The sequence below is a fragment of the Micropterus salmoides genome, unplaced genomic scaffold (assembly GCF_014851395.1).
Source record: "Micropterus salmoides isolate LMB-PRFRI ecotype aquatic unplaced genomic scaffold, ASM1485139v1 Ms_hic_scaffold_2, whole genome shotgun sequence".
NCBI classification, from domain to species: Eukaryota; Metazoa; Chordata; class Actinopteri; order Centrarchiformes; family Centrarchidae; genus Micropterus; species Micropterus salmoides.
The window spans coordinates 49,981,373-50,108,227 of NW_024041150.1; the positions used below are offsets into that span (position 1 = coordinate 49,981,373).

At 42.1% G+C, this 126,855-nt stretch overlaps 3 protein-coding genes across 3 annotated transcripts; 2 read left to right on the forward strand and 1 right to left on the reverse strand.

Annotated features, from left to right (window-relative positions):
* Positions 1-22,487: 22,487 nt before the first annotated feature.
* Positions 22,488-47,787, reverse strand: LOC119912744 (zinc finger protein 271-like). The gene is made up of 3 exons (XM_038732036.1): positions 47,485-47,787; positions 38,087-38,767; positions 22,488-24,329 (listed from the first exon to the last, which is right to left on the reverse strand). The coding sequence occupies exons 1-3, from the start codon at positions 47,587-47,589 to the stop codon at positions 23,289-23,291; spliced, it is 1,827 nt and encodes a 608-aa protein (XP_038587964.1). The 5' UTR covers positions 47,590-47,787; the 3' UTR covers positions 22,488-23,288.
* Positions 47,788-52,354: 4,567 nt separating this feature from the next.
* LOC119912026 (zinc finger protein 420-like) lies at positions 52,355-79,664 on the forward strand. Its single transcript, XM_038730999.1, has 3 exons — positions 52,355-52,567; positions 65,399-66,096; positions 77,640-79,664. The coding sequence occupies exons 1-3, from the start codon at positions 52,472-52,474 to the stop codon at positions 78,499-78,501; spliced, it is 1,656 nt and encodes a 551-aa protein (XP_038586927.1). The 5' UTR covers positions 52,355-52,471; the 3' UTR covers positions 78,502-79,664.
* Positions 79,665-91,719: 12,055 nt separating this feature from the next.
* On the forward strand, positions 91,720-105,368 carry LOC119912027 (CD5 antigen-like). Its single transcript, XM_038731000.1, has 5 exons — positions 91,720-91,819; positions 94,966-94,998; positions 95,100-95,115; positions 103,584-103,858; positions 105,253-105,368. The coding sequence occupies exons 1-5, from the start codon at positions 91,720-91,722 to the stop codon at positions 105,366-105,368; spliced, it is 540 nt and encodes a 179-aa protein (XP_038586928.1).
* Positions 105,369-126,855: the final 21,487 nt, after the last annotated feature.

Below are 126,855 nucleotides of genomic sequence, written 5' to 3' on the forward strand. Positions count from 1 at the left end.
GCTGTAGATCACATCATGATGACTTTCTATGACCTGATGATCTTTTTGTAATGTTGTATATACTTGAGTGATCAAAGAATGATCACAAGGGAGGAGTATGTGATGGAAATGTGATATTTTACTGTGTTACTGTTTCACCCTGCATGCTTCATCAGAATAGACCAGTGTTTCACTGTGTGGTGTTTTATTATTTTATTATGTTACAGCTGGGAAAGATGCTCATTAGAGAGTTTTCTTATCAGACTGTCCTTGATAGGCCTTCATCTCAGGACAGCTGGTCCCTACTCCCTTCCTCCTTTTGATAGCTGCATAATACCCTTACATTATAAAGTCACCTGCTTCTTCACAGGCTCTTTGTTACACTCTGCAGACTGTTTTGCACTCTGTATGTTTGTCTGACCCTTTGCAAAGAATAAAACCCTTAAAAGACGTCTGGATTGGACTCTTTATTTCAGAAGACTCATTAAAGGACATATTTCCACTTCAAGGGGTACTATCTGCAATGGAAAATGGGGCACGGCCAAACCAAGACAAGCTGGTACTGGTAATGGAAAAACGCCAAAAGACACCAGAGACAAAATAAAAACATGAAACAACAATTCAGTGATTCAAACTGGACTCAGCACAACTCCAACATCAGTTCATCATTAACAACAGAACACGTCTTTATACATCTGGGGCTTACCTGAGCAGGTGAGATCCAGGATGGAGGAAGAGGAATCTGATTCTACACACTCCCTCAGAGCAGATCCAGACTGAACACAGTCAGACCTGATCCACCACACAGGTCTGTCTGAGGACTCCTCTCTCTGTCCTACAGAAACAGCAGAGCCACAGTCCAGATCTCTACAGACAACAGCTGCTGCCTTCAGGGTCCAGACATAGTCACTCACTGGTCTCCAGTCTCCCTGATGTTTCACCTCCAGTGTTCCTGCACAGCGACTGGCTCCTCCCACCAACCTGACAGGCTCTGAACAGAAACCAGAGAGTCATCAGTAAAACAATAAAGTGAGTTTCATCAGAAGAGAAATGAACCAAATCAAAGCTGCAGCTCCTCTTCTACCTGAGCAGGTGAGTCCAACAGCTTTTCCAGGTGAGCAGGTGTTTCTAGCTGAGCCTGAGCTTCTACAGTCCAGGAGAGCAGACTCATGGCCTCCACACTGGAACTCTTTGGTCCACATCGGAGCCTCCACTTCTCCATAGAGCGCCCCCTGGAGGACTGAAGGAGCCCCACAGCCGAGCTCCCTACAGACCACCTCTGCATCCTGCTGGTCAAAGTCAGCTTCACACACTGAGGACCACCTCTGGTTAGACTGGTTAGACTGGTTAGACTTCACCTCCAGTCTGCCTGAGCACAGACTAGTCCCGTCCAGCAGCCTGACAGAGTCTGGAGAGATAATAGAAGATGAAGTAGAGATAAAGACACCACACTGATTTACGTGTAATTAAACTTTTGAGTTACCTGTTAAAACTGGTTGAAACATGGGACCTACAGTAGAACTGTTCCTTTTCCCTGCTTACACCAAGAGTGTTTGTGCACATTTACCTCCATTAATGCACTTAAGGTCCACTTGTCAAAGATTCACCACAAATCTCAGGATACGCAAATGTGACAAAGTGCCCAAGTAACATTTCTCTGTCAGCTGTGTGATTTTTCTGCTCCCTGCACAGAAGCAGTTTTTTTCACGCAGTACACATTTAAAAGTTAATCACAGAGTCCAGTGTCCATATAAAGGATGTAAATTTCATACTAATGTATAGTCCACATCTAATGCACATAGAAGCAAAGAGCACAGAACAGACAGCTGGAGGGTGTTTAAGCCAGAGGTAGTCTCAGTAGTGTAACTAATGAAATGGCCCAATAACAACATGTGCCTCCAGATGACGCCCCTGATTTAGAAGACCGTGAGGATTCCAGCAGTGAAGAGCTTCACGATCAGGACAAACAGCTGGAGCACAATCTAGCTTCTCTTTTTTTGAAGATGCAAACCATCCTACACACTCCAGAAAGTTGTGTGCAAGAGGTCAAACAACAACTCATCCAGATCTATGAACTTTCCCAGCCACTGCTGCATAATTCAGTCAGGGACGTTCTTAAAAACACACAGATGTAGACGATTCAACTGTGAGACATTTGGTCAGGGCTGCCACAGAGAGAAATGTAATAAGATTTTGTGGCACCTTATCAACCACTAAAAGAAGATCAGCTCATGTGAACAAACATTTTAAATGGCCGTCGAGTATATTATTGAGAGAGGAAAAAAATCAAGTGTTGTATATATTCCTCTAAATGCAATGCTACAGCAAAAGTTGAACAGGCAGACATTTTAGACAAAGCTCTTCCAGTAGAAAAGCATGAGCCTCATGAGTACAGAACATACAGAGATGGTTCATGGTGGAGAAGAGTTCAGAACTGCTGTTGATGATTTTGAGGTCCGTTGGGAACCTCTAACAAGAAGCACAAAATGAGTGCAGTGTATTGGGTGATAGCTAATGTAGCATCCAAAACACCACTTCATTGTGCATTATCTCGAGATGACGAAGGCATTTGGTCCACTGTCAGATGTTTGGTCAAACAGGCCATTCATAATGCTCACAACTTCAGGAATGTAGCCCTTACACTGACTGTAGAGCATCAGAAAATGATTTAGACACAAGCTCATTTTTCAGGCCATCAGCTGAAATGGACAAGGTTATCACAGCATCACATCTTTCCCTGAGAATGTCCAACAAACTTTCTGTCAGAGAGTTCGTCAGCTTGCGACAGTTCTTGTTGCATCATCAGTCGCTGTGGATGGAATTAGATATTGTGCTGATATGATACTCTCTGTTGGTTCATGCTCAGGCCTCCCTGAATTTAAGGAAATCAAACAGCTTGTGGCAGTCAACACAGAGATCCTGTTTGTCTGCAAAGCATTGAGCGCATGGTACCACGAGCATTTCAGATCTTCTGAACTCTGTGACAGCACTAACCCCTCACTGTGTGTGGTGCAAACACAAGAGCTGAATGATGCTTTCCCTCTTCCAGCAAACAGTTTTGGAGAAAATTTAATAGTGACACTCACGCGTTATATAATGTGTTAAAAGCAACAAGTGTGACTTCTGCAATCAATCCAAGCTGCAGATTTTAGATACATAGATATGCCAAACTGTTTCTTGATTATGTTAATGCACCTGCCACACCTGTATTGTAACATTTCTGTCATAATTCTTACCAAGAAAAACACTGAAATTTATCAGATTATTCTCAGTAACTACCTAGCCCTGTCCAGTGGTAGAATATAACTATACTGAATGTGACAGTGGCTCTGCAACCATTTGCTCTTGAGGACATTCATTTTCTAATGAACTAATTCTTTTTTTCTTTCCCAAGATAACACCACACCAGAAGATGACCCTGAGGGTCATTCTTACAGAGGCGACATAAGAAAGGTCACTCTGACTGTGAGGCCTGCTACAGTGGAGGGTTTGATAATCAAGCTCAAAGAGTCACTGGGACTTCAGTACAACCACAGTCTCCAGTACAAAGATCCTGAATTCAGTTACCAACTATGCAATCTGACAGATATTGATGATCTTCTAGAGCAGGGGTCACCAACACGGTGCCCGCGGGAAGCAGGTCGCCCCCAAGGACCACATGAGTCGCCCACAGGCCTGTTCTAAAAACAACACAACTCAGCAGGGAGCTGCATCTAAAATTTGACATGCGTTTCTAATTAAATTGAATTATTTCTTTTTTTATACTGTCAAATTATTATTCTCATATTGAAGTTGAAAAGGTGTAGTTCAAAGGTCAGTATTGTGCGCATGACTAACTTTCAGCGTTCGTGGAGAGCTGGTGGAGAGTAAGCTAGCGGGCGCAGTCAAGATGCGGTTTCTTACCCCAAAAACATGGCAGAGAAAAGAAAGAAAACTTTTCACAGTGAATGGGAGGAAGACTTATTTTTCACTACTGTGAAAGAAACCTGCGTGTGTTTAATTTGTGGGTCGACTGCGGCGACGGCAAAGAGGCACAATGTGGAGACACTTCACTACGTGTCACAAAAGCTACCACGCTAACTACCCACAGGGAAGCGCGATCTGGGCAGAGAAAGCCCGTGAGCTAAAGGCAGCTTTGGGTCAGTCTTTTTTCACGAGGCCGGCGAAAAACTCCCAAGAAGCAACCGAAAAACTCCCAAGAAGCAACCGAAGCCTCGTTTAGAGCTACAGATTTTCTGATAAAGAAGAAGAAGGCATTTTCAGACAGAGAAGTTTTCAAAGAAGCAATGATGATAATTGCTAACACTGTCCTTAAAGACGAGAAAAATGGAACCGATCTAATCTCCACTCTCTCCGATGTCCAACTGGGGGCATCTACGATGGCTAGACGAGTGTCTGCTATGTCCGGTAACCTGGCCGATCAGCTGGACCGGGATCTGGCGAAGTGCATGTGGTTTAGCATCCAGTGTGACGAGTCCATGGACAGCAGCAGCACAGTGCAGCTGTTGGTCTTTATCCGGATGGTGTTTGATGATTTCTCCACAAAAGAAGAACTCCTGACACTACTGCCCCTAAAGACAACTGCGAGGGGAGTTGACATTTATAACGCGGTGAAGGTAGCACCGGAAGAGCTGGTAGAGGTGACTACAGACGGGGCTCCTGCTATGATCGGCCGACATTCAGGTTTCATCGCTCACTGTGAAGGTGACCCAGACTTCCCAAAGTTTCTGCATTACCACTGCATCATTCACCAGCAGGCGTTATGTGCAAAAGTGAAAATCATAAACAGCATCCGCTCCAAAGTGAAACAGCTCAGGATGTTCAAGGTGCTATTGGAGGAGATGTCAGCTGAATATGGTGACCTGCTGCTACACACAGAAATCCGACGGCTCAGCAGAGGACGAGTTAGACTTTGATTTTTGTCACTTTTGGGTGAAATCAAAGAGTCCAAAGGCGAAGACGTCTTGCTGCTAGAGGACACAGAGTGGACAGTCGACCTTGCATTTATAATGGATATTACTGGGAAACTAAAGCTGCAAGGCAAAGTTAAGACTGTTGTTGTTAAATACATTTAAACCCAGATGAACATTTTCTCTGTGCATATAGAGAGGAAAAAGGTGCTGCACGTTCCCTCTGTGCAGTCAGTGCTGAAAGACAATGCTTCTGCATCTGGGACATTTGACAAAGTTGCAGAAAGGTAGTGTCAAGTCATAAACAGACTTGGGGAAGAGTTTGAGAATAAGTTTTGTGACCTCGATCATAGCCAGAGTGCCTGCTGAATAGAAAGAAGCTAATGTGTCCTATGTGCCGGCGTGCTTATATACCCGCTCCGGTTACGCCGTCACACACTACCGTTCTAGTAACACCAATAGGATTGGAGTAGTTTCATTCATAGTTCAGCCCTGCCACGCCCAGAGGCGTTCCCATAGTGTCGTCACCGACGCAGTTCGAGTTCCCTCGAAGGGGAACTGCTGGCATTTCCTCACGTCTGGGTCGTTCCAGCATACTGTAGCTGTTTCTGCTGGGGTTTCCCAAAGCAGTTTTTCAGCTGTGCTGTCCCAAGTACTTAGTGCACTCTCAGGCAGGACGATTTCCACATACTCGGGACGCACTGAAAGAAACAAACCCAGGTTTTTACGCTGTGGCTGCTTTCCCTCCCGACTCTCCACGGAGGAAACCATTAAAACACGCAAAACCCTCATTTAAATACTGCCACCTCCATTGTGTTTGCTCCTGTTGTCATCTACGCAATAATTCTTAGTAAATCACCCATAATTGGTACTAAAACTGCACGTGCAATATTTTAGAGTGCACACGCAGTTTAGTACTCTTTATTCAGGACGTTAGTAAATCTGGCCCATTGTGTTACAGAGTGTTACTTTGCAATGTTTGATCTAAATTAATTACAGGGAAACACTGAAATAAATAAATAAATAAATGTAAAGATTAGATAATTTCTTCCCTTCCAGCTGGTTAAAACTAATTTATTTAAATACAATAATCTCAAAGTCAACATATAATAAATAAAGAAAAGAAAAGAAACAACATTATTTATATGAACAGATTATTTTAAGTTGTGATGATGAATGTTTTGCTATTTGTTATATATTTCTTTGCATGTGTAACTTAAAATCCTTAGTTTAGACAACATGACTTCAGGATAAAAATGATTTCTGTTCACTAATGATTGTGAGTAATGACTACTAAAGCAAACTTGATTTGTCTACTGCATCAACTTAAGCTTCTGTGTTAATACAACTTAACCATTAAGTTTTACCTTGTGTAAAAACTGAAATGGTTTAAGGCAACGGGTTTCCACGTGAATATCTAGTAAAGTCAACTCATTTGGGATTAGAGTGAAACAAAATAAAAACATGTCATGAAACAACAACTCAGTGATTCAAACTGGACTCAGCACAACTCCAACATCAGTTCATCATTAACAACAGAACACGTCTTTATACATCTGGGGCTTACCTGAGCAGGTGAGATCCAGGATGGAGAGAGAGGAAGATGATCTTACACACTCCCTCAGAGCAGATCCAGACTGAACACAGTCAGACCTGATCCCCCACACAGGTCTGTCTGAGGACTCCTTTCTCTGTCCTACAGAAACAGCAGAGCCACAGTCCAGCTCTCTACAGACAACAGCTGCTTCCTTCAGGGTCCAGACAGAGTCACTCCCTGGTCTCCAGTCTCCCTGATGTTTCACCTCCAGTGTTCCTGCACAGCGACTGGCTCCTCCCACCAACCTGACATCATCAGGCTCTGAACAGAAACCAGAGAGTCATCAGTAAAGAAGTGAATTCTAGAGACTAAACTGATTCTGCTTCTGTGATTCTTTCTTATTCTTTTCTTTCTCTCTTTACCTGTTGAGGTGTGTCGTCCTTCAGCCTGGAGTCCTGTGATTGGAGCACAGCCGTGGACAGAAAGAACAATCAGGTTGTTTTGTAAAGAACTTTCTATCAGCTCAGAAACATCTCAGTGAACTCCCTCTGGACTCATTTTACCAGTTTACTGTAGGTGAGATCAGTGGTGGAAAGTAACAAAGTACAAATACTTACTGTACTTAAGTAGTTTATTTCAGTATCTGTACTTTACTTGAGTATTTTTAGTTGTTGCAACTTTTTACTTTCACTTCAATACATTTCAAAACCAAATGTCACATATTACATTCTGCACCAGACCTCGTTACATTGGTATTAGTCGCCTGTGCAGCACCTGAGTGGAGCAGCACTGAAAAACAAAACTGATAAAGCCGACTCAGCGCGAATCAACTTCAGCCAGCTGATGCGACACGACATACGCAGTGACAGTCCAGCACAGAGCTGGACGGCCCCGCCTCACTTTCCTGTCAAAGGTGAACGTGAATGTTTGATGAGAGGATGAAGAGGGACTGTCCTTCTAGGCACGAGGAGAGAAAAAACTAAATGACACTCAGCCTAATGTGCAGTTGCAGTGAATCTGTCTGTCTGTCTGTCCTGCTAAGCAGCTGAGCAGCGCTGGTTTAAATTAAACTCACGCATTCAGCAAGAAACATCTGTGGACCAGTCCAGACAGGATGTGAGGGCACTCCTCATACATCATTTAAAAACAAGACAGTGAAGTTTAGTTACAACTCTGGACTGATGCATGATGGGAAGCAGTGGATTCACACTGACTATTAAAATGTTGATTAGCTGGACAGACTGGGCAATATGGATGCACATGTCAGTAAATAATAAGCAGCACATATTCAGCCCAGTCATTTTATAAATATTATATATCTGAAAAGCCAGTTTGAATGGGCCTGATGCAGCTGATAATATTAATATATAGAAAATATCTAGAATTTACAGGGGCTGTGGTGCCGTTTGTCAGATTAGATGCTGGATCATCAGCCAGTACGAGCACAGCCAGAGATGTGCAGCCAGCATCAGATACAAGCAGCTCAGACTCTAATGGAACAGTTGCTGCTCCACCAAATGAGCCAGCAGATTGGCCCCCAGTCTTATCTGACTTCATGAGGTCTGAGTTAGAGCGCAGAGGTCTGTTCAAACCAGCACTGGACTTTTCTAGAAGAGCTTTCTATTCAGGCTTCTTACAGAGGGAGGATTGTAGTGAGAGCATTGCTGTGTCAGGTGCAGTGTTGGGGTAGTTGCTCAGAAAAGGTCATGGATTACACATTACTAGTTACTTACTTTACTAGATTACTCACTGCAGAAACTAACTAGTTACACTACTAGTTACATTACTTTTGGATTACTGCGTAACATCACCTGTGATGCACAGTAACAATATAAAGTTCCACCTCATATCTGCTCAGATCAACACAAATCCTTATTATGATGAGGACAAACACAGGATCTCTCTTTTCTGCTCTTTAATACAAAGTGACAACAGAGTTGTGAACATCAGCCCAACATTTGTCAAGAGAAGAACAAGGCTAGAGTACAGTGCTATAATGCTTAGAACTTTATTTGGACATTTCATTGGAAACATTTATATTTTAGATAATGAAGACTGTGATTCTTACTGCTGACTCATTAACAGCTGAAGCATGTAGGCCTGAGCGACTGTGACAGAATCATGTTTGTCTTATTACAATAATAATAATTAGGCTATTATTATTATCAGATGGAGCCTTTTTGCTACAATTAAGCTTGACACAACGGCTGCGGCTGTGTTTGCGACCTTTCTTTTCTCCGTGAGAGGGAAGAATTTAGAAAGGAGCCCCTGGCTCCCCCGTAGTTCGCTCCCTGGGCAGGAGTCTCTCAAATCGTTTGTCAGACAACCTGTTCCTCCTCGGAGTCAGCACGAGACTGCCCAGGCTAAAGAGCCTCGCCACAGGCGCACCAGAGGGTATCGCTGTGCTTTCACCAACAATATGAAGTAATACCTCCACCCCTCCAAAGACTTCTTTGGCAGCTCTGCAATTTCTGCGTCCTCGTGAGCTGCTGCTGAAGTCAAAAGAGAGGTCGGAAACATTCATGAAAAGGGGCGTTTGATTTATTTTTCTCTCCTCCCGTTATGCAGATAGTTCAAGAACCAGTTCACAAGTGACGAGATGATTTTGAGATGTGATTACTGAAGTTATCAACAGTGATGCGTTCCAGACAGAAGTAATGTGATTACAGTGACGTGTTACCCCCAACACTGGTCAGGTGTGACTGTGCAGCAGCTCTGTGTTTGCACTGTGACCGAGTGGAAACGTAGCTGCTAGAGTTTTGGAATATAAACATGTGAAAACTGAAGCCAGCCTGCTCTGTGTGGGACTGTGAGCTGCACTTTAGGAGAGGTGCTGAAGTTAACATGTGTGGCTTTTTGGTGAGATTGTGAATTGACAAGTGTTTCAGGTAGTTTTGGTTTCCTGTCGTCTCATCTTAACATCCCCAAAGTCCCAAACGGGGTTCTGTGTCTGTCAGACGGTCTGAAGGAGATACTACCACACCAGCAGAGCAACAACGCAGCTACAGACCACACTGCAGGAAATATCTACTTGTTGTGATTCACTCTAACTTATAATGCTGTATTCAAACCTGCCTTGAGGTTTTAAAAAGATGGATTATGTTTTGTAAGATCAATAGATTTTGATGTGTAGTACTTTGACTTTTAATTAAGTCTTTTTAAAACCAGCTACTTTTTTACTTGAGTAACATTTTTCATGTGGTATCTGTACTTGTGCTGGGCACGTTAACGCATTATTAACGCTGACAATTATTTTATTGCACGTTTACGCAGTTTTAAGTTTTAAATCTGTTGCTCACTGGCTCTGAATACACATCCAGTCAAACCATGAGTCACAGGAGGGGCAGGATGTTGATCAGCCTGCAAATCACCCAGACAAGCAGCGGACGGAGGCTTCAGCAGACTGTGCTGTCGTCTGTGAAGTCTGTGCGAGTGAACACATGCACATAAGATAAGACAGCTACCACATGTTATTGTACTTTTGTATATATAGCAGTACATTTAAATTAAAAGTGTCCAAGAATTCATTTTTCAATTTTGTGCGTAACAATGCGATTAATCGCGATTAAAAGTTTTAATCGTTGCTCAGCACTAATCTGTACTTTTACTTAAGTATGAAAATGTGGTACTTCTTCCACCGCTGGGTGAGATGAACACGTGAATACACAGAACACCAGCCAGCAGACTGGTTTATAAAGAGTTAAAGGAAAAGCTCATCAGTGAAGTATACTCGCTTAACCTGCTGGGGACTGCCAGCTGTTTGCCTCTATTTCCAGGAAAACACCTAAAATAACAAATGAATCAGGAATAACTCCTCAACCATTTGGCCTAGATGCAAAATTCTGGTCTCCTTTGAAAGGTCAGAAGCTAAGGAACATAAATCCATTGTAAATTAACATATTTATTTTACCACTACAGACTTCATGGAGATACAATACAGAACAAATTTGATATTTTTATCCTGGCCTCTTAAAAAAAGCTATAATTTAATGCAATAAACCATCAAAACCATCATCAGATAGATTATAATGCAACTGAATATCTTCTAATACAGAATACAACTGTAACTTTAAATTTGATGAAAATAAACTAAAATACAACAGTTTTCATACAATATTTTCAAAATAAACCAGGCGAATGTCCATATTTTGGCAATATTTACTGTTTTATTGGGATTTATCTTTAAAACACTATTTCTGTCCATACAACCACGTTCCAAATAACATAACATTGAAATATTGATAAAAACAGTGAATATTCATCAACATTGCTGTCACCAAAAGCACTCCATGCTTTACAGGCCTGTAGCTTGAGAACGGCTTGAGCAGACCTTTCATTTGATACCCTGGATGTCTATGTAGCTCCTACGGGTCGGCCACTAGACCACGAAAAAGACCGTGTGTTCCAAAGCGGCAGAAAAAGGCGCAGCGCCCAGGTGTTACACCATAATCAAGATGGCGCCCGGTGACGTTTCTAGCAACAAATCAGCTGATATTTGGACTGAAAATGGCGAACACAGCCAAAGTAAGTCAGCGGTGTTGATGATAGCGTGCTGCCCCTGGAACCGAAAATAAGTGAAATATTTCACTTAAAATGTGATGAATCTAAAATATATAAAAGTTTCACGTTTTGACTTAAATTACGGACAGAAATGAACTTTCTCAACATATTCTACCTTTCTGAGATGCTCCTGTAAGCCTACTTCATTTGATGTTCTTTTTTATTGCTTTGTTTTAACTTGTGCACTATTTATGCCTGATATTCTCTTTTTCTAATTTGTTCTTCTGTACATTCTGTTTGAGCATCGTGGGAGGAGCCTGGGAACAGAATTGATTTGCCACTCTTCAGGACCATGGGGACTGAGCCGACCTTCTACGCCTCCTGACTCAAATCTGTTTGATCCCCGACCTCTGCTCTGAACATTGATCAGGTAAATGTTTTCTAACTTCATCTCATCTGAGTCGTGCTTTTGAGTCTTCATATCTGGGTCCAGAGACCAGCTGACCTATTAGGAACCTCTTATCAGGAGACAGTGGTTCAGCGATCGTGAGAAATAAGGGGGGTATCAACATGAAATGGAAGAAGTCAGATAATGAGTGTGTGCACGTCTTCATTCATGTGGGCAGCATCTGATAAAGCAGCTGAGTGGAGGAAATACTGATAAATTCTTTCCAGTTGCGTGTTTCGGAAGTTTATGTCACATATAACTCGTCACAGCGGACAGTTAGAGCTCACTGGGTTTTCTTAATGATCAAAAAATACCACAGAGCTTCCTGCTGCTCTCACATCCAGTTTGTTTCACCACCGTCACACAGAAATCAGGCTGCAGCACAAACACAAATGAATTAATGAAGTCATTTTGTTGTTGAAGTGGAGGGGAATTTTTCTGCACCACTTTCTGGCTTCTTTTCTGCATCTATTGATGGTGAAAATGTCATTTATTTAAACCCAAACACCAAAAACCTGAATGTAAATAACTGCCACATTGTTTTTTCTGTTATTCTTTTATAGCTGGATCCAGCGGTCGCGTTATGCTGATTGTTTAAAGCTGGCTGTCACGAGCTACAGCTATGTATTTTATAGATATAAGCAGAACATCAAAAGAAGGATAAATGCCCAGGAGGTTCTGGCAAAGACACGAGTGAGGGAGCTCCATTTGTTTTAATCCTCACAGTGTAGACTAACTAAAACAGCAAGTTATTATTACCAGCACTTTGTTTTAACTGTGTTCTGTCTGGGCTAGCAGACCCTGGTGCAGGACTAAGAGAATGAGGAGTTAGATTAAAGAGGAATATTTACTGCGGGGTTGAAGGGACGGGAGATTGAGCCGGGGAAAGCAGAATATCAGGTGCCGAACCGGGTTAGTGTCTGCTGTGCAGAGCAGGTTGGTACTGGACCTACCTGAGAGTCCAGACTGGGAGGCTGAACTGAGCAGGTCCAGAGCAGAATACGGGAATATATGAGACAGACGGGATGATCCTATTTCTGCTAGCGGGACTAAAACCACACGTTATTATGCGTGATCACTTTAACTTTTATTACAGCCCAGGGGCGAAAGTACCATGTTTCAGAACAACCTGATTTTAAAAGATAATGTTTCAGACAGAGGTATATTTTAGCTGTGGTTACTAACTCACAGGTGTGGTCTATCAATATCAGGTGGTATTTTGTACAAATGTAGAACGACTTCCGTATAATTTCACTTTAAACACAAGTGGCACATTGTTACTGTCGACCCCGTCAGCTGGGACAAAAGTAACACAACAATACAAGCTAGATTTTTTGTGTTACCCTTGTATTTAATAAATAAACATGACTGTGACCTTGTTAATGTGTAACTGCAAACATCTTTTGTCCTTTATCTTTAAAAAAAAATTAAATTAAATTTTTATTTTAAATATTCAGTTTCAAAAGTATCCTGACAGCCCAAGCTTTAATTGTTTAAAATATATCATATTATATTAAGGATACATTATGAATATTTAATATAAATATGCAAATGTGTGCACCTAAAACAGGGGGAAATGGTTAGGTGGAGACTGTTTATGAACCTGACCCACAATAAAATAAGAATTTACTGATCCTGCACTGGAAATATTTGCACGTTGCAGCAGTTTCAGAAACAGTGAAAAAATGAAACATTATTTAGAAAGATAGGACAAAAATGTAAATAAACAATAAAATGATGATGAAAATTAAAAAGCTATTTACAGAATAGGCCTGTCAAATTTTACATGTCTGACTGATGCTCTTTTGTTCATGTGAGTTAGAAGCCTTGCAGCAGAGTTCTTATTCAAACAAGTGAAAAGACAGTTACAGTGATCTAAAGGAGACCAAATAAAAGCATGAATGATCCTCTCAAATTCAACCTCTGACACCAGAGCTCTTAGTTTGGATGTACAGTGTTTCTCAGTTGGAAGAAGCAGTTTCTAATTAGAGAGTCCAAAAAACTCTTTTTGTGAGCAGTTTGTTCTGTGAGAGGCCGTTTGGGGGGAAAATACTGAAAATGTTCACACCTCATAAACTGGGTCAGATAAGGTCTTTACACCTTATTTTTAGCTGTATGTCAGTTCTTTCCATTTAGGGGGAAAATACTGAATATTTTCACACCTCAAAAACTGGGTCAGATAAGGTCTTTACACCTTAAATGTAGCTGTACGTCAGCTCTTTGACAGGAAAAAGCAGGCCCGATCTGTTTTTAGCTGGGACGTCATCTCACCGCGGACTTTACGCACTAATGAGTTTTCAGCTAAACTGAAGGTTGTGATGACGCTTTGTTTATTTGCCACAGGACAAACGCAGCAGTGCTGATGATTTTGGACCGTCACAACCATCAATAAGCCCAGTTGTCATGGAAACAGTTATAGCACTTGCAAATATCGGGCTTCCCAGGAGCAGCAGGTGCAACTGATGGCACTCATACACAGATCAAACGTTTTTATCTTTCACTTCCAGTGTGTACGCAGCCTGTGTACATAATGTGGTCTCTTAAAAATTCTTAATTGGGACGATGATGCTTGATAACTTTTCAGCTCAGCTTTGAGCCAAGACATTTTTTACTCTTCAGTCAGTTCTTAGCAGTGTTCTTATGATTAATTCTGAGAAGCTTGATAAACACGTGGTGTTTAAAGACCTACCTGAGCTCCACAGCAGCAGCAGCAGCAGCAGCAGCAACAGGTGATCCATGTCCAGGTAGACCGTCTCTCTGGCCGTCCGCCTGCTCTCTGCTCTGATCATCACGTGCTGTCCTCAGTGTAGATCTGTGTACAGGAAGAGGTGGAGCTTTACTGGAACACAGCTCATTCAGCTGGCTTTAGTTTCACAGGGAGGAGAGTCCTCGTCTGACTCAGTCTCTGTCACAGGAGACAGTGAGACCAGAACACAGACAGTGAGACCAGACCAGAACACAGACAATGAGACCAGACCAGAACACCAGGGCAGACCAGAACACAGACAGTGAGACCAGACCAGAACACAGACAGTGAGACCAGAACACAGACAGTGAGACCAGACCAGAACACAGACAGTGAGACCAGAACACAGACAGTGAGACCAGACCAGAACACCAGGGCAGACCAGAACACAGACAGTGAAACCAGACCAGAACACAGACAATGAGACCAGACCAGAACACCAGGGCAGACCAGAACACAGACAGTGAGACCAGAACACAGACAGTGAGACCAGAACACAGACAGTGAGACCAGAACACAGACAGTGAGACCAGAACACCAGGTCAGACCAGTGGAGGTCAAAAAAGAGGAAGAGAGTTTTTCTGATTCAGCAATCGAGGCGCTTGTGAGGTGGAAGTTAGAAAGTAGCCTACAGATTGTTTGATGCAGCTGGTTCAGAAACAAAAGAAAATCCAGAGTTTTATATATTATTCTAAACAAAGAGTGTAGGTAGAAAGGTAAACATTATATATTGTTGATCCCATCAGACACACACCTGTCGGCTCCCGCTGCCAACAGCTGGCTGCCACAAACACTATTTGTATTTGTACGGGATGGCACGGTTCCGCCAGGTTGGTCTCTCTAATGCTGGACCCAGTTCAGCACACAGGTCCAAGAGCACGACTCTTGGGGATCTAAATCGAAGTATTAGCCAGTCATCATCATGGGCCAGGAAGTCTTCACGGACACTCTCTAATCCTTCCACTGGCGTTTTCCTCTGCAGAGCCAGAGCAGCCGTGCAGCACTACGCACGAGTGTCACGCAGTGTTTACAGCGGTCATACGGACTATGCTTCACACCTCACCAGAATGGTGGCTTCAGTCAGCGGTGAGAATGCAGATCTGCGTCTCAGTGCGCTCTGTGCGCCTGACAGTCTGTTCACTGCAGCGTGTTTACACACCAAAGCTAAATATGCACAGAGGATGTTATTAGAAACTACTGACGCTCTCTGCTGCAACTCTTTAGTGCTGTTTGATGTTATCTCAGATTTTTATGATGATGACAATTCCATCAGTTAGCCGAGTCTGAAGAGGACTCAGGTGCTAAATTCACGTCTAACATCGGGGAAAGGCAGCCGGGATCCTGCCGCCTGACATCATCCTGGCTTTAGGCTGGCAGGTCCATAACTGACCATGAGTGTCCGTGACCACACTCAGGTCCTCTCTGCTGCGCTCCGGGGGCTGATGGAATATTTAGCGGACACTGATTTAAGATTCGCCACTAATTTGGCTTATTTTATTTCTTTTACACTTGAAAGGTGCAGTATGGAATAGTTCTGGCTCACTAGCAGCAGCACAAATAACACCGCTGGTTTGAATGTTTAGATGATAAAGTGATAACATGTGATATGAAGTGCAGTTAAATATGTCAGAGACGTCATGATCTATTCCTCTCACGTTCAATTTTATTTGATATTAAACCACTACAGACATGATCAGACTTTTGTTGTGTATTATTGTGACAGAATTAGGTTTTTGATTGACATCTGCACAGTAACTGCAGCGGAAACACTATTTTGAAACGTTTGGTGAGTTTTGGCACTTTGGAGTTCACTGACAGAGCCAGACAAAAGTTGGTGGAGGGTCCGCACATTCTCACGTTCATCCCACGTGTGCGTGAAAACCAGCGTACGTAACCTTTTTGTGCGTAGGAAGCGTTTATACATGAGGCCCCAGAAGTCCAGGTCAGAGCAGAAGTTTTGAGGCGAGAAATCAAATATGTAGATGGAAGGAATCTAAGGAGGCGGCCTGCCGATCACGCTCACAGAGGTCCTACGGTAAGACAGCTGCAGCCTGTCTGTTATTCTGTCATTACATTTTGAGTTATTTAAATCAAATCAAAGAACATTCTTGGCTTGTGAAACTTTAAAAAATAAATCTGCCGTTACTTTATTTTATTATTATTCTATCAGACATTACATTGTCAGTGAACAGTTGTGGTTACAGTTCTTGATTTCTGTTGCTTTTATTTTACAGAATTCATATTTATGCACCAATAGACCAAAGCAAATTACTTGGAAGTTAAAACTTGTCAGTAAACCAGATTCTGATCTTTTTAGTTTGGGTGATAAAGCCTGGCTGTTTTTGGAGCTCTGCTCCCTCTGTGCTGGGGGGATTGTGCAATATTGCGACAGTCATTTCCTGTTAGAGCCCAACCGCAGTCTTTGATCTGAGATAACACTAACCTGTCAAAAATAATGCACTAAGCAAGTAAGTACACAGTGTACGCAGTGTACTGCATGTTAGTGTACTCAGACCAGAACACGTCCAATGATGTGTTGCAGTAATCCAGTCTGGAGGAGACAAAGGCCTGGACCAGCTTTTCAGCAGTACAATGATGATTACTGTGATTATTGATTACTGTGATTTTCACAATAACTCTGTCATTACTGTAATTATGCATTATATACACACAATGTGTTACTGTGTATTAGTATTATATTAAACCCCAAACAGAAAATCCTCCCCCACAACCAGTGTTGGGAAAGTTACTCAAAAATTGTATATAATATATTACTCCTTAAAAAAGTAATATTATTACTTTACTTATTACTGGATGATAAGGGTGATCAGCGTTGATAATTATCAAAATAGGCTAATTATGGGGAACACTGCTTTCACTACCCCACCCCCTGCCTTGACCCCCAAACAAAGCCTCTCTCTGGACTTATTAACTAATATCATATTCATAACAACAGCAGGGAGTATGTTTTTACAAAGCAAATAGCCTAGGCCTAACGTTTGTTAACACCACTGGCTGAAATACAAAACTAAAGCAAGTAAATCCCGACTTTTAAACAGCTGTTCTATCTCACACAGGCTCTGCCCTCTACTGGACTCTATGTGTACTACCTTCTCCAATCACATGCACGCACTTGCCCACTTAAATTTTATCGTGCACATAGCCGACCAATAGTCGTCGCTACCGATACGTGCGTGACATGTAAGTAGCAGTGTCCCTACTGCCTCAGCATTCTTTTTTCTACAGCAACTGGCGAACTGCTCACTGAATTGACCAGCTCAATGGATGGAGTCGCCGCTAGAAAATCTGTTTTGTGGGTGCGGTGACCCATGTCCTGCCCGGACGAGTCCAGGCCCCCACCCCCCGCCGGCCGACATGCAGCTGGGGACTCTGCCACAAGACGCCATTGCCTGACTGCCAAGTCCGCGGGGCCACAATGGTCCACTTCCAAGACGTGACAGCCGAGAAACGAGCAGTTATTACTGTGAAAACTGGGCAATGCAGCATTCTGCTGTAACTCTGCATTCCCAGTGTGCCCACGAGGACTCGCACAGGCTCGTTGCTAGCTCACCGGTGGTGAAAGCATGTTACATAAACAGACACACCACCCTGCCAACATGTCTTTCGCAGAGCAGTCACAGCGCAGCTAGGCTAGTCTGCAACAGCTGGAGAGAGACAGCCAAAGTCAAGGCCTCTCTCGGTATAGAAGGACAAAATAGATTGCTCTCTGCTTCGGTTGGTTTCGTTTCCTCCATGAGCGGCTCGTAGCGCCTGTTGCAGCAGGCGAGGCTGTCTACCCTGCCACTGCTTCACATGAAAGCTGTGAGCTTGAGGCTGACGTCAACGCCGAGTGACGTGTCAACCACAGTCACACCGGCAGTGGTACATTCAAGGCCGCGCTTCAGTCTCCACAAAACTGCACGTTCACCGATGCTAAGCTAATGATCCGACCTACAGCACACACTGCTCTCCTTGCTAATCTCGAGAGAGAGAGAGAGAGAGAGAGAGACAGTGGGAGGGCCCGTGTCTTTGCTGCGCGAGTCAAACCACTGGGACAGAAGCCCATGTCCCACATCCCTCTCCTGGTGGCATCCGAGCGAGACAGTAGTAGGACCAGGGATTCCTCCTTGATAGCTGGCTGTCCGGCCTGCACAACGTGTCGCCTACATCGCCTGGCAGTCGAATGAAGGGCGGCTGCCATGATGGTGACACAATGCAGCAATGCAAGCTAACTCTGTGTTCCTGTCGTGCACTCATGAGTCCACGGGAACACTGCTAGCACTCTGTGTGAGTGTGTGTGTTCCTAAAACACAAAACCACATTGTCAACATATATGCTCAACCGAACCAGAGCAGCGTTCAGCTGACTAGCTGCAACAGCATGAGTCGAGCTAACACCAATCTAGGTCAGATATAGCTGGAGATACGCAACCAGACAACACGTCTCTTCCATCAGTGTGGCCTGTGGAACTTATCACACTGAACAGCGGCTCAGCGAGCTGTGGTGCGTTCAAGGACCCCATGGATCAACAGACAGTGGGGTATTCAAGTACACCACAGAGCAGCAAGCTGTGGTGCATTCAAAGACACCAGGGAGTAACCGGCTCTGGTGCGTTCAGGGACACTATAGCCCGTTCGACGTCGGCCCCCCCTTGAGCTAAACTTCCATTTATGGAAAGTTTGGCGGTGGAGAGTGTCGAAGATGTGTTGTTCATGTGTACACATTTTCATGCAGAATGGCGACGCCGTTGCATGCTGACAAGCTGGGTGGACAGCATTCTGAGACGAGGCTACTCTCTTCAGTTCTGCTGCATACCTCCTGTTTTTTCTGGGTATAATGGAAGCCAGTCTATCCTCTTAGGAGGAAGTGGAATTCCTGGCTGCAGAGATCCAGTAACTTCTGCTGAAGCACACAGGACCCATTTGATGCACTGGTCAGCTGTTCGTCTGTTTCAGTGCAGTCAGTAAAACCCTGTCCAAGAAGAGCCTGGCCAGCTGGCTTTGTGAGTCAATCTCTCAAGCCTGTACACGGGCGGGAACAGACATAGCGCTGCTTGCACATTCCACTCGGAAGTTTGGAAGTGTCTACGACCCTTATTCAGCAGGGTGTGTGTCGAAGAGATCTGCTCAATGGCATCTTGGCCCTTACTGTGCCCGTTTGTGCGTTTCTATCTCTTGGATATATCGGGCTCGTTCTCGGGATCCAGCTCGCAAGTGCAACCTAGGATCTGAAAAGTGAGGATCTAGTAACTACTGGGTGTAGAGGGGGAACATATGCTGGCAGTGCCTAACATTTCAGTGAGAAGTCAGGGCAGTGCAGGTGTTAATGGTCAGGCCAAGCCCCTATCGGTCCAGCGGCCTTCTCAGGGGTGTCCCACCATTCTGTCTCTAGGTGATGTGGTGGTCTTGGGCTTTGGCCGGCCTGTGGCCAACCGGGTTGGTGTGGTGGACTTTGGCTAGGGCGGACAGTCATCGGGCTCCACCCACTGTAACCATAGAGTCAAGTAGAGGGCGGAGTCTGTGTGAGATAGAATGAAGGCTATGATATGGTAACCCTAGTTCTATAAGCACAGGCTGAGCCCTCTACCGATGAGCCCTGCCACTCTGACGCCGTCTGCTGAAGAGGTGGTCAGATGCTGAGGAAGTAGGGTCACAAAGAACGCCTCTCTCCTTAGTTCTCCTTTCTTCCTTTGGTGTTTTGCTAACAGCGGACATAAACAACATATTCCAGTCCCGCAGAGCTGCAGCACAGTCGTGGATTCACGTCAAGGATGGTGCATTCAGTAACGAGTAACGCAGCGTTACTTGTCTCAGTAACTTTAATAATATTACTGTTTTAGAAAAGTAATTAGTTACACATCTAGTTAGTGGGAAAAGTAATGTTATTACAGTAATGCGTTACTGCCCAACACTGCCCACAACCAGAAAAACTAAATGTTCAAACACACCCAGAGTGGGTGGAGGGAGGTCAGGAGGAGGGCAGAAAAATTAACAAACTCTTCAACAGCAAAGTCAGGAGAGGAGGCCACAGGCAGGGGGGCCTGCAACCGGTGACAGGGCAGCTGAACTGGAGGCCGGCGTCGACACAGCTGGGCTGGAGCTGGGCTGGAGGCCGGAGACAGGAGGTCTGGCAGTATTGGTTAATACTTCAGTGATGTTAAAAGGGAAGACGTCTCCAACCTCTCCAGGTTCTTTATGGAGGTTGTGGATGTGATGGTCCTGCAGCAGGAGTGTAACTCAGCCCTACGTGAATCACCCGGAGCAAAAGAGACACGAGAAGACGCTGCTGCGAGTGAGAGAAAGCGGGGCTATGTGGGCACTGCAGCGATGTGTGTGTCAACTCGCTTTAAATTCAATATCTGCACTCGTAACATCTTCTGGGGCCCCACCTTCAATCAAAGGAGAAATGAAAGAAATTAGATTCATCAGTCTTATTACCTGAGCTGTGAATTCCCAATACATTGATCCTTAGTTTCTGCTTCGAAAAAATATTCACAGACAAAGACTTTCAACTTCTAATTACCTCAAATTTGATGCTCCCATCATCAGAACTGCACCAACCATCAAACAGCATGTGCTGAGTGAGATTATTACATCACTGAACCACTGATTGGACATTAATTCACACTTGGGTTAAAAAGAGAACTCTTCCCAAGACACTTTATTCAGAACGCATCTTGAGGATTTCTGTCCATCTGCTGAGTTTCTTCTCCGACTTCACCAGAGTGAGAGACGTCATCTGAGACATCCCAGAGAGAGAGATCAGAAGGGAAGGGCTGACAGCTCCTTTTGATTCTTTGTCCTCATGATGTTTATTCAGTCTTCCAGGTAAAACTTCAGTCTCCCTCCCTGGGAGAGATCCTCCCTGGATTTTTCATGTTCAGCTTCTCCTTGTTTATTGGACAAACAACTTGCGGGAACCCTCTGACCGTTCCCGGTAAGGTGGGATTACTCGTGACGACGGTAATCATCCAGTGTTAAGCGCTGCCTCTGGCGGTCAGGAAGAATGAAAAAGAACGAGAGTTACGTATGTAACTACGGTTGTTACATTTATGGGACATTTTTCTTGATGACATGGGCTTATATAAGCTATGCCCCACATCATCCCAGGTCACAGGTGAATTTCTTCATATTAAATACTCGACCTGCACGTGCGCGAGACGGATAACATCCAATGTTAAGCACTGCCTCTGGCGGTCATCCAGAATTCATAGAACCGTAGTTACATACATAACTCTCGATTTACACATTTAAAGATTTGAATTAACTTAACAGATTCTGTAGCTGTGTAACAAAAAATTTTACACATTCAAACATTCTAATGGACAAGTACAAAACAATTCCACAACTACAAATGCTTTTCACACAGCTACAATACATTTGGGACTATATTTATTCCACAGTCCTGCAGCCAGATCAGCATGTTAACTCAAAACCTCACCTTCTTTTGTGGTTATGCAGGCATAATACGTATATTGATTAGTGTACGTTTCAGTTGTGCATTGCAAAGCCAGTCTCTCAGTCACTTGATGGACACCAGAGCTCATGAGATGTTGATTTTTAAGATGGTGGTATCAGGTTCTCTTAAAACTGTCTCAGGTTGTCAGAGTTGGCTCTTGACCTTTCTTGCAGGTCTGTCAAATCAAGAAACTGTCATCCAACTGTCATTCCATTACTGACCTCCTGAGTTCTGTTAAGGTCACGGGACAGCAGAGGTTCCTTTGGAAGTTCACTGGACAGATTTAAAATTCTTCATTATATGTTCATTATTCGTTGAATAAACAAGTGGAGAAACAAGAAATGCAGATGCTTCGTGCTCCAGGGCTCACTGAACGATAAACTAGTTTCACACGTAGAAGATTTTGGAGCAAGGTGTGACACAAAGCTCTGCACCACTGTCTCTATAAGACCAGATGCTAACACTTTCTATGAAGGTCATCGCTATAATGACTTATTTATATATTTATAACACGATATAATGCTTAAGTATGTAACTACGGTTCTATGAATTCTGGATGACCGCCAGAGTTCAGAGTTCATAACCTTTTGACTTAATGTTTTATAAGTAATACCAGTTTATACCAATATGCGCCAAGAATCTATGACCATGTTCCACAGTTAATTACAGCATCGACTCTGCCTCGTTATAAATACACTTCAATCACAATTTAGAATTAGTGATATAAAATGGAATAGCTTATAGAAATGTTTAATCTTATACAGCATGTCTTTGTTTTAAGTGTTAAAATGTCTGTCCCTATTATTACAGGTGGACATCATACCATGTGAACTAATTATAAGAACTTATAACATGTATTTGTTTGCTTTAAGTAACAGTACACACATTTTGCATAGAAAAAAACTTTTATTTATGTTTCTTCACTTTATGAACAATCTGTATGAATTTTGAACATTTTGCATTTTAGCACAAAAACACAACATAATTAGGCTACATTAGGGAAACTCGAGAGAGATTACTCAAGAGAAGACCTGTTGCCAACCATGGACAGGCCCTAACAGATGCACTGGACAATTGGAGACATCATGGCTCCACAAAACTTTTTAAAGAACATTTTAAAGTAATTGAATGGGAAAACTGACTGGGCAGTAGGGATGAGAATCTCTTGGCACCTCACGGTTTGATTTGATTAAAATTCAAAGGGCGGCGATCCATCTTGATGCATCTTTTTTTTACTTTTCTAGCCTCAGCTCCTCCTGGTCACCAGCGTCCTTCCTTTAACAACCAGTTGTCAGACTCCTCTGGACACTGAAATATAATTTAACTATCAGGATGTACAGTATGTGTACAGGACACCACACCAGTGTAGCTTGAACCTGATGTTGTCATTTCTCGACAAGTTAGGTGGTAATGTCACGCAACTAATTACATTACTCAGTACTAATTTAGCTAACTTGACATTACAGCCAAAAGAAAACAACGTGCTGTACAGGCGAAATGTTAGCTAGGGCTAACCGCCTTCACTTTTCCAGTGGTTGCAGAAACAACAGACTCAACGGACAGACTGTGCCTACACTGCACATTTACTCAAATTTCCAAATCAAACTTCCTCAGCTGTCATCACATGATGTTAGTCCAGCACTGTCACATGATAACAGGTGGTTTTATTCAGGACAGATGAAAAACGCTAGTTCGGCTCTGTGAAAACTGTCACTCTGATGCTTTGTGGATGCATTTGTGTCTTCTAAGGGTTCTCCTGTCTGTATAAGATTTGCAACATAGGCCACAGCTGTACGGTTTCTCTCCACTGTGAACACGTTGGTGGATTTTTAGGTTACCTGATGTAGTGAAAGTTTTTCCACACTGGTCACAGCTGTACGGTTTCTCTCCAGTGTGAACACGTTGGTGGTTTTTTAGGGACTCTGATCTACTGAAAGTTTTTCCACACTGTTCACACCAGTACGGTTTCTCTCCAGTGTGAACATGTTGGTGGATTTTTAGGTTACCTGATGTAGAGAAAATTTTTCCACACTGGTCACAGCTGTACAGTTTCTCTCCATTGTGAACACGTTGGTGGATTTTCCGGTTACTTGATGTAGTGAAAGTTTTCCCACACTGTTCACACCAGTACGGTTTCTCTCCAGTGTGAACACGTTCGTGGATTTTTAGGTCACCTGATTGAGCAAACCTTTTTCCACACTGCTCACAGCTGTATGGTTTCTCTCCAGTGTGAACACGTTGGTGTTTTTTTAGGGCACCTGATGTAGTGAAAGTTTTTCCACACGGTTCACATCTGTACATTTTCTCCCCAGTGTGAACACGTTGGTGGATTTTTAGGTGACTTGACTGAGCAAAATATTTCCCACACTGTTCACACCTGTATATTTTCTCTCCAGTGTGAACACGTTGGTGGTGTTTAAGGCTAGATGACTGAGTGAAATTTTTTCCACACTGTTCACACCTGTACGGTTTCTCTCCAGTGTGAACACGGTGGTGGTCTATTAGATGAATTAGTCTAGTGAAAGCTTTCCCACACTGGTCGCAGCTGTATGGTTTCTCTCCAGTGTGAACACGTAGATGGATTTTTAGGGCACCTGATGTAGTGTAAGCTTTTCCACACTGGTCACAGCTGTATGGTTTCTCTCCAGTGTGAACACGTAGGTGGATTTTTAGGGCACCTGATGTAGTGCAAGCTTTCCCACACTGGTCACAGCTGTACGGTTTCTCTCCAGTGTGAAGTCTTTGATGAATCTTCAAATATCCAGATGATGTGAAGGATTTGTCACAGTGCTGACAGCGGTGATGTTTGAGTCCATCTTCTCCTGTCTTTCTCTATATCAACAGAGAGAAATAGTAAGTCAGATGTCATGGTGGAGCAAGCCATCTAAAACCGTGAATGACACATGGCACATCTTTGAAATCACACAACATACTGTACCACATAATGAGTACACACACTCAGTATGTATTGAATACTAAATAAGTAACAGAGGTGGACAGCAACAAATTACAATTATGTTACTGCAGTTGAGTACATTGTACTTTTTAAATCTGTACTTTTACTTGCAATATAAGATCCATAACTATGTTTTCAGTGGTGTCTAAAAGCAAGGCAAGGCAGGTTTATTTGTATAGCACATTTCAACAAGATAATTCAGTGCTTTACATAAAACAAAAGCAACAGGGAAATATATAAAAGCTTTCAAAGTTAAATAGAGAACAAAAACAGGCAGGTCTCCCACCTTTGCTTATTTTACTCCTTTGATTCCCCATGTCCCACTCTATCCCCCTTAGTTATTACTTAGGGACTCTAACCCTAAGGGGACTCTAAGTCTTCTTTAGATACAGTCGTCACTGTAAATCCAGATTGTCCAGGCTACAAACTCTGGTAAAAGCGGTTGACAGCGGGAGCCTGTAAACAAGTTACTTAAGGCCTCTAACCCTAAGACCTTTACATAATGAACCGGTCGCTGTATTTTGTCAGCATGTTTCTACAATAGCTGACAACGAACGAACAAAGTGTTTTAAAGTTTTAGCTAAGCTGGCCATAATCACAGAGACGTGTTTCCCCTGTCAGTGGTGTGAAATATGGATTAATTTCATGTCGCCTACTTATTCTCAAGCCTGTGGTTTGGCTTTGCCGGTCATGTTCGCAATACAATCAGTTGATCAGTTACGTTAATTGGCAGCATGGAAGCATCAGCCAGCTAAACCTTTACTGCCTTGATAGAAAAATCATGTAAGGTTATTTGGATTGGTTTATTGTCCAGCGCTGTGCTTTGACTTGTGGTGTTAACTTCATGTAGTTACTCTCTCTCCAGCGCTCTGTTTTGGCTTTGTCCGTTACGTTCGTGAGACAATCAGCTGATCACTAATTAGCAAGAAAACAGCAGCTTCCAGTGACGAAGCTCAGATCAGCCAATGAAACTTTGAAAAACTATTTAGCTGGATTGTAATTTCAAGTAGTTATGTTCCAGTGCTCAGTTGTGGCTTTGTTACGTGGACAGAAATGTGCCGATGAATATTACTGACAATAATAGTAACAGCAGGAACGCTCAGATCAGCAGCTAAACTTCCCACTTTACTGCCCTGGTGGAAAACATGCATTTCTTTTCACTGCTAATTGTGATATAAAACAAGACCCTGTGCCTATCAAGTGACCAATAATGAATACTTTCAGAATTTGCATTAAAAAACATTATTGGCTATTGATCACAACAACAGTTATCTCACAGCGTTTCATAAAAGAGCAGGTCTAGACCGTACTCTGTGATGTTATTTACAGAAACCCAACAACTCCCACCAAGAGCAAGCACTAGGCGACAGAGGCAAGGAAAAACTGTGTGCCAATTGGGCATGGTTTAAATGCCACGGCCTACCTGAGCATCGTTTCTGACCATGTCCATCCCTTTATGGCCACCATGTACCCATCCTCTGATGGCTACTTCCAGCAGGATAATGCACCATGTCACAAAGCTCGAATCATTTCAAATTGGTTTCTTGAACATGACAATGAGTTCACTGTACTAAAATGGCCCCCACAGTCACCAGATCTCAACCCAATAGAGCATCTTTGGGATGTGGTGGAACGGGAGCTTCGTGCCCTGGATGTGCATCCCACAAATCTCCATCAACTGCAAGATGCTATCCATCAATATGGGCCAACATTTCTAAAGAATGCTTTCAGCACCTTGTTGAATCGATGCCACGTAGAATTAAGGCAGTTCTGAAGGTGAAAGGGGGTCAAACACAGTATTAGTATGGTGTTCCTAATAATCCTTTAGGTGAGTGTATACACTACTAAAACTAAAAATATAGTCAGTCAAAATCTGTGTTAGTGAGCGATTCTCCTTTGCCGAGATAATCCATCCACCTCACAAACTATGAATGTGATGGTAATTATTTTTATCACTTCAGGTTCTTCATCTAGTGAGGAAAGTGAAGATATTACAGGAGGTGAAGTTGGTACCATTGATTAAAAGGCTGTAAAGGCAAGTGCTGCTTTTTGAGACAGTAATCCATTTATTAACATAATCCATTTAGGAAAAGGTTTTATAGCCCACATACACACCAGCTTTCAATATCCGCCTGCTCGAAGTGGAGTTTATACAGGAAAGAGGTCTATTATCCAAATCATTCTCTAAATATCTGCTCATAAATCGGCTCTTTTTCACTTTAATATCGGCATCGGCCCCCAAATACCCATATTGGTCTGGCTCTAGTCTGAAAAATATGGGCTTTAAACACTTATTCTCCTGCATTCTGGTGAATTTTTCTGCACCAATTTATTGAATAAATGTCTTTATTTATATAAAAGGAAACACAATATTCAGAAGACTGTTTAAAATATAAAAAACTGTACTATAATGCAGTAAAGCTCTTGGGCGTATTGTATTGCTGTGAGATATGTTTCTCCAGTAGATCAACTTTTCTCATATAATTTCAAACACACGGCATGACTCAAGTCTTTACATGTGGCACCTTTTTACCTTAATGATAAATCAGTTAATTTTAATTCAGTTATAGTGTCCTGTGTTTCAGCAGATTATCTGCTCATGTTCAAAACTTTCTGCACATTCTATGACAAATATTTTTGTTGCCGTTGTTGAGTTACATCATTACTCAAGATGGCGCCACAGACGCCCGCCTCGGGATTACGCTCTGTAGTGCTTTGTGTGTTTTGGTTTATTAACACTGTTTTCTGCTGTCCCTCTCTGGTAAAATCTACCAGAGAAGAACTCTTAAACATTGGACTTTAAATTGCTCATACTATTCCACCACTCCTTAACGAACCCTGGAGTTATTAGTTGGAAGAGCAGCAGCTCTGTTTGGGATCCTTCGGAAACGCCGCAGGGGTTGGCGAATGTCCGCTCTCTGGCCAACAAAATGGACGAACTGCTTCTCCTCAACAGAACTAACTTGGACTTCTGCAGATCTGCTGCCCTCTGTTTCATCGAATCCTGGCTCACCGAGCGCATCCCGGACTGCGCACTTCATCTACCGGGATTTAATCTCATCCGCGTGGATCGCGAAAGGGAGCTCACGGGAAAAGCAAGGGAAAACAGACTGTTTCTGTTTAAACAAAGGTTGGTGCAGAGAGGTCACAGTGTTGGAAAAATCATGTTTACATTCCACCTCAGGCCTGTGTTATTGAGACCAGATGACTAACGTGGAGAAAAAACATCCAGACTCCCTGCTTATTGTTCTTGGAGACTTCAACAGAGCACAAGTACAGACAGCATTTTAAGTGTTCCACCAGGGACACCAACACACTGGACCACTTCTACACTACATTAAAGGACGCCTATCGCTCTGTCCCCCGTGCAGCCCTGGGACTCTGATCACTGTCTGGTTCATCTTATCCCACCCAAAAGACGGACGAACGAGTCAAAGCTGGAGTTACAGGCCTGCTTTGACTGCACTGACTAGAGTGTTTTTGAGGCTGCAGCCACTGACCTGGACGAACTAACTGCGACATCTTACATCAGTTTTTGTGAGGACGTGTGGGTGCCGACTAAAACCTTCCACACATACAACAACCAAAAACTCTGGTTCACAGCAAAACTCAGCTTCGGCACCTTCGTCAGACCAAGGAGGAGGCCTTCAGAAGTGGGGAAAGAGTCCTGTACAATCAGGCCAGGAACATGCTGACTAAAGAGGTCAAAGCTAAATAACAGCTTTGCAGCCAGCTTTTGCTCAAACTCTTTTTCCTGCTAGAAATTATGAGCAGCGGCTCTTGGATACAGATAAAGTAGGCTATTGCCATACATTAAACACTTTTATGATCTTAGTGCTATGCGAGTGCGGCCAACCAATAGCACTTACCCTTAGTCAGCACCTCCATACTAGATATGATCAATCTATCTTTATCAACAGGCTATGTACCACAGTACTTTAAAGTAGCTGTTTATGGACACGTAGCAGAGACACATACACACCTCCTGGATGTTTAAAAGGTTAAAAGATGTTTAACAAGCCACCAGCCCTCATTAGCTGCAGATGGCGCTCGATGTGGCGGACCCTCTGCATGAACGCGCAAGTGGAGTGGAAGTAGCCAGGGAGTAGGGCTGAACGATTAAAGGCATGTGCGATGTAATAAAACGAGATTTTCTAATAGCAAAGGCTGCGATTACACTCTGGTCACATGACACCTGAGACTAAAGCAGTCTGACCAAGTTGATGCTTCGTCTGCACGTTACGCTGCACACCTTGCCTTCTTGTTGTACAACGGCCCCGACAAATGCACAACAGACACGTGTAGTAAGGTAAGCGTATTGTAGCGATCGCCGCCAGCGTCACACACACAGCCACCAAGAGGAGGAGGAACCCGGTGTCGTCGGGGAATTACTAAGCTTGTCTATTAAAACGGAGTATTTTCTGTTTGCTTACTGGGACACAAAAAGATGGACTCCTAGGAGGTTTGAACTGGGATAAGGACATTAATTGGTGGTTGAACTGTGTGTTTTGTATCACTGGGGCCAGCCAAGCAATCTATTCACCATACTACAAATTGACTCCGCAACCATCACTCCAACCAAGGTGGTGAGAAACTTGGGTGTCATGACTGATGACCAGCAGTCCTTTTCAGACCATGTTGCTGCTGTCGCTCGGTCGTGCTGCTTTGCTCTATACAACATAAGGAAAATCAGGCCCTACCTCACTCAGTACGCCACCCAGCTTCTGGTACAGGCCATGGTTATCTCTCGCATCGACTATTGCAACGCCCTCCTAGCAGGTCTTCCAGCTTGTACGGTGAAACCCTTACAAATGGTTCAGAACGCAGCAGCACGTCTGGTTTTTGATCAGCCCAAAAGGACTCATGTCACTCCATTACTCAGTGACCTCCACTGGCTCCCCGGGGCCTCCAGAATCAAATTCAAGTCACTAATGCTGCATACAGAGTGACCACTGGGTCACACTTTGTTTTCTTCTAACATCAGACATTTGTTGGCAGGTAGCCAAAGCCTAAACTAAATCATTTCGTGAAATGTATTATATTTGCTATATTCTCCATTTATTTGCTGTAATAAATTAAATAAATATGTAGATATTGCCTAGATGGCTAGGCTAGCATATACCCACACACAGGAAAATATAATAAAAGCAATCAGACATACTACATGTATCCATACATATAGTAATCATTACTCCAAATCTTTTAATCCTGCCACCATCAGCAATTCAGACAGTAGCCACTTTAAATAGGATCCTAATCAACAGCGTGTTGATATGCAAGCCAAGCTACAGCGCAAAATCACACTCTGACTGAACCAATCTACAGTGCAGTAACTTCTTTGGACCTGCAACTTATCTAATAGAGAGAGGAATTACATACGCTATTACTTTATCACACATTTACACGAGCAGCTGGGGAGCATTTAAGTCACAGCGGCGTTGTGTCTAAAAGCTAAAGCGTTATGCCTGCTGCACTGCCGCGACACAACGAGGTAAACAAAGCTGTGACTAAAAGGGCACTTTTAAGTGAATGTTCATCATTTGTTTACATGATGCTTTTAAAGGAATCATGTAGTCTGTGTTGCAGCACTGAATTACAGTTACGCTATCTGAACTTTTTGCTAGGCTAGCTAGCTACAGTAATGTTAACATTAATTAACCAGAGTCAGCAGCTCCTGGTCATTGAGAGAAGCTACCTGTGGTACCAGTGCCAAATCTGACCCCCAACATTACCATTACAGTAACTTTTGTTCAACAGACGAGAAATGGAAGAACACAGTGTGTTTTACTTATTTGTTAACATCTTTGATAATTTACTGGTTGGTGACATAAGTGTGGTTCTAATACAGTAACAAAGAAACAAGTGCAAGTTACGCATAGCCTGGGGGCTAAGCCCCCTGTCCTTCAATCCTAGTGACGGCCCTGACAGACAGTGAACGCTAACATCAGAAGAGGAAAACTAAACTCCAGACTGACTCTGATCTCTACAAAGAGTCTCCACAGATACTATTTAGAGCTGAAACCTGCACGACGATCATTCAGAGAACAATAATGCAGGCAGACTGTTTGTCACTGAGAGAAACTCACCAACACACGAGCAAATATAATGACTCTGCTTCATTTTCACCATCATTGTTTGTTCTGCGCGCTCCCGACACAACGCGGGCCGCACCGCGCATGCGCCGCGCGGGAAAACCCACAGAACAAAGAAAAGAGAAACGCCATCTTGAAGATGAAAACAGGAACCACGGAGACACTTTGGAAATCAAACCACGTCAACACAAACCCTGGAGCGGGTTTTCAGGCTCTGATCTCTAACAACAGAATGAACGGATGATACACGGACCCTCGAGACTCTTCCTCGTGTCTTTAGTCTCGTGATGAAGTCATGAACACTGACCTGAACATCGGCGCTATCAGAGCACGAGGCTGCTGTTTGGCTCCTGCGGTCCAGGTTCTGGTTCTCCATCGTCCTGCAGGTCTCCGCTGTGACTGGTGGACCGTGTTGTCCTGGACTGAGTCTGGATTCTGGTCTCGGAGCTCTTCAGGCTGAGATACAGGAGCGCTGCGGGATCCCGCGGAGTGTTCTCGCGATGTCACGGCGTCTCGCCCCGCCCCTTAGTTACTGTCGCTAAGGCCGTTTAGAAACATGGCTCCTTGATTTCAGGCAGAAGATGAAGTTTAGTTAGTTGGTTTCCTGAAACCAGCTGATCATATTTGATGTGTATGAGGGAGTGTGCTTCACACAGAGCAGAGTTTTAATGAAGCGCTTGTTATTATCACATCAGAGGCTCATGAAAATATCCTGCTGAAGCTTTTTGTACAACAAAGACAGAAATAACTTCATGTGTTACATTTAATGTTGAATTTACAGGAAGGCAGAATCATTAAGAATTTGAAATCAGATGAAACATCTGCTGCTTCTCTCGGCAGCTAAGAGAGTCCAAACACATCATTAACATCACAGTGAAGCTGTTTGTTCACTTAACGGGCCATCGTGTGTTTGTCCAGGTCGGCTCTCTATTCAAATGGGGATCAGCTGCTTGAAAAGGCGACTGATGCGCATTTTCACCTCTCTTCAGGTGATCAGCTTGAATAGGAGGCAGAGAGCTGAACATGTGGACATCAGCTGGCTATTCAGCTGCATTAATGAGCAGCCCAAACAGATGCAAACACAAAGCCACTGAAGGAAAACTGTGTGTTGTGAATGTAGCCTGCAAACCTCTTTAGTCTCCGTTAATACAGAAGAAATTAGAAATATAACGACATGTTAATGTGATGCTCACTTAATAAATAAATGCTGGTAGTTGGGAATAATATTTGGGGAGGATCTCTTCTCTGTGGCAGCAGCAGGTATTAAAAGCACAGAATATAAACACACAAACAGAGCAACACAAACCTGATAGGCCTATAAATGTTTACATGTTTTCCCCTCATCTAGAAAAAAGAGTCAGCCATCATGTTGGTTTAATTTGACCTGACAGTCACATGTCTGTGATGATATTCAGGCCACAGACCTTCTGCTGCTTCCAGACTTTATTCTGGGGACGTAAGTTTCGTTTTGATCGTCAGATTGAAGTACAGAAGAAGAGTTAGCTATGGCGGAGGCGGTCTTTATCAGTCTCTGCTGGCGACCCGTAGGAGCTCCACAGACACGCAGGATATCAATCAATTCGTCTCTTCAGTACAAAGAGGAAGAGGTCAAGGTCAAATTTTATTTATATAGCAAACAGTCACTACTGCCCAAAGTGCTGTACAGATACAGAGAACAGCATAAGATAAAAAGCATAATAAATAGCCGAATAAAACCCTTCTAAAACAGAATATACCAAAAACAGATAAAAACAACAATAAAATGTCACAGCTCAGCGTGTGTTAAAAGCCAGTGCAAAAAGATGGTGTTTTTCAAAGTGATTTAAAGCTCTCAATAGATGTAGCTGCTCTAATGTTGAGAGGAAGAGAGTTCCAGAGCTTAAGATAGGACCTGCTACTGAAAAAGCTCTGTCGCCTCTGGTTTTCAGTCTGGACCTTGGACAGTCTAAAAGCAGCTGGTCAGTGGACCTGAGTGCTCTGACTGGAGTATGCAAAATCAGCATATCAGATAAATACGATGGTGCCAGCCCATTAAGAGATTTAAAAACAAACAATATGATCTTAAAATGGATTCTAAAAACGACAGGCAGCCAGTGGAGAGACGACAGTACAGGGGTGATGTGGTCACTGCGCCTTTTCCCTGTCAGCAGGCGTGCAGCCGCATTCTGAACTAATTGTAATCGGCGAACTGAAGACTGATCAGGGTATGCACAACTTTTTCCAGTTGGCTATGGGGCAGGTAAGGCTCGACCTTCCCAAGAAGTCTGAGCTGAAAGAAGCTTTTTTTTTTTACAACTGAGCTCTGTTTATTGAGTTTAAAAGATCTGTCAATAAAAACACCAAGACTTTTTACAAACGGGCAGCAGTTTGAGGATATTGGGCCAAGAGCACTGTTAAAACCAGAGACATCCAGTCTTTTACTTCATGTAGACATTTTCTCAGCGCTTCAACTGAGTTTGTTTTGGTATTCAAAGGTAGGTAAATTTGGACGTCATCTGTGAAGCAGTGAGAGGAAATGTATTTTTGGAAGATTGATCCCAGGGGCAGCGAGAACAAGACTGGGCCTAAAATTGAGGGACCCCGCTCTCAATCGGGGCTTTGTTTGAGTAGAAACCCGAGGTTTACAGAAAAAGACATCTGTCAGATATGACTGAAATCACTTCAGAGCTGTGCCTTAAATGCCTGCACAGGACTCGAGTCTGGACAATAAAATCTTGTGGTCAACCGTATGGAACGCTGCAGTCAAATCTAAAAGCACTAGCACAGCAGAGCTACCAGAATCAGAAATTAAAAGATCATTAAAAACTTTTAAAAGAGCAGTTTCTGTACTGTTTTAAGATTTAAAACCAGACTTGAAAGAAGTTGTTGGAATTAAGGTGCAGTTGAAGTTGGGTGTCTAATGAGCAGACTGAGGGTCTTAAACTTTGGACCGTCTTTGACAAGTCAGAGAAAGGTATTGGCATAAAATCTTCACAAACAGCTGAACGTAAAAAGGTATAATACTGGGATCTGACTCAACACAAAGGGTTAAAACATTACAAAGGACGTGAGCTTTATGACAGTTGTTTTGCACAAGGTTTGACATATACCATGGCTTTCCATTTGAGTTAGAGCTCCTGTGCATAAACGGTGTTATTGAGTCAAGGATTTCTGTGCACGTGGAGTCAAATAAAGTAACCAGCTCATCAATGTCCAAATTTGAAAAGGAGGCACCCAGGGACATTAAAGGAGAGGTGTCGAACGCTGCAGCAAAAAGGGAAGCCGTAGGTGGGTTAATTGCACGCCGCTGACGCATGGGGACGCACGCTTTGCTTTGAGGGCACGGCAAAGAAACAGAAAACAGGACAGGCATGTGGTCAGAAATACCTGCATCAGAAATGTCCTTTATGGACAGATTTAGGCCATGGGACAAGACCAGGTCCAAAAAATGTCCCTTGTTATGGGTTGGGCAGTTCACAGACTGAGTAAGGTTAAAAGAATCTAAAATGTTTAAGAAGTCCTTGACCAAAGGCTTAGAAACACAACAAACGCGAATATTAAAATCACCAACAATTCAAAAAGGATCGTAATTAAGAGCAATGCCCGCCACGAACGCCGAAAAGTCCTTAATAAAATCCTTGTTAAATTTAGGAGGGCGGTAAATGAGCGTGCATGACACCGTTGAGGTTAAGTTCAAAGAGTTGCAGCTCAGAGCTCTTGTATTGTTCACATGGGGTTTTTCTATAGTTAAGACTGGTTTTAAAAACTGTCGCTAGCCCTCCACCTTTTCCTGTGGTTCGAGGAGAGCTAAAGAAAGAGCATGCTGGAGGAAGAAGCTCTGAGAAGGGGAAGCACTCACCGGGTTGAACCCACGTCTCCGAAAGAAGCATGCAGAGAGCCCGGGTAGGATGACAGAAAGCATTTAACCACCATCTGTCTAAATCATGCTGTCTAGGATCCAGTGAGCTGCTGTTGAATGCATCTAATACAACATGACTCTCTACAACGAGGACCTGCAGCTTTGAGATTTCATTTAACTAGCTACCGTAACATTAACCTGCTGTGAGCTGGTAGGAAGCCGGGAGAGTGCAGTGAAAAACGGGAGGGTTAGCAAGTCAGGAGAGTAGAAGTGATTTTTATTATAAGTCATGTTAAGTTGACAAAAGGCAGACTCGCCGCTCACACAGCGCTCTGCCTGTTTCTACATGCTGCAGTAAGCTGATAGTTTTCTTCTGTGGTTTTTGTGGAGAGGCAGTGTAGTTAATAGCTGCAGCTGGTCGCCCTCTGGTGGGCAAACTATGCAACACCCATGACCTGAGTGAAGGATCTGACTCTAGGTTTCTTTTTTAAGTCAGGCCGATGCCGATGACATTCAGTTAGCTCATATCGGCTGATAATAGTTTTCATCAGTTTTCATTCCTGTGTATTAGAAGATATTCAGGTGCATTATAATATACCTTATGATGGTTTTGATGGTTTATTGCATTAAAATAAAGTTTTTTTCTATCAGGCAAGGATGAAAATAAATTTTTTTCTGTATTTCATCTCCACTTAGTCTTTAATGGTAAAATAAATGTGTTAATGTACAATGGATTTATATTCCTTAGCTTCTGACCTTTCAAATGAGACCAGAATTATGTATCTGGGCCTGATGGTTGAGCAGTTATTACTGATTTATTTTGGATGTGTGATTTTAGGTGTTTTTCCTGGAAATAGCTGCTAGGGTCCATTAAAGGGGCATTATGGAGTTTTCAGTGGCCACTAGCGGTGCAGTTCTAAAATTGCTACCTGGCGTGAGCTCGTACACGTGTTCGCTTGAACTCATGAGCGAGCAGAATCCAAAACACAACTGCTTTCATACAGAGATCCTGCAATAAACACAGAAACACCAGCATGAAGGCCGTGGCTTTTCACTCAGACATGTTCAGGCTCTGTTACTTCAACGTTCCCGTCTCACACTACCACCTGAACTTACACCACCCTTTGGGATTATTGCACTTTTTTATTTTACCTATTTATGGAACTATGGTTGACGAAGTTGGGGACACGCATTGTTTATACTCGGGCTCAGCCGAGCGGTGGAGATCCCCAGAGACAGACATGTGATTCCCCCGGAGCTGTTACGCAAGACCATCTCAGATTTTAAAGCACCCCCCACACAGGCCGAGGGGGACCTTAAGTGGCTGAATGATCTGAACCATCACTTCAACAGGTTTGATCAATCAGCCACACCACCGGGACAATGCACTGTACACGCAGAGTACAGAGGACTGACACAGAACGTTGTGGACCGGTGTCAGCGAAATCACCTCCTGATCAACGCGGGGAAGACCAAGGAGACGGCGGTCTGCCCTCCCCCCTCCGGTGAACATCCAGGAAATGGTCATTGAGAGAGTGGCCACTTATGTACCTGGGTGTTCACCTGAACAACAAACTGGCCTGGACTCACAACACAGATGCTCTGTCCAAGAGGGGTCAGAGCAGGCTGTCCTTCCTGAGGAGACTGAGGTCCTTTGGAGTGACAGGGCCCCTCCTAAAGACTTTTTATGACTCTGGTGGCGTCAGCCATCCTCTACGCTGTGGTCTGCTGGAGCTTTCCTTCCAGCAGCCGTCAGACTGTACAATGAACACCGTTGACTCTGTGCAATATATCCCATGTGCCATTATTACATCTGTGCATAATTTTCATTTGTGCAATTTTACCAATTCATGTGCAATTATTGTATAATACAGTTTGCTATATCTGACTTCTACAACACTTTTATACCACCAGTATTTATTTATGCCGCAGGACTGTATAAGGCATAGTCTATTTTAGTTTTAGCTCGTTACATGATCACGGTACATTTACTGCATTTAGCCGACGTGCTTCATCGTTAGCTCGCCTGCTGCTTTCACTAACTATCTTTACTATCTGTGTATCATTCTCCAGAGGCTGAGCAACATCAGCACAGCTACATGTACTGGATGATAATGAAACGGGTAGTGAGCTGGACTGAATATTATAACGAGACTGTGTCACACTTTATAAGCAGTCAGACCGCAGTTAGTAACTTTACTGTAACTAGTGATAGTGGATGGCTCTTCCTTCCTCTGGGTTGTTGTGGCCAGTTTGTTGCAGTGTTTTATATTACGTGGGTCACATTAGTTACAGCGACTGAGAGCTGGAGAAGCTGCGTACCTGATGGTAAAACCACAATGAACATAAACTGAACATTTCGAAGCAAACAGCGGCAGGTCCGAGCTAATGTAGCATTAGCTGGCTGCATCGCTACAGGCTAACATCAGGAAACAAATCACTCCACATTTGCTTTTTGCTGTTACATCCCTTCAGGCTAAATCAACAGTGGTACACAGGATAGTAACATGGGTGGCGTTAGTTGGTGAATTAATGTGGAAAGCTAACCTTTACTAATGCTTACTGTGTTCTTACTCAACATCATCTGAACCTGGTCTGACGGGCTTCAGCACAAAAACCTTTATTGTTGTTTTATATCCTTACGTGGAGCCTGTGTTTTGCTGTGAGCCGGTTGTTTTATGGTGTTAGTGGACTGTGTGTCGTTAGCTGCCCGGTTGTCGCTGTAGTCGGAGAGGCTCGGGGCTGAATCCGACCCGGAGACCTCATATTAAAAGCAGGATAGCGGCGGATGCAGGCAATAGACAAAACAGGCGTGTGTTTTGAGCCCACTAACAATTTGATTTATTAAAATCAAAAACGTACATTTGGCCGCTTTAAGGACCACTAGTGAAACATAACAGTAGAGCATAGAAAAGCAAAAAATCCAATTTCCATCACACTGGACTGTCAGAACCTCCCGCCAGAGTCTTCAAGTCACAGCCTTTTATTTACCAAGTGATTAATTGAGAAAACACCTGGCAGATTAAAACACTCCTTCTTTGACAGTCACACTAATCATTTGTTCAAAAAAGTAAAAATCATTGAAACAGACTGAATCAGTAGATTCTGACCCACTTCTTCCAGGACCCTCCCTCCAGCAGAAGGGTGAGGGCGGGTGATGTGACCTCGTCATTACCACAACAACATGCATGCTGCTCAGAATATAAAGTTACTGTTGTCTATCCCTCAGTTTGTGAAGGTTCTCTGTCAGCCAGGTCATAGTTATCCAAAGAAGGTTAAAGGCCAACTGGACTGGTTGAAGATACTAGAAGACGTTTCGTCCCTCCTGGAAGGAAACTCAGCCATTTAACCTCTGTGGGGTCTTTTGCCAGGATCATCGATACTGCTGGTTCATTAGGGCTCCTGGCTGTTGTAACGACAGTGGCCTTCACCTGAAGCCAAATGCTTGTTCAGTTTCCTGGGAAGTGATGAAATGACATCCTCGGTTTAATATTGATGAGTTTCCCTACCAGTCAGTCAGAACTGGAGAAGTCTCTTGGATGAGGGACGAAACATCTTCTAGTATTTTCAAGTCCAGGTTTTTCCACTATTCACACAAGTTCGGTTTGTCTCCAGTGTGAACACGTCTGTGATTTCTCAAGGCACCTGACGTGGTAAACGCTTTCCTACACAGGTTACACCTGTACGGTTTCTCTCCGATGTGAACACGTTGGTGCCTTCCTAGGTTAAATGATTGAATGAAAGTTTTCCCACACTGGTAACACCTGTAGGGTTTCTCTCCAGTGTGAACACGTTGGTGCCTTCTCAGGTCTCCTGATGACGTGAAGGTTTTTCCACACTTGTCACAACTGTACGGTTTCTTTCCAGTGTGAATACGTCGGTGTATGGTTAGGCTACGTGGCTCAGCGAAACCTTTCCCACACTGGTCACAGCTGTATGGTTTCTCTCCAGTGTGCACGTGTTGATGCGTCTTTAGGGAATCTGATCTATTGAACGCTTTCCCACACTGATCACAGCAGTAAAGTTTCTCTCCAGTGTGAACACGTTTGTGCCTTCCTAGGTTACCCGATTGAATGAAACTTTTCCCACACTGGTCACAGCTGTACGGTTTCTCTCCAGTGTGAATACATCTGTGGATTTCTAGGCTAGTTGCGGTCGTGAAAGTTTTCCCACACTGATCACAGCTGTACGGTTTCTCTCCAGTGTGAAGTCTCTGATGAGTCTTTAGAGATCCAGCCGTTGGGAAGGATTTGTCACAGTGCTGACAGCGGTGATGTCCGAGTCCCACTCCTCCTCTCCATTTCTACAGAAACAGACAGACATACAGAGAGAAAGACCGCAAGTGAGATGTCGTGCGAGCCGTCTAGAACCATAAATGATATTTAGAAAAGTAAGCCTTTCGACGTGACCAACCAGTTTCTTAAATTCCTGGAATATTTTGTACCAGAAATTCTTCTTGAGTATTGAGTTGCTAATTCGCTGAAGAATTAAAAACTCGATGCGATTAATCAAATCTCTTTACTTCATACGGCGTGGAGACAAGACCCAAACATGGTTATTCAGTGATGAAAGGCCAAATGCGTCCTCTGTCACAGCAAGGCAACCGCCGCCAGGCCAAAAAGATGTTTCCACCCCTGACACACAGTTATATCTTTTTGCCTTGTTGGTCCATGACGGGACTGAGTCAGTGGAATATTTATTATAAGCAGTATTCATTTTTATTGTCTTGTTAACACACACACACACACACACACACACCTAAAAAACAACCTCAAACGGCTGGCAGCTAAATGAGAGGCATTGTGTAATTTTGCAAAAGAGATTAACGGACTATCAAAATAGCTGCAGCCCTAAGTTGTAGAGCTTTGTTCTTGTGTTTACTCCCTCTGTGGTGGGAGGGAGGTGGATAGTGTTTTCTTTGTTCTTAATTTCAGCAGCTAGTCTTGAATTCTCAGTTAAGCCATTTTCTCCTTCTTATTATAGTAGTTTTTATATTTTAGACTACCTATTTGTAAATTCCTTCCTTCCTTGTTATGTTTACGTAACTTATCTTAAAGAGCTCATAGTACCTTACTACCCCACCAGAGCACTGCGCTCCCAGAATGCAGGGTTACTTGTGGTTCCTAGAGTCTCCAAAAGTAGACTAGGAGCCAGAGCGTTCAGCTATCAAGCTCCTCTCCTGTGGAACCAGGTTCCAGTTTGGGTTCAGGAGGCAGACACCATCTCCACATTTAAGAGTAGGCTTAAGACTTTCCTCTTTGATAAAGCTTATAGTTAGGGCTGGCTCAGGTAGTCCTGAACCATCCCTTAGTTATGCTGCTATAGGCCTAGACTGCCGGGGGATTTCCCATGATGCACTTGTTTTTGAGGGCTACTTTGGGTGTGCTTGCAATACGTTTTGCGTCCCCTGGCAATACCTTTCTTCTTCCGTTACTTCCGAGCCCTGGCTGTGTAGACTCAGGTGCTCTCAGTGCCAGTATGGATCAGCTTATTGAATTTTACTTTGAACCGAGCATTTCCTATTGTAGGAGCCAGGTATGGGTTCTTGAACGCTCCCTTCTTTTGGTTGCTCACAAGCTTTAATCACATGGTGTGGGTGCTGATAGTAAATCAGGATATCACCTGTTCACGTTAGAGAGAGGAGAAGAGAGGGGGTGATGGGGAAAAGCCTAATTTTTGCTGACTGCGGTTCAGTGTTTCTAGTATTTTCTGGATATCTTCGCTGTATGGAACTGATCACCTGTACAGTCTAACCTTACCTCTAAATAAACCATCAAAACGCAGCAATCGGGATCCTGGAATTATTGGACAATCAGCGCGTCTGGCAGACTGTTGGTGTCTACAGTTCAGTTTTTAGATAGACGCCTATACTTATGTTGATATGGTAGCCTACTACCGCTCAATATGCTTGTTTATGTAGGCTACTTAATCAAAAAAGACCAGGCACCAAGGCGGGTGATCGCTCCAGAGCAGAGGGATAGAGTCATGCTGGCCCAGCTTGGACTGGTAAATGTCCAGTCTGGAGGAAATGGGACCCGTGTTGTCAAACACCGGGACATTGAAGGCTGTTCAGCTTCTTTGTCCTGGAGCATGCAGTGGGAACACCGTGTTCAGTCAGAGAGATGCTCGGTGCTTAAAAAGTCAAAGTGGATGGACACTTTCCTACAAGTCAGACTTCATATGGAGGCTTATATCTCACATTATGTAACACTATAACCGTCCATGCTGGTACAGCACGTCTACTTAAATGCTCCAGCTACTGGCTTATATTTCAGGTTTCCTTTATGGATGCATTAAAAAAAAAATAATAATAATAATAATCACAAGAGTCACAGTAACTTTGGTTTAATGTAATCAACATATGAATGCTGCATTAAACAAATGCCATTCTTTCTTTCGGCTGGCCAGCGTGTCTGATTTTTGTTTTGTGTTTGTGACTTTGTTTTTAGCACACTGGACAGTAAGAATCTGCATTTCGGAGTTTCATGTGGTGCACGCGCAGATGAACACCACATGAAACTCAGCTTTCCAGCAGCAGCCTCTGTGGTAACCAGTCAAATAGGGCTGCAACTTATGATCATTTTCATTTATTTGACTAGTCACGATTATTTTTGTCACGCCCTAAACCTAACAGTAATTAAACCATTTAACTAATTAAATATCTTTCAAGTGAATTACTGATCCAACCAAAACAATAGATTTATTGCCAAGCAGGTTTTAACTTTAAAAGAACATTTTAACAAAGATTTTTGCTTTGTAACTATATAAAAGATAATTAAAAGCAAGTACTATATTCACAACTGAACACTAACAATGACATGTCTATTTAAAATAACAAAGCAACAGTCTCCTTTTATAATACTTCTGTAGTTCATGTGTTTTATAAGTGGAGAATGTTCTGTAGGCTACATGTTTCAGATTGTAAAGACAGAATAACATTGAAACTAGAGTAACTGGGACCAGGGCGCTCTGTGAGCTTGACTAACCTCGTGGAAGCTTCTCGACCCCGAAAACATTTGAGCACATTTACGATTCGCCATCAACTTTCCTAAAACTGCCAATATTCAAGTTCTACACAGTTGGTTTCTCACCTCAAAAGTGTATTTAGTGAGGACACAGCGTGCTTTCTTATAAATGCTTTAACCTCATTTTCAACATGAACATCCAACATTATAAACACTGCAAGTCATAAAATGTGGAAAAGCATGATAGGTCTCCTTCAATAAGGTCGCGCGCTCTCTCCCTTAAACAGCCTCCCTGTAACGACGCGGCAACAATGAAATTTCATGGAGACAAATTTTCGATTCATCGAAATAAAATGTGTTGCCAGTGACAGTCATTACATTTAGTTATTTTTGATAGACAGTCCCTAAATAAAATTTAAGATTAAGCCATTTTATTATTAATAATATATAGAATAGAACATGCACTGCTTATTCATTCTGTTAATGTCTGGCTGATGGTGGAACTAGTAAAAAGGTGTGGGACTAATTCACCAAGGACACATCTGGTACAGCTATCTTTAATATCTGAGCAGGATCAAGCAGCCTCAGACTGAAAAATACAAGCAAAGTAAAACATAAAGAAGCCTATCATGAGGCGGATAATAAAGCAGCACAGCTCCATCACAGCCCACACTCAAGCAAGACCCACATGGTTTTAAAAGATAAGTGGCTCAGGCAGAGCCCAGGTAACCTTTAAAAAGTGAGAAGTATTCCCACACTCAGCTGACGGACCAAATTAACTCACAAGTTGTAACACGAATAAAGCGACTTCTCTCTGTGGAAAATGCAGGAAACAGCACTGACCGTTGGTCTGGATCTACTGAGGCCCTCACGAGCTTCACTGCTCTTTTCATCAACGGGAATAGAGTCCGAGTGGTGTTGAATGTGAAGGCCATGTCTCGGCCCCACACGGGGGAATACAGCGGGCAGATCGGGCACATTAACGAAAAGCGGAGCCCACTCAGAAAAGCTGTGCTTTCTGCAGTACATCCTGCCACTGATGGATTGGCAGTATTAAAGACTGTAGGACTGAAAAACAACGTGCATTATGTTCATTTAACTCTTCACATACAGGCCCGGCCCACACAACACAGTTCTACATCCTGCAAAGAAAATTATTCTTCGCAGCGTATTTTTCATGTTTGTAAAAGCTGTGCTTCTTGCATTAACCTGGCCCTACTGGCAGTAGATGGTTTGCCTTAAACAGTTACCGTGTTTATTTTCTTAATTAAAGTTATATTTGTATCGTTTTTATTTAGTTTTAGTTTATGGTAAGTAAAGTTTACTGTTCAGTGCACTGACATCAGGCTTGGTTTGGATAATAAAGTTTATTTTGAAACTGTAAAATACCCTGCCTCCTTTACTTATCTTCGTCACGTCCTTAAAAGTGTTTGATCAGCACATCTGAGGGTTCAAAAGACGTATTTATGTACATATATTCTGTATAATGTCTCTCTCTTTAGTTTTAAACATCTTATCAAAACTTTAATATTTTGTCGTACTTTGTTCAGCATGCTGTTTTGTTTTCTTAGTCTCATAACAACACATGTAAGGGATAATCTTTGTTTATGTTAAGTGTTTCTGTAAATAAAGAAAAATATATAAAAAGAACATCAGGCATATCAGATTTTAAAATCCTCAAATATCAAAAATCAGTATCGTTCTTAAAAATGCCATTTCAGTAGGCATTATTTTACAATTACATTGTTAGTGTACAGTTGTTGCTACAAAACTTGCTTTTAATTTGCTTTCATTTTATATAATTCTTATTTATGCACATAAATACCAAGGCAAATATCTTGTAAGTTAAAACCTACTTGGCATGAACCCGATTGTGAGCTTTTTGCTGCCTGATAAAGCAGCCTCTCCATAGTTCTGGCTCAAGGCACGGGGGGGATTAAAGGGTTTTCTGGGGCCCAGCCGCTACGGGAGGGGCCCATGCAGTCCAGCAATAATTCTGTTCATCCTAAATATAAGCAACAGTTACCACATTTCATTGTGTACCAAAATAGCGCCACTATTTTTTGAAAGTGAGAAAAAAAATGGACGTAGCTTGTGTCATAATGAACCCCCCACATTGTGTTAAAGGACAAGACAGGATGTTCACTCCACCGACTGAGTGACACACGATGGAGTGTGCAAATCGACGTGGTAAGACCTATTGCTCACCGCTGCTCCGGTGCGATTAAAGCAATCGATTGCAGAATATCGTCCTGTAAATTATCTATTGTCAGATGCACGAGGACTGACAGAACATTTCATTTCATGTGCACTGTGTGGCTAAAAATACTAGAACATATCAAAGACAGGAATTTGCTTCTGCAGAGTGGCAGCCTATCTTTGGATCAGGAAGCATCAAACAAACTCTTGACGGGATTCAATGCTTGCTGAAGCTCAAAATATAGCGGATGCAGTGGGTATCCCACCCGAGTTCCCCCACAGCAGGCAGAGAAAGAGTGAAGAAAGGTCAGATTCAAAGGAGACTCCTGATGTAACATTTAGGAATTCTGTGTATTATACTGCAGTGGACTCCAGAGTTCAGTCAATCGGGGACGTCTGCAATGATTTCAAGGGAATACTCAAGTTCCAGCAGTTGATGGGGAGGATCTTAAGTCATCTTGTAGACATTTGATATCAAAATATTGAAGATTTGGGAAAACAAATGCTCCATCCCACATTCTCAGGATCATCAACACCTGACTTTAATAAACGTACTGTTTACAGATACTACTAGTCCGCGCTGTCACAAAAACAGGGAGGCACGTGGATGTCGACGCAGAGCCTACGTGTACGCCCTCTGAGGACGATTTTTCCGTCACACGGACCCTCTCGGACGCAGAAAGCGTAACCCTTGCTTCAGCCGGACACAGACGTGAGTGCTGCAGCTGATTCGGAAATGTTTTAATGACCTTCCCAACTGTTGTGATTTCATGTTTGTGTTTCTTTCTCTGTGCTGGAGTTCTTTGAAGAACTTGATGGCTTTACCCAGTTTGGTATTAAATGACTTTAATCATGTGTCTCTTCACCACAGCTACTTGCAGCCTTTAGAGTTGCATTCTGTCCATTAAAAATCTGATGCTCATGTCTGATCCCGTCCATCTCTTTGTACAGCGGATACATCAGCTTGTAAGATTGAAACGGTAACATTTAAATTAAATAGTGCTTAAAAATGAGGGATGAGGATCGTAAATTTTTATTGATAGAGACTGCTTAACGATCCGATTCTTTACTATTATTTAGTGATGTTATTTGTTAAGACCAGACCTAACGGGCCTGAGGTTGGCCTGCACACTATGAGGAAAATATTCAATGTGTGAGAACGTTATAAATTGAGATGACATCACTTGCGATAAATCAACATATAAAAGTGTACATATTAACTGCCTGGTTGTTTTTAATTTAATATTTTAAATACAGCTAAATGTTGTTTCTAGACAACAGCAAAGTAAATCAATAAGTAGTGAGTGACGTTTAGAAAGAACAACATCAGTCCCTCCTCCTCTCTCGCTGGCTGCAGGTAACGTTACCAGGTAGAAGCAGTTTTTAAGACTACAGACCCGTCTGTGCTCCAGACAGACAGCTTTCTATTCAGCTTGTTTTTAACATCTGGCTAATGCCGAGCTAGCGTTAGCTGTGCTTGTGTAAAACATACAGGATGAGCTACTGAGGACAGAGATGATTTAATTAACCATTTATACATGTTTAACGTTACCCTACAGACTGGTGGATTGATAAACTACTGTCTTTTTACTTGCGAAGGTTTTATTGCACGTACGTACAGAAAGAGCGCAGCTGTCATCAACTAACGTTAAAGTAGTTTGGAGCTAACTTAACCCTCACCGTATTCCACCGCGACGGCGCCGCCTCTCGCTCTGCTGCCGGTGTTGTGCCGAGTTTTGCCTGCCTGCCGAGAATTGCATGCACCTCCAAATAATGCTTTTAAACGCTATAATGTTCTTTGTGGGGTCCATCAATGGTGTTAAATGATTCTAAGTATATATTTTCTGAACATTTAGCGTCTTTAATATTTTAATACACTTAGTAGAAGTACCTTTAAATACGTAGTAAATATATGTGGTGATAACGCCGTTTGATCAATGAGCACAGCAAAGTGTCTGAGAAGGACCTAAAGAGGTGGATGCATAATTGAAAATCAAATTTTGTAGGCGACCCGCCGAGATTTGAAGCCACCTCTTTTTTAAGCATAAATGACCGTCATCACCCGCGAGCTGCAGGAAATTCTGGGCAGGCAGGACACTCGGCACAACACCTGTGTGTGTGTAGGAGCCGACAGAGCAGGCAGACTGCAGCCTGATGATTTTCTTATCCATTGCGTTGCAAAATAAAACCGAAATGACGCTCAAAACACAACGTCACATCATAGGACCCGCGAGTCTCGATAAGCTCGAACCTTATTGATTTTCGGGTTTGAGAAATTTTGGAACTGGGTCCTTTTGGAACCGGGTCTCGATCCCCATCCCTATTTACTAATATACTGCACCTTTATTTAATCCTCAAATTTCAAGTGGATTAGTTTAACGACCAATTCTGTGTTCTAATGAAAGGAAAGTTACTGGATTAACAAACCAATTTATCCAAAAATAAATATCAAAAACATGTCTGAAAATAAATCTATATTTTATTAACTCGTCCTGATGAAGCACGTTAGAATCATGACAACAGCAGCAGCAGATCTTAAAATGAATCAGATCTCCTCTTCACTGATGCGTTGTGAGAATAATAACAGACATTAATTAGGCTACTTTACTGGAAACTTTCTGACCCGGAGTTATTATCATGTAACGCAGTATGATTATAAAATGTATTTCTGCATCAGTGTGGAGCAAAGAAAACATCTGGAACGATTCACAGACCGCCACAGATCGTCTGTAATCAGATTCAGCTGTTCTCTCGCTCAGACGTGGCCGTTAAATAAACAGAAAATATGAAACGGTCAGGGTCTAACGCTTCGACGCACGCAATGCGAGATGACGCATTTACGAAATCGATTACGTCGACGAATCGTCCCAGTCCCAGTGTACTTTTACCTTAAAAACACGCTGCCACGTGTGGTCACGTGTCTCCGACGGTAGCCTTTCATCAACGGGTAAACTGCGGCGTACCCTGCACATTTACTGAGACTTTCGACTCGCAACTCAACGTTTTGTTGTCTGTTAACATGTAGATGACCGATTTTTACAGCTCAGGACAAACCTAAAAACAAAATAAATGGTTCATTAATCGTAATCGAGGTAAAGTGTTGAATTAATCGCGGTTTTGATTTTCAGACGTCGCTCCTGCTCGAGTACACTGAGGAACTCGCAGCCAAAACCAGCCTGAACTTGAAATCTCTTTCCTCTGAGATCATCAACAGTGAGAACTCGGTCCAGATCTCCCTGAAACTCGGTCCTGAATCCTTCTGGCGCCGACAGGGTGACCAGACGTCTGTTAATCTGTATAAGGCGTTAACGAACCTGAAATCAGATTTAACGTGGCGAGAAAGACAAGGACATTTATTCATGTAGCTTACAGCTGCTGTACATGTCAGAGGTCGCGCGCCTCTGGAGCAACGAGGGGTTAAGTGAACCCGGGTCTCTCACACCAAAGACTTTTCCACATCACTTTGTGTCCGTGGTAACAGCAAAGGTTTGTCTTTGTAACGTTTCTTTTAATGGAACAATCACAACTGTGGCCAAATCAGTGTTTATGTAGTGTTTATAACCAGGCGCGTGTGATTAAAGGCTCAGCCTGTTGCAGCTGCTCTCTAACATCCTGGTTTATATTTGGATCACTTATATATAAAATAAAAAGGTCTCTAGCGACCTCTGCAGTCCTGAAATACAACTCGTGTAATGCAGTATTGTAGTAGCCAGAAAGTTTCTGCCTCAAACTGACTTCATTTCTTTCAGAAGAAAGATTATATCTCTTATATATTTTAATGACCACCATTTCAGAACCTGGTCACTTTGCAGCAGCCTCGTGTTTCCAGCTCCCACATCCTGACACATGAACTCACCCCGCTGCTGACCTGCCGGCTGCTCCGGTCCGGGTCCGGGTCCGGGTCTCTGTTAGCAGAACCTTTCAGTCCGGAGCTGCTGGACGCTGCTGCTGCTGCCGCCATCTTCTCTCTCACGCGCTAAACTGACACGGAGCATGCGCTGCTTCTTCTTCTCTGGGTTTTATGGCGGGTCGCAACCAGCTTGTTCAGGTGCATACCGCCCCCTACTGTACCGGAGTGTGTAACAGCAACAGCTTTTAGTACTTCAGGTTAGAAAAGGTGAATAAATACATAGAAAACAAAACTCAACAAAACAAAAACAAACAAACAAAAGGACTATATGTGATGATCTAATCCTGTAGATTTGAGAAAATTAAAGAGGGCTTTGCAGCTCTCCCTTGTTTCCTCACTCATCCCTAAAACCCCTTCTAAATCCCGTCCCCGTCCTAATTCATATATCTTGTCACGTAAGATGTTCCTTTACTGCACTTCATGATGACATGCTCGACATTTTCAGGAACATTACAAACCTCACATTTATCAGACATTTTGCCTTTAATTAAAGAGTTGATTTTAACCCAGTATGTCCAAACCTTCATCTTGAAAAAAACACTTCATCTCTTCTGCATTTCCCTTTGAAACCCTTCACCTTCGTTGATTTCTGTATGCTGTAGTTTCTGTGTCCCACTTCTTCTGCCTTACGTCACTCGCTGCTTTTCTAATGAATGATTTGGCCTCTCCTTTTCCAAAGGGAACTTTCATTATTATTATCTTTTAATTTCAACGCCGTCTTTGCAATCTCGTCCGCTTTCTCATTCCCCTCAACTCCAACATGAGCAGGGACTCAAACAAACTGCACTTCAACTCCAGCTCTTTGTATTCTCAGCATTATTGTACATATTTCAATCAACAGATCATCTCTTACTGTCTTTTATGAATTCAAACTACACAGGGCTGCAGTGGAGTCTCAGGCCTCACCTCTTCTATCCAGTGTAACCCTAAAATAACAGCAACCATTTCAGCTGTATTTACAGATCATTTATCATTAATTCTTTTACATTTAACTACATCAAACTCAGATATGTGTGCTCCTGATCCTACATGTTCAGCCCCTGGATCCTTTGATCCGTCAGTAAATAATAGCATATAATTATAATAATTCCTCTTCACATAATCTTGAACCAAATATCCAGTTTTATCCACATTACTTTCACTCCATTCTTTCTTCTTCTCTAGAAGATTCAAGTCCACATTGGGCACAGGAAATATCCACGGAGGAACGTGACCCCATACAGTAGCTGGTCCATATTCTACGCTATTTAATCCGTATTCTTCTGCTACTGCATTAATATTCCAGCCAAATCTTTTACCTTTCAGTTGTTGTGTATATTCAGTCACACAGAACCCTTGTTGCAGGTTGTTCCTCTCCAGATCCTTTTAGTAGTGATTGTTTATCTGCTCCCCATTAGTAACCAGAAACTGACCTCATGAACCAGAACCTTTTTTACGTTTTTTCAACCTGTTTAACGTGATTCCTCCACACACATTTCTCATCAAACCACAATCCTACATACTTGAACTCTTTCCATATTTAAGCTGTGTGTTATTAATCCTTCTCTTTCTGGTAAAGAACATATAATATGACCATCTTTCAACTTTTAATATAGCACTCTGTGTGCTATTAGTCACATGTCTAATGTTTTTCCCTCTTTTCCATTTAGCCCCATCATCTGCATAAAGTGATGACCCAATATCTCTATCAACATTTACAAAAATGTCTTTTATCATGATGTTAAACAGAACAGGGCTTATAGCGCTCCCCTGAGGAATACCATTTTCAATTTCAAAATCCTCCGACACAGCATCTCCAACTTTAACACGGAAAGGTCGGGTAGACAGGAAGTCTAAAACCCAGCTGTATAGCCTTCCGCTTATACCCATTTCATGCATTTTTATCAGTAGTCCTTCTCTCCACATTGACTCATAAGCTTTCTCAATATCAAAATATACTACAGCCATGACCTTTTTCATACTAACCGCCTTTTCTGACTCATTGCTAACTTTAACTAAAGGGTCTACCGTAGATCTTCCTTTACGAAGTCCACTTTGGTATTTGTTTAGCGGCCCTCTTTGCTCTAAATAATATGACAATCTACAGACAATTATCTTTTCCATCCATTTTCCAGTTGGGATGTAAAGGCTATAGGTCTGTAGTTTCCTGCATTAGTTGTGTCTTTACCAGGTTTACCAAACGGTACTATCAGAGCACTTTTCCAACTATCAGGCATTACACCTTCTCTCCAGATCTTATTGAACAGTTTTAGCATCATTTCCAAGACTTCTTTTGGTAATTGTCTAAACATAGCATATCATAGTATCTCCACTTCCCTCTAGGACCATTTTTAACTCTCGTAATGAAAAGTCCATGTCCAGTGCCGATTCATCACTATCTTTTTTCTTAGTTACATCACCGTTTGTTCTTAAGATATCCTTTTTCTGTTTTTTATGTATTTATTTATGACTCCCACTATGTACACTTGCAAACTTCTTACCTAGTAGCTCAGCTTTCTCCTTATTTGTAATTGCCAGGTGTTCTCCATCTATCAGCACTGGGATTTTAACTGATTTTCTTTTCCCAATCATCTTTTTGATCGTTGCCCAAATGTCACCCAATTTAACTTCTCTACCAACGGAGGAGCAGAATTTCCTCCATGCATTCTTCTTGGATGACTTAATTATTTTCCATGCCATAGCCCTCTTTCTTTGATAGGCAACCAGGTTGTCTTGGCTCAAATGCTTTCTTAAAATTCTGAAGGCATGGTTTCTGTCTTTTATAGCATTTTTACATTCATCGTTCCACCATGGAACTATTTTCTTTTTCTCATTGTGCTCTTAGGGATGCAGGTTGTTGCAGCACTATCTTCATATATCTTCATATCTATCTTCGTATCTTCATTAATCTCCTTTATCCATGGATTTGTTTCTGTTTGCCTCTGACTTGGTGTTGGAGATGAAACCTCAATTACTCGTCTGTTCTCAGACTCTTGGGCTCTATTTACTACTTGTGTAACACTGGATCTGAATAGTTCACTTTTTTTGCTGCATCAGCATAAGATACCTGATTAGTTACTTTATATTTCTGTACCTCTCTAGCTTGCCTTTGAACAGGGCATCCTCCAAAAGCAGCGCTATGCTCACCGCCGCAATTACAGCATTTCACTTTTGTATCCTGGCCACATTTTCCATATTCATGTTCACCTCCACACCTCGCACATCTTTGTTTTCCTTTACATTGTCCAGCAGTGTGTCCCATTCTTTCACACTTGAAACATCTAAGTGGTGCTGGGATAAACTCTCTTACATCATAGCTCAGATATCCCATTCTTACTCTCTTTGGCATAACTTTTTCAAACTCCAGGACTACTGACAGGCTATCAGTTTTCACCCCTTTGTGTTTGCAGTCTTGTGGCTTTCACCACTTTCCCTCCTTTCACTTCCTCCATTGTCATTGCCAAAGGAACATCATAAATAACACCTCTAAGCTTTGCTATCCCGGGGATATGAGGACTGATCCTTTCCCCATTAAGTGTTTCTGCTCTGAGAAACCGATCTCTGCCTCCAATTACTCAAATATTTGGCAAACTTGATCTTACCCATTTCTTTCTCAATTGCTTTTGTTAGTTTTAGTGGGTGAAAATCCCCCCCTTCTTTTTTGAATGTTATCATCACTTTCCATTCAGTTTGTTCATCCTCCTTTCTCACATTTATCATTGTAGACGTCACTTTTGTGGACATGTCGCCCACCTCCACATCACAGGTTGAACTTCCAGAACTGTTGCACCTTCCTTTCCTCTTATTATTTACATCCTGCCATGGCATACTATCACTATCTCCATCCTTCCTTTACCCATGATAATTACATTCACGGCACAGTTGTTGCCTTGCTGCCTCAGAGAGGGGTTTTCCATAATGGTTTTCAGCTTCCCTCTCATCCCGCTCTCAGTCGCTGCCTCCACTCTGTCCAGTTCCATCCCCACCACCGAGCTGGCCTTCTTCACCAGCAAAGCCAGTTTGATGGCGCCACAAGTCCGGCGGCGCCTTTAACCTCCTGGTCAGGATAGTGAGTGGTGAAGTGGTTCTCCCTGGGCTGGGACATATTATTCGAACCTGGTGACGACTGGATGAAATCTGAGGGCTGTGGATCATCAGAGGACTCCAGACAAGCTAGAGTTTACTATCTGAACATCACAAGTGTGTGTTACAGCGCCACCATGAGGTCGGGTCACATGTTTTACTGTTAGCAGTGTACACAACTATCACTGCATTACGGTGACACTGAAGAAAACAGTATACACAGTATATACACATACTACATGTGTACTGTATAGATTAGATATACAGTTATATTGAAAACACCGATGATGGCGTCTCAGATAATCGAGTTCTCAAGAAGTCCTGCAGAGACACAGTTTAGCTTCCCACAGACTTCATGGACCTTTGATTTGGTTTGGATTAAAGCTTTTTGTCCTTTCAACTCCTCCTCGGAGACCCCGCCTGCTTCTTCCATTCCTTATAATACAGACAGTCAGACGGCCAAGTTATGGAGCGTCGACCTCATGGCATCGTTTATCTATCAAAAAATCAATAAATTAATACTAATCAGTAAGCACTGGGTGTTTCAGGTGTGTGCCGAATTGACAAGCATTTTTACTTGAATTGGAAAAGCCTCGACTGGGATTTCTATCAGGTGTTTTAGATATAAAGTTTTTAATTTGGGGTTAAATGGCTGTTTTTTCAAATGGAGTCTGGTTCACATGTCGGGGGGGGGGGGGCTTCTCAGAGCTTCCTGCCTTCGTTGTCTCTTGGTGAAACAGCAGAGAGATTAACTGGGTCATTATTTTGTTTTCTACAAGAACCTGGTTTTGTTTTCTGCAGAATCTCCCCTTCAACGCTCCGGTCCAGCAGGTGGCAGTAACGCACATCTAGTAAACTCGTGGTGGACAAGATGGCGGCGGCAGCAGCGTCGAGCAGCTCCGGACAGAAAGTGTCTGTTAAAAGCGAGCTGGACCCGGACCGGAGCAGCCAGGAGGTCAGCACCGGGGTGAGTTCACGGGATTCTGGACTGAACCGGACCCGGTGTAGGACCGAGCTAGAATGGCCGCGTTCAGCTCCGGTGTCGCGCTGAAAGTTGAGCGTCCCACGAAAACTGATCGCCGTCCGCGGGAGCGCGCGCTGCATGTTAAAGCTGTTTCTTTCGTTTTTGCGCGTGACAGTTGAAATGAGAATTGACGTGATTTGATTCATGGGCGTTGTGTTCAACAGATTAGGTCTCACCCGGTCATTTTAACTGGTAGAAATGACTTTAAAGAACCATTCGTTCAATAAGTGGAGGCTGCAAATCATCGCTGACTCCAGTGGCGGCTGGTGACAAATATTATAGGTGGGGCTGTGCCATATTCAGACCAAACGCGAATTTAATCCACGCAACGCTTTCCTTGCGGGGTTTTTTATCGCTGGACATCGCATCACACAACGCAATAACCCGAATATTTACCCAACTCACCATTACTACAGCTGTATGAACTCAAACAGTTTGCTGTGATTAAATAGCAATAAACGGATCAAACTGATGCCGAAATAACGACAACATGATGCAGATTTGTTAAACATATGAATTCAAGCTTTGTCAGGTCTGTCAGCAGGACAGCAGGACATCAACTTCTAAAATGTTTGTTTTCTGAATGGAGTTTGGTTCGATCAGGGCTGTGCTATGCTAACTTGGTCACTGTAAAGTACAACGACAGCTGGAATAAAGTTACAGACACATGTTTTCTGAACTCACCAAGTAGTTCAACCTCCTCGCTTTCTTTTCTCCCAGCAATGTCCAGTTTGGTCCGGTTTTTATGTAAATATGAAGTAGTGCCAAACGACGCTAACAACACTGGAACCGGATGTGCACGGAAACTAGCTGCTGAGAAGCTCGAGTGAAGATAAATCAACGTTGTAATCCCAAAAACTAAAGTAAAAAAAGCTAATTTAATAAAAGCAGTTAACTCCGAGCTCCTCCCGCGAGCAAACGGCGTAGCTGTCAGAACAGAATCCAGAATCCTACAGGTGTTTATTCGTCCAAACGCTGGACCGCTGCTCCCTGCTCCTCTAGCCCAAGGTTAGCAGCTCTCAGCCGGCCTGCAGATTTTCGATCGCCCGCTCTGCCTGGCTCCTTTTTTTTTTTTTTACTTCATTAATACAAAGTCCAATACAGTAACAAAAATGCTAAATATACAGACAATCAGTTACATTTTACATTGCCAGAAGCTCAAATTAACTCAGTTCTTCTATAATATTAAGACACTTTATTGGTTTTTATTTTTTAAGAGTTATATTGAGGTAGCAGGGTTTGGATCCAGTCCATTTTTATTTGTGGATATGGAATTTGGAGTTGCACAGTATAGTTTAATATTTTCTGGACCATATAGTACAAAATATAACATGCCATTAAATACAATAATCAGTATACTTTCTGTTAATAAAATGTTCCAAATCTTTCCAAAATACATTTGTATGTTCACGGTGGTAAAAAGGATGAAATATAGTTTCTCTTTCTAAACTGCAAAAATCACAGTTATAATCAATGTTAAGTTTAAATCTTTGCAACACTTCTTTGGCGGGTAAATACGATGCAAAATCTTAAAGTTGACTAAACCGTCGTCTGTATTGTTCTTGTTCGTTAATTCTTTCTTTCAGACCCGCCGTCTTTTGTTTTAGTTCTGCATTTTCTGTCCTTAACTTGTTGCTTTCTTTTTCATGCTTCATGACATCTTCGTGGATTGAGTTAAGAGCCTCAGACATACTCACGATCTCTGCAGAGTTTTTCTTGACCATATTCTCGAGCTGGTCTGCTCTCTCATTAATTTTTCCACAGAGGATGTTGATGTTGTTTCCTTGGACTTGAATTAATGTCGGGTTTTCTTCGTTAACATTAGTTACATAGGAATGAGTATCATCAATTCTTCTCCATTCCTCTGAGGTCAACATCCATGCCTTCTGTTATGGAGAGAGATTTTTGGGTGGACATCTTGCTGGCATGCTGACTTACTTCGGTAGTTGAAAGGGATAAAGTTCTGTGGCAATCCTGTGTCGTTTCTTGAAGCTTAGACGTCATACGCTGTGTATTTGTATTTCTCAAATTGCAGTCTTTTAGCAAACATTCCAAAACGTAACCATACATAACCGCAAAAAGTGTACGATTTATGTTTTCCAATGAAAAATATGTAATTTCACATCATATTGGGCCGTTATTTTCACCATATCTCTGAACAAATAGTTGGAAAAGATAATAAATAACCAACAGCCAAAGATCAGCCTGCTGGAGGAACTACAAGCTTTAGATCTGGAGAAAGTCATTTGGTTGGTTCTGTTGCTCCACAGTGATTTTACAGTGAGGGCACAGCATGTTTTGGGCATCACCCCTAAAACCCTGTTAATGTGATCAGAATCATTCTAGATACGACTGTTCATGTTTGTGTCTTCATTTTACAGCTTCTGACATTTATCTGTAGACATTAATATAAAAATAGGCAGCGTGAGAAACCTCCTTCCTTCTGAGGTGCATTTTATTTGCACATTAACATCCAAACAGAAACGTCTCCTCATCAGCTTAAAAGGACGAGTTTGCATCACTAATTAGCTTTACTGACCTCAGCTCCTCCAGTCACCTCCGTCCTTTCTTTTCCAACTGAAAACTGAAAAAGAATTGAAGCAGTCTGTACAGGACGGAGCTGCAGGCTGCACCAGTTTACTCTCAGTTTGTACCTGATGTTCTCAACATTGGACAAGTAGGCAGTAATAAAATCCAGCTTCCAGCTAAAGTTAAGTTACAGAGCAGCTCTGTAGCTGCTGTAGAAGCTGCTCAGTCTGAAGGGGAGATGTTGGCTAACTTAGCGCTAACCGGCTTCACTTTTCCAGCAGGTGGGAAACAACAGACTTTTCTTGGTCTTGAGAAGCCGACACGCTGTAACAGACACCGGACATTTACTGGCAGAATATTTTCCTCCGCTCGCGTTCAGCGTCACTTCCTGCCGCTCGGACAGTCACACACTCGCTGCGCACCTCCTGATTCAGAGTTACGCTGCTCTTATAACAGCATCTGTCATTTTAGTAGTGCTCCTGAATGCATAGGGTAAACAGTGAAGATGTGCAGCTTGCACTCTTAAATGTGCATTGAAAATTAGAGCTGATGAAACCTGTGCTCCAGGGACCAGATTCACGTAACATCTACGGCTCAATGCAGCTCCTGACTGGCTGAGTTAGATGGTGAGTAACTAAACATTAGAAAATCAGTTTATTCTCCCCACCTGCACAGGTGTCATTTACACTGGAGACGCCAGGGACATAATGGCCCCAGCACTTTTTGAAAGCATTTGTTAAAAATGTTCTGAAAAATAGCAACAAGAAATGTTAATGCAGTGCTATGAGCTTTCCTGTGGACTAAACTACAAAAACAGAACGAACGGCATCTTTATAAATTTACTTCAACCTCAATCAAACTGCAACAAAAAAGGCTGCAGCCAAAATATTTAGGAGATAAAAGAGCACAGACATCCTGAGTCCATGATAAACTCTGAAGTAGCTTTTGTTCTGGAAAGCTCAGGCAGGTTCTGTGGGCTTTAGGGGGGGGGGGGAGTCATAACGGTCATCAATGAGATTTGAGAATAAGGGACATTTAAATAAATAATAGTACAATGTTAATTCCATATTCTCCTGTTAACCGATGTAAACATGAAGCAGATGGTCTACTCCGCAGTTGCAGACGATTTGGCGAAAGAAGAAAGTAAAACAGGCGTTTTATAAAGTCAGCAAACAAACATCTTCTGATTCACCGTTTTAATCTGGATGGGAGGCGAAAACGTAGCAAAAGGTCTCTGTTTTGTAACGAAAAATTAGAAAAGAGTCAGCGGATTGAGCGGCGCCGCTCTTTGCATCAGGAAATTCAGACTGAAGGATCAGTCTCTCTGAGTGTCAAGACATCTAAACTCTGGTAGCCGGCGGCGTGTGAGTGAGATGAGCACAGCTGCGACAGTTTCACGTGATCGCTCCCGCTTGTTGCTGCTCAACTCTCATTGGAAATAATTAACTGGGAGCATCAGTGCTTCCTGTCTGAAAAGGACTTTGGTGCTAGCTAGCTTTGAAAACCGCTCAGACCACGTAGTGAAACCATTTTTTAAAAATTGTCTGGCGAGTATATATTGCATCATCTGATCGGCTTTTCTTATCGGCCTTTTTAGCGACCACCGTTCAAACTAGTTAAAGCCATTATCGGCCGATTATGATTGGTGACCCCTTAATTTTCATCCATGAATATTTCTTTGAATAGCACTAAAATATCTTCTAGTCTTGTTCTCATGACCCCAATATTCTGGATTTGTCACGTCCTGTAGGCTCTGAGCCGTGTCTCTGTCCCCACCACTGTTCAACACAAGCGTGTGGATGTTTCTTTAACTCATCAGCGGCCTCGTTCAGTGAGCGGACTGTTTGTGTAAATGTTTAAACGCAAGTGGAAGTCATTTGGTTTCCTCTCTTTTCAAACGGGGGAATCCAAATTAGTACCTGGGTCGTCCCGTCTGTGTGGCCCCCCCAAGCCAGTGAGGGATGCCGCTTCCTGCAGATCGGTTATAAAGGGGCGGAGCTCCGGGGGTCCCCCTTTCCTGCACAGGTGCACAGTCGTTGCGTGAAAGTGTTACCCACCAAACCGCTTCAGCTTCACCAAAAGGAACGTCGGTGTCACGCTGAGTTAAATATCGTTTTGTAGCTTCTCTGTCAGAGTTTGCCTCCTTTTCTTCCTGCAGTCAGGATGGATTAATATTAATGAGGGGCGTTTCACTGACCATTTATAGGCAACTATGGGCGTTTGAAGGGTCGGACATGACGCCCCCAGCTGATACACCATCATGGTTTGATGTGGATAATGTTGACATCAAAATTAAGTTAAATGTAGGGGAATCATAGGCGTGACGAAGCCTGTCACACACATTTCAACTGTAAAGGTGCTTTCAGACTAAAAGTAAAGCGAGCGTTCGGGGCTGTGACACTTAACCCCTCGTTGCTCCAGAGGCATTCGAGATCTGACATATACAGCAATTGTAAGTCGCTGTGGATAAAAGCTAAATAAATAAATGTAATCTAAATGAACTCGCTTCAGAAAACAAACATTTTAGAAGTTGTTGTCCTGCTGACCGACCTGACAAAGCATGAATTCATATGTTTAACAAATCTGCATCATGCTGTAGTTATTTCGGCATCAGTTTGATCAATCGTGATCGGGATAAGCGGTACCACGAAGCTGGTTATCAACTCGGTACATCAACCCATGGTTTCCCAATCCAGCTGGGAGCGCGTTCACATAAAAGAGGCGGGGTTTGCAGCAGGCGACCAATCACAGACATGGACAAGTCCAATGTCAGCAGAGCGTCATATTTTACAAACGAAGAGCAAACTGTAACACTACAGAAATATGACATGGTCTAAGTAACACAGCAGCAGCTGACACATGCAGGGAGACAGAAAAGACACAAAAGATCACTGTTTTATTTTGCGGCTGTCACACAGTTGCCACACTTCACACTTCATGGTCTTCACCATCAGTCCTCATAATAACGCAGAGCGAGCAGAAGAAAACCGAGATTTAAAATGTTTTGTTTACATGTCAAACCTCCATCTCAGCTCCATGCTCAGTAACCACGCCCACACTGGGATCTCACATGTGCTCCTAAAAACAGAAAGGCCTATGAGCGAACCAGAAAAATGACTATAACCCCCCACCCTGCTGCTTATCGTTCAAAACGTAGTCGGACTCGCAACCAGAGCACAGAGAGAAATGCCGGCGGTGTTGATGCAGAATTTTGCCTGCCTGCTGAGAATCGCATACACCCCCACAGACTCCTTTTAAACGCTATAATATCCTTCGTGGGGTGATTCAAAGTTTATATTTTATGAACCTTTTAGAGTTGTTAATATTTTACTACACTTAGCAGAAGCAGCATTCATTGAGATTCAGCAAAATATGTGGTGATAACCACTTCTCATCAGTGTGCACAGCCAAGTGTCTGAAAAGGTCCTGGATGCAGAATTCTGCAGAACAGATGATGTAGGCTACCTGGTGAGATTTGTATCCACCTTTTTTTTCTCAGCATAACTGGGCATTACCACCCGTGAGGTGCGTGCAGTTTTCTCTGCAGGCATGCAGAATTCGTCAAAAGACCAGCCGCTCTGTGACAGAGAGGCGTCGTCGGCAGCTGAATCAGACAGAAGAAAACGGGGAGAAGATTAAGAAGGTTTGGATTTGGCTCGCTAGTCATTTAACATTAACTGTATTGGTGCCTTTTGTTGTTCAAAATGTTCTAATTTTCATAAAGCCGATGTGCTTGTTTGTCACTTTTAGTCAACTGGCTAATCACAGCCTGGATGGGGCGGAACATTAAAACAAGTTTGACCTGTTACAGCAAACTTTCCAATGTTGGACGATATCATTATTGACAAGTTATTACTTAGCATTAACAAGTTAACAAAACCAATACAGAGCCACAATGTTTAATATTCAACCAGTGGTAAAATAGTACACTAAAATATGCAATTATAACCTGTGTGTGTGTGTGTGTATATGTATGTATATATGTGTATATATATATATATATATATATATATTCCTATATTAACGTTATACTAACCGTATACTATTAGCCGAATAGCTTTTTATTTAATGTTATAACATTATACTAATACACTCATTTAAACTCGGTCCTCCTCCCATTACTAGTAAACAGTGAGACCAATGACGGGTTCAATTCAATTTTATTTATATAGCGCCAAATCACAACAACAGTTATCTCACAGCGCTTTTCATAAAAGAGCAGGTCTAGACCGTACTCTATGATGTTATTTACAGAAGCCCAACAGTTCCCACCAAGAGCAGCACTAGGAGACAGAGGCAAGGAAAAACTTCCTTTAAGAGGCAGAAACCTCGAGCAGAACAATGGCTCAGGGTGGGCGGCCATCTGCCTCCACCGGTTGGGGTGAAAGAGAGAGAGAGAGGGAGAAAGAGAGGGATGTAAGGAGAGAGAGAGGGGAGGGAGGCAGCCTACACAATATACACACAGAGGTACAGACAGTAAAGGTGATTTTGCTATAGACTAAATGAAAAATGGTACAGATATTTATAGTAGTGTTAATGATAACAATCGTAATGTTAATGATTATAATAACAATAGGACTAATAACAATAGTTGTTGCAGCAGAGGGTGTCGAGCAGGAACACGGGGGCAGCAGGTGACCCGCAGCCAAAGATCCAGACTCCACAGCTCCAGAGCCAGAAAACCTGCAGGAAGTGACAGGAGGAGAGAGGAGAGGGACGAGAAAGCACAAGACTACCAGAAAGGGGAGAAGTTGAGTTAGTAACATGCAATAATGGGATGAGGTTGCATACAGAGGGAGAGAAAGTAGAGGAGAGTGGAGCTCAGTGCATCCCCCGGCAGTCTAGGCCTCTAGGAGCATAACTAAGGGATGGTTCTCTTTTCCTGGTTCCTGTCAGAACATGTGCTGCAGCATTCTGGATCAGCTGAAGAGTCTTAACGGACTTTTTCGAGCAGCCTGATAATAAGGAATTGCAGTAATCCAGCCTAGAAGTAACAAATGCATGGACTAGTTTTTCGGCATCATTTTTAGACAGGATGTTCCTGATTTTCGCAATATTACGTAGGTGAAAAAAGGCGGTCCTTGAAATTTGCTTAATGTGAGACTTAAACGACATGTCCTGATCAAAGATAACTCCAAGATTCCTCACAGTGGTGCTGGAGGCCAGGGCGATGCCATCCAGGGAAACTATATCTTTAGATAATGCGTCACGGAGGTGCTTAGGTCCCAGAACAATAACTTCAGTTTTATCTGAGTTTAACATTAGAAAATTACAGGACATCCAGGTTTTAACATCCTGAAGGCACATTTGAAGTTTAGCTAACTGATGAGTTTCATCTGGTTTGATCAATAGATATAACTGAGTATCATCTGCATAACAATGAAAGCTTATGGAATATTTCCTGATAATATTGCCTAAAGGAAGCATAAATAAAGTGAAGAGGATTGGTCCGAGGACAGATCCTTGAGGAACTCCATGACTAACATTGGCATGCATGGAGGACTCATCGTAAACATGTACAAACTGAAATTGATCTGATAAATAGGACTTAAACCAGCTTAGAGCGGTTCCTTTAAAGCCAATGAAATGTTCCAGTCTCTGCAATAGGATCTGATGGTCAATGGTATCAAATGCAGCACTAAGATCTAATAAAACCAGTACAGAGACAAGTCCTTTGTCTGATGCAATAAGGAGGTCATTAGTCATTTTCACCAGTGCTGTCTCTGTGCTATGATGAGCTCTAAATCCTGACTGAAAATCCTCAAATAAACTATTGCTCTGTAGAAAGTCACACAGCTGTTTAGCAACTGCTTTCTCCAGAACCTTAGAGAGAAATGGAAGGTTAGATATAGGTCTATAGTTGGCTAAAACATCCGGATCAAGTTTGGGCTTTTTCAGAAGAGGTTTAATTACAGCTACTTTAAAGTACTGTGGTACATAGCCTGTTGATACAGATAGATTGATCATATCTAGTATAGAAGTGCTGACTAAGGGTAAAACATCTTTAAGCAACCTAGTCGGGATGGGGTCTAAGAGGCAGGTTGATGGTTTAGATGAAGAAATTATTGAAGTTAGTTGGTAAATATTGAGGGAAGCAAAACAGTCTAAACATGTATCTGGTTCTACAGCTGTTTCTAAGGTTCCTGAGTTAAGAGATAAGTTGGTGCCAGTTGAGGGCAGGTCTTGGTGAATTTTGTCTCTAATAGCTAGAATTTTATCATTAAAGAAGCTCATGAAGTCGTAACTACTGAGAGCTATGGGAATACTTGGCTCAATAGAGCTGTGACTCTCTGTCAGCCTGGCTAGAGTGCTGAAAAGAAACCTGGGGTTGTTCCTATTTTCCTCTATTAATGACGAGTAGTACGCTGCTCTGGCATTACGGAGGGCCTTTCTACAAGTTTTAAGACTATCTTGCCAATTCCTCTCAAGTTTACGCGATATTTGCTTTAATTTGCGAGTTTCAGTATTATACCATGGAGCTAACCGTCTTTGTTTTAGTATTTTCTTTTTTAGAGGGGCTACAGAGTCGAGTGTCATTCGCAGCGAGCCTGCAGCACTATCAACAAGATGATCGATTTGGGAGGGACTGAAACTAGCATAGGAGTCCTCCGTTACTTTGTGACTTGATAATGAATTTGGAGCTGATGGAATCGCATCCTTAAATTTAGCTACAGCACTATCAGACAGACATCTTGTATAGAAATTTTTGCCCAATGGCGTGTAGTTCAGCAATACAAACTCAAGTTATCAAACAGTGGTCGGACAAAGAGGGATTCTGTGGGAAAACCACTAAATGTTCAATTTCAATACCATACACCAAAACAAGGTCGAGGGTGTGGTTAAAACAGTGAGTCGGTTCATGAACACTCTGAGAGAAGCCGATGGAATCTAACAGAGAGATAAACGCAGTACTGAAGCTGTCATTCTCAACATCCACATGAATATTAAAATCCCCTACAATAATAACTTTGTCCGTTTAAGGACTAAAGTTGACAAAAACTCTGCAAATTCAGATAAGAAATCAGAATACGGGCCAGGTGCTCGGTACACTATAACAAAAAGAATTAGTTGCAGTGATTTCCAACTTGGGTGCGAAAGACTAAGAACAAGACTTTCAAATGAGTTATAATTTAGTTTAGGTTTAGAGCTGATTAGTAGGGTAGCGTCGAAGATAGCTGCCACTCCACCTCTTCGGCCTGTGCCTCGAGGAATGTGAGTATTAATATGACTAGGATTGGTGGATTCATTTAGGCTAACATATTCTCCATCACCCAGCCAGGTTTCAGTAAGACCAAATAAATCAATATCATAATCTGATATTAGTTCATTTACTAGTACACCTTTAGAAGAGAGAGATCTGATGTTTAAGAGTCCATATTTAACTCTCCTATTCGTTTGCACTATTGCTCTTGTGGTTTTAATTTTTATGAGGTTTTTATGCACAGCTCCTCTTCTGTTTACCTTTTTAAATAATTTCCATGGTCGGGGGGCAGACACCGTCACTATAGGATTTTCACTAAGTAACTCCTGAAATGGAGGAGCAGAGAAGTGTGTTAGACTGCGACTCTGCGTAGGGTTTTGGGTGGGTAACTCCTGAAATGGAGGAGCAGAGAAGTGTGTTAGACTGCGACTCTGCCTCCTGGTCTCAACTCTGGGTTGTCATGGATTTGGTCCACTAACAAACTTGGCCAGATTTCTAGAAATGAGAGCTGCTCCTTCCCAAGTGGGATGGATGCCGTCTGTCCGGATCAGACCAGGTCTTCCCCAGAAAGTCTGCCAATGATCTACAAAGCCCACATCGTTTGCTGGACACCACCTTGACAACCAGCGGCGGAATGACGACTATACATGTCATCACTGGTCAGATTTGGCAGGGGTCCTTAGAAAACTACGGTGTCCGACATTGTTTTTGCATATGTACACACCGACTCAACATTAATCTTAGTGACCTCCGATTGGCGTAACCGGGAGTCATTACCGCAGACGTGAATAACAGTCTTACTGTATTTACGTTTATCCTTAGCCAGCAGTTTCAAATAAGACTCAGTGTCGTCCGCTCTGGCCCCAGGGATGCACTTAACTATGGCCGCTGGCTTCGCTAACTTCACGTTTCTCAAAATGGAGCTGCCAATGATCAGAGTTGGTTTCTCAGCGGGTGTGTCGCTGAGTGGGGAAAATCTGTTAGAAACGTGAACAGGTTGATGATGCCCCGTGGACTTCGAATGCTTATGACTATTCCTCCTTCGGACAGTCACCCAGCCCCCCCCCCCCCCCTTCCTGGCTACACAGGAGACGCCGGGGGACGGCTACCAGAGGCTAACTCAGGCCGTTACGCACCGACAACCGGGGACTGGCTAGCTACAGTAGCTAAAGACTGATCTACCAAGGTGCGGAGCCGGACTTCGAAATCACTGAGCCTCGCCTCCATGTCTATAAATAAACTACACTTATTACACGTACCATTACCGCTAAAGGAGGCAGAGGAGTAACTGAACATCTGACACACCGAGCAGGAGAGAGAGAGGGATAAGCCATCGCTAGCTGCTAAGCTAAAGTCGCTAACGGCTAAGCTAAAGTACTGTAGCGTCAGCTACCAAAACTTTAGAACAACTATAAGATTGAACAGCAGTCACTAAAAGATGGAAAGAACTGTGAGTGCTTAGGCAAAATTACTGTAAAGAATAAGTGTTTAGCGGACAGTTGGCTGCTGTAATCTAACAAATGTAACTGTTATTTAGCGAGAGCAGCAGAACACGGTACCAACATACAAGCACCGGAAACAGAAATGAGTCGACATGCTTATCGCAGTACATCAGCCAGGTGACCACCAGTCAGTGCTGCACTTGCTTACAGTTACGGGCGTAGTTATAGTTATGTAAGCTACAATGATGTCTGCTCACTTCGCTCTCTATTGGCTGCTTCGGCACAATAGTCAGTGTAGATAGGCTATGACTCATGACTTGCAACCAATCAGCTAGTACTGTGGGCGCGACATTGCTCGAGCCCACAGAGTGGTTTTAAAATGACCGATGCAGATTTTTGGAAAAAAGGCTGAATATTGGCCACGATAATCAGCCAGGTTGATTTTTGTTATGACTCATTCCCTACGTGAAGTGAGCACTACATCGGTTTTCTGCTGAGAATCATGCCCTCAGATTTAGAGGTGCTAATCCTCATACCAGACTCTTAACACAAGGTCACGGTGCGATGATGCCATCAGGACCACATCATATGCAAAAAGCATAAATTCCCAGCCGCAACAAACCGCAACCCCTCCCCACCCTGACTACGCCTCGATATCCTGTCCGTGAATATCACAAGATTGGTGACAAAGTGCAGCCCTGGCGCAGGCCAACCCCCACTTGGAACAAGTCTGACTTAGTGCCAATAATCTGTACACAGCTCTGGCTTTGGACACACAGGGTTGGTTAGCCTCTAACAGGGACCCACACAATATCCCACGGGAGACCCGGTCATGTGCCTTCTCCAGATCCACAAAACACATGTAGACTGGATGGGCATCCCTCTAGGATCCTTGTGAGAGTGAAGAGCTGGTCTGTTGTTCCACGACCAGGACGGAATCCGCATTGTTCCTCAGTCGAACCCTCCTCTCCAGCACTTTACAGTAGACTTTACCAGGGAGGATGACGAATGTGATACCCCTGTAATTGGCACACACTCTCCCCTTTTTGAGCAGGGGAACCACCACCACAGTTTGCCACTCATTAGGGACTGTCCTGATCAATAATCAGTAAATCAATATTTGACTCACAGACTCGAAGGCGCGGTCTTGTAGCTGCAACTTGTGTGAGGGGGAATCCCTGCTAACAACTGATGCAGCGACACTCCGACGCACGTAATGCCAGTCGACGTATTTACGCAATCGATTATGTCGATGAATCCCTCCCCAGCCCTATATTGTACACAGCTTGGCGTACCACATAGACTTATGAGCATCCTTGAGGGTCTTCAAGAAGGCCGAATGCTCAGAACTGCTGTTTGTTTGCACATACAACAGTCGCAGCGACCCTTAGCCGGGGACTTGTGACTTCCTCCGGGCAGGGTAGTTCCTCCTTTTCCTCATTTTATCATGGGGTATTTTTGTTTAACTTTGTTCAAGTTAGAAAATACACGTATCAAAATGTCACCAATAATCGCAATATGACTTTTTCTCCAAATCGTGCAGCCCTAGTCTAGACCTCTCGCTCACCGTCTTTCTCTCTGTATGTCTGTCTTCTGTTATAGAAACGGAGAGGAGGAGATGGACTCAAACCTCACCGCTGTCAGCACTGTGACAAATCCTTCACAACATCTGGAAATTTAAAGATTCATCAGAGAGTTCACGCTGGAGAGAAACCGTACTGGTGTGACCAGTGTGGGAAATCTTTCAATAGAGCAGGTGACCTAAGAAAGCACCAACGTGTTCACACTGGAGAGAAACCGTACAGCTGTGACCAGTGTGGGAAAACTTTCTCTCAGTCAAGTAACCTACAAATTCACAGACGTGGTCACACTGGAGAGAGACCGAACTGGTGTGAACAGTGTGGAAAAGCTTTCACTTCATTGGGTAACCTACATAATCACAGACGCATTCACACCGGGGAGAAGCCATACTGGTGTGAAGAATGTGGGAAAACCTTTGCTCATGTTAGTAACCTTAAAGGACACCTACGTTTTCACACTGGTGTGAAACCTCACGGGTGTGAACAGTGTGGGAAAACCTTTACTACCCCAAGTGATCTCACAGTGCACAGACGTGTTCACACGGGAGAGAAACCGTTCTGGTGTGAACTGTGTGGGAAAACTTTCACTCAGTCGGGTAACCTACAAGTTCATCGACGTGTTCACACTGGAGATAAACCTTACTGGTGTGAACACTGTGGGAAAACTTTCACTCGGAGTGAATATCTTAAAGCCCACCAGCGCAGTCACACTGCTTCGTTGTGAACATTGCTCTGAGCTACGCCCCATGGCATTTTAAATTAGCCTAGCAACTAGCGTACTTTTCCTCTACTCATAGCTTAAGGATGTACGTAGCACAGGGCTCGACAATAACGGTGGCCCCTTGCCCGGGGCCAACGTCGGGACAGTTTAACTAGCAACGAGCAGGCCAGTGCAAAAACATTAGTATTTAAAACAAAAACAGTAGAAACTCATGTACCGTTGTCCAATCCAGAGTTGTAGTGACGTGACGAGTGGTTGTCAAATGTTAATTCTCTAATCTTAATCATGCGGCAGCCTCTGGGTCTGAAAGTGAAACCGTGCAGATGGCACTGAAACCTGCATTCTGTCTGACAGCCAGCAGGGGGCAAGTCCGCTGGTTGCAGAAAGAAGTCCGGTACCATTAGAAATAATGTTGCTACTTGATTTATTCCCTCAGTAAACACTTTCCTGATGAGTTTCTGGTTTCAGTCGCTAGTTTCAAGTCTTCTTCAACACAGCATGATGTTCATTTAGTAAATGATGGTTCTATGTAGGGGTAAATGGATGATAATGCAGCGAATGTTTTTGGGCAGGACTACCTTGTGATTGACAGGTCGCTACCATGGCTACCCTCAGTGTAGCTGTTCATCATAGCAACTGCCGCGACATAATGTTCAATGTGACCCACAAACAGCTGTCTCTTGATTTAGACAGATAAGCGGTATGAAAAGCTTCCTCTGCTGTTGTTGCTGCAACGGTCTGTGTGACGGCGGGAGCAGAGGGCTCTGTGAGTGGGCGGCTGGGCGGCCTCGCCAGTTCCTCCCGTTGGTTGGCGCAGGCTTCCCCCACAGCCACTTGCGGAGCTCCTCAACTCCAACACGTTTAAACACTGTGCATTTCAAGCTAACTTCTTATGCTGCATAAAATATCCTAGGGCAGGGCCGGCCATGGTAATGTTGGCGCCCTAGGCGAGATTTTAAATCCCCTCCCCCATGCCCAAGCCTAAAAAGTCTACCTCAGGGGTTGGGGCCATTGCTGCCCTCTCCAAAAGGCTTGTTTTATCACCCAAACTCACAATTTTAGCATGTATAGATGAAAAGGCAAGTCCATAATCATGGTCAATAATGAACTGTGTGATCGGCATATTTGTCAACCTCAACATCATAGCCTAAATTGGGAGACCAAGCTTAGAGTATATATGCCCCTCCTTAAACTGTGAGTCAAACCAGAGACTGTTTTCTTGCAGTATGTGGTAGATTTCTTGAAATGCAAGAGCATTGGTTTAGTTTCAATGGTGGAGATGACTCAAATGAAGAGCCAGGTGGTTCTCCCCCAGAAAATCTTAAGCATTGAGGACTTCATTTCCTGCATTCTAGTGAAATTGAATTTCTGCCTTTCTGCCTCAATTTATGGTAGAAATGTCTTCAATTATGTAAAGGGGAACACAATATTTAGGCAGCAGGTGACAATTCAAAATATAAAAAATGGCTTTCAGACATTCTGTAGCTATTGCTTTTAAATAACCTATATTTCTCCTGTAGATCAACTTTTATAATTTAATAAAATCCCCGCTGAGTCAGCACACATCCAAGCAGGATTCAGTCTTCCCTCCTCTTTTGTGTCTTTTGCATGGGGATGTGCATGTGGCACCTTTTCACCTCAAATAAGGTAATTTTAATTAAAGTTCCTGGATCCAGTGTTTTAGCAGGTTTTCTGCACATTCAGATTCTCTCCCACATCTGTGTTCTCTGACATGTCGAAAAAAAAAGACGTAATATTAAGAGACAAACATCATAATTTGATGGGAACTCATAACATCTTTTAAGTCTCTACTCTCCTGTGCATTAGGCCTAGTTATTGCTCCGCTGTAATTATCCCCTTTAGACCGTTTGACCGAGTGCACAGACTGCATGTTGCATGTGAAACCGGAACCAAATAGAAAACACTCACCACAGACCCAGGTGAAGTTCTGGCAGCCTTAGTCAGTGTGAGCACATCCAGAGCTGTACAGCCTGGATCAGTCTTAACACACTGTATAAGGACACAGTTAGTGCGCAGAGGTCCATTCAAATCAGCAGTAGATTTTTTTTGTAAAAAGTTTCCATTCAGGCGTATTACAGAGACAGACTGTTTTAAAGGAGAGGTGGTAATGAGAGCACTGCAATGTCAGGCTGACTGTGCAGAAATGGAAAATTGTTTGCATGGCTCACAAGTCAGGTAGGACGCCCCCAGACCACAGTTGTTCTTAAGTGGTGACAAAAATGTGTGCTTATGCTCTGGTCTAAGCCCTTTCTGACCTGACACAGCCAATATTAAAGGGATAACCAAGGGACGCTGTGTTTTTTTTTTAACAGCAACACTTTAAAAAAAAAAAGAGAAATAAACCGTTAAATGTTGTCATTTCCATCTGAGTTCAGTTATCCTATATTTTATGTTACCTCTCTCCACAACGAGCTGGGCTGTAACACTCCTAAGCTTTTTCAATGCTGCTGGTTAAGTTTACACGGTGCCGTGGGTACGAGTCATTCTAGCCTAATTGACAGGTCGCGAGGTAGCCCGCCTTGAATCATCCCTTGCTTTCTGTCTATTCACCTCTAAGTTCGGCAATAGTTTACTAAATGAACATAATTTTGTGTTGAAGACTGAAACTAGCAACTGACACCATAAACCCATCAGGAAAGTGTTTGCTGAGGTAATCAAAGAGGTAAGAATGGCCTCATTTTACGATTATTTTATATGAAACCAGACTTTTTTCTGCAATCAGAGGAGTCACCCCCTGCTGGCCGTATAAGTTACTTCTGCATTCGCCTCAGTCTGTCATTGTTGTCCATTTTAGCCAAAATCTGATTTAGTCCAAATTTATCAAAACACAGACAAAAAAAAAAATGTTGTTGTTGTTGTAATTATGGAGGCCTAGTGTTGTTAAAAAATGTGTCGGAAAAAAACAAACATCTTCTTCTTAGGTTAGAAAACAAAGGGTTAAGATAAAAAAAGTAATTCAATTCTATTTATGTAGCTCCAATCCAGTTATCTCATTACCCTTTTCATACAGAGCAGTGCTAGACCGTACTCTTTGTGATATTATTTACAGAGACCCAAGAATCAAGTGTGAGTGCAGGCAGAGATCTGATGAAGGAAAAAAAAAAACTATAATTAACACACAGTTTGTGAACAACAACAACAACGAACCTTGTTTTAAACTAACAACTGTTCATTTCATGGTTGCTGCTCTGCAACCAACTGTCGTTTGTAAGGTTTTTAAATGAATGTTGAATTGAGAGGTCGATGCTTTTTAACTTTCAGCTAAAACCAAATATTTCTTCTTCGACTGGCAGTGTGTTTTTTAGCGTGTTACATTTTGCTGGACGGGTTTATTATTTTTCATCTGCTTGTAGCACTAATCAGCTCTCACCACAGATCTCCACACTGATGCTTTGGAACAATGGTTAGAATATTTCCTCCTTTTCTCCTCGCTCTTCAGCTCTGAATGACTGAAATAACAGAATGAAAACAACAGATATGTGGAGCTCAGCTCTCCTGAAGGAGCCGAGATGAAGAGGGAACAACAAGAGGAAGAAGAGAGAAGTCTTTTGGCTGAAGAAGAGGAAGCAGACAGACTGAGAGAGTATTTAGGATTCATTTCTGATTTGGATTCCACACACATGGAATCATTTTCATTTGCTGAATCATCATGAAGACGTTCAGAGCCTCTGCTGCTGCTGTTATTCCCTTTTACACTTCTGGAGGAATATTAATATTAGAATTTACACTTTTACTGTCCATCTCTCTCCTCCAATTGTTAAATTCATGATTCCTTATTTTACAATAGTCTACGTTGTGTTCATGTCTGGGCCCCTAGACCGGGCCTAACAGTGTTGAAGAACAAACATCACATGACACACCTGTCTTTCTACAACACTTCCTCGCTGACATCAGCTTGTTGTGTGGAGACATTTGTCTGTCCAGCTTCATGCTGTGTGTTTAGGAAGTGTTATTGAAAGGTGCTAACTGTGATCTGAGCTACAAGCTTATTCGTTAGAGTACTCAAAATCTTTACTCAAGAAAAAGTACAATTAGTCTTCTCTATCTACTATATATTTAAATATGTATTTCATCTGCTGTGCATCAGGTTATTTCTAGGGCATGGTATTTGCTTTGCTGGTTGATTATCTTTACCTATTTCTGTTTAATAAAATTATTTTCCTTTTTAAGTCTCCATGAAGGTTTTGATAAGATCACTTTAAAATATCAGCTTGCTGTCTAGACACTATTGTTGCCGGTCTCTTTTATTATGGACATGTAGCCAACCAAACCACTTCCTTTGCAGTTGCAGAGGCAGCCAGTTTTTAATTCTTAATGATTCTGCCTTCCTGTAAATTCAACATTAAATGTAACACATGAAGTTATTTCTGTCTTTGTTGTACAAAAAGCTTCAGCAGGATATTTTCATGAGCCTCTGATGTGATAATAACAAGCGCTTCATTAAAACTCTGCTCTGTGTGAAGCACACTCCCTCATACACATCAAATATGATCAGCTGGTTTCAGGAAACCAACTAACTAAACTTCATCTTCTGCCTGAAATCAAGGAGCCGTGTTTCTAAACGGCCTTAGCGACAGTAACTAAGGGGCGGGGCGAGACACCGTGACATCGCGAGAACACTCCGCGGGATCCCGCAGCGCTCCTGTATCTCAGCCTGAAGAGCTCCGAGACCAGAATCCAGACTCAGTCCAGGACAACACGGTCCACCAGTCACAGCGGAGACCTGCAGGACGATGGAGAACCAGAACCCGGACCGCAGGAGCCAAACAGCAGCCTCGTGCTCTGATAGCGCCGATGTTCAGGTCAGTGTTCATGACTTCATCACGAGACTAAAGACACGAGGAAGAGTCTCGAGGGTCCGTGTATCATCCGTTCATTCTGTTGTTAGAGATCAGAGCCTGAAAACCCGCTCCAGGGTTTGTGTTGACGTGGTTTGATTTCCAAAGTGTCTCCGTGGTTCCTGTTTTCATCTTCAAGATGGCGTTTCTCTTTTCTTTGTTCTGTGGGTTTTCCCGCGCGGCGCATGCGCGGTGCGGCCCGTGTTGTGTCGGGAGCGCGCAGAACAAACAATGATGGTGAAAATGAAGCAGAGTCATTATATTTGCTCGTGTGTTGGTGAGTTTCTCTCAGTGACAAACAGTCTGCCTGCATTATTGTTCTCTGAATGATCGTCGTGCAGGTTTCAGCTCTAAATAGTATCTGTGGAGACTCTTTGTAGAGATCAGAGTCAGTCTGGAGTTTAGTTTTCCTCTTCTGATGTTAGCGTTCACTGTCTGTCAGGGCCGTCACTAGGATTGAAGGACAGGGGGGCTTAGCCCCCAGGCTATGCGTAACTTGCACTTGTTTCTTTGTTACTGTATTAGAACCACACTTATGTCACCAACCAGTAAATTATCAAAGATGTTAACAAATAACAAATAAGTAAAACACACTGTGTTCTTCCATTTCTCGTCTGTTGAACAAAAGTTACTGTAATGGTAATGTTGGGGGTCAGATTTGGCACTGGTACCACAGGTAGCTTCTCTCAATGACCAGGAGCTGCTGACTCTGGTTAATTAATGTTAACATTACTGTAGCTAGCTAGCCTAGCAAAAAGTTCAGATAGCGTAACTGTAATTCAGTGCTGCAACACAGACTACATGATTCCTTTAAAAGCATCATGTAAACAAATGATGAACATTCACTTAAAAGTGCCCTTTTAGTCCCAGCTTTGTTTACCTCGTTGTGTCGCGGCAGTGCAGCAGGCATAACGCTTTAGCTTTTAGACACAACGCCGCTGTGACTTAAATGCTCCCCAGCTGCTCGTGTAAATGTGTGATAAAGTAATAGCGTATGTAATTCCTCTCTCTATTAGATAAGTTGCAGGTCCAAAGAAGTTACTGCACTGTAGATTGGTTCAGTCAGAGTGTGATTTTGCGCTGTAGCTTGGCTTGCATATCAACACGCTGTTGATTAGGATCCTATTTAAAGTGGCTACTGTCTGAATTGCTGATGGTGGCAGGATTAAAAGATTTGGAGTAATGATTACTATATGTATGGATACATGTAGTATGTCTGATTGCTTTTATTATATTTTCCTGTGTGTGGGTATATGCTAGCCTAGCCATCTAGGCAATATCTACATATTTATTTAATTTATTACAGCAAATAAATGGAGAATATAGCAATTATAATACATTTCATGAAATGATTTAGTTTAGGCTTTGGCTACCTGCCAACAAATGTCTGATGTTAGAAGAAAACAAAGTGTGACCCAGTGGTCACTCTGTATGCAGCATTAGTGACTTGAATTTGATTCTGGAGGCCCCGGGGAGCCAGTGGAGGTCACTGAGTAATGGAGTGACATGAGTCCTTTTGGGCTGATCAAAAACCAGACGTGCTGCTGCGTTCTGAACCATTTGTAAGGGTTTCACCGTACAAGCTGGAAGACCTGCTAGGAGGGCATTGCAATAGTCGATGCGAGAGATAACCATGGCCTGTACCAGAAGCTGGGTGGCGTACTGAGTGAGGTAGGGCCTGATTTTCCTTATGTTGTATAGAGAAAAGCGGCACGACCGAGCGACAGCAGCAACATGGTCTGAAAAGGACAGCTGGTCATCAGTCATGACACCCAAGTTTCTCACCACCTTGGTTGGAGTGATGGTTGCGGAGTCAATTTGTAGTATGGTGGATAGATTGCTTGGCTGGCCCCAGTGATACAAAACACACAGTTCAACCACCAATTAATGTCCTTATCCCAGTTCAAACCTCCTAGGAGTCCATCTTTTTGTGTCCCAGTAAGCAAACAGAAAATACTCCGTTTTAATAGACAAGCTTAGTAATTCCCCGACGACACCGGGTTCCTCCTCCTCCTGGTGGCTGTGTGTGTGACGCTGGCGGCGATCGCTACAATACGCTTACCTTACTACACGTGTCTGTTGTGCATTTGTCGGGGCCGTTGTACAACAAGAAGGCAAGGTGTGCAGCGTAACGTGCAGACGAAGCATCAACTTGGTCAGACTGCTTTAGTCTCAGGTGTCATGTGACCAGAGTGTAATCGCAGCCTTTGCTATTAGAAAATCTCGTTTTATTACATCGCACATGCCTTTAATCGTTCAGCCCTACTCCCTGGCTACTTCCACTCCACTTGCGCGTTCATGCAGAGGGTCCGCCACATCGAGCGCCATCTGCAACTAATGAGGGCTGGTGGCTTGTTAAACCCTCAAATGCTGAGTGAGCCCCTATGCTGGCTTGTTGAAGGTGTCGGTCTCCTCTTCTTCAAAACCAGCTGATCACAGCAGGTAATAAAGCTCGACGTGATGCTGCAGCTGATCTGCAGCTCTTGTTGCTGGAAATGTTTTAACCTTCCAAACTGTCGCCATTTTATTTTTGTGCTGCAGTTATTTTTAAGAACAGTTTGGGATTAAATGTGTAACAAACTTCATCGCCTGTCTCTTCATTATACTCCCACACAAGAAACTGCTTTAATGGTCAAACACAGCCTGTAGTTTTTCATTATATTCCAGTCAAATCTGATGGTTTTTTATAAATGTTGCTCGTGGATAGTGGTTACAAATAATGATTCCTGTGCATCGCTGTGTACCGCGTGCAGGCCTACAGCCTACGACAGCTGGTTCATTTGCCTTCGTAGGTCTTTAGACCGTGGTGGAAACACACACAACACAGGGCTGAACGAACCTTTTAGTTCCTTGAAAAGAGATCTGGGGACTTAAAAGTCCCGGGTACTGTTGGTCGAAAAGCGCCTCTAGATACACAGGGGGATCATGTAACAAGCAACAAAGGCATTAAAGAAAAACAGTTAAGTCTTTATACATTTTAACTGTTACTGTTAGACTATATAATGCCTCAATGTTTGATTTATTTAGAAATGTTGTATTTGGGAATGTAATATAGGCTTTTCTTTACAATGAATAGCAATCTTTTCATAATAAGAGTATAAGAATATAATATTTGTTTTTCGTAAATATCTATGACGTAAGTCACGTTCTTAAAGAAATATTTGACACGAACACAAAATGAATGACAAATGCTTTCAGTTTCGTTATTGCAAAAAACAAACTTTCCCTCAACATCAGCCCTGAATCTTAACACAACGGTTGTTTATTTAATACACATATTATAGCAGCGAGTGCAGCGGTAACGTCAGATCCCGTTTACGCTGGGGGGAGAGTTCGTCCGAAAGCTGTCTGCTGTATTTAAACCCTACGTGGGTTGCGGAGCTCGATTTGGCTGTGAGGGTGACTACGACCAGAGTTCACTCTGTGTCAAGTGGCGAGGGTCTAGTTTCAGAAAGGCCCTCTGACATTTGGTTTTCACTGACAACATTATGTGGATTATTTTAAGCCAGTAAATACAAATTATATTTGTAGTATTCAATAGTATTCAGTGTTTCAGGCAAGAAAATTTTACATTTCACATTATTATTTTCACCATATCTCTGAACAAATAGTTGGAAAAGCTGGAGCAGATAATAAATAACCAACAGCCAAAGATCAGCCTGCTGGAGGAACTCCAAGCTTTAGATCTGGAGAAAGTCATTTGGTTGGTTCTGTTGCTCCACAGTGATTTTAGTGAGGACACAACATGTTTTGGGCATCAACCCTAAAACCCTGTTAATATGACCTCAGAATCATTCTAGATACGACTGTTGGTGTCTGCTCAGCATGTTGAGATGCCGCACCTGTGAGGTGGATGGATTATCTTGGCAAAGGAGAAGTGCTCACTAACACAGATTGTTTCCTTATTCTGATGAAAATTTCAGCAGTCATCACATTCTGTCTTCCAACTCTGAACATATTGACGCTTGGTCAAGGCCCTTTGGCGTCACTTTTTAACGCCCTGGGTAACCTCTTTAAATGACTGTAGCACCGTCTCACCATTATGATATTGCTTATTTTTAATTCAGTTTTAAACTCCTGGACTTTAATAGCTCCTGTGCTTCAGCAGATTGTCTGCTTAAGGTCAAAGCTTTTGTGCGCATTCAGAATCTCTCCCACAGAATCATAATCTGAGCTTTTTACCTGACAAGAATTCTTGTCACAGTTTAATGTTGCGGCGCAAGATCTCGTCACACCCCCACTGAGGTGTGAAGGTTAAAATCTGCAACTGTAAAGGTAACTCTGACTGGCATGATATAATAATCAACAAGTTGTGACGCTATTATGCAGCTGCGCCATTATTGTGCATGAGACGCCTACTGGTGGTGGAAAGCGCTGTCCCCTCGCAAAATATTACGGTAGTCGACCAATCTGTTAATGGTTTATTCGATTAGTTGACTAGTCACAATCATTTGTTACCAAGTAACCCAGGGGTGTCAAACTCATTTTCACCACCGGCCACATAAGCATTATGGTTACCCTCAAAGGGCCAGTTGGAACTGTAAGACTGTATAAACATACTTTACTGCATAAACTCTTCCTTAACACACGACCGGCAGCTATCGCTTTATCTCCTTGAAACACAAACGTGTTGACTTTCCCATGAAATGGCTTCCTTCTGCATCATTTTTTATTGGACATTTTGGGATCGTTTGTATACATTTCTCATCTCCACTTGTCGTTAAAAAAACGCGTGTGTGGAAAGACCGCAATCTAGTGGCGGGATGCTATCAATTTACAGGTCACAAAATTGCCATGCATTGTGGCCATTGTGTTCATGAACACTTTAAAGCAGCATAAACTTGTATTTTAGGACAATCATGAATCTTTTAAGCTTTCGTGGGCCACATAAAATGACGGGCCTTGAGTTTGACACATGTGCCCTAATTAAACTTATTAAATGTCTTTCAAGTGAATTAGATCTTGTGATGGCGCAGTGTATAAGACACATGCCTTTGGTGTGAGAGACCCTGGTTTGAATCCACTGTGAGACACCACTGTGTCCCTGAGCAAGACCCTTGTTGCTCCAGAGATGTGTGACCTCTGACATGTACAGCAGCTGTAAGTGGCTTTGGATAAAAGTTTCAGCTAAATGAATAAATGTAAGTGAATTAACACACAGCCTAACTAACCATTAAGTGGTTTAAGTAAGGTTTACTCTTCAGAATGAACACCGGTATCGATGCCATGGAAAAATAGGGAGGACAAAACAGCGTAGGCTACTCCCTAGAAGTCACTGAGTTACTATTGCACTAGGTGTTTGCTAACACAACATCAACCCTGAGACCTCACACCAAGAAGACCAAAGACAATACTGCATAAATACACCTGCATGTAGGGCAAACCTGTAGAAAGGGTTTATTTAATCATCTCTATCCTCAGTCTCAGTTTTATACAAGCACAGCTAACGTTAGCTTGGCAATTAGCCAAATGTTAAAAACAAGCTAAATAGAAAGCTGTCTGTCTGGAGCATAGACTGCTCTGTAGTCTTAAAAAGTCAGTTGCTGGCTGAGACAAACCAGCCGCTCCTCCTTCTACCTGGTAACGTTACCTGCAGGCACTGAATAACAGCAGAGAGGAGGGAAGGTCTCGTACAGACTGAACTTCTTTTTCTTTCTTAGTTTATACAGTGACTTTGGTGTTGTAAACATTAATGTTGCTGCTCTAGAAACTGTATTTAAAATATTCAGTTCTAATCCTATAATTAAAAAAGAACCGGGCAGCTAATATGCACACTTCAACAAATGTTTATTTATGACAAGTTATATATCATCTCAATATATAACAATGTCATCGCACATTGAATATTTTCCTCATAACTTGGGTCTGGACCCAAATGTTAAACCATTACTGAATGAATGGTTTATTTCTGTTTACAAAATACAAAGAATGACAATTTGTGTGAATATGCATTTTACAGAAATCTTACATATGGTTACACCAATCCATTCACTGAAAATAACGTGCAACATTTACAACCGCAAAAGGACAGGCTGAAGACCAAGGCTTATATTTGCCTATCCTATGCACTAAAATACAGAATACCAGCAAAAAGAAGGAAAGAAAGGAAACAAAATTAAATAAATCTAAACTTTAAGCTTTAATTATTTTGCTTTTTAAGTCCATTCCACAATTTAACTCCCAAAACTGAAACACATCTGTATTTATTAGTTTTCACTTTACATGTTTCAAATATACACAATCCGCTTATGTTATGCTTTCCTTTTCTTAATTTAAAACGTTTTTGAATACAAACAGGAAGCTCGAAAAAGTACTTCGAATGGTTTTGAATACACAATGTCTACGAATTTCAATGTGCACACTTCTATAAATGGTTAGTAGATTCACAGAAACATATTTTATTTATTATTCTAATAGGTCTTTTTTTGTAGTTTAATTATAGGGTCTATTTGTTTTATATGCATTTCCCCACACCTCAACATAATGACAAATGTATTATAAGTGATCCCTTCTTTTGTAAATAACATCTATAGATTTAGATAATATCCATTTGAGATATTCTTCCAACAAAGTTTATGATCTGTAATCACTAAAATCAATGTTTCAAATACTGTCATTCATGCTTTTAGATGGCTCACTCCACCATGACATCTCACTTACTGTTTCTTTCTTTTGATATAGAGAAAGAGAGGAGGAGATGGACTCAAACGTCATCGCTGTCAGCACTGTGACAAATCCTTCACAACATCTGGATATTTGAAGATTCATCAGAGAGTTCACACTGGAGAGAAACCGTACTGGTGTGACCAATGTGGGAAAACTTGTATTACATCAAGTGCCCTAAAAATCCACCAACGTGTTCACACTGGAGAGAAACCGTACTGGTGTGAACAGTGTGGAAAAGCTTTCACTAATTCAGTTCACCTAGAAATCCACCAACGGGTTCACACTGGAGAGAAACCTCATTGGTGTGAACAGTGTGGAAAAACTTTTGCGCAATCAAGTAACCTTGAACAGCACCAACGTATTCACACTGGAGAGAAACCTCACTGGTGTGAACAGTGTGGAAAAACTTTTGCTCATTCAGCTCACCTAAAAGTTCACCAACGTATTCACACTGGAGAGAAACCGTACTGGTGTGAACTGTGTGGAAAAACTTTTGCGCATTCAGCTCTCCTAAAATCCCACAAACGTGTTCACACTGGAGAGAAACCGTACGGGTGTGAACAGTGTGGGAAAACCTTCACTCGATCAGATAACCTAAAGCAGCACCAACGTGTTCACACTGGAGAGAAACCTCACTGGTGTGAACAGTGTGGAAAAACTTTTGCTCATTCAGCTCAACTAAAAATGCACAAACGTGTTCACACTGGAGAGAAACCGTACAGGTGTGAGCAGTGTGGGAAAACCTTCACTCGACCAGGTCAACTAAAAATTCACCAACATGTTCACACTGGAAAGAAACCGTATGGGTGTGAACAGTGTGGGAAATCTTATACCAGCAGAAGAAACCTTAGAGAACACAAATGCACTCACAAAACATGAGTGTGACAGTCTTTCCAGAGCCGAGCTAGCTGTTTCTCCTGCCCTGAATACACCCACCTGTTATCATGTGACTGTGCTGGATTAACGCCATGTGTTGACAGCTGAGAAAGATTATTTGGAAAGAGCTGGAAAGCGTCAGTCCGGAGGTTGTATCAGCCAATAGCAAGTGCTTTTCAAGCGGCCTTTTATTGTGGCCAGTATAAGGCACACCTGTGCAATCCCCATGCTGTCTGATCAGCATCTTGATATGCGACACCTGTGAGGTGGATGGATTATCTGGGCAAAGGAAAAGTGCTCACTAACACAGATTTGTGAACAATATTTCAGAGAAATAGCCCTGTGTTTTTGCCTCCGTTCATCATAAGCTGAACTCAGTGTTGCATTTATAATATTGTTCAGTGTAAATATATTGTCGCCGACCCAGTCCTGTTCTGCCTCCTTCCTGAGAAAATGTTGAATAATCCACCTGATTGTGACAATGACAACATTGATGATTTCGACCAAACTGCTTAAATTAAATATGTTTTTATCCCCAGCTTTCTCACTACTCAAGAATGTCTCTGTTCTACAAAACAGCTAAAGCTCATTTCTTCTGTCTACTAATGATATGTCTGCTTAAACAGTAAGATGAGAGCATTCATTGATGAACTGACAGTTTGTTATAAACTTAATGTGACCATGGCCAAAAGTGGAGCTGTAACAGAAACAAATAGATTTTACCTGTATGTACTTTTAATAATCCTCTATATGTCATTACCTTATGTTCTTTGCTCTGAAAACATTTCTTCCCTCGATGGTTTGGCAGCAGGAGCACATTTAGCTCAGATCTGGGGCCAGTCGCAAGTCCAACAACATGATTAAATTATAAAAGGAAAGGCTGCCAAACGCTGAGAATGTAAAAGTCTCCAAGTCAATGAGCAGGACTGTTCAGAAGTTTCAAGAAACGTTTTGTTGCAGTTATTGCTGACATACTCAGTATTGACTGCCTGTTTTTAGTAATGTAATGATGTTTTTGGACTTTCTTTTGAGGACCTTGTAAAATGTTCATGATAGAGAGAAAGAGGGAGCGAGCGAGGAGGTGCTGCTCGAATTTATGCTCCTCAATACAGTTCCTTTAATCAAAAATAATTTTAAATATGCCTAGTAAAAATATTGAAAATCAATATGTGGCAGTCAGCATTGATAATTATCCAACTTACTAGTTAATTATGGGAAACACTTTCACTGCCAGCTTTCTGTAAGTTTCACGTTGCTGCTTCAGCAGACGCTTCAATAAATCAGATCTAGGACTGCTCAATACAATAGACGACATCTTCGACTGTGACACAATAATGGCAGTAGCTACTTACAACTGTGGACAGAACGCCTCTCTCCCTCATTCTCCATTCTTCCTTTAGTTTTTGGCTAAGAGCAGACATAAACAACAAAGTCCGGCAGCGTTACTTGTCTTAGTAACTAGTAATAATATTACTGTTTTGGTAAAGTAATTAGTTACACTACCAGTTCCTGGGAAAAGTAATATTACAGTAACGTGTTATTGCCCGACACTGCTGACGGATGAAAAACAGCCCTCTGGCTAAATCTGGCATACTTACTGAAATGTTTCAGCTTAAATGAAAAATCCTTCTCTATCTTTGACGAATGAACAGACAAGAAAAAAACAGAAACTGGAGGTAAGAGACTAAAGAGGTGATCAACATCTGAAGGACTCTGTATGCTTCAAACAAACTAGATCATGCAAATCTGTTTATACCTGCTGTAAATGGCAACACTGGAAGACAGGGCAAAAATCACTCAGTCCAAATGTTTAAAAGGCCTGAACCAGGTCCACTGGAGGCCTCTGGGTTTAACTGCCTTGGTTTGATCCAGTGTATAGTGAGGAGGAAGAGGCGCTGAATAATCAGGGACTACAAAAACACTACAGATGACATTTGTGTTCAGTCTGAACAAACCTTTGTTCTTGTGAGTCTGCTTTAATCAAATATCTGACGCCCGGCTGACGGTGAGTTTTTTTGCTCATTTTGTTTCTTCCACCGTTCTGTTTCCCTGTACCTTGCCTGCCTCCCTGTGTGTGCTCTCCCTCTCTCTCTGATCCTGAGCCCAGCTGACCGCCCACACCTTCACCTCATCAGCCGCCTCCTCTGCCTGCCACACCTGCCTGCAATCAGCTCCATCTCCACCAGTATATCTACCCCGGTTCTCCACCATCAGAGGAGTTGGATCAGTGGAGCTGCTTCTGTTCCTGCTTCTCTCTGCAGAGGAGACAAACAAACTCTGACCTCAGTCTGCATACTGACCTTTGACCCTGAGAACAACTGTTTTCACTCTCCAGATGTTACTGTTGGAGACGTAGACCCAGTATTGTCCTACGTCTTTGTCTGTGGGTGATTTCAGGGTCAGACTGAGGTCTCCAGTTCTCAGCAGGTCTTCCTTAGTTTTAGTTCGGTCTCTGTAAAACTGGTCCTGTTGGTCAGGCTGGTCAGAGCCGTTCTTCTGACACACGCAGACTGTCTTTGAGGGTTTGGGTTCATAGCGGTTCCACTCCATTTTAGAGTCTCCAGACAGGGGAGCTGTGGTCTTGAAGGGCAGCAGGACAGACTCCACCCCCTCCTCCACCTCCACCTGACAGACTGAGAGGACAACAAAGCACAACATTTTTGATTGAATGTGAAATTCTGTAGCTGATCAAAATGTGTCAGATGTTTGATTGATCATCTCTGTGGACTTTAAAGAACTGATCAGAGCCTTGATGTTCATTAAGTGGCGTTCTATTGAAGTGACAGCTTCCCTGAATAGATCATTAAACATCTCATGTTCTTATTAGTAAATATTGATTAGTTTCATGATAAAATATGAGCCAAACATCTACAGCTGTGAACTCTGACCTGTATCTACAGCACTGACCTCTGATCTGTATCTACAGCACTGACCTGTATCTACAGCTCTGACCTCTGACCTGTATCTACAGCACTGACCTCTGACCTGTATCTACAGCACTGACCTCTGACCTGTATCTACAGCACTGACATTTGATCTGTATCTACAGCACTGACATTTGATCTGTATCTACAGCACTGACATTTGATCTGTATCTACAGCACTGACCTGTATCTATAGCTCTGACCTGTATCTACAGCTCTGACCTCTGACCTGTATCTACAGCTTTGACCTGTATCTACAGCACTGACCTGTATCTATAGCTCTGACCTGTATCTACAGCTCTGACCTCTGACCTGTATCTACAGCTTTGACCTGTATCTACAGCTCTGACCTGTATCTACAGCTTTGACCTGTATCTACAGCTCTGACCTGTATCTACAGCACTGACCTGTATCTATAGCTCTGACCTGTATCTACAGCTCTGACCTGTATCTACAGCTCTGACCTCTGACCTTTATCTACAGCTCTGACCTTTGACCTGTATCTACAGCACTAACATCTGATCTGTATCTACAGCACTGACCTCTGACCTGTATCTACAGCACTGACCTCTGACCTGTATCTACAGCACTGACCTGTATCTACAGCACTGACCTTTATCTACAGCTCTGACCTTTGATCTGTATCTACAGCTCTGACCTTTGACCTGTATCTACAGCACTGACCTCTGACCTGTATCTACAGCTCTGACCTTTATCTACAGCTCTGACCTCTGACCTGTATCTACAGCACTGACCTTTGATCTGTATCTACAGCTCTGACCTGTATCTACAGCTCTGACCTTTATCTACAGCTCTGACCTTTGATCTGTATCTACAGCTCTGACCTTTATCTACAGCTCTGACCTTTGACCTGTATCTACAGCACTGACCTCTGACCTGTATCTACAGCTCTGACCTTTGATCTGTATCTACAGCTCTGACCTCTGACCTGTATCTACAGCTCTGACCTTTGATCTGTATCTACAGCTCTGACCTGTATCTACAGCTCTGACCTGTATCTACAGCTCTGACCTTTGACCTGTATCTACAGCTCTGACCTCTGATCTGTATCTACAGCTCTGACCTGTATCTACAGCACTGACCTTTATCTACAGCTCTGACCTCTGACCTGTATCTACAGCTCTGACCTTTATCTACAGCTCTGACCTCTGACCTGTATCTACAGCACTGACCTTTGATCTGTATCTACAGCACTGACCTCTGACCTGTATCTACAGCTCTGACCTCTGATCTGTATCTACAGCACTGACCTCTGATCTGTATCTACAGCACTGACCTGTATCTGCAGCTCTGACCTCTGACCTGTATCTGCAGCTCTGACCTTTGACCTTTATCTGCAGCACTGACCTTTGACCTGTATCTACAGCACTGACCTTTGACCTGTATCTACAGCACTGACCTGTGACCTGTATCTACAGCACTGACCTGTGACCTGTATCTACAGCACTGACCTTTGACCTGTATCTATAGCAATGACCTCTGACCTTTGATTTTTATCTACAGCTCTGACCTCTGACCTGTATCTACAGCTCTGACCTTTGACCTGTACAGTGAGGAAAATAAGTATTTGAACACCCTGCTATTTTGCAAGTTCTCCCACTTAGAAATCATGGAGGGGTCTGAAATTGTCATCGTAGGTGCATGTCCACTGTGAGAGACATAATCTAAAAAATAAAAAAATCCAGAAATCACAATGTATGATTTAACTATTTATTTGTATGATACAGCTGCAAATAAGTATTTGAACACCTGAGAAAATCAATGTTAATATTTGGTACAGTAGCCTTTGTTTGCAGTTACAGAGGTCAAACGTTTCCTGTAGTTTTTCACCAGGTTTGCACTGCAGGAGGGATTTTGGCCCACTCCTCCACACAGATCTTCTCTAGATCAGTCAGGTTTCTGGGCTGTCGCTGAGAAACACGGAGTTTGAGCTCCCTCCAAAGATTCTCTATTGGGTTTAGGTCTAGAGACTGGCTAGGCCACGCCAGAACCTTGATATGCTTCTTACAGAGCCACTCCTTGGTTATCCTGGCTGTGTGCTTCGGGTCATTGTCATGTTGGAAGACCCGGCCTCGACCCATCTTCAATGCTCTAACTGAGGGAAGGAGGTTGTTCCCCAAAATCTCACAATACATGGCCCCGGTCATCCTCTCCTTAATACAGTGCAGTCGCCCTGTCCCATGTGCAGAAAAACACCCCCAAAGCATGATGCTACCACCCCCATGCTTCACAGTAGGGATGGTGTTCTTGGGATGGTACTCATCATTCTTCTTCCTCCAAACACGGTTAGTGGAATTATGACCAAAAAGTTCTATTTTGGTCTGACCACATGACTTTCTCCCATGACTCCTCTGGATCATCCAAATGGTCATTGGCAAACTGAAGACGGGCCTTGACATGTGCTGGTTTAAGCAGGGGAACCTTCCGTGCCATGCGTGATTTCAAACCATGACGTCTTAGTGTATTACCAACAGTAACCTTGGAAACGGCGGTCCCAGCTCTTTTCAGGTCATTGACCAGCTCCTCCCGTGTAGTTCTGGGCTGATTTCTCACCTTTCTTAGGATCATTGAGACCCCACGAGGTGAGATCTTGCACGGAGCCCCAGTCCGAGGGAGATTGACAGTCATGTTTAGCTTCTTCCATTTTCTAATGATTGCTCCAACAGTGGACCTTTTTTCACCAAGCTGCTTGGCAATTTCCCCGTAGCCCTTTCCAGCCTTGTGGAGGTGTACAATTTTGTCTCTAGTGTCTTTGGACAGCTCTTTGGTCTTGGCCATGTTAGTAGTTGGATTCTTACTGATTGTATGGGCTGGACAGGTGTCTTTATGCAGCTAACGACCTCAAACAGGTGCATCTAATTTAGGATAATAAATGGAGTGGAGGTGGACATTTAGAAGGCAGACTAACAGGTCTTTGAGAGTCAGGTGTTCAAATACTTATTTGCAGCTTTATCATACAAATAAATAGTTAAAAAATCATACATTGTGATTTCTGGATTTTGTTTTTTAGATTATGTCTCTCACAGTGGACATGCACCTACGATGACAATTTCAGACCCCTCCATGATTTCTAAATGGGAGAACTTGCAAAATAGCAGAGTGTTCAAATACTTATTTTCCTCACTGTATCTATAGCACTAATCTCTGATCTGTATCTACAGCTCTGACCTCTGACCTGTATCTACAGCTCTGACCTTTGACCTGTATCTACAGCTCTGACCTTTGATCTGTATCTACAGCTCTGACCTTTGACCTGTATCTATAGCACTGACCTTTATCTACAGCTCTGACCTTTGACCTGTATCTATAGCACTAACATCTGATCTGTATCTACAGCTCTGACCTCTGACCTGTATCTACAGCTCTGACCTTTGACCTGTATCTATAGCACTAACATCTGATCTGTATCTACAGCTCTGACCTGTATCTGAGCACTTTTAATCACAGCAGCCTTATTTCATGTCTTATTCCTCCTGGATCCTCAGGTGACCCAGATACTGACCTGGTCCTGTTTGTGATTGGAAACCACATCAGCACAGTTTAAAACCAGCAGCACCTGACCAATATCAGAAGCACCTCAGCTGTCATGTTGCTCTAACTGTTTAGATGGACTTTGTTTTCTGATTTAACATTGTGTTAACTGTCTGAACTCGTCTTTCCTCACATCTCTTCATCACATCTTCAGAGGGAGCCACTAATACTCAGGGAAAAGACAGGATTGGTGGACATGTGGAGACACTTCATACAGATGAGACAGTCCTGCCCCTGGAGCCCCGGGGCGTTGGGGGTGCTGTGGGGTTGGTGACGGCCTTGCTGGTGAGTGCACGCCTAGCTCAATGGGATGGGGTTGGTGGTGGGGAATTAGCGCTTTTAAGAATGTAATATATTTCTAATGAACAGTTTAACATTCACAAGCATGACCACAGTGTACACACAAGCAGCACATGTTAGAACAGTGGCTTTTTGAACACAAGGCCGCAGGGTGAACCCTTAGCCTCACCCCAGGAGTTAACGTTAGCTCCTTGATGAGAGAAGTTAACTTAGCTCTTTGAGGAATGTAATTAACATGTTTTACTCAAAAAACGGTTTCCACATTCTTAAAAGCATTAACATAGTGTACACAAGCAGCATGTGTAAAACAGTGGCGTCTTGAATAGTTGCTCCAGAGGCGTGCAACCTTTGAGATGTATAGCAATTGTAAGTCGCTTTGGATAAAAGCGTCAGCTAAATGAATAAATGTAAATTTAAATGTATGTACGTCGCAGGTGAGTGGGGAAGAGCGGGCTGGATTGGTGAGCAGGCAGGAGCCTCAGTGGCGGAGCTGGTGCGTCATCTGCAACAGCCGGCGGACCAGGGGATGGTTGGCGGATTTCCAGCGAGAAACAGCTGTGGGCGCTCTGTGCGGACGAGAGTTCGGACACCGGCACCGGATGACCCAGAGGGAGTAGCTTCGTGTGCCCTCGTCGACCAGGCTGCAGCTTGTACTGCGCCCACAGATGGCCTGGCGGACTACTGGAGCCACCTGACCCAGAATTACACCATTTCTTTTGTGGATTCTTCTATCAACGAAGTGGAGGAGGCCACACTGGATTTGAAATCACTGTGCGCGCAAGGATCCAGAGGCGCTCCTAACCCTAAGACTGACTACATTAAGAGTAAAGTCAATACAACTCATAAAGCCAAGTTTAAGCGAACAAACACGGACACTAATGACAATATAAACACTTTGCAGTGACAGGCAATAATAAAGCAGAGACTTTTTTTTTTTTTCAGACAGTAAATCATGCGAAAATAATCTGGGATCCTACATTAAAGCCTAAGGGTATTTGGGGAGGGCATTTAAATATTAGAAGCCTGTATCCAAAATTTTATGAAATTAGAATTCTGCTTCTTGGTTCCAATCTTGATTATTTGTGCATAGGTGAAACATGGCTGCATGATAAAATCCCCACCTCAATGATAGATGTGCCTGGATATAAGTGCTATAGAAAGGATAGGGTTACTGGTAGAGGAGGAGGAGTTCTGGTTTACATAAAGACTCCTTTAAGACCAAGGAAGTGCAATTAGATGAATATCTTTCAATTGAAAGTCTATGTGTAAATTTTGCTTTGTCCCCACGCATGTTTAACATCCTTGTGGTGTAACAGTGACAGTGAGTAACAGTGAGGTCCTTATTTATGGAGATACTAATGTTAATTGGTTAAATAAATCCAACAGGAAACAATTGAAAGAACTAACGTCAAAATATGACTTTCATCAATTTATAAATGGACCCACTCGCCTGACAAAAACATCACAGACAGCAATAGATTTAGTTTTCTCAAATAAGCATGAAAGAGTCTTAAAAACATACAATCTGGTGTGTGGCTTATCAGATCATAACATGATATTAATTTCCAGAAAACTCTCAAAGAAGCGGCTAACTGTATATAAAAATGACCAAAAGGCAACAAAGTTAATAATTCCCCACAAGGATCTTAATAAATTTGAGAATGAGTTAACTAACACTAATTGGGATGAAGTCTCACAAGTGTTGCCACGTATTTACTTCTACAATGAGTAACATTTTAAATACATTCTTAAAACAATGCAAAAGACCACAAAGAAAAGTACAGCTTCCATGGGTAAATGATGCAGTGCGACAGCTTATTAAAAAAAGAGATTTTGCTCTAAAACTCTTAAAACCAGATATGACAGACCTGATGTATATTTAAAGGTTATGAAATCAAGTAGTAAAAGCTCAAAAGCAAACTATTATATGAAAATTCTAACTGAAGCTAAAGGAAATTATAAAGCAATGTGGAAACAAATAAACAGTTTAAGTGAACCTAATGTAAATACAAATAATTCAATTGAACTAAAATGTGAAGGAAAAAACATTTCAGACCCTGTCCAAGTTGCTAATGCATTTAATCAATTTTTTATTAAATCCGTACAAGATCTTGCTTCTAAATTTTCAGATAAAGAGCCCCCCAACATATTGTCATCAGCAAATGAGAATGGATCAGGCAGTGGTATTGAAAGCTATTTCAGACCTGAATACCAATTTATCCAAAGGCAACAATAACATAGCATTCCTGGGGGTGGTGGTGCATAGATAGATGCTCCAGAGGCATGCGACCTCTGACATGTATAGCAATTATAAGTCGCTTTGGATAAAACCGTCAGCTAAATGAATAAAAAATATAAAATATGCTCCAATTATCATCCAAACTTTGACCCACATTATAAATGTCTCTATTACTACTACTGCTTGGAAAAAGGCACTGGTTAAACCCATCTTTAAGTCCGGGAATACCACAGATCTCAGTAACTATAGACCAATAAGTCTTGTTAGTTAGTAGTTTCAGAACAGCTCAACTCAATATTTAGAAACACATCAGTATAAACACCCTCAACAGAATGGTTTCGGACTGAACCATTCCACTGAATCAGCCATCTGCGCATTACTGGAAAACATTGTGCAGCCGCTTGATGAAGGAAACATCGTGGGTGCAGTATTCCTGGACTTAAAGAGGGCATTTGACCCAGTAAACCATAGCCGTCTTATCTCAAAACTGTCATCCTAACATGTCACACCAGGCATTATCATGATTCGAGTCATACTTACAGGGCCGAGAACAATGTGTAGTTATTGATCATGTAAAATCTGCCCCATGTAAAATTAAGACCGGAATCCCTCAGGGAACAATACTGGGGCCTATTCTCTTCAGCCTGTATGTGAACGAGCTGCCTGAAGTGTGTCCTGAAGTTGGCCTTCAGATGTATACCGATGACACTGTGGTTTATGTGTCTGGCAAAAGCCTTGCTGTTATCGGCAGTACACTATCCAAAAGTCTTGTGAAAATAAAGTGTTTAATTGGCTAAACAAATCCTGTTTAACAATTAATCTGAAGAAAACTAAATCTGTGTGTTTTTCTATAAAAAGAACTCGGACAACAAATGACCTTAACATCAAAATGAATGGCGAACTCATTGATCAGGTAGAACAAGAAAAATATTTAGGAGTGATTTTAGATTCTCAGCTAAACTTTAAAAGTCATATCAAAAACATCTCAATAAAAATTTTTGTTTAAAAACTTTGTTAATTTTGTTAATCTTATCATCTTCCTAAAATTAGCCTATTTGGATAATTATATTTATAATTAATGCTGACCACACGTTGATTTTGAAAATTTTTTGAACCCCCCCCCCCCCCCCTCTTTTATCACCCAGTAAGAAGTAAAGTAATAATTTAAACTTTTTAAGGAGTAATTTATTATGTACAATTTCTGAGTAACTTTCCCAACACTGGTTGTGGGGGAGGATTTTCTGTTTGGGGTTTAATAAAATACTAATACAGTAACACATTGTGTATATAACGGATAATTACAGTAATGACAGAGTTATTGTGAAAATCACAGTAACCAATAATCAATAATCACAGTAATCATCATTGTACTGCTGAAAAGCTGGTCCAGGCCTTTGTCTCCTCCAGACTGGATTACTGCAACACATCATTGGACGTGTTCTGGTCAGTACACTAACATGCAGTACACTGCGTACACTGTGTACTTACTTGCTTTGTGCATTATTTTTGACAGGTTAGTGTTATCTCAGATCAAAGACTGCGGTTGGGCTCTAACAGGAAATGACTGTCGCAATATTGCACAATCCCCCCAGCACAGAGGGAGCAGAGCTCCAAAAACAGCCAGGCTTTATCACCCAAACTAAAAAGATCAGAATCTGGTTTACTGACAAGTTTTAACTTCCAAGTAATTTGATTTGGTCTATTGGTGCATAAATAAGAATTCTATAAAATAAAAGCAATAGAAAGCAAGAACTGTAACCACAACTGTTCACTAACAATGTAATGTCTGATAGAATAATAATAAAATAAAGTAACGACAGATTTATTTTTTTAAAGGTTCACAAGCCAAGAATGTTCTTTACACCACGACCCAGATGTCTTGATTAATAACTCAAAATGTAATGACAGAATAACAGACAGGCTGCAGCTGTCTTACCGCAGGACCTCTGTGAGCGTGATCGGCAGGCCGCCTCCTTAGATTCCTTCCATCTACATATTTGATTTCTCGCCTCAAAACTTCTGGTCCGTCCTGGACTTCTGGGGCCTCATGTATAAACGCTTCCTACGCACAAAAAGGTTACATACGCTGGTTTTCACGCACACGTGGGATGAACGTGAGAATGTGCGGACCCTCCACCAACTTTTGTCTGGCTCTGTCAGTGAACTCCAAAGTGCCAAAACTCACCAAACGTTTCAAAATAGTGTTTCCACTGCAGTTACTGTGCAGATGTCAATCAAAAACCTAATTATGTCACAATAATACACAACAAAAGTCTGATCATGTCTGTAGTGGTTTAATATCAAATAAAATTGAACGTGAGAGGAATAGATCATGACGTCTCTGACATATTTAACTGCACTTCATATCACATGTTATCACTTTATCATCTAAACATTCAAACCAGCGGTGTTATTTGTGCTGCTGCTAGTGAGCCAGAACTATTCCATACTGCACCTTTCAAGTGTAAAAGAAATAAAATAAGCCAAATTAGTGGCAAATCTTAAATCAATGTCCGCTAAATATTCCATCAGCCCCCGGAGCGCAGCAGAGAGGACCTGAGTGTGGTCACGGACACTCATGGTCAGTTATGGACCTGCCAGCCTAAAGCCAGGATGATGTCAGGCGGCAGGATCCCGGCTGCCTTTCCCCGATGTTAGACGTGAATTTAGCACCTGAGTCCTCTTCAGACTCGGCTAACTGATGGAATTGTCATCATCATAAAAATCTGAGATAACATCAAACAGCATTAAAGAGTTGCAGCAGAGAGCGTCAGTAGTTTCTAATAACATCCTCTGTGCATATTTAGCTTTGGTGTGTAAACACGCTGCAGTGAACAGACTGTCAGGCGCACAGAGCGCACTGAGACGCAGATCTGCATTCTCACCGCTGACTGAAGCCACCATTCTGGTGAGGTGTGAAGCATAGTCCGTATGACCGCTGTAAACACTGCGTGACACTCGTGCGTAGTGCTGCACGGCTGCTCTGGCTCTGCAGAGGAAAACGCCAGTGGAAGGATTAGAGAGTGTCCGTGAAGACTTCCTGGCCCATGATGATGACTGGCTAATACTTCGATTTAGATCCCCAAGAGTCGTGCTCTTGGACCTGTGTGCTGAACTGGGTCCAGCATTAGAGAGACCAACCTGGCGGAACCGTGCCATCCCGTACAAATACAAATAGTGTTTGTGGCAGCCAGCTGTTGGCAGCGGGAGCCGACAGGTGTGTGTCTGATGGGATCAACAATATATAATGTTTACCTTTCTACCTACACTCTTTGTTTAGAATAATATATAAAACTCTGGATTTTCTTTTGTTTCTGAACCAGCTGCATCAAACAATCTGTAGGCTACTTTCTAACTTCCACCTCACAAGCGCCTCGATTGCTGAATCAGAAAAACTCTCTTCCTCTTCTTTGACCTCCACTTTATGTCAGACCGTGTTTTCTTTATTTCAGCCAGTATGAGTCTCTGAGCTGCACTGACTCTTATTGTAACACTAACGCCACTCCGTCGTTTTGCGTTTGTTGCTGATCAAAGAGTTCAAACCATCAAATGAAACATTTCTCCTCTCCTCCACTTCAGTGATCAGCACCTCGATCTCACACTCAGTGAAGTTTCCTTATTTTCACCTGTTGTCATTTGGACCTCAGCAGGTGACGCTGGCGTGTTTATGCTCATTTGCATAGTCATTTATGGGAGGAGCCAAGGTGAGTGGTCTGCCCTGGTGTTCTGGTCTGGTGTCACTGTCTGTGTTCTGGTCTCACTGTCTGTGTTCTGGTCTCACTGTCTGTGTTCTGGTCTGGTCTCACTGTCTGTGTTCTGGTCTCACTGTCTGTGTTCTGGTCTGGTCTCACTGTCTGTGTTCTGGTCTCACTGTCTGTGTTCTGGTCTCACTGTCTGTGTTCTGGTCTGCCCTCGTGTTCTGGTCTCACTGTCTGTGTTCTGGTCTCACTGTCTGTGTTCTGGTCTGCCCTCGTGTTCTGGTCTCACTGTCTGTGTTCTGGTCTGTCCTGGTGTTCTGGTCTGGTCTCATTGTCTGTGTTCTGGTCTGGTCTCACTGTCTGTGTTCTGGTCTCACTGTCTCCTGTGACAGAGACTCAGTCAGACGAGGACTCTCCTCCCTGTGAAACTAAAGCCAGCTGAATGAGCTGTGTTCCAGTAAAGCTCCACCTCTTCCTGTACACAGATCTACACTGAGGACAGCACGTGATGATCAGAGCAGAGAGCAGGCAGACGGCCAGAGAGACGGTCTACCTGGACATGGATCACCTGTTGCTGCTGCTGCTGCTGCTGCTGCTGTGGAGCTCAGGTAGGACTTTAAACAGCACGTGTTAGAATTCAGATCTCTTTACTGGATCAGGGAGAAAACCAGTATGAAAGGCTGTTCAGGGTGAAAACACTGAAAGACCTGCACAGTATTTAGGTGGCCTGGAGATATTTAGAGATCTAGCTGGAGGAGAGGAATTCAGCTGAAGAGCCACATATTCAAAAGAACAGGAAACTAAATGGCAGCTCCCCGTCCTTTCTGATGCTCGCTAGCTTCACTCATAAAGCTGAAGTATCTGGGTCTAACCAAGTCTCAGCTAAAAACAGGATATAAGATCGTTGCTGATGATAAACTCACTGATTAAAAATGTTTCTTCCTGTCAAAGAGCTGACGTACAGCTACATTTAAGGCACTAAGACCTTATCTGACCCAGTTTATGAAGTGTGAACATTTTCAGTATTTTCCCCCTAAACGGCCTCTCACAGAACAAACTGCTCACAAAAAGAGTTTTTTGGACTCTCTAATTAGAAACTGCTTCTTCCAACTGAGAAACACTGTACATCCAAACTAAGAGCTCTGGTGTCAGAGGTTGAATTTGAGAGGATCATTCATGCTTTTATTTGGTCTCCTTTAGATCACTGTAACTGTCTTTTCACTTGTTTGAATAAGAAGGAGCTTCACCGTCTCTTAAGGCTGTTCAGAACTCTGCTGCAAGGCTTCTAACTCACATGAACAAAAGAGCGCACATCACAGCTGTTTCACCATCACTTCACTGGTTACCAGTCCAGTTTAGAGTTCAGTCTGTCTGTCCCCACTCTTTCAGCTGAGGAGAGTTTCTTTAACAAATGGATTATTGAACTTTAATGTTATCAATATTTAATCATTTCTCTATATTACTAAAATAATCGTGGGCACTTTTATTGGGAATAAGTAAAGTTGTACCTGTAATTCAGAAGTAACGTGGCTGCATGCACTAATATCAAGGACTGCAGTATTAGCAGCAACATGTACTTTATCCAGGTTTCAGGTATATCAAATACCTTCTTACACTAGTGCGCTCATTTTAATGTTCCAGTCAGAAGAAAACACATTTCCAATCTCACGCAGGTTTTGTATCATGCTGATGAAGTGTCAGGTGTTCAGTAGGGCTGGACCCCAATATTCAAATATTCGATCGTTTGGTACGTTCGATTTTTAATTTTGAGGTTCGAATGTTAAGTTCACGTCAAAGGGAAAACAAAATGAAGCCCTGAGCTGTGTGAGAGCACTTTAACTGAGTGATGAGAGCAGCAGTGTGGCAGTTCTGGGTTATTGCTTCATTTCATTACAGATCAAAGAAAGTCAAATAGCCTACATTTTAAATGAATCAGTAGCCTAAACTGTAGGCTACAACAAACTAACAACAACATAATGAACACATTTAAATCATTGTATTAGGCCGAGTGAAGAAGAACATGTAGTAGTAGTTATCTCTCCCCCATCAGCTTCTCCCTCACTCGTGTCTTTGCCAGAACCTCCTGGGCATTTATCCTTCTTTTGATGTTCTGCTTATATCTATAAAATCCGTAGCTGTAGCTCGTGACAGCCAGCTTTAAACAATCAGCATAACGCGACCGCTGGATCCAGCTATAAAAGAATAACAGAAAAAACAATGTGGCAGTTATTTACATTCAGGTTTTTGGTGTTTGGGTTTAAATAAATGACATTTTCACCATCAATAGATGCAGAAAAGAAGCCAGAAACTGGTGCAGAAAAATTCCCCCCCAGTGCTGAAGCTAAACCTATGCTCATGCACTTCAACAACAAAATGACTTCATTAATTCATTTGTGTTTGTGCTGCAGCCTGATTTCTGTGTGACGGTGGTGAAACAAACTGGATGTGAGAGCAGCAGGAAGCTCTGTGGTATTTTTTGATCATTAAGAAAACCCAGTGAGCTCTAACTGTCCGCTGTGACGAGTTATATGTGACATAAACTTCCGAAACACGCAACTACAATCCTCCCTCTGTAAGAAGCCTGAATAGAAAGCTCTTCTAGAAAAGTCCAGTGCTGGTTTGAACAGACCTCTGCGCTCTAACTCAGACCTCATGAAGTCAGATAAGACTGGGGGCCAATCTGCTGGCTCATTTGGTGGAGCAGCAACTGTTCCATTAGAGTCTGAGCTGCTTGTATCTGATGCTGGCTGCACATCTCTGGCTGTGCTCGTACTGGCTGATGATCCAGCATCTAATCTGACAAACGGCACCACAGCCCCTGTAAATTCTAGATATTTTCTATATATTAATATTATCCGCTGCATCAGGCCCATTCAAACTGGCTTTTCAGATATATAATATTTATAAAATGACTGGGCTGAATATGTGCTGCTTATTATTTACTGACATGTGCATCCATATTGCCCAGTCTGTCCAGCTAATCAACATTTTAATAGTCAGTGTGAATCCACTGCTTCCCATCATGCATCAGTCCAGAGTTGTAACTAAACTTCACTGTCTTGTTTTTAAATGATGTATGAGGAGTGCCCTCACATCCTGTCTGGACTGGTCCACAGATGTTTCTTGCTGAATGCGTGAGTTTAATTTAAACCAGCGCTGCTCAGCTGCTTAGCAGGACAGACAGACAGACAGATTCACTGCAGCTGCACATTAGGCTGAGTGTCATTTAGTTTTTTCTCTCCTCGTGCCTAGAAGGACAGTCCCTCTTCATCCTCTCATCAAACATTCACGTTCACCTTTGACAGGAAAGTGAGGCGGGGCCGTCCAGCTCTGTGCTGGACTGTCACTGCGTATGTCGTGTCGCATCAGCTGGCTGAAGTTGATTCGCGCTGAGTCGGCTTTATCAGTTTTGTTTTTCAGTGCTGCTCCACTCAGGTGCTGCACAGGCGACTAATACCAATGTAACGAGGTCTGGTGCAGAATGTAATATGTGACATTTGGTTTTGAAATGTAGTGAAGTGAAAGTAAAAAGTTGCAACAACTTAAAATACTCAAGTAAAGTACAGATACCGAAATAAACTACTTAAGTACAGTAAGTATTTGTACTTTGTTACTTTCCACCACTGATCTCACCTACAGTAAACTGGTAAAATGAGTCCAGAGGGAGTTCACTGAGATGTTTCTGAGCTGATAGAAAGTTCTTTACAAAACAACCTGATTGTTCTTTCTGTCCACGGCTGTGCTCCAATCACAGGACTCCAGGCTGAAGGACGACACACCTCAACAGGTAAAGAGAGAAAGAAAAGAGAAAGAAAGAATCACAGAAGCAGAATCAGTTTAGTCTCTAGAATTCACTTCTTTACTGATGACTCTCTGGTTTCTGTTCAGAGCCTGATGATGTCAGGTTGGTGGGAGGAGCCAGTCGCTGTGCAGGAACACTGGAGGTGAAAAATCAGGGAGACTGGAGACCAGGGAGTGGCTCTGTCTGGACCCTGAAGACAGCAACTGTTGTCTGTAGAGATCTGGACTGTGGCTCTGCTGTTTCTGTTGGACAGAGACAGGAGTCCTTATTCAGACCTGTGTGGTGGATCAGGTCTGACTGTGTTCAGTCTGGATCTGTTCTGAGGGAGTGTGCATCATCTGATTCCTCTCTCTCCATCCTGGATCTCACCTGCTCAGGTAAGCCCATCAGTGACATCATCTATGACAGTAATGTACCGAGGTCAGGTCCGGATTAAGAAGTCAGAGGCCCCTGGACAATTTGTCTTGTTGGCCCCCCCCACACACACATGAGCACAATTAAGGTTTTGAATTCCAGGGTATTATTTGTTGGAAACATCTTTAGCTTATACAGGATTTATGCTGACAGGTTACAGCCTATGATCACAGTCTGAAGAACAATATCAACACCTGTACACGTCCTCCATCATGCAGGATTTACACCACATGCTTGCAACAACGCTGTCCTGGACCAGCAGCAACAATATCAAGACATTTCCCTGCTTAGTGTGACTCACTGGCTATTAGTATTAAAATAACTGCAAACTCACAGAAAAGTCCGCTCCATCTCAGAGTCCAGGGCTGAATTTCAGCATCAGTACATCCCTGGTAGCAGCATGAACACACCTGTCAACCCTCCCTTTATTCTGCTGTAATTTTAACCTTTCTAAAAATACCGCTGGGCGTATTTGAAATGTTTGCTACGTTCCCCTCCGGTAAAGCCAGTTGCAGTATGTAACGTTAGAACATCAGCTGTAACAGAGACAGGAAGTCAACGGCACCCGCCAATAAAACAAGAAGAACAGCAGCACGAGGGGAGCAGTTGCCAGGATGGATGATGCAGGGCTCTACAGAGTATTTCACTCGCATTTATCCATAAAAATAGATTCATGTAAAGAGGAAAAATGATTTACGAGTAAAGACTATAAAGTACCATAACTGTTCTGCATGAATGGTTCTGATTATTGACAAGTATTTACTGCATTAATAAATTAGAGACCAATGTAGACTGTGTTTCTTGCATGGATTTTCTAAATGGAAACATTCCACAAAAATTAAACTGCTGTAACAGTGGGCAGTGTTGGGAAGGTTACTGTGGAAATGTAATAGGTTACCGATTACAAGTTACCCTATTTCAAATGTAACAGTAGTCTAGGTTAACTATTTCAATTACTCCATCAAAGTCATTTATCACATCTGATAACCTTTCTAAATTTCTAATGAATGTTTTCAACTGTTAGCCATTTTCAAAGACAGCTTGAGAGGCAGATGGTGGCGCTGCAAATTCAGACATGAGAACCAATCAGACCATTAATCTGGACCTGGTCTAATGTGGTCTACATGTGAAAACACCAGATAAATCGTCCTTTAAAGTATTTTCACAAATTGAAAAAGGAAACTATGTTTGATTGAAACTTTAGCCTCTTTGGACAATCTAGTCCAGATTTGAGAGCTCTAGGTATAGTGGTTTTGGATCTGGACCTGGTCTAATGTGGTCTGCATGTGGAGAAAAAGCAGTGAAATCACCCTTTTGTCATTTACACAAATAAAATAAAGTTATTTCAAATCTAAAAAAGTGTTTCAGACAGCGTTAAGGCTTTGCCTAAAATGCACAACAGCTTTCACAGCAGTAAGAGGTGCAAAAAACGGAGATTTGGTCGCTCAGCAACGTTAACTTTCACTTAAGTTCTCCTTAACTTTCCCCTTAACTGCAGAATCGGAAGCTGCGAATTGGAAGCTAACTTCAGCGTCGTTAAAAAACTGTAAAAAGTATAATATTATATGAAATTATCATGAATACAGTAATCAATATACTACAACTAAACAGTACTATTAAATGAACATTACACTTCTTATTTGATGTAATAATGTTGTACTACATACTAGATCCTCCACTGTTTTTAGACTGGTGGCCAAAACAAAATGGCAATAATTATAATTATGGCAATAATTACAGTTGTTGAAAGAACGTCTCTCTCCCTCGTTCTCCATTCTTCCTTCTACTTTACTTTAGCTTGTTGGCTAACAGCTGACTTGAATAACATCAGGTCCAGTGCAGCTGACCTGCCGCCCAGACGCGTATTTATGCCAAGGATGATGCGTTCAGTAAGTCAGTACTGCAGCGTTACTTGGATTAGTAACTGCAATAATATTACTGTTTTGTAAATAGTTATCTGGAAAAAGAGTAAATGTAAAATGAGAAAGTAATATTATTACAGTTCCTGCCCAACACTGCTAACAGTAGGCCTGGCTATGAAATCAGTTTTAATTTAATGTTAGTATGATAGCAATTTTTCCTTGCTTTACCTTTAGCTTTGTTTCCAGTCTCTTTGCCATCATGCACAGGTAGGAGGGAAGTTTTTAAGCAGACACACAAGATGATTTTCCAGAGAGATTATTGCAGATGAGGTTTGTGGTTTATTGCAGCAGTAAATAGTACAAACAGATGAACATAGCGGTTGATTTCTTATCTTGTTTCCAGTTGTTTGCGTGTATTCTGACTCTGTGGTCTGGCCAGAACTGTTTGTGCTCCCCCTACCTGTGCCTACCACTTCCTGTCACCTATGCCCTCTATATACAACCACGTGCATCTAATCACTGCCACCCAGTGTCCAAAATACTAATATAAATATATCCAAAGAAAAATAAAATATCACGCCAACAATAAACATAAATGGCTCCTACAGTTAGAATATTATACTAATAGAGATCATTTATACTCCACAGATTCTGTGCAACCAAAATAAAAGTTTTTTTAACAATGAAATAATACTGAAAACACGAGAGTGAACACTTAAATTAGGGAAACACTTTAACACCCTCCCTCCTCTGAGGGAGTAAACACGAGCCTACAGCTCCACACTGCTGTCTGACCCTAACCGCTCCACGACCCGCTCCGCTCTGCACCAGCTCCTCTCTAGTAGGCCTAACTATACTCTCCACCAGCGGCGTCGTTAGCCCGGATGTTTTTTGAAAAGCCTCCGATCTCAGAAGAACAAAAGACAACGATTTTGGAGCTGGCTCATATAGGAGGCAGTTTACTAAGAGACCAGTCAATCACTCACAGTCCACATCAGTCGCGGACAGAATGTAGCCTGTAGAAATGTTGAGGGAGGAAAAACCAAGTTGCTGGAGGCCGGAGCAGCAAAGTTCCTCAGTATTACAGACTTTTCTTTGTGCTGCTGTTCCTTCTAGCTGAAGGCAGCAGTGATGATGTCTGCAGCAGGGGTGGGTACATCTAATGTAGGCCTACTCTTAATTTCGCTACATCTTCCATTCACACCTTTTATAACTTCTCCAGTCTGTAATCTGCATTTTGCTTCATTAACAGAAATGAGCTCCTCCAGGCTGTGTGTGTGCAGTCACGCAGTAAAGCGCTGGTCGGGCGCTTGTCACGGTCACAGAGCTGGGCGGATGCAAACCTTTAGAAAATCAGCCAAATATCTTTTTATGTTCTACTAATACAACTGAAATGTAGTGAGCCACACCGTGGACCTGCTGGTCTGTTGGAAAGCAGCCTGCGTCGCTCTTTAACAAGCCGGCAAGTGAAACACTTTCACTTTCTATTAAAAGCGTCTTTAGTCTCTGCAGAGCAAATGAAGACTACACACTGTAAGATCTTTGTCAGACGATCACTGCATTGATTCTGATATATTAAAAGTGTCCTGTTGTTGAACAGAGCATCGCTTTGGACATTAGCCTGTTTCTTTTCTTTAATACACATCGGTTACTATTTGTTTCATCGCGATGTCCGACGGTGAGTCCATCAACAGAAAGTCGCTGGTGAAACTGACTTTCACTCAGCAGCTACCAGCTGTTATTTATTTTTCAGATGCACAGAGAGAGATAATAAAACAGTCCTGTTGGGCTTTACGCACGACGCACAGCTTCCTCTGTATGTAGTTTACCTGCTTCAACAACCAGCTGCTCTCGTGTTACTGCCACAATAATTATCTGTGGTGTGAAGATTGTTTAGATGCTTCAGGAATAATCAGATTGTTTTGGCAGCCTGTGCTACTGCAAAGCAAGCGGTTTGGTTGGCTACATGTCCATAATAAAAGGCACAGGCAGCAAAGTTATATTTTAAAGTGATCTTGCAGATGATGATGTTGTGCTGCTGTTTGGAAACATGTTGAAAGTGTTCAGACGTGGAGAACAAGTGTGACAGAGTATTAAATGTAAATGTCTGTGCTGTTAGAAAGACGTGTTCTGTTGTTAATGATGAACTGATGTTGGAGTTGTGCTGAGTCCAGTTTGAATCACTGAATTGTTGTTTCATGACATGTTTTTATTTTGTCTCTGGTGTCTTTATCTCTACTTCATCTTCTATTATCTCTCCAGACTCTGTCAGGCTGCTGGACGGGACTAGTCTGTGCTCAGGCAGACTGGAGGTGAAGTCTAACCAGTCTAACCAGTCTAACCAGAGGTGGTCCTCAGTGTGTGAAGCTGACTTTGACCAGCAGGATGCAGAGGTGGTCTGTAGGGAGCTCGGCTGTGGGGCTCCTTCAGTCCTCCAGGGGGCGCTCTATGGAGAAGTGGAGGCTCCGATGTGGACCAAAGAGTTCCAGTGTGGAGGCCATGAGTCTGCTCTCCTGGACTGTAGAAGCTCAGGCTCAGCTAGAAACACCTGCTCACCTGGAAAAGCTGTTGGACTCACCTGCTCAGGTAGAAGAGGAGCTGCAGCTTTGATTTGCTTCATTTCTCTTCTGATGAAACTCACTTTATTGTTTTACTGATGACTCTCTGGTTTCTGTTCAGAGCCTGTCAGGTTGGTGGGAGGAGCCAGTCGCTGTGCAGGAACACTGGAGGTGAAACATCAGGGAGACTGGAGACCAGGGAGTGACCCTGACTGGACCCTGAAGGCAGCAGCTGTTGTCTGTAGAGATCTGGACTGTGGCTCTGCTGTTTCTGTAGGACAGAGAAAGGAGTCCTCAGACAGACCTGTGTGGAGGATCTGGTCTGACTGTGTTCAGTCTGGATCTGCTCTGAGGGAGTGTGCATCATCATATTCCTCTTCCTCCATCCTGGATCTCACCTGCTCAGGTAAGCCCCAGATGTATAAAGACGTGTTCTGTTGTTAATGATGAACTGATGTTGGAGTTGTGCTGAGTCCAGTTTGAATCACTGAATTGTTGTTTCATGACATGTTTTTATTTTGTCTTTATCTCTACTTCATCTTCTATTATCTCTCCAGACTCTGTCAGGCTGCTGGACGGGACTAGTCTGTGCTCAGGCAGACTGGAGGTGAAGTCTAACCAGTCTAACCAGAGGTGGTCCTCAGTGTGTGAAGCTGACTTTGACCAGCAGGATGCAGAGGTGGTCTGTAGGGAGCTCGGCTGTGGGGCTCCTTCAGTCCTCCAGGGGGCGCTCTATGGAGAAGTGGAGGCTCCGATGTGGACCAAAGAGTTCCAGTGTGGAGGCCATGAGTCTGCTCTCCTGGACTGTAGAAGCTCAGGCTCAGCTAGAAACACCTGCTCACCTGGAAAAGCTGTTGGACTCACCTGCTCAGGTAGAAGAGGAGCTGCAGCTTTGATTTGCTTCATTTCTCTTCTGATGAAACTCACTTGTTTTACTGATGACTCTCTGGTTTCTGTTCAGAGCCTGTCAGGTTGGTGGGAGGAGCCAGTCGCTGTGCAGGAACACTGGAGGTGAAACATCAGGGAGACTGGAGACCAGGGAGTTACTCTGACTGGAACCTGAAGGCAGCAGCTGTTGTCTGTAGAGATCTGGACTGTGGCTCTGCTGTTTCTGTAGGACAGAGAGAGGAGTCCTCAGACAGACCTGTGTGGTGGATCTGGTCTGACTGTGTTCAGTCTGGATCTGCTCTGAGGGAGTGTGCATCATCATATTCCTCTTCCTCCATCCTGGATCTCACCTGCTCAGGTAAGCCCCAGATGTATAAAGACGTGTTCTGTTGTTAATGATGAACTGATTTTGGAGTTGTGCTGAGTCCAGTTTGAATCACTGAGTTGTTGTTTCATGACATGTTTTTATTTTGTTTCACTCTAATCCCAAATGAGTTGACTTTACTAGATATTCACGTGGAAACCCGTTGCCTTAAACCATTTCAGTTTTTACACAAGGTAAAACTTAATGGTTAAGTTGTATTAACACAGAAGCTTAAGTTGATGCAGTAGACAAATCAAGTTTGCTTTAGTAGTCATTACTCACAATCATTAGTGAACAGAAATCATTTTTATCCTGAAGTCATGTTGTCTAAACTAAGGATTTTAAGTTACACATGCAAAGAAATATATAACAAATATAAAGCAAAACATTCATCATCACAGCTTAAAATAATCTGTTCATATAAATAATGTTGTTTCTTTTCTTTTATTTATTTATTATATGTTGACTTTGAGATTATTGTATTTAAATAAATTTGTTTTAACCAGCTGGAAGGGAAGAAATGATCTAATCTTTACATTTATACATTTCAGTGTTTCCATGTAATTAATTTAGATCAAACATTGCAAAGTAACACTCTGTAACACAATGGGCCAGATTTACTAACGTCCTGTTCTGAGTGTCTTTAGTTCAGGGTTCAAAGGGGCCTGAACATACCTCCTTTTCTTGGATCTGGCTTCTCTTTGCCATGCAGAACCTGCAGAACCTGTCCACTGCAAAGCTTTCAAAGAATCCTGTGAGAGAATGAGCAGCCAAGTTATCAGCAGCCACATACAACACTGTGCCTTTAATACATGCTCCCAGCTTCTCAACATAAACACCGTGTTGCTCCAAAGAAAGCAGATCTTGGATGAGCGGATGGAGAATTTTAGCATAGCCATATTCTTTTAGATCAGAGGCTGAGTGGAGTGTGGACCTATAGTTTGATGCTACATTAGCTATCACCCAATACGCTGCACTCATTTTGTGCTTCTTGTTAGAGGTTCCCAACGGACCTCAAAATCATCAACAGCAGTTCTGAACTCTTCTCCACCATGAACCATCTCTGTATGTTCTGTACTCATGAGGCTCATGCTTTTCTACTGGAAGAGCTTTGTCTAAAATGTCTGCCTGTTCAACTTTTGCTGTAGCATTGCATTTAGAGGAATATATACAACACTTGATTTTTTTCCTCTCTCAATAATATACTTGACGGGCATTTAAAAGGTTTGTTCACATGAGCTGATCTTCTTTTAGTGGTTGATAAGGTGCCACAAAATCTTATTACATTTCTCTCTGTGGCAGCCCTGACCAAATGTCTCACAGTTGAATCGTCTACATCTGTGTGTTTTTAAGAACGTCCCTGACTGAATTATGCAGCAGTGGCTGGGAAAGTTCACAGATCTGGATGAGTTGTTGTTTGACCTCTTGCACACAACTTTCTGGAGTGTGTAGGATGGTTTGCATCTTCAAAAAAAGAGAAGCTAGATTGTGCTCCAGCTGTTTCCCCTGATCATGAAGCTCTTCACTGCTGGAATCCTCACGGTCTTCTAAATCAGGGGCGTCATCTGGAGGCACATGTTGTTATTGGGCCATTTCATTAGTTACACTACTGAGACTACCTCTGGCTTAAACACCCTCCAGCTGTCTGTTCTGTGCTCTTTGCTTCTATGTGCATTAGATGTGGACTATACATTAGTATGAAATTTACATCCTTTATATGGACACTGGACTCTGTGATTAACTTTTAAATGTGTACTGCGTGAAAAAAACTGCTTCTGTGCAGGGAGCAGAAAAATCACAGCTGACAGAGAAATGTTACTTGGGCACTTTGTCACATTTGTGTATCCTGAGATTTCTGGTGAATCTTTGACAAGTGGACCTTAAGTGCATTAATGGAGGTAAATGTGCACAAACACTCTTGGTGTAAGCAGGGAAAAGGAACAGTTCTACTGTAGGTCCCATGTTTCAACCAGTTTTAACAGGTAACTCAAAAGTCTAATTACACGTAAATCAGTGTGGTGTCTTTATCTCTACTTCATCTTCTATTATCTCTCCAGACTCTGTCAGGCTGCTGGACGGGACTAGTCTGTGCTCAGGCAGACTGGAGGTGAAGTCTAACCAGTCTAACCAGTCTAACCAGAGGTGGTCCTCAGTGTGTGAAGCTGACTTTGACCAGCAGGATGCAGAGGTGGTCTGTAGGGAGCTCGGCTGTGGGGCTCCTTCAGTCCTCCAGGGGGCGCTCTATGGAGAAGTGGAGGCTCCGATGTGGACCAAAGAGTTCCAGTGTGGAGGCCATGAGTCTGCTCTCCTGGACTGTAGAAGCTCAGGCTCAGCTAGAAACACCTGCTCACCTGGAAAAGCTGTTGGACTCACCTGCTCAGGTAGAAGAGGAGCTGCAGCTTTGATTTGCTTCATTTCTGTTCTGATGAAACTCACTTTATTGTTTTACTGATGACTCTCTGGTTTCTGTTCAGAGCCTGTCAGGTTGGTGGGAGGAGCCAGTCGCTGTGCAGGAACACTGGAGGTGAAACATCAGGGAGACTGGAGACCAGGGAGTGACTCTGTCTGGACCCTGAAGGCAGCAGCTGTTGTCTGTAGAGATCTGGACTGTGGCTCTGCTGTTTCTGTAGGACAGAGAAAGAAGTTTGTATTCAGACCTGTGTGGGGGATCAGCTTTGTCTGTGTTCAGTCTGGATCTGCTCTGAGGGACTGTGTATCATCATCTTCCTCTTCCTCCATCCTGGATCTCACCTGCTCAGGTAAGCCCCAGATGTATAAAGACGTGTTCTGTTGTTAATGATGAACTGATGTTGGAGTTGTGCTGAGTCCAGTTTGAATCACTGAGTTGTTGTTTCATGTTTTTATTTTGTCTCTGGTGTCTTTTGGCGTTTTTCCATTACCAGTACCAGCTTGGCTCGGTTTGGCCGTGCCCCGTTTTCCATTGCAGATAGTACCCCTTAAAATGGAAATATGTCCAAACAGTCTGCAGAGTGTAACAAAGAGCCTGTGAAGAAGCAGGTGACTTTATAATGTAAGGGTATTATGCAGCTATCAAAAGGAGGAAGGGAGTAGGGACCAGCTGTCCTGAGATGAAGGCCTATCAAGGACAGTCTGATAAGAAAACTCTCTAATGAGCATCTTTCCCAGCTGTAACATAATAAAATAATAAAACACCACACAGTGAAACACTGGTCTATTCTGATGAAGCATGCAGGGTGAAACAGTAACACAGTAAAATATCACATTTCCATCACATACTCCTCTCTTGTGATCATTCTTTGATCACTCAAGTATATACAACATTACAAAAAGATCATCAGGTCATAGAAAGTCATCATGATGTGATCTACAGCAGTTTAACAGAGAAAAAGAATCTGGGTCCTTCCTGTCATCACAGTGGCATGTTATTCTTGTTCATGGAGTGTGATCATTTGAATGGAGACACATTTCTCAATAGCTCCTACAATCAGACCTCTGGCACATGGAATAATGCAGCATCCACAGAGAGCTACAGCAATCATTAGACCTGCTAGCATGGGCATCACTGAGGCCTTTTATTTAGCAAATACAGAATCAGACCGGTCGAACGTGTTAGTGTCTACTTCAGAGTTCTCTGCAAGTTCTTCTCGTAGGGAACGCAGTCCTTCCAGCACTCAGTTCACCGAACCATCTGGAGCTGTATTGTTGGGCACAAACATACAACAGGAGTTATTAAACATTAGCCCAGCAGCCCAGCCTCTTCTGGTGCTTCTCTTGCCTCTAACACTGCTATTTGATGTCAATGCCTGTAGTTCACTGTGGTGTTCTGTTGTGGTGGCTTTTGTGCATCATGCTTGTGATGCAAGAACGGCAACAGAGGCACTGTTCATGCTGTTGCAATGGCAGCAAACATCAGTGTTGATCCTCGTAGGCCACACATATTTGGGTGTCTCACTGGGTCCCATGACGTCTCCTTCCAGAGACAACCATGCTACTCACTCTCAGCAGTGGTGAGACCAGGAGTTTTCCCACTAGCTCCCTTGTGTTGATGTTTGCTGTCTAACAGCCTGTGAGTCCGAGACAAAGGGGGCCTAAGCGTTCCCAATCCCTCCTTCACTCACAACACAAGGTGCTGATTGTGCACGCTTGTTGATCTGTTGTTGTACTGGTGCAGGCACCTTCCTGCAGTGGCTGGCGGGAATCCACGTAGTTCTTTCCGCCACTTTTACCGCTGTGTATGTTGTCAGGAGCACCTTTCCACCTCTGCGCCTTCCAGTGCTTTTCTTCTGAAGTCCTTAACCACCACAGAATCTCCTGGCAGGAGACTGTGCAGTGGTTCTGTCGCTGGAGAGGGTAGGGCCTCTTTAACCTGCTGATGTAGACGGACAGAGCAGAGGACAAAGTCTGGCAATACTTTAACATTCAATCATTCTCACAGTGATGTGTGTCAGGCGGTACTCTGCTCGCTGCCTCTGTCCCTGTTAGTGGAGGGCACCCTAAAAGAATCATACCTGGTTCTTATCCTGGTTCTCATCAACACCACCGGCAACACCTCTGTTCATGGAAGACCTGTGTCTTCACGATACTTAGCTAGCTTAACCTTCAGCATTCTGTTTCTCTACTGCGCCACCGATTGCTGGGTGGTAGGAACAATGTTGTCTCAAATCAGTGCCCATATAAGAGCCAAGTTGTTGTCATGGCTTCACTTCCTAAAGGTGTTCTGTTGTCACTGTCTATTTTTGAAGGCACACCCCAGCATGGCAAGATTTCACAAACCAGGGCTTTTCTTATCTTCTTCTATCCATTTTGGAAACATATCAACTATCATCAACAGCACGTATTGACTTTGCTTGGGTTTAGCTAAAGACCTCCCTCATCAGGTGGTCACATGGTTCTTCTGGTGGTGGACGTGCTGCAAATGGAGCCAGTAATCCAGCCTCTGAGCTTCCAGGCTGTCTGATAACACACCTCACACACAGACTTGTTCTCATCACGTTCCATAGTTTTGCATTCAGTTGCCCCTTTTCTCTGTGGAGGAGAGCGCATGGGCTTTTATACTTTTATAGGAGAGCTTTTCCCCATCTTATCTGACTTTATTTTATCCCTTTTATATTATGTGTATTTTACTAATTTTATATTAATTTTTCATGCTCTTATATTGTTTTTTTGTATTATTCTTTACACTTGTTAAATCACTTTGAAACTTGTTTTTGAAAAGTGCTCTACAAATAAGGATTATTATTATTATTATTATTATGGGCAAAACTCTGGACCATGTTTTAAAAAAAGGGATTTAAACAATAACATCAAACAACAAGGAACGAGCAGGCGGCATTCTTTTCCTGTAGAAATGGGGTCAGTCTGTTAGCGTGCATCACATTTTATCATCAACACGGCAGCAGCTCACAAAGAAACATCCAGCATAACATACAGCAACAGACACAGCAAGCAACACGACAATAAGCACCAGGCATCTGGTTTGCTTCCAAGATGTAGTGTCAGAACAGGTCATGTGATCGTCCTTCGGTCAAGTCAAGTGAAAACGTAGGTCAGGTCTTTGTCGTCCCCGAGTACAGGTAGACTATAGAGAGCCATGTCAGTCAGTGAGGCTCTGTCAGCTCAGCTTCGTCAGTTCAAGTCAGTCAAGTGCACTGTTAGTTCACCATGAATCATGGGAGAAAGCTTTCTCTCTCTGTTCAGTCTTTGTCAGTAATGGGATCCCTTGTCCATAAAATCATCATCACCTCTTTATGGTGATTGGTTTTGGCTTGTATGCATTGGGAGAGAGAGCTTTACTCTCATCGTGATCACATTCCCAGAGAAGTTATTCTGTCCAGTTGCAGTTAGAGACAGACAGACAGCCTTGTGTGTGGCCATTGTGGGCTAAACGCTTTAGCAACACAATGGTCGTCTCAGCACGCTTCTATGGAGGACCGATCCTGACACAGGCAGAAATAAATAAATGCTCAATAAATAAATAAGCATCCAATTAAATACACACAAAAATAAAGTAAATAATTAAAGCTGCAAGCAGCGTTGGGCGGGCCCTCGCACTTGTAGCGCGTCCGCGCGTGAACCGGCCGAGTTGCATATTCTGGAGCTCTGCCGGTGCGGCTGTGAATTTCCTACGCGGCTCCGACGCCGCATGAAGGTGTTATATGTCACTTCCTGTGTCCCCTATGTGGAGCTACATAGCACTTGCCGCTATGAATATAAATCGGTATTGGCGTGTAGATGTCTGCGGGGTGGGAGAGTTATCAAGCACGTAAAGTTTGTTTCAGATGTGAGCATGTACACTGAACAATAATGTACCCAAACAATAAAATAAATTCCTTTTATATTTCCCTGCCTTGTTGTTTATGTGTACATACAGAGGAAGAATGTGAGAACAGCACACATTTCATCGTTACTGTGTGTTAGAGCATGGGAGAACAGTGGATACTTTTAATACAGCCCACACCCCTAATACTGTGTAACTATAACAAGTAGAGAACAGAAGAAAAAGATGTTCTTTCTTTACAACTGTCTGCATAGCTTATTCATATTGTGTAATGAATGAAAATAAATAGGCCTACTAGGCTCCTCTCTACTTTGACATTTAAGATTAGCTTGTTTGATCCACCTTCATACACATGTGACATTACTGTACAACTTGAGAAAGGTGAGTTGTTTTCTGCTCCAGCCTGCCTAAAAGAAAAGCGTTTTTGGGATTAAATGGACTTTATTAGCTGCTGCAGTGCAGGATGAACTCAGAATAGACCCATTTCTCCCTTATTATTCTAAATCATGCAACGAAGAAGAAGAAATGCATAATAAATCCTGGGACAAAATCTGTCCACAAATACTGTACAGCATGTAGTCTGATGAACAAGACTTGTGTTATAGCTGACTTGGGCAGTGAAATGTTTTTTTAATTCATGTGGTCATAGTTGTCCACAACTCAAATCAGAATATAAGAAGAAATGTTTTATACCACCTCAAGAAGGCTTCCTATCAGAAAGGTAGGAAGGTATTTCAAATGTACAACTGCAATACTTAAATCTAAGTAAAGTAATTTCCCTGACATTTTTGTGTTACTTTACTTTTAATAGACCCATGTAACAGGTTTTATACTTCCTGTGAGTATAATCCAATCAATATTATTTTCATACTGTATATCCGTTGTGTAATTTGATAAATTGTGTTGTATGTCGTGCTCGCATCTCAGAGAAGACTCTGACTGCAACATGCGTCTTTGTAAAGAGAGAAACAGACAGAAAAAGTCTCTAACTCTGCCTGTCAGCTCGCTCTGCTCCGTTAAAACTGAATTTACCATACAGAATTGAATACGAGTGCACTCCAGATTTAGCTGCAGCCAGCTGACCGTGTGCTTCTCCCTATACCGCAGTTCTGTGTCCATGCATGCAGCAAACTGAAAGCACTGTCTGTCGGAGCGTCTACGTGAAAAGAGAAGGAATACATTGCTGGTAGTATTGTCTTCAGAGTTGTTAAACACCTCAGCGCACTGAAGGAAGTCATCTGACTGTGTGAGGGGCAAGATCGTTGATGTCTGCAGGCAGAGTAGGAGCTCTCCTGTCTGACTGGTCCACCAATAGCAGAGAAGATGACCCCTTGAGACACAGCCCCTCCTCATTTGCATAATGAGGCAGAAATGCATACAAAAATTTAAAAGACAGGCAGAAATAAATACCATGGGTGAAAATAAATAAGGTAAATAAATACAAAGGAAGAATAAAACAGACAAAAATATTAAAACACACATAAATAAATACATTAAAAAAATTAGTAATAAATAAAGTTGAATAAACAAATAAGGTAATTATAACAAAGGTGAATAAGTAAAGGCACTAATTAAAATATAACATTTATGTCTCCTTGTATAATTTAATTACTACCTACATTTATTTATTTACTTTTTTTTTGTGTATTTAATTGGATGCTTATTTATTTATTGAGCATTTATTTATTTCTGTATTTATTTCTGGCTGTGTCAGGATCGGTCCTCCATAACGGGGTGGGAGAGTTATCAAGCACGTAAAGTTTGGTTAAGATGTGAGCATGTACACTGAAGTTACAACAACTTCCTGTGTCATGGCGAAGACTTGATCTCTGACGCCACGCCACGGACACACCCATTGACGAAAACTCGCAAATAGCACAACTTTTCATCTTCAATGCCTTTAGAAGGCACAGCACAAATTTGAAGTCGGTCGGACTAAATCCCTAGGAGGAGTTCGTTAAAGTACGAAGTGTGTAAATCATCCAAAATTTGACGTAAAATTCAAAATGGCCGACTTCCTGTTGTTTAGGCTATGGCTCCAAGAGACTTTTTTGTGCGTCTGGACAAGATACACGTACCACAGAAAATTCGTGCACGTAGGTGAAACGTGCGGCGGGGGCTGCTTCGTTAAAAGTCACTTCCTGTTGCCAGCAGGTGGCGCTATGACTGTGGGTGAATGTCAGCATGTACATGTGTTCAGGGCGGGACTCTCATCCTACATGTACAGTTTGGTCCAGATGTGAGCATGTACACTGAAGTTACGACAACGTCCGTGTCATGGCGAAGAGTTGATCTTTGACGCCACGCCACGGACACGCCCATTGACGAAAACTTGCAAATAGCACAACTTTTCATCTTCAATGCCTTTAGAAGGCACAGCACAAATTTGAGGTTAGTCGGACTAAATCCCTAGGAGGAGTTCGTTAAAGTACGAAGTGTGTAAATCATCCAAAATTTGACGTAAAATTCAAAATGGCCGACTTCCTGTTGGGTTTAGGCTATGGCTCCAAGAGGCTTTTTTGTGCGTCTGGACAAGATACACGTACCACAGAAAATTCGTGCACGTAGGTGAAACGTGCGGCGGGGGCTGCTTCGTTAAAAGTCACTTCCTGTTGCCAGCAGGTGGCGCTATGACTGTGGGTGAATGTCGGCATGTACATGTGTTCAGGGCGGGACTCTCATCCTACATGTACAGTTTGGTCCAGATGTGAGCATGTACACTGAAGTTACGACAACTTCCGTGTCATGGCGAAGAGCTGATCTTTGACGCCACGCCACGGACACGCCCATTGACGAAAACTTGCAAATAGCACAACTTTTCATCTTCAATGCCTTTAGAAGGCACAGCAAAATTTGAGGTCGGTCGGACTAAATCCCTAGGAGGAGTTCGTTAAAGTACGAAGTGTGTAAATCATCCAAAATTTGACGTAAAATTCAAAATGGCCGACTTCCTGTTGGGTTTAGGCTATGGCTCCAAGAGACTTTTTTGTGCGTCTGGACAAGATACACGTACCACAGAAAATTCGTGCACGTAGGTGAAACGTGCGGCGGGGGCTGCTTCGTTAAAGGTCACTTTCTGTTGCCAGCAGGTGGCGCTATGACTGTGGGTGAATGTCGGCATGTACATGTGTTCAGGGCGGGACTCTCATCCTACATGTACAGTTTGGTGCAGATGTGAGCATGTACACTGAAGTTACGACAACTTCCGTGTCATGGCGAAGAGTTGATCTTTGACGCCACGCCACGGACACGCCCATTGACGAAAACTTGCAAATAGCACAACTTTTCATCTTCAATGCCTTTAGAAGGCACAGCAGAAATTTGAGGTCGGTCGGACTAAATCCCTAGGAGGAGTTCGTTAAAGTACGAAGTGTGTAAATCATCCAAAATTTGACGTAAAATTCAAAATGGCCGACTTCCTGTTGATTTTAGGCATCGCTCCAAGAGGCTTTTTTGTGCGTCTGGACAAGATACACATACCACAGAAAATTCGTGCACGTAGGTAAACGTGCGGCGGGGGCTGCTTCGTTAAATGTCACTTCCTGTTGCCAGCAGGTGGCGCTATGACTGTGGGTGAATGTCAGCATGTACATGTGTTCAGGGCGGGACTCTCATCCTACATGTACAGTTTGGTGCAGATGTGAGCATGTACACTGAAGTTACAACAACTTCCTGTGTCATGGCGAAGACTTGATCTCTGACGCCACGCCACGGACACACCCATTGACGAAAACTCGCAAATAGCACAACTTTTCATCTTCAATGCCTTTAGAAGGCACAGCACAAATTTGAAGTCGGTCGGACTAAATCCCTAGGAGGAGTTGTTAAAGTACGAAGTGTGTAAATCATCCAAAATTTGACGTAAAATTCAAAATGGCCGACTTCCTGTTTATTTTAGGGCATCGCTCCAAGAGGCTTTTTTGTGCGTCTGGACAAGATACACGTACCACAGAAAATTCGTGCACGTAGGTAAAACGTGCGGCGGGGGCTGCTTCGTTAAAAGTCACTTCCTGTTGCCAGCAGGTGGCGCTATGACTGTCTGTGAATGTCAGCATGTACATGTGTTCAGGGCGGGACTCTCATCCTACATGTACAGTTTGGTGCAGATGTGAGCATGTACACTGAAGTTACGACAACTTCCGTGTCATGGCGAAGAGTTGATCTTTGACGCCACGCCACGGACACGCCCATTGACGAAAACTCGCAAATAGCACAACTTTTCATCTTCAATGCCTTTAGAAGGCACAGCAGAAATTTGAGGTCGGTCGGACTAAATCCCTAGGAGGAGTTCGTTAAAGTACGAAGTGTGTAAATCATCCAAAATTTGACGTAAAATTCAAAATGGCCGACTTCCTGTTTATTTTAGGGCATCGCTCCAAGAGGCTTTTTTGTGCGTCTGGACAAGATACACGTACCACAGAAAATTCGTGCACGTAGGTAAAACGTGCGGCGGGGGCTGCTTCGTTAAAAGTCACTTCCTGTTGCCAGCAGGTGGCGCTATGACTGTCTGTGAATGTCAGCATGTACATGTGTTCAGGGCGGGACTCTCATCCTACATGTACAGTTTGGTGCAGATGTGAGCATGTACACTGAAGTTACGACAACTTCCGTGTCTTGGCGAAGAGCTGATCTTTGACGCCACGCCACGGACACGCCCATTGACGAAAACTTGCAAATAGCACAACTTTTCATCTTCAATGCCTTTAGAAGGCACAGCACAAATTTGAGGTCGGTCGGACTAAATCCCTAGGAGGAGTTCGTTAAAATACGAAGTGTGTAAATCATCCAAAATTTGACTTAAAATTCAAAATGGCCGACTTCCTGTTGGGTTTAGGCTATGGCTCCAAGAGGCTTTTTTGTGCGTCTGGACAAGATACACGTACCACAGAAAATTCGTGCACGTAGGTGAAACGTGCGGCGGGGGCTGCTTCGTTAAAGGTCACTTTCTGTTGCCAGCAGGTGGCGCTATGACTGTGGGTGAATGTCGGCATGTACATGTGTTCAGGGTGGGACTCTCATCCTACATGTACAGTTTGGTCATGGCGAAGAGTTGATCTTTGACGCCACGCCACGGACACGCCCATTGACGAAAACGGGGTGGGAGAGTTATCAAGCACGTAAAGTTTGGTTAAGATGTGAGCATGTACACTGAAGTTACAACAACTTCCTGTGTCATGGCGAAGGCTTGATCTCTGACGCCACGCCACGGACACACCCATTGACGAAAACTCGCAAATAGCACAACTTTTCATCTTCAATGCCTTTAGAAGGCACAGCAGAAATTTGGGCGGGACTCTCATCCTACATGTACAGTTTGGTCCAGATGTGAGCATGTACACTGAAGATACGACAACTTCCGTGTCATGGCGAAGAGTTGATCTTTGACGCCACGCCACGGACACGCCCATTGACGAAAACGGGGTGGGAGAGTTATCAAGCACGTAAAGTTTGGTTAAGATGTGAGCATGTACACTGAAGTTACAACAACTTCCTGTGTCATGGCGAAGGCTTGATCTCTGACGCCACGCCACGGACACACCCATTGACGAAAACTCGCAAATAGCACAACTTTTCATCTTCAATGCCTTTAGAAGGCACAGCACAAATTTGAGGTCGGTCGGACTAAATCCCTAGGAGGAGTTCGTTAAAGTACGAAGTGTGTAAATCATCCAAAATTTGACGTAAAATTCAAAATGGCCGACTTCCTGTTGGGTTTAAGGCATCGCTCCAAGAGACTTTTTTGTGCGTCTGGACAAGATACACGTACCACAGAAAATTCGTGCACGTAGGTGAAACATGCGGCGGGGGCTGCTTCGTTAAAGGTCAAAGGTGTGCTTCTCTCTATACCGCAGTTCTGTGTCCATGCATGCAGCAAACTGATAGCACTGTCTGTTGGAGCGTCTACATGAAAAGAGAAGGAAGACATTGCTGGTAGTATTGTCTTCAGAGTTGTTAAACACCTCAGCGCACTGAAGGAAGCCATCTGACTGTGTGAGGGGCAAGATCGTTGATGTCTGCAGGCAGAGTAGGAGCTCTCCTGTCTGACTGGTCCACCAATAGCAGAGAAGATGACCCCTTGAGACACAGCCCCTCCTCATTTGCATAATGAGGCAGAAATGCATACAAAAATTTAAAAAAGACAGGCAGAAATAAATACCATGGGTGAAAATAAATAAGGTAAATAAATACAAAGGAAGAATAAAACAGACAAAAATATTAAAACACACACATAAATAAATACATTAAAAAAATTAGTAATAAATAAAGTTGAATAAACAAATAAGGTAATTATAACAAAGGTGAATAAGTAAAGGCACTAATTAAAATATATACATTTATGTCTCCTTGTATAATTTAATTACTACCTACATTTATTTATTTACTTAATTTTTTTGTGTATTTAATTGGATGCTTATTTATTTATTGAGCATTTATTTATTTCTGTATTTATTTCTGACTGTGTCAGGATCGGTCCTCCATAGCGGGGTGGGAGAGTTATCAAGCACGTAAAGTTTGGTTCAGATGTGAGCATGTACACTGAAGTTACAACAACTTCCTGTGTCATGGCGAAGACTTGATCTCTGACGCCACGCCACGGACACACCCATTGACGAAAACTCGCAAATAGCACAACTTTTCATCTTCAATGCCTTTAGAAGGCACAGCACAAATTTGAGGTCGGTCGGACTAAATCCCTAGGAGGAGTTCGTTAAAGTACGAAGTGTGTAAATCATCCAAAATTTGACGTAAAATTCAAAATGGCCGACTTCCTGTTGGGTTTAGCCTATGGCTCCAAGAGACTTTTTTGTGCGTCTGGACAAGATACACGTACCACAGAAAATTCGTGCACGTAGGTGAAACGTGCGGCGGGGGCTGCTTCGTTAAAAGTCACTTCCTGTTGCCAGCAGGTGGCGCTATGACTGTCTGTGAATGTCAGCATGTACATGTGTTCAGGGCGGGACTCTCATCCTAGATGTACAGTTTGGTCCAGATGTGAGCATGTACACTGAAGTTACGACAACTTCCGTGTCATGGCGAAGAGCTGATCTTTGACGCCACGCCACGGACACGCCCATTGACGAAAACTTGCAAATAGCACAACTTTTCATCTTCAATGCCTTTAGAAGGCACAGCCAAAATTTGAGGTCGGTCGGACTAAATCCCTAGGAGGAGTTCGTTAAAGTACGAAGTGTGTAAATCATCCAAAATTTGACGTAAAATTCAAAATGGCCGACTTCCTGTTGGGTTTAGGCTATGGCTCCAAAGACTTTTTTGTGCGTCTGGACAAGATACACGTACCACAGAAAATTCGTGCACGTAGGTGAAACGTGCGGTGGGGGCTGCTTCGTTAAAGGTCACTTTCTGTTGCCAGCAGGTGGCGCTATGACTGTGGGTGAATGTCGGCATGTACATGTGTTCAGGGCGGGACTCTCATCCTAGATGTACAGTTTGGTCCAGATGTGAGCATGTACACTGAAGTTACAACAACTTCCTGTTTCATTGCGAATCATCGACGCCACGGACACGCCCATTGACGAAAACGCGCAAATAGCACAACTTTTCATCGTCAATGCCTTTAGAAGGCACAGCAGAAATTTGACGTCGATCCGACTAAATCCCTAGGAGGAGTTAGTTAAAGTACGAAGTGTGTAAATCATCCAAAAATGGCCATAAAATTCAAAATGGCCGACTTCCTGTTGAGTTTAGGCTATGGGTTCTTGAGGCTTTTTTGTGCGTCTTGACATGATACATGTCCCCAGAAAATTTCGTACATGTAGGTTGAACGTGAACGAGGGGCTAATTTTTTCCAATTTTCTAGGTGGCGCTAGCGAGTCATTTTGCAACGCCCATGTGCGAAACTTGTAGAATACGAAATTTTTCACCGGTTCTGACATGTTTGCAAATTTTGGTGAGTTTTCGAGTATGTTTAGGCCATGTCATTTGGGCCTACTTTGCAGAAAAAAAAAAAAAAAAAAAATAAAAAAAATAAAAATAATCCGAGCAAATTCAATAGGGACCTCACACGGTCGTGCTCGGGCCCTAATAATCCGAGCAAATTCAATAGGGACCTCACACGGTCGTGCTCGGGCCCTAAAAAATATATAATCCGAGCAAATTCAATAGGGACCTCACACGGTCGTGCTCGGGCCCTAAAAAAAAAAAATAATCCGAGCAAATTCAATAGGGACCTCGCACGGTCGTGCTCGGGCCCTAATAATCCGAGCAAATTCAATAGGGACCTCACACGGTCGTGCTCGGGCCCTAATAAATAAATGTAGGTAGTAATTAAATTATACAAGGAGACATAAATATATATTTTAATTAGTGCCTTTACTTATTCACCTTTGTTATAATTACCTTATTTGTTTATTCAACTTTATTTATTACTTATTTTTTTAATGTATTTATTTATGTGTGTGTTTTAATATTTTTGTCTGTTTTATTCTTCCTTTGTATTTATTTACCTTATTTATTTTCACCCATGGTATTTATTTCTGCCTGTCCTTTTTACATTTCTGTATGTATTTCTGCCTCATTATGCAAATGAGGAGGGGCTGTGTCTCAAGGGGTCATCTTCTCTGCTATTGGTGGACCAGTCAGACAGGAGAGCTCCTACTCTGCCTGCAGACATCAACGAGCTGCTCCTAGGTCTGTGTGAGTGTGTGTGTTTGTGTGTGCAGTGTAATGAGTCTATCTGCATGTACCTAAAGGTTTGTGTGTGTGTGTGTGTTTGTGTGTGCAGAGTAATGAGTCTATCTGCATGTACCTAAAGGTTTGTGTGTGTGTGTGTGTGTGTGTGTGCACTTACCAACCTATCTAACAGTGGACCTCGACGTCGTTACACACCCACTAAGAGGGGACTAAAAAGTGAACAGGGGACATTTTTTAGGTCCCCTGTTGGACATGCTTTAAATCATGCTAAAATCATGTCTAAAACCATCTGGTAAATTTTTTAAACTATTGTCAAGAGGGGACCTGCAGGTGTGTGAGTGTTTAAGTCCATACTCAGCAGTGCCTCTAGTGGATCAAGCAAAGATTTTAACGACTCATTCACACACGTCGTTCTTAACACTCCCCTATAGAGTGAATGGCTTGCAGCCCCAGGGAGTCTATCAGACTGTAGAGGGGCTATTATACAAGCTACTCAGTAAAGAAAGCTGTCTCTTGAAACACAATTTCTTAATTTTTTCTAACAAAATATACAGGCTGAGTTTTAGTCGATGTCTTGTGTTTTAAGATCAACATGTATTAAAATACAGGGCTACACTGAAGGCCTGGAGAGTAAAACGAATTTTAGATTCTAAAAACCGGAACAAAAATAGAAAAACAACCAGGGTAGAATTAGAAATAAAATGGTCAGTATAAAGATACTTTCTTTACGGTTTTAATTAATTATAAAAAGAATGTATTAATTAATAAAAAATATTTGACATTTGACATCTAGAGCTTTAAACTTGTTCTGTCCCAAAATACTAACCTGGCCAGCTTTCACAAGCACTGGACATCAATACATTTTTTTTTCATTATATTTGTGTGCTTAGTCTACACTTAAAGATATGCATTTGAATTACAGAAAAAGGGACCACACTTGTACTGTGTGGAACGACAGGAGTCCACTGTTCGCTTGTAGATGATGACACAAGTTCCCTCTTAGATAGCATGGAGCGATAATCACACTCCAACTTGTGTGAAAATAATAAATAAGCAAATTTAATCATACTTTTGAGACAAAATAAACTAACTAAATAGTCTCTTTATTTTCTATACATTCTTTTAAAACAAAATATAAAGGCTGAGGTTTAGTGGATGTCTTGTGTTTTAAGATCAACATGTATTAAAATAAAGGGCTACACTGAAGGCCTGGAGAGTAAAATGGATTTTAGATTCCAAAAAAAGGAACAAAAATAGAAAAACAACCAGAGTTGAATTATAAATTAAATGATTAGAGGTAAGATACTTTCTATTCAGTTTTAATTAATTGTTAAAAAGTATTTCACATCAGACTTTGACTACAGCTTTAAACTTGTTCAGTCCTAAAACACCAAACTGACCAGTTTTCACAACCACTGAATGTCAATACATTTTGTCATCATATCTATGTGCTTAGTCTACACTTGAAATGCATTTTATTTATTGATTTGAATTACAGAAAAAGGGACCACACTTGTACTGTGTGGAACGACAGGAGTCCACTGTTCTCTTGTACATGATGACACAAGTTCCCTCTTAGATAGCATGGAGCGATAATCACACTCCAACTTGTGAGAAAAAATAAATAAGCAAATTTAATCATACTTATGAGAAGAAACTAATTACAGAGTGTCTTTATTTGGTATAATCTGTTATTGTAAGAAAATATAAAGCCTGAGTTTTTATTGAAGTTATTTTCAACAAAATACAAAGGCTGAGTTTTAGTGAAATTCCTAAATTGTTTCAAGCTTCAGACTACTAAAATGATAGACTACCCAGTAGACAGCAGAATGAGTATTTTAAAAGCACAAAAAAAGTGAAAGTAAAAACAAAATGAATACAAAGGTCAGCTGCAAGATCTCTTAATTTTTAATCAATGGATTTAATGCTGTTAATTATCATGATACATGACCAGTGTTTGTATGTGTCCTAAATCTATATTTAGGAAGTTGTTGCTCGCAAACACATTGACAACAGACCTGTCTGTCAATTGAATAGTTAGTTTCCTAAACACCGCTGCACAAATCTATCCAACACAATGTTGTCAATGTCGGAGACCCACCTTCAAAAAAGTTATCAGCAAGCATGTAAGGAGCCTAGCTAATAAGGATAGCTATGTTAGTTTTAGAATACAGCTGTCAAAGTTAGAACGCTGTGCATAACTGGTAGTCAGTAGGTGTGGCCGAGATGAGCTACTTTTGTACAGTTGAAATCACATCATGTCGAAACTAAAGTGTGAAATGTTGAAAAGGTTAGTTTAGCTACAAATGAACAAGTTCATATGTGCGTGTTTAGGTTTTATGATGTGGTAATTAAGGGGCTAAATGAAGCCTGTCTCTGAAAAATTGAAAATCTTTCTAAAATGCTTCGGCAGTACATTTGTTCTTAGCCTTAGAGAAAGGTCCACAGAGACATTCAGACACACTTTACAAATAATATGAAATAAGCAAAATGGACAATTCGAAAATTATAATCTAAACCAAATATATAAGCTGTAGTGTTGTTGTTTTTGTTTTTTAGAAAAGTGTCACCAGCAATGTTCTCATTGTAGCTTTTTGAAATGTGGGGTTAAACATTTGTTGGCGAATAGAGAAGCATATTTGAGGGCTGTCAAATGGTGCAGCATCGTAACAATGGAACTTAGAGTTTGCATCAACTGGAGAACACACAACCAGTGCTGCATTAAGTTCACACTGATATTTGGCAGGTATTTGTCTTTATAGATTTTTACATCTCAGTATTTTCAACTTCTTTCTTTAGCATGTACAGTTTAAATGTGTGTTAGTGATTTTAATAGCCATTGAAATAGTGATGAGTTACCTATAGATCATCTCAGAACCATCACAACGTTGGATGGCTATTCATAACACAAGTTGTTCAACCACAAATAGAAAACAGTACAAAATATACAGAACTATGTTGAAGCAAACTTTATTGAATGTGCTTTTAAGCTAAGACACACACAAACTCCTAAACTGAAAGTTCCTCATGTGCCCACCCTCTTCTGTGTTCTTACACTGAACAAAATTATAAACGCAACACTTTTGTTTTTGCCCCAATTCCTCCGGTGAGTATGCTGGCCATGCAAGAAATGGGATGTTTTCAGCTTCCAGGAATTGTAATCCTTGCAACATAGGGCCGTGCATTATCATGCTGCAACATGAGGTGATGGTTGTGGATGAATGGCACAACAATGGGCCTCTGGATCTCGTCATGGTATCTCTATGCATTCAAAATGCCATCAATAAAATGCACCTGTGTTTGTTGTCCGTGAAACACGCCTGCCCATACCATAACCCCACCGCCACCATGGGCCACTCGATCCACAACTAGGACATCAACAAACCGCTCACCCACACGAAGCCATACACACGTCATCTGCTCTGCACAGTGAAAACTGGGATTCATCCATGAAGAGAACACCTCTCCAAAGTGCCAGACGCCATCGTATGTGAGCATTTGCCCACTCAAGTCGGTTATGATGGCAAACTGCAGTCAGGTCGAGACCCCAAAGAGGATGACGAGCATGCAGATGAGATTCCCTGAGATGGTTCCTGACAGTTTGTGCAGAAATTATTTGAGGATGCTAAACGATTCTTGCAGCAGCTGTCCGGCTGGCTGGTCTCAGAAATCTTGGTGGTGAAGATGCTGGATGTGGAGGTCCTGGGCTGTTGAGGGAATAGAGAATCGGTTTGTTATCAAACCCAGACATTTGTTTTATAGTACTTTAATGCCACTGTGTAATCGTTGAGGACTTCTTTAGTACCATAACAAGGAGTACTCTCAGAACCGGGCCCCTTCTTTGGAGTCAGTGATGTGTCTTCAAATATATTCCTGCAAGAATTCTCCTGGCTCAGTGTTTTTGGTGGTGATTTTTATACTGAATAAATGAATTATCTGTCAGTCTGTCTGTCATCAAATTCCATGAACGACCAACACTATCTCTCAGTTCTAACACTGATGAGGATCTTATGCAATGTCACCCTAAGGGTTTGGATTTGTATCTACATTTATATAATACACATCAAAATTGTACACTATGTATGATGGCAGTGGGTATTTCTTATTTTAATTGTTGCCTGCTTAGCTTGACTGACTTGCTGAGAGTTGAATGACAAGATCAATATTGTTCTCATATCTGAACACAAAATCAAGCTATGCCTTTAAACCATTTTCAGGTTGCACCTTACATGGCAACTATAACTATATATAGTGTATAATACTATGCACACACTTAACAATGCTCCATTTCCTTATAATTCATTAGCAACCAAGAAAGTTGTAGTTAAATACAGTATTGAATAGAGAATCTTATGTTCTGATCTAATACCTTTCTCCTTGTAGATGAATCCTTTCTGAAATTTGGCTTTTTCTTTCTCAGATGCAGTGAAGTTGCAAGGCTTCCTTTTTAGGAAAAACCCTTCTGGTTCTCATTTTCCAGTGAAATGTTTTACAATATATTATACATCATATGGTGTCTTGACTTATAACAAGTTAATTTAAGATTATTGTTTATACAATGAGAAGAACAGCATGATAACTTGGGTGACTTTGTAAAACAATATAAGCTATCAGTACTTTTTCTGTGTACATATATGTATATAGGAATGTAAGGAATAAAATACAATAAAAGTAGAATCAGTTAAAATTCTATGTATTAGTATAAATAATATTCATACTATATACACCCTATATACAATATACAGGTAACATTCTACATAGGTGTAAAAATATTTACACACTAAGCAATCAATATACAATAACAAACTATCTGTACAATCTGATACAGTCAGAATATACTATGTTATACAATACTATATATATATATATGTACATGTTTATATTTAAATTTGATAGTTTAGTTACAAACAGCCTTGATGAAAACATACAAGGGGTATTGGTAAAAATGTTCAACTTACCTCTCGCTTTGGTCTTCAGGATGGAAAGATGAAAAAGTTTTTCAAAAGAACAACACAGGTGAAATATGTCTACATACCGTTAAGATAGACAGATAGATAAATGGATGACTGGTAAACGATTAGTAAGAATAGTAAAGAAATTTTAAAGTTGGTTTTCTCCTTCAAAAAACTGCATACTTGTCAACACTTCCACAAGACACCAAAGACTGCCATGCACCTTCTCTGAGGAGCCCAGAATATATATACACAATCCTGACTAGCTATCTGGACAGTGATTGGTTCTTAGGATAAGACATCAAATGCTAACTACTGCTGGCATAGTAATGCAAATGTTCTCTGGCAATTAGATATAGGTTTGATTTACTTTTGTTTACTGTGGTAGACATGTCAGACATACTGCTTGAAGGTATTGTTGTGGATTTTTTAGAAAGAGTTACACATGTCTTCAGTTAATGATGTAGATTTAAGAATCCTCTACATTTAAGTGACTAGAGCCTATGTGATTCACAAATGTTTTAAGGTTGAAATGTTGAGAGCTGTCTCTGAGAAGTCATCTTGGGTGAGGGTTGTGAAGTTTCAGTCATTGTTCTCCATTGTGTGCAGCGTGGGGGATGGTTTCTTGTTGCTGACGATGGTCGTTAGGGCGTCAAGATCGCAAACCAGTGACTTGGCCTTTGGTAATGCAACTTCTCTGGAGTCTTGTGGGAGATATTTTGAAACTTAAAGAGCGGATGTACAATACTCCACTTTTGTTGAAAATGTACCCTATGTTACAAGCTACTCACAAAAAGTAGCTAAATAAGGTGTTTTACACCAGAAAACATCTACTAAGAATTAGTATAATAACCATACATATGTGCGATTTAGTACACCCCCCAAATAATGGGGTTGAATAACTTTTAAAATATCACCAAATGAATTTTAAAGCGATTGTGTATAATATGGAGTTAATTTATTACACTAGTATGGACAAAAATACAGCAACACCTACGCATTACTTTTATGACATCCCATTCTAAATCCATAGGCAAGATTTCCCTTAACAACCCATGAAAACACAGCCCCTACCAAATTTATTAGGACAGGGGTAGCACCTTTGTCCATATAGTGTATTTGGATGGAAATCTATCTCAAAAGAAGGAAGACTGATGGTCTCTCTGATTGGTCTGACACATGATCAACAATGCTTAAAGTCACTGAAAAGGTTTACAAGCAGTGGGAATCATTTAATATGTAAGGCTTACAATGAATGTCAACCAGGCATTCATAGTCATTCAAATTCTAGGTCACTCTCTTCTGATGAATTTAAACTTCTACGTACATTAAGTGTAGTGGTGGAGTTACCTACAGCCTGTCTCAGAACCAACATAATGCCTTATTGTCTTGCTCAGATTTTTATTATTTGGTCATTTGTCCTTGCTTTTTGTGCTTCTACCATAGGTATTTAGGCTATGTAGTTAAAAGGCTTCTGTTTTATTTGCCTTAATTGTGTTTATTGATTTATTGTTTAATTTATTTTGTGTTACATGCCACTTGTGTCAGGGATACTATAATTTAACAGTGGTGAGAACTTCTCTCAGGCTTACCAATATTGTAAATATGCTATACAAACTGGCATACATTTCTTTTAAGCGTATTGTTGAAACCCAAAATGTAGAGTGGCCATTATAGTGCAGTATACAGTAAATTGAGGGTCAAAGTTAAGAGAGAAGAGAGCAAGAAACTTTCAGTTTATGAGCGTGTGTCTTCAGGAGCATGTGCACCATACACAAATGAGTTCTTACTGCAGTGGCCCAGTTCTAATCAAACCTGTGGCTTATTAGCATGCATCTCCTCTCTCCTGTATTTATTTTCTCTCTTTGGCTGTACCATCATCAGATTTTTATTAGAATTGGGTGTTTGGGCACTTTTACTAAACATATGTCTACATATATTTCTACCGTTTTCTTTTTGTGGTTGTAGGAAACTGTGTTATGAATTAGCATCCAATGCAGAGTTAAGCTAAATACAAAATCCTGGAGAAAGTGTGAGTGCTGTCTCTGAGAGGTGACCTGGAGCAGGTGAGGGGTGTGAACGTGTGTCTGATTGTCTGCAGTGAGAATCTGTGTCTGATTGTCTGCAGTGTGGGGGAGGGTTTCTTGCGACAATGATGATCGTTAGGCCTTTGAACTTGAACTACTTAACATTTCACACTTGCACCCAATATTGTGTCTCGCCTAGTCTTGTAAACTTAGTGTCTCTTCAAACCCCAAGTAACTACAGATTATATTTAGTTTAAATTATAAGTTTCTCTTAGAAATTATCAATTTCTTTTTTATTTATTCATGCTGGAGTGTGAGTGTCAATCCATGCTATCTAAGAGGGAACTTGTGTCATTATGTACCAGCCAACAGTGGACATTTTTGCAATGCAAAACAACAAACAAAATGCATTGCGTTACATATAGATTAAAGATACATGTACATTGTAAAATTGATTGAAATCCTGTGATTGTCATAATTGGTCAATATACTAGGAAAATTGGGGGGCTAAATCCTTTCAAAGGGCTGGTGAAAGTTCATAATAAATCTGTTTTTAGCAAATAAAAAAAGAACATTAAGAATCTTCCTGCTGACCATTTACTTCCTAATTTAAATTTATTTATCATGCTTGAGGAATATTTAATGATGTTGGAGTGTGACTGTTGCTCCATAGGATCTAAGAGGGACATGTGCCCTATGTAGCAACAGTGGATTCCTGTCATTTAATGTGTCATCGGTAATAGTCTTTTTGTCATGGGTAATGTGGGTTACACATTTCTTAGCAAAGGACAGCAGCTTCTCAGGTGGAGGATCAAACTTCAGGCTCTTGAATTTTTAAGTTGGTAAAGTTTTTTGCTTTAATGTTTTGTTTGGAGAAAGGAGGCAAGTTCAGAATAGGGAATGTGTGTGGGTCAATAAGCGTCAAATACCAGTGAACTAGTTATGAGCAATACTTTTGAATGAAGAACATATTATGAGTTGGAAAAGACTTAATTGAGAGTTATTTGGAAACTACTACTTGTTACATAACAATAGACCTTATTTACAAGTATAACTAAAGATTCTATTTAGGTTACATTATAATTTTCTTTTAAGAATCATACATTTCTTTTTTACTCATCCATGTTGCAGTGTGAGTGTCGATTCATGCTATCTAAGAGGGAACTTGTGTCATTATATACCAGCCAACAGTGGACATTTCTGTAATGCAAATCAACAAACAAAATGCACACCTATAAATATAGATTAAACAAACAAGTACATTGTAAAATTGATTAAAATCATGTCCTACTTGGTCAATATCATATTTGGAAGATTTGGGGGCTAAACCATTTCAAAGGTCTAGTAAAACTTAATAAATATGTTTTTAGCAATTAATAAAAAATAATACAAAGTATCTTGCTGCTGACCATGTTGTTCCTACTTTTTATTTATTTATCTTAAAGTACTTATGACTCTCCTGACTTGTGGGCAGCCCTTCATTTTGATGCAGTGTCAAGATTGAAAATGGTTAAGCCATCAACTAAAGCTGAGACATCATATTTCATTACAAAACAATAATAACAAATCATGCTTGAGGAATATTTAATGATGTTGGAGTGTGACTGTTGCTCCATACTATCTAAGAGGGGACATGTGTCGTTATGTAGCAACCAACAGTGGATTCCTGTCATTTAATGCCATACAAGTGTGGACCTTTTTTTCTGTAGGCAATGTGGACCAGTAAATATTATGCATTCCTGATGAAAACTCATCAGGACATTAATGCTTCATGAATTAATTTGGGTAGCCCTTTATATTAGGGCTTGTCCATAAAGTACACAGGTACATCGAAGCTTGCAAGTCTGTAACTAAACCAGCATTTTCATTCCACACTTCAACAAGGGATCGACTTTGCCTCTGGATGTCATGTCATCGGTAATAGTCTTTTTCTCATGGGTAATGTGGGTTACACATTTCTTAGCAAAGGACAGCAGCTTCTCAGGTGGAGGATCAAACTTCAGGCTCTTGAAGGTTTAAGTTGGTAAAGTTTTACTTATGACTCCCTAAACTTGTGGGCAGCCCTTCATTATAATACAGTGTCAAGAGTGAAAATGTTTAAGCCATCCATTAAAGCTGAGACTTTATATTTCATTACAAAAACATGCGGAATAATTATTGATGCTGGATGTTGGAGTGTGACTGTTGCTCCATACTATCTAAGAGGGGACATGTGTCGTTATGTAGCAACCAACAGTGGATTCATGTCATTAAATGCCATACAAGTGTGGACCTTTTTTCTGTAGGCCTAATGCAAACATGAAAATACCATGCATTCCTGATGAAAACTCATCAGGACATCAATTTATTTGGGTAGCCTTTTATCTTACAGTCTGAAGCTTAATACTAGTTAGGAAATCTACTATTGCTGAGCCTTTAAGTTTTGATTCAAAAGCATATTATCAAATCATGTGTCAACAGACTGCTTAGTTGAGATTATATTTTTCTCATAAGTATTATTGTTTTTGCTTTCGTTTGTCATACATGCTATAGTTTGAATGTCAAATTATCCTTATTAGAAAAAGGATAACTCATTATCTGTTGTCTGACCTCATTATATTCATAAATGACTTTAGCCCTTAAAGATATCCAAATAGCCTTAACAGAGTGTAGTGGATGTGTGATTCAAAACCAGTCTAAGATTCAGTTATTAAGAGCAAATACAAAGTAACTCTTTAAAATGCATACATCACCATTCCACACAGGTCATAAAAATGACCATCCCACACAGAAGAATATGAATTCCCCTAAGAGAAAGTTAAAATAAGTGCACTAGTGTAATAAGATATTTTATTATTATTTAAACGGTATTTGAAACCTAGATCAAGTAATTTTTGTTGGTAATACTGTAGTGCTTGATATCAATGCATGCAGCAAAGTTACTTCTGAATTAAAGTTTAAAGTTTATTTATTTTCAGTTAAAGTGATTAAAGTTTGGATCACGGTGAAATGTTTACACATCGCTCACATTAAAGTTAAATTATCCATTTTTCAAAGAAACAAAGAAAGTCTTTGAAGGTAAAAACACTCATTAGGTGAGAATGAGCACAGACAGTTCCACTGCATAACAATGGAGGTCCCCTCTTGGATAGGTAGCTATCGTTTAAGGATCTAAGTCCCCTCTTGGCAATTTCTTTAAAAAGCCAAAAAAAGCAAATTTGCAGTAATATTATGTTAAAAGACAGTAAAAGCAAATTTTGTATTATATTTATTTTACTTCAAAAGGACTGGAAACACAGGTCCACACTTGGCAGTTTACTCCGACGGTGCACTGTTGGATAGGTACGCGTGTATGTGTGTGTGTGGTTGTGTGTGCAGTGTAATGAGTCTATCTGCATGTACCTAAAGGTTTGTGTGTGCAGTGTAATGAGTCTATCTGCATGTACCTAAAGGTTTGTGTGTGCAGTGTAATGAGTCTATCTGCATGTACCTAAAGGTTTGTGTGTGTGTGTGTGTGTGTGTGTGTGTGGTTGTGTGTGCAGTGTAATGAGTCTATCTGCATGTACCTAAAGGTTTGTGTGTGTGTGTGTGTGTGTGTCTATGTTTGTGTGTGCAGTGTAATGAGTCTATCTGCATGTACCTAAAGGTTTGTGTGTGTGTGTGTGTCTATGTTTGTGTGTGCAGTGTAATGAGTCTATCTGCATGTACCTAAAGGTTTGTGTGTGTGTGTGTGTGTGTGCAGTGTAATGAGTCTATCTGCATGTACCTAAAGGTTTGTGTGTGTGTGTGTGTGTTTGTGTGTGCAGTGTAATGAGTCTATCTGTATGTACCTAAAGGTTTGTGTGTGTGTGTCTATGTTTGTGTGTGCAGTGTAATGAGTCTATCTG

Bases quoted from the DNA above. Each gene is read 5' to 3' on its own strand.
- LOC119912026 (XM_038730999.1), top strand. From the start codon at position 52,472: ATGGCGGCGGCAGCAGCGTCGAGCAGCTCCGGACAGAAAGTGTCTGTT. The intron at 52,568-65,398 runs GTGAGTTCACGG...CTTCTGTTATAG, and splicing joins GCCAGGAGGTCAGCACCGGG to AAACGGAGAGGAGGAGATGG. The intron at 66,097-77,639 runs GTGAACATTGCT...TTTGATATAGAG, and splicing joins CGCAGTCACACTGCTTCGTT to AAAGAGAGGAGGAGATGGAC.
- LOC119912744 (XM_038732036.1), bottom strand. From the start codon at position 47,589: ATGGCGGCAGCAGCAGCAGCGTCCAGCAGCTCCGGACTGAAAGGTTCT. The intron at 38,768-47,484 runs GTGAGTTCATGT...CTGTTTCTGTAG, and splicing joins GCCGGCAGGTCAGCAGCGGG to AAATGGAGAGGAGGAGTGGG. The intron at 24,330-38,086 runs GTTCACACTGGA...GGATATTTGAAG, and splicing joins CCTTGAGAAATCACAGACGT to ATTCATCAAAGACTTCACAC.
- LOC119912027 (XM_038731000.1), top strand. From the start codon at position 91,720: ATGATCAGAGCAGAGAGCAGGCAGACGGCCAGAGAGACGGTCTACCTG. The intron at 91,820-94,965 runs GTAGGACTTTAA...CTCCAATCACAG, and splicing joins GCTGCTGCTGTGGAGCTCAG to GACTCCAGGCTGAAGGACGA. The intron at 103,859-105,252 runs GTAAGCCCCAGA...GTACTGGTGCAG, and splicing joins CCTGGATCTCACCTGCTCAG to GCACCTTCCTGCAGTGGCTG.